Source organism: Typopeltis vanoorti, chromosome 17 (assembly GCF_054136105.1).
Source record: "Typopeltis vanoorti isolate ZY-2024b chromosome 17, IOZ_Tvanoo_1.0, whole genome shotgun sequence".
Classification (NCBI taxonomy): Eukaryota; Metazoa; Arthropoda; class Arachnida; order Uropygi; family Thelyphonidae; genus Typopeltis; species Typopeltis vanoorti.
In genome coordinates, this window is record NC_143565.1 from 45,659,237 (window position 1) to 45,803,415 (window position 144,179).

The 144,179-nt window shown below is 36.5% G+C and overlaps 1 protein-coding gene across 2 annotated transcripts; it reads left to right on the forward strand.

Moving 5' to 3' along the window:
* The first annotated feature begins 24,739 nt into the window (after window positions 1-24,739).
* Window positions 24,740-94,268, forward strand: LOC150097353 (protein argonaute-2-like). 2 transcript variants are annotated; one of them, XM_090407689.1, is made up of 3 exons: window positions 24,740-24,897; window positions 57,910-60,783; window positions 94,175-94,268. In XM_090407689.1, exons 1-2 carry the CDS (start codon window positions 24,858-24,860, stop codon window positions 60,774-60,776), a joined length of 2,907 nt encoding a protein of 968 aa, XP_090263815.1. In that variant the 5' UTR covers window positions 24,740-24,857; the 3' UTR covers window positions 60,777-60,783; window positions 94,175-94,268. The 2 variants fall into 2 exon arrangements, with proteins under 2 accessions (XP_090263815.1, XP_090263814.1); XM_090407688.1 differs by lacking the exon at window positions 94,175-94,268 and adding an exon at window positions 90,768-91,329.
* Window positions 94,269-144,179: the final 49,911 nt, after the last annotated feature.

A 144,179-nucleotide genomic window follows, 5' to 3' on the forward strand; every position in this document is an offset into this window, starting at 1 on the left:
GTTGGAGAATTTTTATTTAATGTGTTCCGCTAACGTAAATAAGTTAATTCATAAGTGTGCTTACAATTAATTGATGTATTGAAGATTGTATCTGGTAAGAGTAGTCATACATGTTTGTTTATTCTAACATTAACTATAGCGTATCTTCGAAGTTCAAGGTCCGAAATAAGATTGCTTGGAATAATGTCTACCTTGATTAGTGCCTGCTGTGAATTTAAACATTAAGTACAACTGATAGATGTGTGCAGACTGATCAAATGAGAAGTTTGTTTTATTAACTTGAATTAAGAAAATTTATAATTTTGAAGCAGTGAATTGTATGTGAAAGTTTAGAACACTGAATTGGCATGAGTGACTTAGCAAGATGTATTAAGTTAATTGTATTGTTTCATTTTAAAGCAGAATTCTTGTACTTGTTATATATTATATATTAAATGTTTTATTTTGTTAATCTAAATATTGTGATTGCCTGAATTCCTTTTTATTGCACCGTTCATACATATTCGAATCTTCCGAGAACCCCAAGTAGAGTAGTAAATAATTCGGCCTAAATAAATGAGGAGACTGCTAACTTAATTAAAAATTGATCCTACTATTTTATATAGACTAATCTAAAAAATAGGGTGGCGCAGTATAATTATAAATTTCCCTACTTTTGGATCGGTGATCAATTTGTAATTAGTTATTATATTGATAAGAGTGACTTGAACCAAGATGGCGGATTTAGAACATAACATGAAAATAGAACGTCACGACATATTGTATATCACATTAAAATTTTCAGTGCTCATGGTTCCTTTTATAAAAAATAGCTTGGTATCTTTAACGTATGTTATACCTAAGGTATAAAAAAGTTCTACACACACACACGTGTGTGTGTGTGTGTGTGTGTGTGTGTGTGTGTGTGTGTGTGTGTGTGTGTGTGTGTGTGTGTGTGTGTGTGTGTGTGTGTGTGTGTGTGTGTGTGTGTGTGTAGAAAGTATTTTACCTTGGGTACAATAGCTTGGTATCTTTAATATATATATATATATATATATATATATATAAATATTTAATGATTAACATACCGAGAATAAGTTAGAAAACTTTAATGACACAACTAGTTTCGGCTTATTATGGCCTTCATCAGGCATCTTTGTAGGTAGAAGAAACAGTATTAAATAATAAAAAAATCCTATACTTAAACAATGGCGCAGCCGGTAGGATTAATATTATGATAATATCCTCAATATAACTAAGTTTCTCTTCTCTAACAATCCTCATGATAATTTTCAAGGTCACTCAGTTTCCTGGGATAGATCTGAAAACATTTTCCGTTGCAAGGATGAATTTGAAAGAAAGATAGTGGAATCCAGCGAGATCGTCCTTAATTCTGAACATTTGAACAGTAATTTGAGCTATAACATCCCTGACAGCAATACTGCTGTTGTTCAATACTGGCGTTCTCGAGAGTCTACTACTACGCATACAATAAACAATGACACGGAAATAAAACTGGAACTTTAATGCAACGTTTTTTATTTTTAATTATCTAATACAATTAACCTATGCTTCTCAGTTTTCTTAATATATCTTCAGTCTTTTATTATTGTTTCTTCTACCTACAAAGATACCTGATGAAGGCCATAATAAGCCGAAACTAGTTGTATAATTAAAGTTTTCTAACTTATTCTCGGTTTGTTAGTCATTAAATATTTTTTAAATGTATCACAGTAACCGAGTCAATGCTCATGAATACATACATACATATATATCAATAAGTTTTTTACCTTGGGAATAATGTATATTAAGATTACCAAGTAATTTTATAAACTTGGTTATTTTACTCCTAATCCCAAGTAAGCAAACAGTTAAGTTTGCGCCTGAACGTAGTTCAAGTCTTTACAATGAGTTGCCCTGGTGCAACACCATGGCAACTCATTGTAAAGGAGGGTAAAGCTCTGATCACTATTCTTAGTATTTTCCATAATGTAAAGCACATCTCACTAAGAGATGTATACTGCAATACATTATGGATGGGGTCACTAACCAGACCGGTTTCAACCATTTTTGAGGTCTCCTCAGTGAGTAGCTAATACTAAGAATAGTGATCAGAGCTTTACTCACCTTTACAATGAGTTTCCTTGGTGTTGCACCACCTTTAAGTTTGCTTACTTGGGATGAGGAGTAAAATAACCAAGTTTATAAAATTACTTGGTAACCCTAATATACATTATTCCTAAGGTAAAAAACTTATTTACATCTATATTATTATTATTATTATTATTCCTGATACCTCCAAGGAGTCCGAAGACTCATCGCGGGAGGACATCATCAACTGTCTCTACACCTTACCTCTACTACGAATCAACGTCATCTACCGTCCACCTCCAACACCACCACAACTAGTAATTTTTGTCTGTAAATTGCGTGTGTTCTGAAGGGCCGATTTGTATGTATGCGGGATGAAAAACCCGAGTTTCCGGGAGAAAAAACCCTGCTACCTCCGTATGAGATCGGCTAACTCACCATCGATTGAAATCGACCAGATAAAGATTCCTCCCGTCGCGACGAGAATCGAACTTAGGCCTATTCCAATCGAAGGGCGCAATGTACCGTCGTTCTTCCAATTGCGCTACGGAGGCAATATCTCCTCAAGAGTGTTGTTATTCAAAATAACAACACCTTGTAGCAACTGGTTCAGGTAAAGTTGATAAGGCTCTGTATTACTAAAACCTTGGTATTGGTTTTTGAGGATGCATAAAATTAAAGTCCTTTTTTGGACTTCCAGGGTAACGAATGGCAATGCTATAGCCAATGTAGTTTTAACTGAGGCTCGGCTATTGCCCGTTGCCCAGCCATGACTGGAGCTTTTAGCTCGATAACACTCCATCCACACAGATTCTCTTCATTCATATGATGGGATAAAGAGTCAAGAACTCAGTCCATCGCCCAGTTCTTTTAAGAACTTTAAGAAACCTTGGTATTGGTCTCTCTTGTTAGTATTGTGATTACGATAAGACGATTTCAGTTTTGAATACAGGTAGCTATCGCGGATTAGGAGTTAATTTTAGGATTAGCTGAGTCGTACAAAGCCTAGTGAATGTAAATCAATGTAATATCGTTTATTTTGACGAATAATGTCTTGAGTTTTGGTTAAGATTCGGTAAGTAATTTTGTTCAGAAAACTTTTAAGTGCAAAAGTTTGCTATCTATGCTGGTAGATCGATTTCATCTACGGGATATTTACATTGGGCTCTAGGACCCATTTCTCAAACTTTATTCTAACAGAGTTATTACCTCCTATCAGACATGTCAAAGCCCCTTAATGAAAGCATATTCGAAGAAGTTTACAGAGAATTTCTAAGATTAGGAAAATTATTGAGCGACAACTGGCCAGGGAAAGTAAAGCTGTTAGATACATTCACCCCTACAGCAGTCACAGATGATAGGATGGATGATTTAAATGATGGAAGTATGTTGATTGAACCAGAATTAAGACACTCCATGAACATAGAGGATGCTGCATCGCTAGATAATACTCCGCAGTTTTTGGAAACTAACACAGAATTCCAAACGGTCAAAAAGAAAAGGAAACTCTCCTCTATTGAAGATACACCCAAAAAGCGGAGATAATGAACTTAAAGAAAGGGTACCCCCAGTCATCCTAAGGGCCAAGGAGCACTGGACGTCCGTTGCATCCGCACTGAAATCTTCAGATATCACCTTCATGAAAGCCACAAACACAGAAGAAGGGATGCGCATACAGCCTAAAACGTCATCAGACTATAGAAAAATGACCAAACTTCTAGACAACAACAACCTGACATACCACACTTTTGCACTCAACAGTGATAAAAATTTAAAAGTAGTATTAAGGGGAGTTACTGAAACATTACAAATAGAAGACCACACTGCAGACTTCCAATTTAAGGGATTTAGCCCAATTAAAGTCAGCCGAATGCAGAGAGCTGATAAAACACCCTATCCGCTAATTCTGGTGGAAATAAGCAAAGACCAAAAACATATATACAATCTCCAAACCATCTGTGATCTAGTCATAAAAGTTGAGGCATTGGAACATAAATCAACTACAACCCAGTGTCATAGATGCCAGAAGATTGGGCACGCACAACGATGCTGCAAAGCTGAATTTCGTTGCGTGAAATGTGGTGGCAAACATGCATCGAATGAATGCCACAAAGCCCGCACACTTCCAGAAAAGTATGTAAACTGCGGAGGACCACACCTTGAAAACTATAGGGGCTGTATAGCATTTCCCCAAAACCAAAATATACAACTCAAAACCAGTAAACGTCTTCAAGAACGCACGTCTTCCCCCCAAACCATAGTCTCCATAGCGGATGGAAGATCGTATGCTGACGTTACAAGATCAACCTTCCAAAAAGACCCAAAACCAAATCAGTCATCACAGCAAACCAACAAACCTATCCTACTGAACATAACAAGCCACTTAGGTGAAATGCTTGCTGAACTCCGACAAACCAACCCAACTCAGGAAGCCAAGGATATCATCTTAAGGCACACACAATCACTCTTTATGGAAATTATTAATGGATTAGTCTAAAAGAAAACCGAAATCGTTCTAAATTGTTTCATGGAACGCAAATGGTTTATCTGTCAAATTACAGGAGCTGCAGGAATTTGCAGCAGAAACCCAAGCAGACATCATCCTCATAAATGAAACTACATCTTCGTCCAAGTGACAAAATCAGAATCAACGGTTATAGCACTTATCGTACAGACAGATGCTTTGCTAGAGGTGGAGGCACTGCCATCTTGTGAAAAGATACATAAAACATAATTCAATTGCTGAACCCCAAACAGGACACATGGAAACCACAGGAATAGAAACACATATGGAAAACACAAGCAGCATTACGATATATGCAGCCTACAACCATCCAAATAAAAAACTCCTTGAATCTGACTTAGATGTGATACTAAATACAGGCAGAGCAGTGATTATAACTGGAGATTTTAATGCCAAACATTCAGTCTGGAACAGCAGAAACTCAAATATTAACGGAAGAATACTCAATTCTTAAACCACTTCAAGAAATATAACAGTAATAGGATCCACTGAACCCACACATTACGGAGCAACCGGACGTCCTGATGTTAGATATAGCTAAATTAAAAAACATAGCGCACAGCTATCAGATACAAGCAATCAACGACTTAAGTTCTGATCATAACCCCCATCATATTACAACTAGGCACCATACAAGATTTAACGGAAAACACCACCACATTTATAAATTGGAAACAACTTCCCTCAGCCTTCCAGGAAACCTTGGTCCAATACCGCATATAACATCTGTCGAAGATATAGAAAAAGCAGTGAAAACTCTTGAAAAACAGCTACTGACAGCTATATCACAGGTAACAAATATAACAAAATGTGCACCATCAAACAAACTCCCAGAGGATATAAAACGTCTTATCCAAGAGAAAAACAGATTAAGAAGACAATATCAGAGAACAATGGACCCAGCGGATAAACAAGCACTCAATAGAGCAACAAACCAGGTTCAATATGCCCTAAAGGACCACCGCAACCAACTCTGGAATAACAAAATTCACCAATTAAACATAGAGGATCAATCAATATGGAAAATGATGAAATCACTCCGTTCAAGGCGTTTTACATTTCCTCCAATCCAAGGTGAATCTAATGTTGTCTACAACGATGAGGAAAAAGGAAAAACCGACGATGAAGCATTTGCTGACAGTTTAGAAAAACAATGCAGCCCAATTATATCAATAGAGATATAAATTTCATACGTAAAATTCACACCCAAGTGCGTAAAATAACTCAAAATGCCTCACTCCAATCCAATAACAAATCCGTGTCACCAACAGAAATATATGAGATTTTAAGAAAACTAAATAACATAAAGGCTCTCCTGGTCCAGATGGAATAACAAACAAGGTACTCAAGTTACTTCCCCGCAAAGGGGTTATGCATCTGGTAGCCATCATTAATGACATCCTCCGGCTAAATTATTTCCCAGAGCGATGGAAAATTGCCGACGTTTTCCTAATTCCCAAACCTGGAAAAAATACACAGTTTCCTGAAAATTACAAACCAATCAGCCTTCTTTCTTGCATAGGTAAAATAGCCGAACGTGCTATTCTCACACGGGTTCAAGAGGCAACATATATCAACCATGTCATTCAAGATGAACAATTCGGCTTTCGGCCTTAATATCACTCCACAACGCTACAAATTTATAGAGTTATCGAACATATAACCCAAGGGTATGAAAGCACCAACACACTGGCGCAGTTTTCCTGGACATCACTCAGGCATTTGATAGAGTGTGGCATAACGGACTAATTTTTAAACTACACGAAGTTGGTATTCCATTACCACTAGTTCTGCTTATCAAATCATATCTAAATAACAGAAAATTTAAAATAAAACTCAACGGTATCAGATCCACAGAGAGGAGAATCATGGCCGGAGTCCCTCAAGGCTCTCTGCTATCTCCCCTACTCTTCTCCATATACATGGCAGATTTCCCCAAACTGTCCCCAGCTATCACCGCTCTATATGCCGATGACACAATCATTATAGCCAGATCCCTCCGTCCACAATCAAGCTGCAGAGAGCAGTAAATGACTTGGAAGATTGGTACACCAAGTGGCGTATCGCAATTAATCCAAACAAAAGCTCTGCAATACTTTTCACCAGACGTAAAGCAAAACCGAATACAAGCATACAAATGTTTGGTAAAATCATCCGTTTGCGCAATTCTACCAAACATCTGGGAGTTCATCTTGATAGACGTCTAAACTTCAAGTTATATATGGATACTGTCGCCACTAAGGCAAGTCAGACCATAGCACAGCTAATCCACTTTTGAATAGGAACAGCTTACTAAACAACAAAATTCTCCTTTTCATATCGGTAATCAGACCACAACTAACTTTTGCCTCTCCAACCTGGGGTCACACGACTAAAAGCAACATCAGCAGACTTCAGATAATACAGAATAAATGCCTAAGAATGGCATTTAATGCCCCATAGTTCTTCAGAAACATCCAGTTTCATCAAGAAGCCAATCTTCCAGATATTAAGACGTACATGACAGGCATTGTGGAGAAATTCTTCACAATCACGGATAATAACCCAAATCAGCTAGTTCGACAGGCAGCGGACTATAAGCCCTCAGATCGTTTCAAACATAAAAAACCGAAATCCTCCATCGCAAGAGAAAGCTGATACAACCGCAATGCTCACAATGAGCGGGTAAATTACCCACAATAATCTCATCACCCACAAGCTAAAATCCAAATGAAGGGATAAAGAGTCAATGACTCAGTCCATCAACCAATTAAGTTCAAAGTTCAAACCTTGGTATTTAGGGTCTAGCTACTTACTGAGGAGACATCAAAAAAGGTTGAAACCGGTCTGGGTTGTGACCCCACCCATAATGTATTGCAGTTTACATCTCTTAGTGAGATGTGCTTTACATTATGGAAAATACTAAGAATAGTGATCAGAGATTTACCCATCTTTACAATGAGTTGCCCTGGTGTTGCACCATCTTTAGACTTGAACTATGTTTCAGGCGCAAACTTAACTGTTTCCATACTGAACTGAAATAATGAGATTAAAAGTTGAATAACCAAGCTTATAAAATTACTTGGTAACCCTAATATATATATAATAATTTGTGAGTTCAACAAATCTTCATCATCGGCCTATAGAGTAAGATAGGCTGAGAGTCAGCAGATAGTAGGAGAGGAAAATAAAGATAGAGTGCATAGTGGTAGAGTAGGTGAAAGAGCCCCAGTTGACCTGTTTTCCCCCTAGGGGCGATTTTAAAACGGTCGTTGAGTTTTCATTTTAGAAAAAAAAAGGAAAAATCCTAAAAAGGAAACATGTAACAAAAACAAAAACATGAAGTACAGAGAAAACAAACTATAGATAGGACTTTAAAGCAAAATAGAAAGGTGGGGGGAAAGGGTCTGGCCTGAGTGATGCAGCTCCCAAGGAGCTGCACCGCCTCGCTGTAGGCCTTCGCCGCTCAGGTTCTCAGGCCCTCCCCCACCTGTGGGATCTAGAGAACAGTATAGCTGTGGACGGGAAACCATGGGATGGTTATTGTGACTGTCACTTTTTATGGGCAGTCATTATTCTTTTAGCCACCTCACTTCCCTTTGCCATGTCTAATTTGGAGAGAGCTATGAAGAACGCCGATTCCGCCTCCTCATCTGTCCATGGCTACCTGTACTTGCTCAGGGGTGATTTGGCTGATGTCTTCAACAAATAAGTCACCCCATTTTGCACTAACTACGTTGGGACCATACTTCAATGTGAGGAGAAGCTCAGGTTCCCGTATTCTCACATTGCATCTTAAAATTTTTCTGCCATCCCAGGGAGACCTTTAACCAGATGCTCAGAGTCTCCCCTGCTTTTGCATGAGTAGTCTCTAATTCTTCTGTTTCTGCTGGTTTTATTTTTTTCATCTCCTTTTCCTCTGGGCTTAGTGGTCGTTTGAGGGGGCCACTGTTTGCCTCCATTTCATCATGTGAGGCAGCTTGTTTATTGACGGTTTCTTCTGCATGGATTTCTTGTTTCTTCTTTTTCTTGGGTGTGAAGGCTATGGTTTCTGTGGCGGCTGGCTTCTCTTTTGCGGCCGTTATTTTGCCGTATGCCTCGTTTGGAGTTGGAAAAACCGGGTTTCCCGACTCTTGTTCTGTAGTAGCTGTAGGCTTCTCTATTGAGATGACTAGTATAATAGCACCTCCCATCCTTTCTGCATGCGATCTTGATGGGCAGGTGTTAACTTTGTGGTCTTTGGACCGCATTTGAGACAATCCATGAGACATTTGTCCAGTGAATGACTTGTTGTTAGGCAGTTTTTGCATGCCAGTTTTGGGCAGTTCGCTCCTAGATGGTCGAAGGATCCACATCGGAAGCATTGCTTCTTTACGCCAGGGTAGTTTACCATTACCCTAGCGGACCCGATGCTGACGAAGTTTGGAACCGGTGTTTTCATCTCGAGTGAGATGTTTACTTCCCCAGACTTCCATTGGGATTGTCTGCATCGTTTAAGACTTGTATGTTTCGTACAACACCCCATTTTCCGAACACCTCGTGGATGACCTTTTCGTCACTTTGTATATATTCCAAGGGGAATCTGGGGATTTTGAGCAGTTTGGTAATGCTTTTCACCATAAACGGAATAATTTCCTTTCCATTACATTGGAAGCCTTTGAGCAATTTGTCGCTAGTCTCGGTGCTCCTTACTACAACTTGGTATCTGCCGCCACCGAGGGGAGTGAATCCAAAAATCTGGTCCGCACCGACGCAGTCAATAAGGGCTTTAGCCAAAAGTCGGGGTCGTAGATCGGCGTCAGTTTCGATGCCTAGAGTCCGCGTGAGCGGCAAACATTGGCCATAGCTGGCTACGGGGGCCTAACTATTCCCGCCACCAAGTGTTTGTTATTTCCCCGCTCCGGGGGTTTATTCTATCTGTGCTGTCAGTTAATACCGCGAACGCCTGGTGGGGTCAATGTTCGTTATTATCCTTGCAACACAGATATACTATACTACGCAGTATACTACGCTAATCACACTACAGAAATGATCCTATGATACTACACACTTGATCTTAGCCAAAAGGCCGAGAAGCGATAGTATTTCTAGCCTTTATATATATAATATATATATTATATATATTAGCCAGGCTGGAAATACTAAGATTTTAGTAATACAGAGCTTCTAAGTATTTTACCAGAACAAGTTACCATAAGGTGTTTTAACCATATTAAATAAAAATCTCAGGAGGAGATATAAATGTAGAAAGTATTTTACCTTGGGTATAATAAATGTTAAAGTTATCAAGCTATTTTAAACCTGGTTTTCTCCATTTCCCAAGTAAGCAAACAGACAAACAAGTCAAGTTTGTGCCTGCAAATGTTGCAAGTCTAGCTGACCCTGCACGTGGTGCAAGACCAAGGCAACTCATGGTAAAAGTAGTATATGCTCTGGTCACTAATCTTAATATTTACCCATAATGCAAAACACATCTCCTGGAGGAGATGTATGATGCTTTGTATTAAAGGCAAGGGGCCACTACCCAGTCCGGTTTCGACCTTTATTGAGGTCTCATCAGTGGGAGCCACGCTAGAAATACCAAGATTTTAGTAATACAGAGCTTATAAGCATTTTACCAGACCAAGTTACCATAAGGTGTTTTAACCTTATTAAATAAAAATTTAATAAGAACTTATTCTACTTTTACCATGAGTTGCCTTGGTCTTGCACTACGTGCAGGGTCAGCTAGACTTACAACACTTGCAGGCGCAAACTTGACTTGTTTGTCTGTTTGCTTACTTGGGAAATGGAGTAAAACCAGGTTTAAAATAGCTTGGTATCTTATATGGTAACATATATATATATATATATATATAACTTTGCTGCACAATACAGCTTTTACTGTTGATTCAGCCATCCTACCTCTTTCTTCAGACCATATGTTATTCATTATTGAGAATATCCTTTCAACAGGTGAAGATGTGCCTGGCAGGCTGAAAATGTATTCTATAATTTGGACAAGATTGGGCAACGAAATGTTCTTTTCTTTGAAATGATTGAATAGTTGTACCCATTTTTCTTTGCAACTTGTATTTTTCAAAATGTCATAGTTTGCCGACCAAAAAGCTTTTGCAATCACGACTTCATCAAATAGTTCATCCATGTTCATTGCATTATTTGCAAGAGTTTCATTAGTTTTTTTCACCTGAAGCTTTAATTTCCGACCAAGTTAATTCATTGTTGTTTATCCAAGTAAAATATTCTGCTCAACCAAAACTGTTTTCCCAAAGCTCAATGTAAGAAAGACATCGGTCATAAAATTTTGTAAACCCTTGTAGTATTGTATTAATATTAATACTTCCATTATTTTCCAGTATTCTAAAAAGCTTTTTTGCTTCTTGAGGTATAAATTTATTATCACGCCTTTCCTCAAGATTTGTTTTTAATTTTCTGAGTTCAATGACATAATCTGTTGTACTCGCTTTTGTACTTTTCATAATCAAGATAGATTTGTTAAACAATTTGGGTTGCCGTGCACAAACCACAAATACATTTCACAACGATCATTATCAAAGAACTGTTTTATCATCACAGGACAGTGTTCTTGTGAAATAAAATATGATTTCAGTCCCTCATAGATTTCAAGTATTCTGGCAATAGCTGGAAGTAGGGAAAGAAAACGGGTATTGCCATGTTGAAGAACCTTTTTGTACTCTACTTTTATCAATAATGGTTTCTCTCCTAATAAGATTGAAAAATTTCTTTCTCTCCGACACTCAACTGCTTCTGAAGATCCCTCTTCCCCCAGACCCTTTATTTTTTTGCCTTATCAGCTTTCTTTCAACAAAACTTGCTAAAATTCTTAAGAAATTTAACTTCAGATCTTGCTTCACTACGCTCCCAAAACTTTGCTCCATACTTAGTGAACCTAAAGAGAAACATCTTCCAACTCAGTTTCCAGGAGTCTACAAGATCTTATGTGATTGTGGAAAATAACAAAAAATATATATTTTTTTTTATTTTATATATATATATATATATATAAAATATATATTTTTATTATATATATATATATATATATATATTGGAATAAAATATTTATTTCTCTATTTTGTTAAGCCAAAGCTAGAAAATACAACAGATTGATTACAAACTCACAAGTTACAGGAAATGCTGGTTGATTAAAAAAAAAAAAAGTTAATGTGAAATTTGACATGACGAAACACGACAGTCAAGTTGATATGAAGAAGTGGCCAACCGCAGACAATCATCCAAATGATCAATTTTAATTTGGTTTCTTAATTGATTTTTTATGACGGTCATATTTGAAAAAGCGGATTCTGACAAGTATGTCGATCCGAAACACGACAGAATTTTTCGCGCAATATCAGTTAATATTGGGAATTTTTCATGTGCATGCTCCAAATGACTTCATTGTTTATTGATTTTAAATGTAAACCATTCTCAATGTTTATTATCTCAAGTTCTACTTCAGCTTGGTTTATATCAAACAGCCCACTAATTTTATTTGTGGGCTGTTTGATATAAACCAATAATCCATTTCAAGAAAACTTGAGCATCTGTGATGTACAAGTTTTCTTGAAATGGATTATTGATAAAAGATACAATCATTTCAATTTTATTAAAATCTGTAAATCTTGAATTTATTTCTTCAGACTCCTTGGAGATGTCACGAATAATAATAATAATAAAAAAAAAAAAAAAATCAGCTAACGCCTTTTTATTCCCGTATATACGGGAGTAGGCGATAATAATAATAATAATAATAATAATAATAATAATAATAATAAATATGGGAGATGTCTAAATTCGCGGTCATTTATATTTTTCTTTAATAAAAGTAAGTATTGTTGGAAAGTTTTTATTGAACTTAACATGAAAATTAAATTTTTATCCCTGCCTTGTAACTCTAAATTTAAATTACTTAATTTCGTACAGAAATCTACTAAAAATGATAAGTCTAACACCATCTTTTATCACTCAATTGTAGATAAATATCTCCTTTTTCATCAAGAATTTTTTTATATCGTTAATTAATACAAGAAATCTTTTTAAAAAATGACTTCTGCTGTTCCAGCGAACATTATTGTACAACAGAAGTTCCCTTTCATCATCTGCCTGTAATTTAAATAACCACCGTTGCAGGGCTTTTCTTTAAACAAAATTTACAATTTTAAATGTAATATCCAAAACATATTTTGTGTTTAATCTTTTACTACACAGTACTTGTTGGTGAATGATAGAGTGGTACGTTAAAAAATCTGGATATTTGTCATGGTTTTTACATAATGAAATGAAGCCTGATTTATTACCTATCATTGCAGGAGCACCATCAGTAGTAATTGACACAAGTTTAAAAGGCGGAAGTTTGTGTTGTTTCACAAATTCGTCAAATGCCGAAAAAATGTCTTCTCCCCTAGTCCTTCCTAATAATTGTATAATTTTCAAAAGTTCTTCTTTACTTGAATAATCTTGAAATACCATGCGAATAAATACCATTAACTGAGCAATATTAGTGAAGTCGTTTGATTCATCAAATTGTAATGAAAACGCAACACACTGGTGAATGTCTGACATTTACCTGGCCTGGATAATGTCAGACATTCACCATTGGGGAGTTTTCTCCGGCAGTTGGAACTCTTCCTTTCGGCAATTTGAAATCTTGTCTACGGCCTAGAAGTAGTCTCTCTCTCTCTAGCGACGTCTTGAACCGAGAAGCTCCTTTCTGGAAGTGGTAAACTTCTCTCTCAAGCAACGTGGATCCGGGCAGTCTCTCTGACGGCGACTCTGGACCTGGCGGCCTCCTCTCTGACAGCAATTCTGGAACCGAGACCCCTTCTGCGTGCTTCAGTCCCTTTTTATTAGGCCTCCTCTGAGACCTCGCATGAAGTTTGGCAACCCCCAAAGAATCGGTATGATTCTTTCATCTAAGTTTCAAGTTCGGCACGCCTTTTGTTCTCCTCCGCTTTCTTTTGATTGTAAGTTGCCGGCCATCGGAAAGTTGTTTGAACTCTTTCTGACTGACTTCGGAGATGTTTACACTTAGAGCCTGAAAGCCTTTCTTATACATACAAGTTTCAATAACAATCTTTCTAATGCCGCCATGTACAGTTTCGGCGACAAAAACATTGCCTTTGTTTTTAACACTCTAACATATTCTTATTAAAGCAGTATATACAGTTAGCTTCAGAAGAGTTATTTACAAAAACATCTAATACAAACTATACCGAGAAAATCAAAGTTTATTTTTTTAATATTCACATGGGACTTAACCTGAATAAAAAATCGATGTAATATGCTCTGGAATATTTAATATTTAAGCTACAATCGAGTTTTTACACTTTTCTTATAATCGTATTCACTCGGCTCGCTGTTTGATTTCAACTCATCCAAATTAATTCATTTACCCGGACTTATAAGAAAATTACTGATTTGACAATTTTAAAGAAAAATAAACAAACAATAGCAATACACTTAAAGCGAATTAAAAATAATGCAAAATAATGATAAATAACTTATTATGTTTTCAGTTTTAATTAAATTTATAAGTAAGGAGGAATACACAAGATATAGCCAAAAATCGTTCCGCGATCGATGGGTTGAACATCCCTGGTATATATTATCATGTTGTAAATGAAAATTGTTAACTGAAATAAGTATGATATGTACTTATTGTATATATGTAAATAGTTCGTCCGAATGTACATAGATGGTTTTGAGAAAATGAAATATCCAGAAGTGGCGTTTGCACTCCTCAGCGCTTGACCGCACGACGAAAGGCGTTCGAATTTAGTCACCGACTAGAGGAACTTTTTCTAAGCCTTTTCTCGACCGGTTCCAGAGTTAGTCGATCTCTGGCATGGGCTAGCGGGTTTTTCCTCCCGGAAACTCGGGTTTTTCGTCCCGTAAACTCAAGAAAATCGGCCATCGAACCCACACTATTTTCAGACATTAAATATATTGTGTTAGGGTTAGGGACCACCAGTTGGCGACACTTGCTAGCCGCCTTCTTCACTGCGTGCCGATTAATTAGTGATAGCCTTGGGCCAGCTATCTCTGGTTAGCTACCAGTGGGGATTGAACTGCCCACTCAGTCTCCAAAAGTTAGATAGGGCTCAAAAACAGCCTCGCTTACCCCCTACATGGGAACGAAAAGACGTTAGCTGATTTTTTTTTAATTTAATTCCAACATTCTAAAAATGTTATTTTTCTTGCTTTTCTGTTAGCAAAATCATTGTTGACGTTGGCAAAGGCTTATTTCATAGTAATGTAGGTAATTCTTAATCAATTTTATTTAGAAAAACTAGCAACACTTACAGCAATTGTGAAGAAAATTCGCAGTAGTATTACAATATTTCTAAACGAGTTCTCGAGACTGTATTTTAGAATTAACTACAAAAGTTCAAAAAGGTTCAAAGTCCCGCCCGGGGCGGACCTCCCCTTCCCCCCCTCTTGCTACACCTCTGGTTAAAGAGACTATGCAAGCTGTTGTATGAATGTTGTCAATATTGCCTACACCAAACATAACTAAATCCCTTCATGGCAGGTTTGTACACCATCCTGCAACATCTCACTCTGTCAACTACTGAAATCTCATTCTGCATCATCTGTCTATCTGCAATTGTTTAATACACAGAGAGCAGTCAGTCAACTCTGATTTCTTGCCAATCAAGACTGATTTCTCAAAAACTGATACATCTCTTGGCTGTGCTGCGGTTTCCTGACATTACTATCTCCAACCAGATCTCACCTTACAGCAGTAACTATTATTATTATTTGACACCTCAGGGAGTCCATAGACTCATCGAGGGAGAGCACCTGCTCTACAACTCTGACTCCACCAACTGACCTCAACTACACCAACGCTATCTATCGCCGATCACCACCTCTAGTATTTCAACAGACAATCACAAACATCAGAGGTTCGAACTAACAGCCTTTTGGCGGGAGAGCGGATACGCTAACCACTCCGCTAGCCAGGCTGGCAATAGACATAGTTATACAGCAGAGTTGCATGCCATTCAGCTTGCATTTGTGCATATAAAAGAAAACCGCTACAAAAAGTGTGTGATTTATACAGACTCGTTGAGCTCTTTACAGGTTATCTCCTCTCGTATGCACAATCCACATTCATTGCTTTATGAGGTGTTAACCTGTTGTACAAAACTAAAACCCTTAATTTTGACTTTCAGTTGTACCGGATTCCCATCAGCATTGGAATTAAGGGAAATGTGACTGCAGATACAACTGCTATATCAGCTCACTTTCTGTATGCACTGCTTGATAGTACCATATACAGACTACTGACAGTTTATAAGATCAAAACTAATTGCTGAATAGCAGTGATCATAGCAGGAAGCATTGACAAACAAAGTATATGACATTAAGCCTGAAATTAAGCATTTGCATTCTAGTCAACGTAGAAGTAGGGCGGAAGTCGTTCTTGCTAGGCTCCACATAGGTCACGGTCATCTTACACATTCTTATTTACTAAGGGCTGATGCTCTCATGTGTGAAAAATGCGATATGCATCTTACTATGTGTGGAGTATCAGCACTTTACACGAGAGAAGAATGAAATTTTTATCTATCTAGTCAAGCGAGATGCTCCTAGGCATTTATCAGATGTTTTTTTAACTTTCTTCAAAGAATTAATTTGTACGAACACATTTGATTATAATTTTGTTTATATATAGATACTACTGCTAAACTGAGCCTCCGTAGCTCTGTCAGTGTAGACGAAGCCCTTGGTCGGGAAGACCTGGGTTCGATTCTAGTCAGTAACATGAGGAACCTTTATCTAGTCTCTTTCGACTAAAGGTCAGTTAGCCGGTCTCATATGGAGGTAGGGGGGTTTCACCAAGAAACTCGGGTTTTTCATCCCCAAGAACAGCAACTGGCGCCGTAAACACACATGGATTACAGTTATGAATATGTCCCAGCCATATTCCGGTCCCGATCTCGGATAAAATGGGGGGGGAAGCATTGGTGAACTACCCTGTGAAAATCTCACCAGGAATACTTTGCGGGCACTGCCTATAAAGTCACCCACAGTCGGAAACGACTGAAAGGGAAAACCAGAATTGCTAAACTTAATTTTTATTCATGCACATTGTTTACTAATTTCTCTTTGGCTATTTATGTACTTCTGTAACCTTTGCTGTAATTTTATTATCTAGATACTGCATTGCTTGACTTGGTCTTTGTACCAGTTTGTTATTATTGATATTATTTACCAGTTTGTCTTTGACTGTTTATGTAACTTTTGACCGTGTGTATATTGCTGCTGTACCTTTGCAGTAATTTTATTTATATTTATACTGCGTGTTAAATTTAATTTTTATGCATGCAAGTTGTTTACTAATTTCTCTTTGACTGTTTATGTACTACTGGAACCTTTTCTGTAATTTTATTTATATGTATATACTGCATCGCTTGACTTCGTCTTGCTACATGCATATTTTTACTAGTTTTTCTTTGACTGTTTATGTACGTGGGCGTTCTGAAAAGATCTCGGCCTAATAATGAAAATACGAATTTGTAATTTCAAATTTTTTTTTATTTCTTAACATAATCTCCGAGCCAGTAGGGAAAGAGAAAACCAGGGCGTCCTCTTAAACGATGACTTCTAAGGCCGGAATAGTCCATGCTAGGCCTAAATCCTTGATACGCATGATGATGATGATGATGATGATGATGACAGAATCTCCCTTAAGACTAATACATTTATACCTGCGATGCTCCAGCTCCACTATCCCGTCCCCATAGTGGTTCTCAGTAAGATCTGCAAAATACCCCTCTACAGCTGAAATCGCCTCTTGATCGAAGAAAAACGCTGACTAGTGAGGAAGGGTTGTAGTTTTGGGAAGAGATAGAAGTCACAGGAAATCAAATCTGGAGAATAGGGTGGATGTTCCAACTCATAGTGCAAATCCCTTAATTTTCCCATTGCAAAAACACCTTTGTGGGTAGGTGCATTGTCCTGATGAAAGATGGTTTTTTTCTTCTGAAAACTGTTTTTTTTTTCTCACTAATTTTTTCGTCTGGTCTCGTTCAATAATCGGAATAATATTCCCCGGTTGTTGTTTTACCCTTTTCAAGATAATTAATAAACAAAATCCCAAAACACCGATGTCATGACCTTGTCTTCTTTGGCGTTGAACATCCGGCTTCTGTCCACTGTTTTGACTCTTGTTTAGATTCTGGTGTGTAATGGTGAATCCAAGTCTAATCCATAGCAATAAATCGATGCAAAAAATCAGTTTTATTCTTGTTAAAACTTTGCAAGCACTATTCAGAGATTTATATGCGAGTGCGTTTTTGATCTGCTCGGCACCCATCTTGCGCAAAGCTTTTTTCATTTACAATTCTTATCTTCATGCAAAATGTAACCTACACGTTCTTTTGAAATGCCTATAGTCTCAGCAATTTCACGCACTTTGACTCGTCGGTCATCCAATACCATATCGTGCACTGATCAATTATTTCTGGTGTTGTTACCCTTTTTGGACGTCCTTCACGTGGATAAACTTCAAGGCTGGTACGGCAGCGTTTAAACTCGGCAGACCATTTCTTAATAGTCGAAAACTAAGGAGAAGAGTGCCCATAAACTTTTATGAGCTTCGGATGTATTTCTTATGGGGTAAACTTTGTTTTACAAATAAGTTTATAACCGCACGATACTCCATTTTATCCGTTTCAAGGGATACAGACAACACTTTGGCATCCGACAGCTGTATAAAAAAAACTACTTCATAGAATGACTCGCAATTTCACATGGATGCTTATGACAGATGTACTAACTTAGAAAAAAAATCTTACCGATAGTGTTGCTATTTATGGTTGAGGCCGAGAACTTTTTCAGACCACCCACGTACTGATGACACAGTATGACCTTTGCTGGTCTTCTGCCAATAAACCAACCGACCATTCTTCCTCATATCTCTCACCCTTCAGATCATTAGTGCCAATGAAGGCAATTAGTTCTGTCGACAGTGGTGGACAATATATATATATATATATATACAGGGTGTTCGGGATAAATTTGACAGTTTCGTAAGGAAAAAGAAAATCTTCTTTGTATCTATTAAATTTAATGAATTGACAAAAAAACATTACAGGCAGAGTTAATTACAATACTATCAACAAGATTTACTCAAAATAACCACCATTAGCATCGATCACAGCTTCAATTCTGCTTCGGAACCTCGAACAAGCTGATGCTACAGTCTCCCTGGGAAGGGCCGCAAAAACTGTTTTAATTTTATCCATTAACTGGGCTTTTGTATTACTGGAAGTGCGATTGGTGTCTTTTTCAACTGCGCCCCATACAAAATAATCCATGGGGTTAAGGTCTGGGGAGTTTGGAGGCCAAACATTTGGACTGGTGAAGTCGTAGAAATTTTCAGACAACCATTTTTGACTTTTCCCAGAGGTGTGGCAAGGGGCCGAATCCTGCTGCCATACATACGGCCTACCATTGGCTACCCTTGTTATCCAGGGCTTGACTACAGTTAGCAACTCCACGAACAAAGCCCGAATTCCAATGCCAGGGTTCTTCAACACCTGTTCCTGCAGATTTGCGAGGAATTCTGCTGTACGAACGCAATCAGATCGTCTGCTAGGGATCTTTCTTCTTGCTACATCCTCGTAGTCACCATTGCAAGTCTCTAGTTCATGCCTGATTGTTTTTACTGTATTCAGGGAGCATTGGGCAGCAGTCGTAATATCCTTATTTTGATGGCGGGCACGAATCATCATGATACAAGTTATTCTCTTCCATGATTCAGGTGGGTTCCAGCTATCCATCCTTTCTGACATCTTGTATATGAATGAAGAAGGGTCCAAACTTTTAAATGAAGAGAAGTGTGTGTTAATACATGTAACTTACGGAAAAATATAATTAATTATAAATATGTCAAATTTATCCCGAACACCCTGTATATATATATATATATATATATATATATATATATATATATATATATATATATATATATATATATATATATATATATATATATATATATATATATATATATATATATATATATATATATATATATATATATATATATATATATATATATATATATACACACACATACATATATATATATATATATACATACATACATTGGTGGTATTACAAGAGATAGAAGAGCTGAAGAATTTGGAGATATTAGTGGATACAAAGTTAAAGTTCAATATAAGCAAGGGGCGAATTCTCCATGCTTTCTGTGCAAGCTCATTAATTGAGAAAGAAGTAATATTTATTTGTTAATAAATGCATGCATTTATAAGCATTTCATTTAGGCTTTTATTTTTGTAGACAGAAGACGTCTTAAGCTTGTGCTGCAATAATTGTGCTTTGAGTTGTGTATCGAAGGCCGATGCTTGCTCGTCTAGTCAAAGCTACCTTGGCTCGTCTCACTCTGTTGCTTAAACACAGGCCATACGCAGTCAAAGTAACTCTAGCCAGTGGGCTTCAGCCAGCCTTTACAAGCGTGCGTGTTGCTTGGGAAAATTAACTTACAACTAACTTTTTATGACGATGTTATTGACCAGTTCATAAAGAAGAACCGTAGGGTAGAATTTGTATTCAAGTAGCTAAATTGAAAAATATAGAATATCATTTAAAATACATGTTGTATTTGTATGATTAAATGTAGATAAATTTTTAAATATATAGTTTTAAATGGTCAGTAATTGATTATTCCGCTAATCAGACTTCAATCACACCTCTCACTCCCTGAATGATAACAAGAGCAAGCTTGAATTTCAAGACCAGCATTCGCCCCTGATTATAAGCATTGTGAAGGTAAAATATCAGCGCAAACAAATAAAGACATTGAAAAGTTAAGGTATGGTATTATTCAAGCCACTACGAGGCTTCGATTACACCCCGGATGGATACTACAAATAGGAGATTAGGTCACCTGTATTTGTAGGAGAGATGCAAGCTCTGAAAAGTTTCCGGAACAGATAACGAAAGCAGTTCTTTTGTTGAATATTGTCTGTGACAACTGAATGGGTGAATATAATTGCAGAGTTTGGTAATTAAACGGAGGCGGGATAATATTATTAAAGCATACAAATTGTTAAGAGGAGCTTATAAGGTTACCTGGGCAATTTTTTAAAGGTTTGAGGGAAGGAATGGAACATCTACAAGATGTTGTTCTTTTAAATTTTATTAAAATGTGGTGTATAAGAGAGTGAGGATGCCTTTTTAGCATGAAGATTATTATGCCAAGAATAGATGGCAGGAAAATTAACTGGATATTTCTTATTGAATTCAGTTTCCAAAGAAATGGGAAATTAATTTCTGGTCTCGGACGTCTTTCGTTAAGAAAATTTACAAATGAAATGGAAGCGTTTATATGATCTTTGTTGTAATTCTTTACGAAAGGAAGATAATTTCATTCCATACTTTAATTCCTAATGTATTGAGATTTCAAGCGTAAGAAGCAGCAAATCTATATTTAATGCTATATTAGTAAATTTGACAGGTTTTGTTAGCATTTCTTAATTTGCATGTACATATTCATTGTTTTAATTTGCATGTACATACACCGACTATCTCTCAAATTGTACATCCACTCGGATCAATGTGACCACTACTAGTGCTTTCGTACTAGATCTAGTACTTTTTATAAATTTTTAGTGTTCTAGTATGTTCACCAACAGATCTAGTACTTTCTTTCTTCGGAATAATAATAACAACAACATGAGAGTAGACATATGAGTTTAATATTTTTCTCTTCTCCCACCTCCCCATATGTCACATTCAGTGACACAAGCATGACTTCTCTTTTCTTCCTCCCCCTCCCGCTTCTCTTCACCCCTGATCCCATACTCACACAATCCGACTGGCATTAGCCAATGAAAATATGCTCTTCGTTATTCAAACACTTCTCGCCCATTATAAGATCATTTCAACAATGAAAACAAGTGGAAAAATTAAATACAGTCATACCCCGACTTACGCGGTTTCTTATATGTACGTATTCCCGTCCCGCTTCACGCCTCACCACTAATCGTATCTTTCCGGAGCGGGCCGCATTCGCCAGTGTCACGCATGCTATGAACAAGCACTGACGTGTTTCGCGCGATCTCCATTCATACACGATTTTTATAGTCTACAAACCTTGCGATTGTTTAATGTTATGTTCTTGATGAAAATTTTATCACATAAAAAATAATAATGTCGTCCAAAAGAAGCAAGTCCTATTCTTCTACAGCTAGCAAGAAAAGAAAATCATTGACTTTGGAAACAAAACTCAACATTATTAAGGATTTTGAAGGCGGAATGAAAATTTGTGAGCTAGCAAAGAAGTTCGATTTCCAGGAATCCACAGTAAGAACAATCATGAAAGAAAGGTTTACAGATTTTAGATTCTAACGAGGAACGAACTGTAGCCACAAGGCAAGGAATAAAAAAATCATTAGCTTGCTATGAAGATATTTTGCGTGACAAGAAAAAGACATTATGCCGTCAGGCGAATCTATTAGATTTTATGAAACCATCGACATCGAAATAACTTTTTTTTTATGTACGAAAAACTACAATTATGATTATATTTCTTAAAAAATATAGGTGTTTTTGTAAACCTTTGATCCCAATTAACTAATATTTTGTATGTTTGTATATATAAATTACATGTAAAATTATACCCCGAGTTGCGCGAATTCGACTTACGCGCTTTTTGTTGGTCCCACCTACCACGTAACTTCGGGGTATGACTGTATTTTAATATGAGTAAACACATTTTATTTGTGCAAATCGTAATTTGGATCCCATTATGTAAAAAATTTGCTCCACATTTAAAACTTAGCACACAACAATGGAATTTCGAGATATTTAAACAGTCAGATGTTTAAAAAATTTTAACTTCAATAATGAGATATAATCGATGTTTCACTAATTTCAATTCATTAGCGCTCTAGATTCGAAGGGAAAGTAAGAAAGAATGGAGGTAGATAATGAAATAGATGAATTAAAGTTATTACAAGCACTTGATTTGAATACAGTAGTTCATCACCATCATCATCAAATCCCTGATATGTACCCTTGGGATGTACAGGATAATCATGATAGTACTACATAAGTTTTAAAAGAGGTATTCCGTGAGTAGACATATCGATACAAAATTAATAACGGAAAAAACTCACGTACAAAGATTATTTAATAGTATAATTTTCGCCTGTGTGTCACAGGCATCTTCAGTACATTAAGCTCAAATTAAACAATAACTGACAGTTCCAAAAAGCGCCACCTAAGTAGCTGGTGTAAGATAACTAAAAAGGACATTAAATTTCCTTAAATAAATAAATAAATAAATACAATAAAAAGTTAGGAAAGATTAGCTGATTTGTAATCCGATGCCTTACGTCTATCTCCCATAAAGGGGATAGATGTAAGGCATCGGATCTGTTTAAGTTAGGAGAATGAAGTAGAGTTTCACATGTTTCTTTAGAAAGGCACTCCATGAGAAACTGACTTTTTTTTATTATTATTATTATTTTGACACCTCCAGGGAGTCCAAAGACTCATCGAGGGAGAGTGTGCCGACAGCATCGAACGATTGGTCCCCTTCCAACTACTAACCGCGCTCAAACATACTTTTGTGAAGAACTCTTGTCTTTCTCCAATGAACTCTGTGTCTAGTGAAGATGGCATGTTCTGCAAGTCCAGACTTTTCAGGTTTAAAGTATTCAATATAAGATTGGTGTTCTTCTAGCCGAATAGAGGCAGATCTTCCCGTTTGTTCGAAATAAGATAATCCACAAGAGCACGGAATCTGGTAGACACCTGGATGATTAAGATGTGGAAGCTTGTCCTTAGGAGAAGTGAGAAAGGTGGAGATTTTTCTAAACTTCCTAAGGAGAAGCTTCCACATCTTAATCATCCAGGTGTCTACCAGATTCCGTGCTCTTGAAGTACTGAATGTACTTCAATGTACTTAATGTACTGAAGATGCCTGAAACACACAGGCGAAAATTATACTATTAAATAATCTTCGTAGGTGAGTTTTTTCCGTTATTAATTTTGTATCGATAGTACTACATGAAAAAGTTACACCATTACCAGTACAGTAACGAGGGTATGAAGCGCTTGTGGCATCTAACTTGCAGCCCCCTAACCCAAAAATGACAAACATTTTGAAAAATTTAAATGTAACATGTTAAATATATGTTAAATACTTACTATTAACCCCATTAAAATCAGTTGCAGTGTGTTGCAGAATTTGTGTATCTAAAACGGCGTATTGCCGAAATTTAAAAATACAATATAAAATAGCGGACTTTTATATCTATTTATTTATTTTTTTTACGTTTTGCGCCCCAAACCTAGTTGCACCTGTGGCGGGCGCCTCTTTCGCCACGCCCTCGTTACGGCACTGACCGTTACTAACTTCGGATCAACAATTTTCCTTCAATTTAATCTGTTATCTGTCAAGATTCCAACATTATCAGATCTTACATTTCTTTCATTTACCTGCACTTTTTACCTGGTTTTACTCTGTGTCTTTTCCCTGCCAATCTGGCAAAGAACACTTGGTTCGCTAATCTTTCCTCTACCATTCTGTTTAATGCCATTGATACCTAGGTGTCTGTTCAGTACAGTGGATTTGAAGTCCAGTGTTTTTATTTTATTAACAAAAACTTGTTCAGTTCTCCAACGAAAATATTAATATTTAGATTTTCCTTTTAAACATAGACAAGTGGCAAGAATTTAAATTTGATTCTAAATCTCAGGGAAAAAGCAACTGTAAGAACATTTTCAGCAGTGACAATAAATAAGAATAAAATAAGAAATTAACCACAAACTCCCTTGTTGAATGGACTCCTTTTGACAAAAGAAAAATTAAACCACTCATCAGCTGCACATTTTACTATTTCTGTAGAGTTAATTAATTTAGTAAAATCAGGTAGCAATATCGTAAAATGCCCTAAATAGAGTGAAACGAAAGCAAATAAAAATTTAGTACTTACTTTTTTTTTTTTTTTTTTTAGATTTTTGATGGGTGGTCACCCTGGCTCTGATGTAACGTTTTCCGAGATAGTTCGTGTGTGATTATCACCGTTTGTTCGAAATGAGTGCAGTTTGCGGCTGCGCGGACTTTTGATTTCGTATGTTTTTGTTTTCTATTGGCAAAGGAGTATGGTTTTGGTTTCGACTTTGCTCGATAATATTTGATACGTCTTATCTTCAAGAAGGTTTTGGCTTATTTCGCCCTCCGAAAGATGTTATAAGTGCACTCTTAATTATCGTTATAACCATGCATAAAGGTAAAGGACGTGGCAGAGGAAGAGGCCGAGGTATGTTTCTTTCTTACTCGGTTTCACTGAGAATAGTTGGTCACTTTGTGCTGATTTTGTGGTCTATTTTGTCGTTGCCAAGTAAAAATCTTCCATTCCAAAATCTAATGGAAAGTTTTGCAGTTAGTCTTATTCTAATTATTTCACCAATCTTCTCTCTGTTCCATGCTGCACGATAAATATATTTAAGCATCTCTCGTTACAATAGCTTACCAAAATTAGTCTATGTAATGTCCGGTCTATCAACTTGTATGAAAGCGAAATATGGACCATAAAGAAATGAATGAGTAATTCAAACTACAGAAATGAAACACTTAGAAATAACTAGATATTATTATTATTATTGTATGGGCATCTCATGGAGTCCGAAGACTCATCGCGGGAGACCTAAACCATTCACACAATTTATCATACCTCCCCTTGAACCCATTAACAGGCAAAGCACTAGCAGCTGACTCTGACAACCTATTCCATTCATTTACAACTCACCAAGTGAAATATCAAGTCCTGATGGCAATACTAACCATACTTTTACTCAACTTCCAGGGATGATCTCTTGTTTTGTGTCCCTCTTGCCAAGTGCTGAAATATTTCCTCTGCATCAATCCTATAAAACCATTTAAGCAACTTAAATGTTTCTATCATATCCCCTTTCTTTTGCCTGTCAGCCAACTGCAGTCCACACATCTGCAATCTATCCTCATTAGGAATGTTCCACAGACCACTCATCATCATGGTTGCTTGGAATCCTCTCCCCAACTTCCTCATACCCAAGAGACAGACCTGAGTGCAGTAATAAAGATGGGAATGTATCAAGGCCTTGATAAAGAGGAATAACAATTTCCTTATCTCTACTTGTTAGTATGCTCTTCAGTAGCCAAGTAATCTTATGAGCAAACTTAGCATTAAGTCCTCTACCACCACCCCTAAATCCCTAGCTTTATTTCCTGGAGTACAGTTCCATCAATGTGGTACACAGCTTGTAACCTATTTATCCCAAAGTGCATAACTTTACATTTCTCCACATTAACTGACACCTGTTATCTTTTGCTCATACTGACAGCCTATTTTATATTATCCTGCAAGCGCTCCTAATAACAAAGTTCCTTTATAAGGCCTATATATATATATATATATATATATATATATATATATATATATATATATATATATATATATATATATATATATATAACGTGTAACAATTATATTGTAAATACGTAAAATAAATGGAAAAAAGTTGAAAGGCCAAGAAAGTGATGCCATGAGATCAGAACAAATTATTTTGTCTAAATCCCTGATAGAAAGAAGAATAAGAACCATAATGGTTGTTAAATATTTTCTTTCACCTTGACACTGTTTACATACATTCTAACCAATCAGCATATGGATGACAGAGCCTATAATCTTATTGGCTCTGTCATCTAAATTACACTAAATTTATTCCCAGTTAGCAACTGGGAATAAATTTAGTGTAAATTAAAACAAACTGTTTGCAGTAAGTAGAACAAACTATTTAATTTTTAAAGTTCATAATTTCAAACATATTTAAGTGATATTTTAAAATGACATATTTTAAACATTTTGTGCAGTTAAGTACAAAAAAAAGTGTAATTGCTCTGATAGTACATTGATATTAATGCAACCACAAGGTGTTATATTAGTCTAACAGAAATTCATTAATAGGTGCAAACAGGCAGGGTGTGATACCCAGAATTGTATGCATGCATTGTGGAGAAATAATTTAAGCAATAAAACTTGATTGAACACCTCAGAACACTCCAATTTGGCAAAACAAAGCTTGTTGAAAGAAAAAATATTAAAACCATACCCAAACAACATTTTAAATTCATTTTGAAATTGATCAGTGCATTTATGACAACATAACCTTCAATATTAGTTGCCTTAGTATTGCACTACTTAAAAGATTAACTTTTTGGGAGTAGCCAGCCTGGTTGGCCAAGTGGTTAGTGTATTCACTCTCCAGCCAAGAGGCCACGGGTTTGAATCCCACCAGGATCATGGAGTGTTTGTCCTACGAACTGTTTACCATATTTAATCTATGTCCTGGTGCATTATGACCCTTGATGCCTTTGTGCCATAAAAATAAAAAATAACTACTGTCTGGCCACAGATCCGAGACCCTAGTCTTGCAACGTGGGAGAAAGAAATAGAGGATGTACGAATTTGTCACCAACATGCAAAATCACGTGCTTTATATGTAAAATTTTCCAACTGTTATACAAGCAAAATAGTTACAACTTTAAAAACTACAATGTTCATAAAACAAAAGTTAATTTTCTGACGTAATAATAAGCAACTCATCCCACAAGATGGATTGATTATTCTATTATCGGAATGGATTCGCTTTCTTCTGACGTGCAGAAGTGTCAAGGGGTCTCACATCTGTGGGCATACAGTAACTATCCTGGGAATAGGAGAAGGATGAAGTTCATCTACAGTTGACTGTCAATATAGCAAGCTCACAGACACTGCAGGAACAGTTAGTCATAATGGTTAGTTTGCTATAATGAATATTTTTTTAGCAAAGCATTGTGCCTGCAGAGCTTCAGATGTTAAAACTACAGAGCTTTAGTTTTGTTAAAGGAGAGACTTTCAAATTGTTGATTTTTGCCAGAGACTAGATGGAAACTTTATCAAAGTAAAAAAAAACTCCTCAGTACTGTAGTAATCCCATGTCAGAAAGTTATTATTATTATTACATCCTCCATGGAGTCGACAAACTCATCATGGGAGGTTCATTCAACTGACAACATGTTTATCATATAGAATCTTAAAGTCCGTAACACTCCTTGCATTAACAGCACATTCTGGCAATGCATTCCATTCACTGACAATTCTCCATGTAAAAAATCTACTCCTCATATCCTTCTTCACCACACTTTTACATAACTTCCAGGAATGACCTTTGGTTCTTCTCCTCTCACCTACTCTTTTTATAATCCCCTCTGGATTAATCTGATAAAATCCTCTCCCTAACTTAACCTCTCTTCCTGCTATCCACGAATCTCTGCAATCCACATCTCTTCAACCTCTCTCCATAGCCAACATTCCAAAATCCTGATATTATCTTAGTCACTTGTCTCTGGACCCTCTCCAATATCTCCACATCACATTGAAAACCAGGTGACCAGATCTGATCACAATAGTCCAAGTGTGGTCTGGCCAGTGCCTTATACAGTGGCACAACCACTGTATCTGGGAAGTTTTGGTTGTATAAATCCTAAGCATTGAAGGAAGTGAATAGCTTTTTTGCACTCAATTAGATGTCTTCTTGGCTCTTGAAAGCCCTTCAACAGTTGATTTCAGTAACTGAATTCACTTATCTAAAATTGCATAGCAATTACTACAGTACAGAGAAAGTTTTTGAATGAAGAACAATACCAAGTTTTGTATAGGCTGTGACTATTGATGTAATATATTTATTCCAGAGTAACCTATATGTGTAAGTCATTTAAATATCCAAAAATTCCTATTGATAAGGGGAAACTCGTGACTGGAAATTGTAACATTATGAAAAGTAAGTGAGAGTGAAGTAGGATCTTTTACTTGGAAGAAAGAGTTGTCTGCATTTTAAAGTCTGTGTTTTGATAGCATTGAAAATCACTAGATTCCCTTCACTCCAATTGAGAAGTTGGAGATCAGTGTTTATGACAGCTTATGGTAGATCTTAAAGTTTGAATCAATTGAGTATTATAAGATTTCTCGAATTGAATCAGAGGAATGGTGAGAACTATTATGTTCAAATTATGAATCGGATTTGAACTCATAGAGAGATCATTGATATATAGGAGGAAAAGTATAGAACCCTAGAGTACTTTAGAATTGATAAGAGTAAGACCTCCACCGTGACATGGTGTGAGTGACCAGAGAGGAAGTTAGCAGTCCATTCAAAAAGAACAGGAAGGAGGCCATAAAATGGTAGCATGTTGAGAAAACCTCAATGGCAAACATGACATGGTCAAACACCTTGGGAATATTAAGAGTGACCACATGAGTTTCCCCAAATCTTTCCATGACACGTATCTAGTAGTGGATAAAGTTAGGCTTAATCCATATTCATTCATCTATTCATTGGACATTATCAGATGACATATAGTCATTCTTTTCCTCGGTGATGTGCCAAACCAGTCCACACCATGTGGTCCTGTTGTATGCTTTTCTGGAAGCTTCAACTCTATGAAGATCATTCACACCATCAATCCATTTCATCTAATTCACATTTGTGATCACTAATTAACTGGTTGGTCTCTAGGTAGTGAAGACGCCTGGTTATTAATGACCTTCTCCATAACTTTCGAGAGCATGGAAGTAAAAGCAATGGGATAAAAGCTTGATGGCTGGCTTATCTTCCTTTTTAGAGAGATAAGCCAACTGTAGGTTTGCTTCTATGCTGTTAGGTATATGCCAGATGTATGACAGCTTATATAGGAAGTGCATGTGAGTGTTAATTCTGGAACGCTAGTTCTGAACTATTGCAGATATGCCATCTGCACCAGAAGACATTAGTATCACTACTAATAAGGATTCTTCTGGCAGAAGATCAGAGGAGGTATGCTGTGAGTAGTTTGTGGTATTATAGTTGATATATATTGTCTATACAAGAGTTGGAGGAAAAGATCGATGCCAAGAGGTCTGCCTCATCGTTGGATAATGTTATTACCATGGTACCATTAGGATGTGTGAGAGAGAGAGAGAGAGGTGGAAACAAGATAGGACAAAATTTACACCCAACAATATTAGTGCAGGACCAAAAGGCTCAACTGCCAGATGAGCAGGAGGCAAACTTATTGTATTCCATCCCCTTATAAAGTCTGCTTTAGATATGTTGATATTTTTCTTTATATATGTTTTGAGCTATAGTGTAAACTAAGTTAGTTGTTCACTTGAGTTGTCGAATATATGCTGTATTTTGATTACGAACTGCAAAGGCATGTATTTTAGAGAACCCAGACTTCATTCTCTCTAGAGGTCATAGATTTGCAGTTGAGTGGGAAATGAAAGGCCCTCATTCCAATAAGAATTATTTTAGTTATTTGATCAGAGCAGTTGTTTGTATCAGAAGAGAAGAAAAGAAACAGTAATCAGGTCGTGTAAAAGATAGAAATTATGATCATCCCACTTGGCTGTGCTGTAATGCAATGGGGTATGGAGCTGGGATTGGCTTGGGAGGAATCGATCTGTACAAAAGAGATGTGCTGTGATATGCCAAGACAAGAGCAAGCATTTATTGTATATTTGGAGGAGGAGCTGGTTATTTTAAAAAAAAAGTCCACAGTGATCAAAGAATGATCATGATTATCTGGTATTCTTGTTGGCAGGTTAACAATTTGCGTTAGATCATGACTGATAATAGCAAATGATTTTGCTTCCTTTCTGATGTGATCTGTGAATTTAATGAAGGGGAGCCACTTTGTGTTATCAATGTATAGTCTCCTAGAGTAGAGCTTAAACCGTGGGTCGTGACCCCAAATGGGGTCACAAAAAATTGGGCAACAGTAAAAGGTTTCTGAACACACAACGACCAAAAATTAATTCAGATTCGAGGGTATTGTTTGTAATTCTTTATGTAAATGGTAAAATTATATGTATACCAAAGAACTGTTTTAAAATAAATTTCTTTATGATTTATTACCACTAAATGTTTGACTCGATTACCTATTTTATATACCTGTGTACACTGGGTCACTTAAAAATTTCTCCGGTGAAAAGGGGGGGGTTGCGAGTGGAAAAAGTTTAAGAAGTGTTGTCGTAGAGGATAATCTCACAGTATGAATAATTAATATAAAATCAACTTTTCAAGATAAATAGTTGAAGAAGGCATCACAGTTTGAATTATGAGTGTGGTAAGTGTTGTCATCAAACAAAAACTATAAAGTGATGTAGGAATCCTGAGCTAGACTAGAGCAGAGCATATAAACTGTCTAGCTTTTGTCTGTCTTTTCATAATGTAAGATCTTTTGAAGCATAAGCTGTGGAAAATTCCAGTTATATCTGAATGCTCATTTCTAGAACTAAAATTATTGATATATCAAAGTTTGAAGTTTTGCTCGTGAAAAAGGAATAGCAAAAGTAAAAGAAATGGAAGTTATAAGGGATGAGTGGAATTAGAATAGTTCAGAGCATTTAATATGGTAATAGATGATGATGTAGAGGAAAATGACATCAAAATACTTGCACTCAACGGATATGGATGTCATTTGTTATGTTCACTGACTTTCGCTCCAAATTCATCTGATCTCATAAAATCTATATTATGTTTAATGAACAATTGGAGGTGTCATGTAATAATAACAGCACACCCAATCCTCATAGCTCACTGACTGAACAATCTTGACATGGCTGCCACATCAATCAACCTTTTTTTACTGACATATGTTGATTGATGTGGCAGCCATGTCAAGATTGTTCAGTCAGTGAGCTATGAGGATTGGGTGTGCTGCTATCATTACACGATACCTCCAATTGTCCATTAAACATAATCTAGCACTAGGATTGCTAAAAGCAAGATAATCAATGTATTGAAAGTGGCAGAAATACTGCTAATCAAGTCTGGTGGTATATATGTACATGCTTAAGATAATCCTTATATTATTTAGGATCAGTATATCCAAAATGTGCTCTGTATTATTGGGTAATAATATTTTCAGTTATCAAATCAGCAGTCCCACTTCAGAGCGAGAATTAATTAGAGCACTTTCATAGCACCTGTATACTTTCTGATCATAAAATCCCAGTTCACTGGTTAAGATATCAATATTAGGACATGTTTTACTTAGAGCATTTATATTGGGAAAGGTTAATTGGACACCATTTAAGCATGGTACCCATGCCCATTCATTTAGGTTTTTAAAAAAAAAACTTGTGCTAATCAGTTGCTTTGATAGGTACAGACTTTGAGTAGTCATCAAAGGAAATGAGTTGTTGTGATCAACTCATTTCCTTCTGTTAAGTTTTAAGCTGCTTATAGCATCATCGAACTACAGTAAGATTGTAATCAGATGAAGCCTTAGCAAGGAACCAAAAGGCACAACTTCCATTTGGACAGGAGGCAAGTTTTCTACTTTTTGCCTGTGTGAAATCTGATTTGGATCTGCCGATGACTGATTTGCATGTGTTGTGTGCTCTGGTATAGGCAGAGTATGAAGTTGGAGTTCTTGATGCGAGCCACATGCAATTAGCTGAATTTTTTCTTGAGCTGCTTTTATACATTTTCAGTTGAACTAGATCTTGGGAAACAGATGAGGATTATGGGTTTAATGGGAGATGAAGGCCTTCACATCAGTCATAGTAATAAATGTGACTTGTTCACAGATGTTAGGGTCAGGCAAGTGGAGGTAATAATCAGACCAAGCAGAAATTTCAGCGGTCATCCTATTTGACTCCTTTGTAGTGCCAGAAAATGCGAGATCGGGGAGTGGTTGGAGGAGGGATCATTCTTTGAGAGAGAGGAGAGTTATACAAGATTGTGGTCTGCATTGTCAAGAGGAGAAGTGACCATTGGTATATCTGGAAGGAGAACTAGTCAAAAAAAGTATTTGCAGAGTGAAGAGAGTTATCAGGAATTCGAGTGGGTAGATATACAGTTTGTCTTAAGTCATTACTTATAGCAAAGCGTTCTTCTTGGTCATTGGCATTGAGTAGGGGAGCCAGTTGGAATTATGGGCATTGACCTCACTATTTGGATAGCTGGATTACAGGTGGTCAACTTTCATGGAAAGAAATGTGAAGAGACCTGAGTGGTTATTAGTGTTTGGAGACTGGTAAATGTAACAAATGAATGTTACTAAATGGGGCAAACAAACCTTGAGCCATAGAAAGACAGAAGCAGGGGATTCAAAATTAGCCATTCTAGCTATAGCCTTATTTAGCCAATTATATATATGTGTGTGTGTGTGTGTATTCATGAGCATTGACTCGGTTACTTTGATACATTTAGAAAGACATTTAATGACTAAAAAACCGAGAATTAATTAAACGCTTTAATGATAAAAAACGCAACTGGTTTTGGCTTTCTACAGCCTTCATCTGGTATCTTTTTAGGAAGAGGAAACAATAATAAAAACCAAAGATTCTAAAAAAACTGAGAAGCACAGATAAATTGCAGTACATAATTGAAATAAAAAACGTTGTATTAACATTCGATTTGTTTTATTTTACCTGCCATTGTTTGTTGTATGCGTGGTAGCAGACTCTCGAGAATGCCAGTACTGAATAACAGCAGTATGGCTATCAGGGGTGTTATAGCTTAAATTGTTGTTTAAATGTTCAGGATTAAGGACGATCTCCCTGGATTCCACTATCTTTCTTTCAAATTCATCATGGCAGCAGAAAATGTTTTCAGATCTATCCCAGGAAATTGAGTGACCCTGAAAATCATCATGAGGATTGTTAGAGAAGAGAATATGGCTGGATAAGGCACTGGCATGTGATCTTTTATAGGAGATGTCTCTTTTATGTTCCTCAATACGAAGTTCAATAGACTTATTAGTCTGACTATAATAAGGAACATTACCGTCACACCATAGTTTATGTACGCCCGGATATTTCAGATTGTCATGCTTAGGCTTAGGATGGCTTATAAGAGATCGGATTTTTGGAAGTGTAGTAAATAACGTCCTGATGTTGTACTTTTTAAGGACTTTAGCCAATTTTTGGGAGACCGAACTGATGTATGGGATTGAGATGCTACCTTTAAAATTGGTTGTTTCTGTATTGCAGTGCCTAGGAGGATCTATAAGAAATTTCTTAATTGTTTTTTTTTTTTTATATAATGTCCATTTTTTCAAAGATATATGAGAGGTGATTAATTTCTTTTTGAAGTTCATCTGAATCGTTTAAAAGAGAGCGTGCTCTGTGTCCCAAGGTGGAAATAGTTCCGAGTTTTTGTGGTGGAAAATGATGAGAAAGATTGTGAAGATATCTATTAGTATGCATTGGTTTTCTGTACATAGAGATTCTAAATTTTCCAGAGCAGCGTGAGAGTTTGATATCCAGGAATGGTAGGGAGTTTTCATGTTCTAGTTCGGCTGTGAATTTTATATTTGGATGTTGGTTATTGAGATGATGAAGAAAATTCTTGCTCTGACTCCATATAATGAAAGTGTCATCTACATAACGCTTCCAAACTTTTGGTTTAAACGAAAAGAATGATATTGCTTTTGTTTCGAAGTCTTCAAGGCAAATATTCGCCAGAATAGAGGATAAAAGGGTTCTCCATCTCCAATCCCTGGTTCTGTTTATAAATAGTGTGTCTTGATATCGGAAGTAGCCAGATCGAATGCAATGCTTTAATAAAGCAAACATTTTTTTTGGATGTTATCCTTTAGTAATATTAATACTTCTTCAGTTGTTACATTTGTAAATAATCAAATAATATCTAAACTGGCTATAATATCATTCTTGTTGAAGACTAGGTATTTTGCAAAATGTTTTAATAACTTGTAGGTTGGAGAGTCAATACCTTCCACAATTGGGCTAAGAGGTTTTCTTTATGTATTTTCGGGACTCCATAAATACGTGGTATAAGTGGATGTAGGGAATTTAGAGAAAGACGTACATTGCGAGTAAGTTCACTTGTATTCTGTAGTAGATTGCTAGTACGGTTTTGTAGTTCACATGTTGGATCTTCCTGTAATATTGAATATGTGTCATTTTCAAGAAGTTGAAGCATCTTACTATGGTATTCTTCAGAATATCTCTATGTACAGAAAACCAACGCATACTAATAGATATCTTCACAATCTTTCTCATCATTTTCCACCACAAAAACTCGGAACTATTTCCACCTTGGGACACAGAGCATGCTCTCTTTTAAACGATCCAGATGAACTTCAAAAAGAAATTAATCACCTCTCACATATCTTTGAAAAAATGGATATTATAAAAAAAAAAAAACAAAAAAAAAAACAAGAAATTTCTTATAGATCCTCCTAGACACTGCAATACAGAAACTACCAATTTTAAAGGTAGCATCTCAATCCCATACATCAGTTCGGTCTCCCAAAAATTGGCTAAAGTCCTTAAGAAGTACAACATCAGGACGTTATTTACTACACTTCCAAAAATCCGATCTCTCATAAGCCATCCTAAGCCTAAGCATGACAATCTGAAATATCTGGGCGTATATAAACTATGGTGTGACAGTAATGTTCCTTATTATAGTCAGACTAATAAGTCTGTTGAACTTCGTATGGAGGAACATAAAAGAGACATCTCCTATAAAAGATCACATGCCAGTGCCTTATCCAGCCATATTCTCTTCTCTAACAATCCTCATGATGATTTTCAGGGTCACTCAATTTCCTGGGATAGCTCTGAAAACATTTTCTGCTGCCATGATGAATTTGAAAGAAAGCTAGTGGAATCCAGGGAGATCGTCCTTAATCCTGAACATTTAAACAACAATTTAAGCTATAACATCCCTGATAGCCATACTGCTGTTATTCAGTACTGGCATTCTCGAGAGTCTGCTACCACGCATACAACAAATAATGGCAGGTAAAATAAAACAAATCGAATGTTAATACAACGTTTTTTATTTCAATTATGTACTGCAATTTATCTGTGCTTCTCAGTTTTTTAGAATCTTTGGTTTTTATTATTGTTTCCTCTTCCTAAAAAGATACCAGATGATGGCTGTAGAAAGCCAAAACTAGTTATGTTTTTTTATCATTAAAGCTTTTAATTAATTCTCAGTTTTTTAGTCATTAAATGGCTTTCTAAATGTATATGTATATATTATTCCCACACCCAAGGAGTGTCACCTGTAATTAAAAAAAGAAAGAAGAAATGGCTCTCTGTGTGTGTGTGGGGGGGGTAGGGATTAGAGTTGTTAAACAGTTGAAAGTTGTGATTCTTTGGAAATACTTCATGGGAGAAGTTTTCCAAAAAAAACCCCAAAAAACAGATGGATGGAATGAAATATGACTGGGAGTAGTAGGTTCACTGAGTATGCAGTTCAAATGTAAAGAGATGTTGAACAGCTATTGATTGAGTTCCTGTATATATAACAGAAATAGAAAGTGTAATGGATGCTAGTTCTGTTGGACAGTGCTCATGGAAATATGTAGAAGAGAGAGAGCGACAGTGCAGAAACTAAACTTCCCTTTTCTGAACCATCAAGCATTTTTAGGGCAGTCTTAGGTGCACTACCTCAGACATGAGAGCATTATTCCAAAGGTGGCCAGATTTGGGCCACCTTTGGAATAATGAAGAACTACAAAGGATATGTAGCCAGAAGTAACTGGAATGAAAAGTAAATACAGAGTAAGTAGACAGAATGATCCATTATATGAAGGCTTTGGAAGTGGAAAGAAAAAAGAAAAAAAAACTGAATGAATTTAACAGTGAAAAAAAAAAAGTTTTGCAGAAGGCCAGGATCCAGGCCACTGATTATGATGAGGTCTGAAAATATATGACCAAGAAAAATGAAGAACATTTTTCTTAATTCATCACAAAATCCCCTCCCCCCCTGTGGTCAAGGTGCATATACTGGCTACAAACATGAGTCGTGTTTGTAGCCAGTATAAATTAGAGAAATATTATTCAAATTAAGTGGATATTGAATCGAACATTATTTCAAAGTCGAATAGAGAAACTACAAGAGTTTCATGCCAAATATAGATAGAATAGAATATAGAATCTAAAACTCTTGTAGTTTCTCTATTCGGCTTTGAAATAATGTTGGATTCAATATTCACTTAATTTGAATAATTTTGCATCTCCGAAGTGAAGCCTTTTGGCTCTCTATTTCTGTTAGAGAAATATGTTGCTCCCAAGTCAGTGCAACTGCGTCTGTGTGAAATGGCTGCGAGAACTGACAGAGTTTGAAAGAGGCATTGTAATAGGAAGCCATGTTGCAGGCCTATTTGTTCAGCATATTGTTTACAAATTGGGCCATCCCAGATCAACAGTCAGTGATACCATACTGAGATGAAAGTGTAGGGAGTCAAATGCAAGTGCTGCCCACAGTGGACAACCCACCACACTCACTGAATATGACTAAGGTACTACAAAGGATATGTCAAAACTGCCATTCATGGACTGACACACTGTGTGCAGAGTTCCTTTCATCATCTGGAACATGAATCTGCACAAACTATTAGAACCAAGGTTCACAACATGGGTTTCCATTAGGACTGCATTATGCAATCTGAACCAACATGCAGTTTGTGCGGTGGTGCAAAGAACGTGTACAATGGGATGTGGATGTTTGGAAAGCTGTTATGGAGTGAGAAATCATGCTTCACTCTAGAGAGGTATCTAAACATTCTGGACAGTGCAATGCCTCCTATTTTGTGGTGTTTCTACAGAGCTGATCATTGTCTCTTTCAGCAAGTAATGCACTGTGTGGTTTGTGGACATTACCACACTTGACTGGCCTCCACAGAGCCCTGATCTGAACCCTATTGAACATCTGTGAGATGAACAGAAGTGTCGGGTGAGGTCAAGGGAAGTCTACCTCACAACAGTCCAGGACTGCATTACATGCCTACAGGGAGAATGGTCCAAAATTTCCCATTGATCGCTATTGTATGCTTGTGGAAAGTATGCCATGTAGGATTGCTGCAGTCATCACAGCAGGTGGAGGTCCTATATCTTATTAAGATGGAACACCATAGTCCACTTCATACTATGGTGTCTGTTGGTTTCTTTCAAAGCATCGTGTGTGTGTGTGGGGGGAACTCCAGGGAATCCAAGGACTCGTATCGTAGGAGGGCACACTATATCCAACTTAACATCTTTCTTACTTAATTTTCCAACTACAACACTACTACCATCAACACACAATGCTATTTACTGCCCACCACCACAAATAGTATTTTTTTGTGTAAATTGCACATATTTTCAGGGCCAATTTGTCTGTTCACATGATGAAAAACCCAAGTTTTCAGGAGAAAAAAGCCCTGCTACTTCCATACAAGATCAGCTAGCTCACCTTCAATTGAAAGAGTCCATATAAAGATTCCTCTCATCACACCAAGAATCAAACTCGGGTCTTTTCAAATCAAAGGGTGCAATGTTCTTTTGTTTTTATAATTCTGCTACAGTGGCAGTTTTAAAATGATGCATGCAAGTCAGATATTAAAAAAAAAAAAAAAAAAAAAGAAAGAAAGAAAGAAAAGAAAATGCTTGTATTCTAACATTAAGTTTCTCATATTGCATGCGATATTATGCAAATTCACAAAATATTTTAGGAAGGACAAATATTGATCTATTTTTGCAGTTATTTGTTTTGCACAATCTATGTACATACACATAGTTAACTGTACACTGCAGATGATTATAAGATTATTGTAAAAATAGCAGTTAAAAAATCAGCAAACATCAGATTGTCAACATATGCCACTGCAGCAAAAAAGGAATAACTAGTTGGAGGAAGTTTGGGAAGTGTAATGCTGCTTTTATGATAGTGGAGTGATTGACAAGGGACCATTTTTGTTTATATGAAGACCTTTGGGAAAAAAACATCATGGGTTTAGACTTGAATTGTGAAGGCATGTTGAGTAGTTGCTGCATGGTAGAGGAATTATCAAATTGCGAATCATTATCTAATTAGGGAGCTCTTAAGGGCACTGCCCCAAATGTGAGAACAGTATTCAGTGTTTGGATGGATTTCTGATTTGTATATGGATAATAGCTGTTCAGCAAAAGAGAAATTCTAATTTTTTTGGATATTGAGGATACTTCACTCATTCTCTAATGAATCTCTTTGGGGCACTGTCCTAAATATCAGAACAGTATTCAATGATTGTGATTTCTATAGCGATAATAGCTGTTGAGCAAACGAGAAATCCTAATTCTTTGGATATTGAGGATGTAGTTGTAATGTGCTTATGCCAAGACAGGTTTGATGGTAGAGTAATCCCAAGAAGAAAGCTCGCCTTGTGTAGAGATTTGGATGTTGAGAATAAGACTGCAAGAAAATGGTTCTCTTTTGTGGGAGATAAGGCAGAACTGTGTTTTACTAGTATTGAAACTGACAAGGTTGTTTGAATCCTATTGATAACTGGTTTGGAGATCAGAATTTAGAGTAGTAGAGGCTGCTATTCTGGAGTTGTGGTGATTTGTGTAGAACATGGTTTATCAAATGAGGAGGAGTGTGTAGTGCTAGGATGCTAATGCTGGGATTCTAATGGGCTCTGTTCTCTCACTGACTCTTTTCCTTTGGGGATAGCCACTAGAGGACTACATGGTGTGTAGTGTTTGTGGAGAGCTCCTGGACAGATGTGTCATTTTGAGTATTAATTGGTGAATTTACATAGTATTGTTTACTTTTCGTATTTTAGATTGTCTGGGTGTTTTCTGAGTATTTTAAATAGTAAATTGATAGATGCGATTATCGTGCACATGGCCCCCATAAAGAGGAATACAACAAAGATGGCATCCAGGTCGACATGTTTGTCTAAAAATTTTAATTTAAAGGATTTGATTCAGTGTACCGTTTGTGAAATGTATGCATTGAGGAGAGCGGTTGGAGTCTGGTTAAACAACGATGGTGGAGTGATTGTGTGCAGAAAGTGTCAAGAATGTGAGGATTTAAAGAGTGTTTCGGGTCGTGAGAGTGATATCGTTGTTGAAAGTGAGAATCTAGAAAATAGTGATATTTGCGAGGTAGTACCAGATAGCTGTGAGCGTAGCGTTGAAAGTGAGAATGAAGGTAAACATACAGAATGAATGAATGAATTATCAGAGAATAAAAATAATGAGACTGATGTAATGAGTGAAATAGCTTGGTTACACGGAGCGATACACAGGGCAAATCGGCAGCTGGAGTGTTGGCAAAAATGTTTACCGAGCATAGCGACTGATAAACGGCAAAAATATGAGTATGATAATGAGTGTAAACAAAATGAAAGGGCGAGTGTTGTATGGAGATTCCTTAGTAAGAGGTGTGTTAGTTGAGCGTTTAACAAAATCTTACCAACCTGGTGCAAACGTTAAGGATGTAAGCGAGTCAATTAGAAATCAAAAGCAGCGGGTGAAAGAATTGATAGTGGTAGCAGGTACAAATGATTTGAAAGGAGACAAAATGGCTATGAGTGAGGATGTGAAGGAATTGCTTCAGGTAGCAAAAGAGAAGAGTGAGAGAGTTAGGAAGTTGAGTCTGTTGCTGCAGTATGACAGTGAAGAGTATAGAAGGAGGCCATAATTGCAAATGACTTTATGCATGAATTATGCAGGACGAATGGTGTGGAATTTGTGGATGTGTGGAGTGAGTTCGATGGGCGAAAGGATTTATATAAGATGGATGGTTTACGTTTGAATGGATTTGGTGTACGAAGACTTGAAAATGTGTTGTCGAATGTAGTGGAAGTGGATGTGCAGAATCAGGGAAACTAAGAGTTATTAGGGGGGGGGAGTAGATGTGCAGACTTTAGGGAGACAGTTGAGTGTATGAATGTCTGTAATATGCCCAAGCGAGTACGAAACACTATGAATCAGAATGGGATAGTTAGTATAAGGCATCAAAATAGGGATGGGACAAATGGGCTTCTGCAATTCATGTATACTAATGCCAGAAGTATTAGGAACAAGAAGGAAGAATTTTTGGCATTGGTTGGAACTTCCAGGCCACAGGTTATTGGCATTAGTGAAACATGGCTGACAGAAGATGATATAGCTAGTGGGATTGAATGTGAGAGGTATGGTGTGTTCAGGAGTGACAGGGAGAATAAAATGGGGGAAGAAGTGTTATTGATGATAGCTGATGAGCTACAGCCAAGGAGAGTTGAAGTGGAACTGCAGGATAGAGAAAAGAGCACATTTGAGACTATTTGGTGTGAGATTGAAACTAGCAGAACAAAATATACAGTTGGGTGCTGCTATAGACCAGGTGATGGAATAGATGGTGGAGACAGTATTCATAAGCAAATAGAAGAAATGAGTGGAAGAAATGTAGTTATTATGGGTGATTTCGACTATGTTAACATTGATTGGAAGGAGGAGAGGACACATGGGAGGAAGGAATTGGATTTTATGTGATTATTAAGGGATAACTATCTGTGACAGCATGTAATGGAAAATACTAGGGGTCAGAGAGTGCTTGACCTAGTAATTGCATCTGAGAATTTGGCTGTAACGAATATGACCATGTTGCTACCAGTTGGTGAGAGTGATCATAGGGTCTTGACTTGGGAGGCGGCTAAAGGTGTGGAATTTACAATTAAGACAGGGTATGTGTGGAATTATCGGGCTGGTAAGTATGACAAGCTTAGGAGTTTGATTGGTTCAGTGCCATGGCATGTAAAACTGCAATGGCTAGAGTCCGAATAATAAATCAACGAGGGGTTAAATGGATGAATAACACCATTAAGCTTGAGCTGCAAAAAAAGTAACAACTATGGAGGAAATTTAAGGAGAAAGGTGACCAGCAGGCACATGAACGTATAAAGCGCAGGCCAGAAGAGTAACGAGTGTGGTAAGAAAAGCAAAAATGGATTATGAAAAAACATTAGCCATGCAGGCTAAAGAGAATCCCAAACAGTTTTTTCGATATGTTGCAAGTAAAAGAAAAAATGTATATGGCAGAATGATTTTAAAGAATGCTGATGGCAGGGAGGTAACCAAATCAGTTGATATGGTTGAATTACTGAGCGAGCACTTTGCAAGAATATATCATCCAGGTAGTGACATTGCAGAATGAACGAACCAATAGATTATACGGGAATTGTGGTGAATGAAGTGGAGGTGAGTAGTCTATTGCAAAACCTCAATGTCAGTACATCTGTGGGATTGGATGGTATACCAGCTCGTGTTGTACGTGAAGTGGCTAAAGAATTGTCAGTGCCCTGGACCATTTTGGGTCTCGGGTCTGGATTAGTCCCGAGGGGGTGGAAAGAGGGAAAAATAGTTCCACTGCATAAAGGAGGTTCCAAGACTGCTGTTGTAAATTACCGACCGATTAGCCTATCAGGAATTGTTGTCAAGGTCTTGGAGAAATTAGTCGAGAAAAATACAGGATTGGATAGATGAAAATGGGATACTGTTATGTGTTTGCTTTCTCTATATTTTGTTTTACTATCTTTTATTGTTTCTTTCTTTTCTTTTGGTTCTATCTTTAGTTTTATATCTTAGGGTTGCTTGTATCAGAAGTTAGCTTCCGACAAATTTATTTATTTTAGATCGACTGCACTGGCCGGTAACTAGTTCCTGATATTTAAGCGTACTCTACTATCTCGACAATATTATTTAGCATTGGGAACATGTGATGTGCAGTTGCGGCTCCCTTCTTTATCTTACATCAAATGTCTCCCCCCTACTTACACAGGTTCGAACTTTTATAAGAGGTAAGTCAGTCTCAAACAACAGAACATACAAACTTTGATTTAAAATAATGCATTTTAATACAACTAAAAATCATATATACAGGAAATCATGTAATAATAATATGAAAGAAATAAGTTCATGCACAAATGCTCGCGCAACTGCAATATGCTCACTCAATCTCACATACTTCTTAATATGTAGGCTCATACAATTATATTCCAGGAGCATCACTTAATCAATCTTATTTCTGTGGTTTGCATTAAGATTATATGATACTCCAGTGGTTAAGCAAGCTTTGGCAATACAAAGCTAACTAGATTACACCTGATATGTTCACTCAGTTTTATCAATTACTATTTTTGTTAAAATAAACTCCTTGCTATAAATCTTATACAAGTCACAGGCTTAATGTACAGATCAGTGCCTTCACTCATTGTATCTCATATAATAAATCATCTCTTAACCCTCCCACAATAGTATCACTCGAACACAAAATTACAAATTACAACAGGAAGGTCTTATCAAGACGTTCAGTCCAAAAACGGATCTTCTAGTTGGGTCGAGCAGGGCTATGCTTAAAGTTCTCTCCTCCTCTTTGCTTTTTCTGGTTTTACAGCACTTGATATATATATATATATATATATATATATAGGGTAAAAGATATGCACCTTACCTGCTATTTTCCTTAGCAAAATGGTTCCTTTGTTTTAGATCTGGTCTTTCCACGGACATGACAAGATTTCCTTGTCGCTCCATCTATCTCTATTCATTCTTTTCAAAAGTGGCTCCTTCGCTATCGTCACATTGGTGGCAAACTCTCCAATGGCCCTGTCTGCTGGTTCCCTGTTGTTCATTTGGACGTCCTGTATACATCAGGTCCCACAGCAACATAGAAAGTTGCTGGACACCAGCGACAAGCTACCACAGCCCTCACGGCCTTCGAACTGGGACACAGAAAAATGCAGAAATAAGAGAGCGTTTGAAGTGTGCGCCGCTCCTTATATCTCAACGGTGAGTGCCCTCACTCTCTGTCTATGTCACTCACTCAGACGTCTTTGATTCGTCAGATAACGATGAGGTCATGTCCTCTTCTCGACGGAACTGTTACTGCAGGGATTACTGGATGACTTTTCAGGTTTTCTGCTGTGTCATGGACTATTGCGTAGTGATCAGACCTTCCACTGATTGGTTAACATAATCTTCCCTGTATTGTGTATGATTCTAAAACAGTATTTGAATTACAAGAATATTATCAATTAAGTTAATATACCTTTTAATTACAAGTTATTTATTACCTCTCTGCCTCTGCTCTTGAGAGCTTAAGCATGTCTTTATGTTAAGATACTATTTTCTCATGTTGTGTTTGAAACAAATGGCTGACTTATAGTGGGCCAGTTATTTCCGACACAACAATACTGTATGGGGGACAACATAGTTTTGTGAAGTGTAGATCATGCCTCAGTAACTTGCTCACACAGTGACGGCTGAACTGGATAAGGGTAATGGGTTTACAGTGATTCTACTGGACCTTGCTAAGGCCTTTGACAGAATACCACATGGAATTCTAATCAGTAAACTGGAGAAGATGGGGATGGATATAGGGCAGTTGAGATGGATAGGAGGGTGGTTGATGGAGAGATATCAGAGAGTGGTTTATTCAGGAGTAGAGTCCAAAAGACGGCTTGTGACTAGTGGTGTGCCGCAGGGTTCTGTTCTTGGACCACTACTTTTCAATTTGTTCATTAACGATATAGGAAAGGATCTGAGAGGAAGTGTTCGCTTGTTTGCTGATGATGCAAAGTTGGGTAGAGGAATTATGAGTGCACAGGATGTCAAAATTTTGCAAGATGATTTGGATAGTTTGGAGGACTGGGCTAAGGAAAATGGATATCGATTTAATGTGGCAAATTGTAAGGTTATGCATTTTGGGGTGAGAAGATTAGCAGCAGTATATCACATTGGTGGAACCGTACTCCAGGAGATTGATGAGGCCAGGGATTTGGGAGTGTTGGTGGATAGGGATAGGGAGCTGAAGTTTAGGGGACACATCGCAAAAGTGACTAAATCAGCTCATCAAATCACTTGGTTGCTGAAAAATACTTTAACAAGCAGAGACAAACAAGTTATTGTTCCTCTGTATCGAGCCTTCATAAGACCCCCATCTGGACTACTGTGCCCAGATGTGGGCACCAGGGTTTCTTCTTGATGTGGAGGAGGTGGAGAGGATCCAGAGACGAGTGACCAAGATGATAGCAGGTCTATGGAATGAACCTTATGAGAACAGGTTGAAGATTTTTGGGTTGCAAAAATTGGTTGATAGGTAGAAAAGGGGTAGTATGATTGAGACATTCAAATTACTGAAGGGTTTCTATAAGATTAATTCAGAAGATATTTTTGAGAATAGGACTGGTGGTGGGAGGACTAGGGGCTATACATGGAAGCTGGGCAAAAATGTGGTTAGCAAGGGTGTTAGAGCTAGTTTTTTTTACTTGGAGAGTGGTGAAGGAGTGGAATAAGCTGCCAGTCTGTTGTGGGTGCTATGACTGTGAATGAGTTCAAGGCGAGGTATGATAGATACTGTGTGAATGTCGAATAGTTGTTCTTGACATGATGTTAGGGCCTCCCTCGATGAGTCTGTCAACTCCTTGGAGTTGCCCAAAATAATAATAACATCAATATCTATTCCAGTTGACTTTGCTGACAGCAAAACTGTGTATTAAGGTTGTAGTCAACTGGAATAGATATTGATATATAGAAGGAGGAGAGTCGGTGATAGAACAGAGTCCTTTGGAATCCCAGCATTAGTTGTGCAGAGTTAGAAGATTAAGGAACCCTCAACCATTACATGTAGATGCATCCAGTCAGAAAGTTGGCAGAAGTCATGGGACAGACCACGTGATAGGAGCTTACGTAATAGATCCTATCAAAAGCGGCCACCTGAGTTCCCCAAATTTTTCTATGGTGTTTTGTCCAGAGATGGATGACATGGTGAATAAGATCCTCTGTTGACAGTAGCAGAATCCATACTGGCAGTTGGTCATGTATTAGTTGAGGTAGCGAGGAGTTGAAAGTTAATGGTTCTCTCTGTTACTTTAGAGAGAAATGAGGTAAGAGAAATTGGGCAGTGTTTTGATGGTAAGGATTTATCACCCTTCTTAGGAATAGGTTTAATGTGGTCTAATTTCCATGCTGCAGGATATATACCAGTGAGATATGAAAGCATGAAAGCCAACACAATGTGTGTGTGTGTTAAATCTGGAGCATACACTCCTTTAGGATGTTTGAAGAAATGCCAGCAAGGTGGAGACATTTGTATCTAATTTGGATAAAATTCTTTTTTTTTTTTTTTTTTTTTCTGGTGATCGGTCAAAGAGGACATTGTGTGCGAGTTTGTGAGTGTTTGGAATGCCTGAGGCAGATTTGATCACCATACAAGAATTAGAGTAGGAGAAGAAGCCAGGTCTCCAGTGTGTGTCCATATTGGACACTGCCAAATAACAGATTAGTAGTGAAAAAAATTGTAAGAAGCTAGTTATAATGCAAACTTAATCATTTACTGTCATAGTACCTTGTCCATCTCTTGATGGACAAGGTACTATGACAGTAGATGATTAAGTGACAATAAAATATTTTTTTTAGTTCTTAAATCATTTCTATGCTTTTCTGTACTTGTCACCATAAAACCATAAATTATGTCCATAAAGTTATAACTTTATGGACATAATTTATGGTTTTATGGTGACAAGTACAGAAAAGCATAGATTACCTCTATAGAGGTAATTTGTGAAAACTTAAATGTATGCTATCCTTTCTTTTAGGCTTGCACGGTGATCCGAATGCATTTTTGGAAATTATGGAGGCAACTACCGTGTTTGAATAAAAACTTTAGTTTACTATTACTAAAATTTTACAATTCGACGTTTCGACCTTTATGTCAAGGTCATCTTCTGGAGCGTACAAATATACACAGGAAACAAGCTATACTACAATCATACTGGTTCGTTAAAGACACTGACTAACCGCTACCACAATTGTTGGCCTGACCTCTGGTGGGGGAAAAAAAAAAAAAAAAATTATACATCAACGCTAAAGTCCTATTATTTGTGTTGTCTACTATATACATATATTAACATTATATTATCATCATTCCAGCCAGTTGGAGTGGAATGGTTTCTAATAATAGCAGATTGGCTAGAGTCCTGACTTGTGTTGAATCTTTCAAATTAGGTTGGCTGAATGTGTGCCATCCAGATCCTTGGAATTTTCATACCATCTTTATTGTTGATATTTGGGTGGTTTATCAGGATTTTGCAGGATTCTTTAAATTTTCTTTCGTACCATGTTTTTGTGCGGTGTAAGGAGCAGATGCTTTTCCAGTTGATTTGGTGTACCATCGAAATCGAAAACCAAAATTCGCTCCCGTTCCTAGACACACTAGTTACACATCTTCCTTCAGGCAATCTATCCTTCACGGTCTACCGAAAACCGAGACACACAGGCCAATACATACATGCGAATTCATATCACCACCCAGCACAAAAATATGGAGTCATAAACACCCTTAAAAACAGAGCCACAACTATTTGCTCTAACCAGCAGGCCCTGAAACAAGAACTAAAAATCATTAGTGACACATTCATAAACAATGGCTATAACAAAAATACTGTCAATAAAATACTCTATAAAACCACAACAAAAACGAATCTAGACTACAGTAAAACCATAGCCATCCCATACATTAAAGGGTTATCAGAAAAAATCAACAGAATCCTACAACACTATAACCTTAATGCCACCTTTAAACCACCCACTAAACTTAAAACCATATTCAGCTCCTCTAAGGACCCTCTCCTCCCATTAGCACATCCTGGAGTCTATTGCATCCGCTGCACCTGTAACTTACCGTACATTGGTGAAACAGGACGGACAATCCCTATACGCAAAAAAGAACACATTAGACACATTAAATATAACCATTATGGTGAAGCAGGCCTCTCAGACCACGCACTCAACACCTTACACCAAATCAACTGGAAAAGCACCTGCTCCTTACACCGCACAAAAACATGGTATGAAAGAAAATTTAAAGAATCCTGCGAAATCCTGATAAACCACCCAAATATCAACAATAAAGATGGTATGAAAATTCCAAGGATCTGGATGGCACACATTCAGCCAACCTAATTTGAAAGATTCAACACAAGTCAGGACTCTAGCCAATCTGCTATTATTAGAAACCATTCCACTCCAACTGGCTGGAATGATGTTAATATAATGTTAATATATGTATATAGTAGACAACACAAATAATAGGACTTTAGTGTTGATGTATAATTTTTTTTTTTTTTTTTTTTTTTCACCAGAGGTCAGGCCAACAATTGTGGTAGCGGTTAGTCAGTGTCTTTAACGAACCAGTATGATTGTAGTATAGCTTGTTTCCTGTGTATATTTGTACGCTCCAGAAGATGACCTTGACATAAAGGTCGAAACGTCGAATTGTAAAATTTTAGTAATAGTAAACTAAAGTTTTTATTCAAACACGGTAGTTGCCTCCATAATTTCCAAAAATTAAATGTATGCTAAATTGTGTTGTAATTTCAAAGATTTATATGTACTTTTATCATACATATTTACTCAGTGACTGACCAGCTTAAGATACATGGCATCTGGGAATAAATTTAATATCTGTATTGCATACTAATGTGGGTTGATAACTCTTGAGCCCACATAGTACTGCTGTGTTATTGGTTCCTAACTTTTCAGTTCGAATGAACACTAGTACTTTATATATGGAAAACTGGTGCCAAAACAAATTACTGAATAGTTACAAGAAGGGAGGGAAGACTTTCAACCCCAGACTTCCCTCCTTTCAGCACCATCACCCTGCACTGCTTGACAATTTTTAATTATTCTGAAGAACATTTATTTTAATTTGAAAACTTTTACTACAAGGTGAGATATCCCAAAAGTTATAAAACTGTATAGTACTTACCATCATTGATGTCGCAGTTCAGTGATTTATCACCAGAATTCAACTTTCGAATGAAAAACTCAAAGACATTTCTTATTTTGATATTGTCATGCTGAAATGTAAAATTCTAACTAGCCAATGAGATAGAAAGAAAAAAGTAAAAAAATTTCCAGGATATAGCAATGAGAACAGCATCTTTTGCAACTGCACGGTTTTTGAAATTCTACATCATTGTGTACTTTTATCTCATTTGATTGGTAGTTAGTTAGAATTTTATATATCAGCATGATACTAAACTATCCATTAAATTATTTTCACTTTTCCACAGTAAATACAAGAACAGTGACCAAGAGTTAGTTTTTCATCATCATCATAATACTAAATATGGATATAGTCCTTATGACCTGTTCTAGTTTCATTTTTAATCTAACTGCCTCTTCTGGGGTCTATCTAGCCTTCTTTAGCCAATTGGTTTATCATCAAACTCATTCACTATCAGGGCACTCACAACAGCTACTGGCCATCCATTCCACTCATTTGTTATCCTCCATGCACACTTACTAACCATACTCTTACATAACTCCTGTTTCTCTCTCTCAATATGTCATGTATGGAAAACTTTCTTTTGTCTGTCTGTCTTATAGAACCCCTTTAAATCCCCCCTTTTCCATGTATCAACTGAACTTTGCAACTCACACACCTTCACCCTCCTAATAGGAATGTTTTCATAGGAATCATTCCATAGACCTCCACCACCTTTGTTATTCAACTTTGGATCCTCCCCATCACCTTCTGATATCCTCGAGAAATCCAGTTGTCCAAATATGTGCATTATAGTCAGGATACAGCCAAATCATGGCTTCATAATGACACATAATATATCTTTAACATGCTAGTGTATTTCAACATCCAGGTAATTCTTTGAACTGTTTTAATGAATTTTTCCCTCAGAACTTTCTATCGCAAACTCCAAATCCCTGGTCCAATTTCTGGTAATCAGTGTGATACACATTATGTAATATTTTCATCCCATTGAGTGCGTATGTTACATTTTTCAGCATTAAATTGACAACCATTATGTGTCTCCCACAATGCAAATTTATTTAAATCATCCTACAGGATATTTATCAACTCTCCCTCTCCAATTTTATATCTTCAGCAAACAACTGAATATACCCCTTTAAATTACTCCTTATGTCATTAATATACAAATTAAAGAGTAGCAAGTCCTACACATACTGGCCACCGAATTAGAAACCTTTGTGCAGATGTAAATGTCACTTATACAGTGTATATGTGAAATACTTGGTCACATGTTCCAGGCAACTATTTAAGAATACTGCTGGTCAGTAGCGTTGATCACAATGGGAAAAACAAAGGATTTTTCGGAGTTTAATAAAGGGCTCATTGTAGGTGCCTGTCTGGCTAGAGCCATAATTATTTTTAAAGAGCAGAGCTGACTGGTTTCTCAAAAGGTGATATATCCTAGGTGTAACTGTGGTCCTAAGACAGTGTCGGGAACGAGATCGCTGTCATCTAAGAAAGCTTGTATGGACAAAGAACTTCCTGTGTGCAGCAGTTTGACCAAAGCATTTAATGACGAATGTTCCCAATCCATATCTCACTGAACCATGCACAGAGAATTAAAGAGGATTGGTATTGGCAGTCACATGCCTATGCAGGAACCACTGATTTCTGTAAAGAACCAGAAAGTTTGTCTACAGTGGTGTCAGGAATACTGTGACTGGACACTGGAAGACTGGGAAAAAAAGTTGTGATTTGACAAGTCATGGCACACCTTGTTATGTACCAATGGTAGGCAGAGAGCAGTGAATCCAGCTTGCCTTGTAAACACAACTCAAGGTTCTGGAGGTAGTGTTATGGTGTGGGACATGTTCTGTTGGTACAGAATGGGTCCCCTGATATTACTGGAGGGTAGGGTGTCCTCCAAGAAATATCTGAACATTGTTGCTGTTCAAGTCCATCCTGTAATGTTCACTTTTTATTTGGCAGGTGTTGATTGTATCATGTACAGCAATGCTACTGTCCATCATGCATGAAGCAGCTTCCATCTTCCCTGGTCACCCGAGCTCAGATCTGAGATCTGAGCCCCCATTGAGAATGTATGGGACATGTTAGAAAAGCAGATCCCAGGGCAAAGTCCTCTTCCATCAAATCTGAGTTAAAGGACTGGTAAACAGCTAATATGTTGTAGACATAGATGGAAACCTACATCTTGTGGAAATTATGTGCTATACTCCAGCTAAGGAGATCCACTACAGTATTAAATAAAATTTCTAATTTAGTGGTCAGTATGTGTAGTACAGAGCCTTGAGGCACTCAACTAGTCATCTTCATTTATCTCGATTCCATCCTACTCTCTGGTGTTTGTCTATCAGCTATCCCTGTATTCATTAGCTTCATATCCATTTGCATTTGCTCCAACTTATGTAATAGTTTTCCATGCAGTATTCTGGCCAAATGTCTTTACAAAATCATTTGGCCAGAATACCTTTACAAAGTCATCGCACTATGTAGGATAAAATGCAAGTAAATTACGAAGGCAGGAGGGCCACCTTTTACATCCCCCCCCCAAAAATAGTGTATCATATTCTATCCACTGATTCTTTGATTTTACCTTTAGTCAACTTTTCCATTACTTGAACCATCCCCCCCTCCCCGAGATATTAATTAGTCTGTAATTAGCCACTTCTGTCTTGAAGCCACCTTTATCTATCTTACTGTCTTTTCATTCCCTTGAACCCTGCCAGAGCTGAGACTTAGATTGAGCAACTTCATTAGACGCACTGCCAATTCTCTTTCACATTCTTGTAGCATAGTCATTACATGCTATCTAGTCCCACTGCTGTATTCACATTGATATTTTTCAATATATTTGAGCACCTTCAGTTACTCTACCTGAATTCTGATATTAATCTTGTCATGTCTGCAACTGCAAGATCACCTAGATGATACACTTTGCATAATCATTTCTGTATACACACACACACACTCATTTGTCTCAGGAGTGGCTGAACCCACACTCGACTCCCCCCCCCCAGCTTCTGTAATTCTAATTTCCCTGATTTTGCACATCTAACCTCTCACTGAAAAAAATCTCTCTCTCTCTCTCTCCAAACATCTAACTCTAAAAACTATTCAATTGTAGTCCATATACAAGTCCTTTTGTCCATCAGATTCACTCCACATATCTATAAAATGCACACAACATTCCTCTTGCACAATTTTCTCATCAACTCATTAGCAATCATGGCCCTTCTTCTCAAGTCTGTCCTATTATGCTGATATAGTAGACTCACAGTCTTTACGTTCTCACTCTTCTTTTTCACTTCTATCAGCAACTCTTTCTTATCTTCTGTCATTGCATATTTTTTGTCATTTGAATCATTCATTCTAGCCAGAAACAATTACTTCTTACAGCACCACACATTCCTTTATCTTTGCATGCTTTTGTCACTTTTGGGAAACATTCTTTTGTCACTTTGTCATTAAGTACACTTCTTATTATCAAATCTCTATACAACACTTTCTTCTTAGTCCCAGTTTCTTATTCTTTTATACTTTTCCCATTCACTTTTTCATTCTGCTTCTTTCTGTTTCACACCAATCATTTATCCAGTTGCTTGAGCTCACATGTGAAAGACTCAGCCTAAGTTCACTATTTCTCTCCTCACTGTCACCTCTTCATCCACTTCTTTCATACATTTCATATTTTGTCTATCATTGCTCACTGCTTCCATTGTATTCTCAACACTTTCACTATCCTGCCTTATATATAGCTAATATTAGTTGCCTCATTCTTCTGTTTTCAACATGACTTGCATTTCTTCATTTACACGCTATTTATTTTCAAAACATCATCTCTCTGCTCTCACTTTCAAAGAGTGCAATGAGTACCTTGAACAAACATTGTGTTCAAATGAAAAGTTCAAAAGGTTAAGGAATCTGTTTAGGACTAGAATATAAGACGATGTGAAAGGTAACAAGTATCTCTGAGTTCGAAATGCTGATCCAGTGACTGTTATAAATTGCTGTATTTTTTACAATATGCCACTTTCAGCTTATTCATACGTATTACAAAAATCTAGGGTTAAACTTTTTAAGTGACTTGTGCTGTTAAGATTACAGTGCAAGAGAAACACTAGCTGGGGGGGGGGGGGAATAGCTGATGGGAAATTGGAATTCGAGAAATATATAGGATGATCAAGGTTATTGTGTTCATGTTGGAGGTTTAATGGAATATTAACAGCACTGAGAAAGGATTAAAACTAATTTTAATGCTTCCAATATTTCGTCTCTGTCACAGAGACATCTTCAGGGTTTACAAAAACTTTTTGTAAAAACACACACAAATACAATACACTAGTGAGTGAAACTAAAGTCCTATCTAGGAGGTGCCATTATAGGCATTTGTAGGTGGCCCAGGATGTAAAGAGGGATCTCTGATAATTAATCTTTCACAAATTTTTGGAAGTTTCATGCATCCATATTTGTTTAAATTAGGTTGATTCCTGAGTGCAGATGCAACGAACAGTCTTTCTTTTTTAAATTAACTGTGATGGAGCATATTGGTTTTTTCCAGCAGATCCTGTGAGTTGTATCCAAAAGATGGTCTGCAAAACCAGGTTGACCATAATCGGGATTGCAGATGTATGACTTGTGTTCTTCTAACCGGATGGATGCTGATCTACCTCTGTCCAAAGTAAGCCAGTTTACAGGTACAAGGAACTCTATATATCCAAGGCACTGAAAGAAGAGGGAGCTGGTCTTTGGTGGAACGGATAAGGGTAGCAAGTTTACAGTAGGGCTTAAAAGCTCTATGGAAGTTGTGCTTTTTTAATGATCTGGCTATTTTTTTCTGATGTACCACAGATGTGTAAGGTATGGTGATAGCATTTTGGAAGCATTTCTGAAGAGATGGTCGGGAAATGGACTTGATTGCTTTTTTAATTCTGTAGTCATTGGAAAGGAAAGTGTTGTGAATGTTTGAGTGCTGTTTAAAGAGCAGTTTCACTGGAACAAAGGTTGTGGGCTCTACTGGTTAGAGTAGGTTTTCTATATATAGAGAAAGAAAGGCTGCCATTAGGAAGGGTAAACTATTGTTATTTTCCTTTTCCATCGTAAACTGGATTCTTGTATTTAGACTATTGAGGTGACTGAGGAAGGAATCTAATGTGTCTGGGCCATGAGGCCAAATAGAGAACACATCGTCTACATATCTTAGCCAGATAGAAGGTTTTAGAGAGGAAGAGTATGGCTAGATTTTCAAAATTTTCCATGTAAAAATTGGCAAGAGGGGGGGTGAGAGGGGGAACCCATGGCAGTTCCCTCTATTTGTTTGTAGATTTTGTTCTTCAAAGAAATATAACCAGAGTTAATGGCAAAGGAAAAAAGATCTAAGATATCAGAAGGAAAAGCGTTTTTTAAGAGTGTTATGGTATTGATTAGGGGAATATTGGTAAACAGTGAGATGATGTCAAAACTGACCAATATGTCTGTATTATTTAAAGTACGATTTTCAATTAAGTTTTTAAAGTGAGTAGAGTTTTTACACAGCATGTGATAAGACCAATTGGGGAGGGGGGGTCAAAGAGTTAGCTAGCTGTTTTGATCATTTGAAGCAAGGTGCATTGGTGGCATCTACTATAGCTCTTAGGGGAGAATTAGGTTTGTGGATTTTCGGTAAACCGTACATACGGGGGGTGGGGGGCGAGAACAGAAGGGTTTGAGTTTTTTTATAATTTCAGGAGGCCAGGAAGACACTTTTTTAAGTAGGTTTTTTAACTTGAGTTTTTGTTGGATCGTGTTCAAGTGGTATGTAGGTAGTGCGATCACGGAGAATGATATCCATTTTATGTTTCTATTATTAGGTGTTAAGAACAACAGTAGCATTCCCCTTATCAGCTCTAGTGATGACAATGCTTTTTTTCTTATCTTAATTTTTCTGAGAGCAGAGAGTTGACTGGAAGATAAATTAATTTTTGGAGGTGAAGACCGAGAGAGAATGTTAGCTACATCAAGTCTGATGTTATTAGCTGTTTCTGGAGCTGAGTGACAGATTCTGCATTCGATGTTGTACATAATATCCAATACCAGAACTTCTTTAGGTGCTACAGCAAAATTATGTCCGAGGCTTAGGGCACTAATGGCATCTTCGCTAAGTCTTTTAGAAGATAGGTTGACTACTGTATGGAGCGGTTGAACTTGAGGTAGTGTTTTAGATTTACACAGATTATTGAACTTTTTGATATGCTTATTTTTTTATATTTTGGAATTCTTTCTGAGAGGAAGTTTCTGAGATGCTAAAGAGAATGAACCAAAGTTCTGGATTGAGTATAGTAGTGGGGAGCTCTGATTGTAACGAGCCAATGGTGGCGTTTGTAGTAGCGAGGCTGGTGCGAGTAGCGTTAATCTGCTCTCGTAAAAGTGCTAGACTAGAACGTTTGTATATCCGGAGGGCTTTATTAGATTTAAATTTGGTTTTAAGCCTAACACAGTTAGGCTTAAATACGGTAAGGCAAAACTACGCTTATCGAGGCAATTAAATCTGCTGCCCTTTTTAAAAAGATGTCGGGACTCCAGAGTCATTCCTAACTGTTAGGCTTAAAACCAAATTTAAATCTAATAAAGACTTCTGGATATACAAACGTGCTAGTCTAGCACTTTTACGAGAACAGATTAACGCTACTTGCACCAGCCTCGCTACTACAAACGCCACCATTGGGTCATTACAATCAGAGCTCTCCGCTATACTCAATCCAGAACTTTGGTCCATTCTCTTTAGCATCTCAGAAAGAATTCCAAAATATAAAAAATAAGCATATCAAAAAGTTCAATAATCTGTGTAAATCTAAACCACTACCTCAAGTTCAACTGCTCCATACAGTAGTCAACCTATCTTCTAAAAGACTTAGCGAAGATGCCGTTAGTGTCCTAAGCCTTGGACATAATTTTGCCGTCACACCTAAAGAAGTTCTGGAGTTGGATATTATGTACAACATCGAATGCAGAATCTGTCACTTAGCTCCAGAAACAGCTAATAACATCAGACTTCATGTAGCTAACATTCTCTCTGCTCTCAGAAAATTAAGATATGAAAAAAGCATTGTCATCACCAGATCTGATAGGGGGAATGCTACTGTCGTTCTTAACACCTAATAATAGAAACATAAAATGGATATCATTCTCCGTGATCGCACTACCTACATACCGCTTGAACATGATCCCACAAAAACTCAACTTAAAAAATTAAAAAAAAAACTACTTAAAAAAGTATCTTCCTGGTCTCCTGAAATTACAAAAAAACTCCAACTTTTCTGTCCCCCCCCCCCATATATATACCATTTACTGAAAATCCACAAACCTAATTCTCCCCTCAAAGCTATAGTACATGCCACCAATACCCTTGCTACAAATTATCAAACAGATAGCTAACTCTTTGACCCCTGATTGGTCTTACCACATCCTATGTAAAAAACTCTACTCACTTAAAAAACTTAATTGAAAATCGTACTTTAAATAATACAGACATATTGGTCAGTTTTGACATCATCTCACTTTACCAATATTCCCTTAATTGACACCTTAACACTCTTAAAAAACGTTTTTCCTTCTGATATCTTAGATCTCTTTTCCTTTGCCATCAACTCTGGTTATTTTTCTTTGAAGAACAAAATCTACAAACAGATAGAGGGAACTGCCATGGGTTCCCCCTCTATCAACCCCTCTTGCCAATTTTTACATGGAAAATTTTTGAAAACTAGCCATAGACGATGTGTATTTGGCCTCATGGCCCAGACACATTACATTCCTTCCTCAGTCAACTCAATAGTCTAAATCCAAGAATACAGTTTACGATGGAAAATTACCCTTCCTAGACACCTTATTAACAAGCCTTCCTAATAGTAGCCTTTCTTTCTCTATATATAGAAAACCTACTCACACAGGCAGATACATTCACAAACTCTCCCACCACCACCCCTCTCAGCAATATGGCATTATTAAAACTCTAACCAGTAGAGCCCACCATCTTTGTTCCAGTGAAACTGGTCTTTCAACAGAACTCAAACACATTCACAACACTTTCCTTTCCAATGGTTACAGTGACTACAGAATTAAAAAAGCGATCAAGTCCTTTCCCATTTCCCGACCATCTCTTCAGAAATGCTTCCGAAATGCCATCACCATACCTTACATCTGTGGTACATCAGAAAAAATAGCCAGATCATTAAAAAAGTACAACCTCCATACAGCTTTTAAGCCCTACTGTAAACTTGCTACCCTTATCCGTTCCACCAAAGACCAGCTCCCTCCACTTTCAGTGCCTGGAGTGTATGGAGTTTCTTGTACCTGTAAACTGGCTTACTTTGGACAGAGGTAGATCAGCATCCATCCAGTTAGAAGAACAAGTCATACATCTGCAATCACGATTATGATCAATCTGGTTTTGCAGATCATGTTTTGGATACAACTCACAGGATCACCTGAAAAAAAACCACTATGCTCCACCATAGTAAATTTAAAAAAGAAAGACTGTTCGTTGCATCTGCACTCAGGAATCAACCTAATTTAAACAAATATGGATGCATGAAACTTCCAAAAATTTGGGAAAGATTAATTATCAGAGATCCCTCTTTAAATCCTGGGCCACCTGCTAATGCCTATAATGGTCACCTCCCAGATAGGACTTTAGTTTCACTCATTAGTGTATTGTATTTGTGTGTGTTTTTACAAAACATTTTTGTAAACCGTGAAGATGTCTCTGTGACAGAGACGAAATATTGGAAGCATTAAAATTAGTTTTAATCCTTTCTCAGTGCTGTTAATTAAACCTTCAACATGAATTCTTCACAGCACTTAAGCCTCAACACACGGGTTATTGTGTTATTATGTTGGATGAAGATCTTTGCTGCAGTTATGGGAAGAGTTAGTGGTAAGCATATCTACTCTCCAACTAAACAGCCCGTATGTTCAAATCCTGTTATGGAATTAGCGTTTATGAATGTCTTTAAGTGGGAGATGATCTTAATTGCCCAGTGTGAGACCACCACCATATTTATTGGAGGCTTGAGGCATCTTTTAACTTGTGCTAAAGGAAATTCGTTAAGCAAGCCATTTCTGTAATCCCTGCAAGTGTGCTGTTGATTATCTGCTGTTTAATTAAGACCAGATTACATTGGCTGTAAAGATAGGTTGGGAGAATGTGAATCATAAAATTCAGAGGAAAGAGTGACTCAGACATAAGTTGATGACAGATAAGATTTTTCATAAGGAGTATGAAAAATGATCCTCAATAATAGGCAATATTATCTCTGGCCATAGGCTTTTATAGTAAAATACTTTTATCTGGTGATAAGCAGTGGCTTAGCTAAAGCTTTTGTCGTCCAGGGCAGTTCCTGAGTTTGCCACCACTCTCAATAAAATGACATATAGGGAAATAAATTAAAACACTATGTTTATGTGTATCTTAGTTGTAAGTATAGTTGTTAAAAACTAATTATTAAGTAATAAAAACTACTAAATTAATATAAATGAGAATCGTCAAAAAATAAAATTGTATCTCACGTGAAAAGTGCCACCCAGGGAGGACAGCCTCCCAGCTATGCCACTGGTGATAAGTATTTTACTATAAAATATGGTCTGTGATAATGTTAGATAGTGGTAGCACATTTTATATCATATATATCTCAAAAAAAAAAGTTTAATTTTTTTTAAAATTGTTTTATTAGGTAGGGGTAATCAGCCAAGTGATGAAGAGGTCAGAACTCCAGGTTCCCAGCCTTCTGTATCTTTTCAGGCACAAGCTGAACAAAGACAAGTGAGAGAAGTTTCATCAAGTCATCAGCCACCTAGAGTTCAACCCGTGCAAGAAGTCCAAAGGCAAAAAACTGAGGAAGCAAGACAACCTCAGAGACAGTTGCTTGTACCTCAGCAGCCAATCTCATCTCCTGAATCTTTAGCCACCTCTCTTAAAGAAAAGCTTTTTGTATCAGCACCACGAACATCAGGGGAAGACTTACCACGAAAACCAGGTTTTGGAACTGTAGGAAAAAGAATCAAGTTGATTGCAAATTATTTTGAAATAGAATTACCCCATGGTGATGTCTACCATTATGATGTTGATGTGGTTGCTAAGAGGGCTCAGCAGGTTGCCCAGGTCTCTGATAAAAAATACAGGTGTCTCAACACTAGACTCAATAGAGAAGTGGTAAAGAAAATGGTGAGTGAATTTGATACTTTTCGGAACTATTATCCTGTTTATGATGGACGAAAGAATCTCATTACTCGTAGGCCTCTTCCATCAACAAATGTTCTAAAATTCCCAGTAGAAATAAGAGAGCCTGGTTTTGAAAAAGGAGATTTATATGAAGTTACAATTAAACCTGTTCAGAAACAAGGAGGGAATAGTTGTGCTATTAGTTTGGAACCACTTCATGAATTATTTGGTGGGCGGACATCATCTGTTTCCCAAGAAGCAGTAATGGCTATGGAGATTATACTGAGACATGGACCAACTTTAAAATATATACCAGTTGGAAGGTCCTTCTTCAGTCGTCCAGATACACAGGATTTACACTCCTTGGGTGGTGGTAGAGAAATTTGGTTTGGATACCACCAGAGTGTGCAACTTGCCCAATGGAAACCGATGCTTAATATTGACATGTCTGCTACTACTTTCTATGAAAGTGGTCCAGTACTGAAATTTGTATGTGAAGTGCTTAAAATTGATAGAAATAGGTTGAGTCAGATAAAACAGTTACGTGATTCTGATAGGGTGGTCCTCACCAAAGAACTGAAAGGACTGAGAATTGTAGTGACACACATGAAATATCCTAGGAAGTATCGTGTTCTAAGAGTAACTCAAGAGCCAGCAAATAGGTTAAGATTTAGAATGAAAGAAGGTGAGAGAGAAGTTGAAAAGAGGGTCTCAGACTATTTTTTGGAAACTTACAAATTGAAACTGAATTTTCCAAATTTACCATGTCTTCAAGTGGGTACTGAACAAAAAAATATTTATTTACCTTTAGAGGTGTGTGAACTTATTGAAGGCCAGCATTGCAAAAAAAAATTAACTGAAATGCAGACAGCAGAAATGATCAAGTACACAGCTCGTGCCCCAGATCTAAGATTTAGAAATATTGAAGCTACAGTGAGGGATTCAGCATTTCATAATGATCCATTTATTCGAGAATTTAACTTGAGAATAAACACAAAACCATTACAACTTGAAGGAAGGATTATTGATCCTCCCCATGTTTGCTATAGTGAAAATAAACAAATTATGCCAAGAGAAGGTGCTTGGGACATGAGAGAAAAAATGTTTTTCATTGGTGCAGATGTAGATAGGTGGGTTTTACTAAGTTTTAGTGATCAGAGATTTTGTAATAAGAATCAATTAAGGAAGTTTGCTAGCATGTTATCTGAAATTGGTTGTTCATCTGGTATGCGTATTGGTGACCCACTGGATATTCTCTTTTGTGAAAATAGAACTATTGGTGAGATTTTGAACCGTGTGAAACAGACATATGGACCAAATTTAGTTGTTATTGTTCTTTCAAGTAGAATGTCCTGTTATGCTGAAATTAAACAAGCTGCTGAGACCCAGTTAGGTCTTGTAACCCAGTGTGTGAAAGATCTCAATGTAGTGAAGAAATGTAATCCGCCATTAATAAGCAATATTTGTCAAAAAATAAATGCAAAAATGGGTGGCATTAATAATGCATTATTAAGAGCCGAAAAACCACAGATATTTAAAAAACCAGTTATAATTATCGGTGCTGATGTCAGTCACCCTGCTCCTGGTGACAAAATTAAACCATCCATTGCAGCAGTTGTAGGCAGTCTTGATTCACACCCTTCAAGGTATGCTGTGTCTGTTCGTGTTCAGGCTGACAGGAATGAACTGAAAGAAAAAGAAGAAATTATCGTGGAATTTAAGGATATGATTAAAGAACTTTTAAAAGCATTTTATAGAAACACCAAAGGTATGAAACCTGAAAAAATAATTCTCTATCGTGATGGAGTCAGTGAAGGACAATTTGAAATTGTTCAGCGGAGAGAGATACGCCAACTTAGACAAGCTTGTCAAGAACTAAGTGCAGGAGAAGACTATACACCAGGTATTTCTTTCATTGTGGTACAAAAACGACATCACACAAGATTTAAACCATTTGATGGCAGGGATGGTGTTGGTAAGATGAGGAATATACCTCCAGGAACTACAGTTGATAAATTTGTCACTCATCCTGTTAATTTTGATTTTTTTCTCTGTAGTCATTTTGGCATTCAAGGAACAAGCAGACCATCTCATTATACAGTTTTATGGGATGATAATAATTTCACTGCAGATGAACTGCAAAAGTTAACATATTATTTGTGTCACATATATGCTCGCTGTACCCGAAGCATATCAATACCAGCTCCTGTTCAATATGCCCATTTGGCTGCTTTTCGAGCACGGCAGCATTTACTGAATCAAGTTGAATCAAGTGGAAGTAGTGATCTATCTGATTCAGCTCCTGTTTCTCTGCCACCAAATTTAATTGAAGCTGTTAAAGTTCTGGAGAGCTTGAAAAGCACAATGTATTTTGTTTAAATAATTGGTAAGTATTTCTTTGTGTGGCAGTGTTTTTTAGCTATTTTGTTGCTTCTTAGCTCTAGTATTTTTCTGTTTAAGGTTGTCACTGAGAATTTTGTATTAGTTTGTGTGTGTGGTGATATATCATTTTTATTTATAAAGTGCACCCTGTGTGGATTTTTTGACTCACGTGAGAAGGTATTTATTTTTAAGAGTTCAGAAACTTCTTGAAATATGACAGCATAATCTTAAGAGGTTTTTTGCTGCAGATTCACAAACTTATTTTGTAATTTTTTTCAGCATAGGTCTTAATGTAGGCATAAGCAAATATTTCTAGAAATTTTATAATTCTGAGCAAAATGTAAAAATAGTGCTGAATATTACTGACAATTAAAATTAAGTTTTTTTTTTTATTATTATTATTCCTCTTTCTAATACTTTATTCACACAGCCAACACAAATATCATTCGCAACAATTTGACTGATGGTGATACAGTGCAACTCAGATTTCACCTAAGAATCTAAAAATAGTCTGTCAGGTAGCATCCAAGTAATTCCATTTTTTTGTAAATCATGTGTTTAAATTATTGGTGTTTAATTCTGTAGATAGCGCCTTTAAAATTTCACCAAGTTCACTGATAACAAAGAATAATGATCCATAAGTATTTCATGATGTAAAGAATAACGGATTTGGTCTGTTTAGGACACAGCTGGCCAACTTCAATTGCCAGATCTCAATACTTGGTAATTTTTTTCCCATTTCTTTGTTATTGATGTTATCATTGGGTACTATGATGTCAGGTCTGTTGTGGTCCAAAGGCCAATCAGTTTGTATTTTAAAGTCTCAGAGAATTTTGCTCTTTTCCAATATTGACTCAATTTTATGCTGCCGCCACTTATTAGAAGTAGTAAAACCATATTTTTGCATACATGCCATTAAATTATCTTGGCTGATCATGGCAGTATTTATAATCAATTTGGACTATCTTGCTGTAAGCACTGATCAGATGCTCTACAGTTTCATCTTTCTGATTGCATAATCTGCATTAGTATGTAACACCTGTTCTTGAGCAGCTAGAATAAAACCTATTTCTTTTTTGATATACCCATATTATAGCCATTGCAGAAATTGGCCATGCAAACGTTTATTTTTCCTGAACACAAATTAGTTATTTTGCTGTTTTTTACTTATGATCAGATTTGTTTCTTATTGCTTTTAGACCTTCTTGTGAAATGGCTTAGAGTGTTTGTTCAGTGCTATTGTCAGTATAATTTTTTAAACAATTTCTTCAACTGTTTGTTGAAGAAATTATATAATTATATCACTTGCAACAGATCCCCATCCACCTATTCTTGGTAGATACAGCCAGTCAGCATCACTTTATGGATGTGATGCATAGTGTTTGTCAATTGGTAGTCGTTTGTGTTTGTCGAGAGCTCCTGATAAGATAAGTGTTATTTTAAGATATCATTGATAAATTTACGTGAATATTACGTAGTTTTGTTTGTCTTGCATATCTAAGTGTGTCTGTTTGTGTGTTTTTTTGGTGTTTCATTTTATAATTTGATAAAATACGTTAGAAGTGAGTATGGCTCCCGTATGAAGGAAAACGGCAGCCAGTAATGATGGTTTGCCATCTTTATTCAATAATGGTAATATAAAGGAGATGATTCAGTGTACTATCTGCGAAATGTACGCTTTGCGGAGTGCGGTCGGAGTATGGTTAGATGATAATAAAGGAGTGAATGTGTGTAGAAAGTGTAAGGAGAATGAGGAATTAAAGTGTATTTCAGATAGTGAGTGTGATATTTTTGTCAAACTTCAGAATGAAGAAAATAGTGATATGACAAGAAATGGCGAGGTGTTGTACCAGAGAACTGTGATGGCATGAATGTAGAAAGTGTGACCGATCGTATTAATTCAGAGCAAATTAATGGTTTTTCAGAGAATAAAAAAGATGAGATAGATGCAATGAGTGAGATCGCATTGTTGAGTGGAGCGATACGAAGGGTAAAGCGGCAGCTAGAGCGTATGAACAAAAGTCGTCTGAGTGTACCAGCCAATAATAAAAAGTATGATAGGAAAAGTAAGCGTATGAATGTGAATGTAAACAAAATGAAGGAGAGAGTACTGTATGGAAACTCGTTAGTATGAGGTGTGTTAGTAGAGGATTTGACAAAATCGTACCAACCTGGTGCGACCATAAAGAATGTAACGGAGTCTATTAGAGAGCGAAAGAAATGATTGTTGTGGCAGGTACGAATGATTTGAAAGGAGATAAAATGGAAATGATAGAGGACCTGAATGAATTGTTTGAGGTAGCAAAAGAAAAGAGTGAGAGAGTTAGAATAATTAGTCTTTTGCTGCGGTATGACAGTGAAGTGTTTAAAAGGAGGGCCATAATTGCAAATGACTTTATGCGTGGGTTATGTATGATGAGTAGTGTGGAATTTGTGGATGTGTAGAGTGAGTTCGATGGGTGAAAGGATCTATATGAGATGGATGGCTTGCATTTGAATGGATACAGTGTAAGGAGACTTGAAAAAGTGTTGCTGAATGTAGTGGATGTGCAAAATCAGAGAAACTAGATTTATTAAGGGGGGGAAGTAGATATGCAGACCTTAGGGAGGCAGTTGAATGTATGAATGAGTATAATATGCCCGAGCAAATAAGGACAACAAATCAGAATGGGATAGTTAATATAAGGCATCAAGGTAGGGATGAGCCTAATGGGGGGTCTTAAATTCATGTACACTAATGCTAGGAGTATTAGGAACAAGAAGGAAGAGTGTTTGGCCATGGTTGGCACTTCCAGACCACAGGTTATTGTCATTAGGGAATCATGGCTAACTGTAGATGATATAGCTAGTGGGATTGAATGTGATGGGTATAGTGTGTTCAGGAATGACAGGAAGAATAAAATGAGGGAGGAGTATCGTTGATGATAGCTGATGAGCTGCAGCCAAGGAGAATAGAAGTTGAATTGCAGGATAGAAAAAAGAGCACATTTGAGGCCATTTGGTGTGAGATTGTGGCTAGCAGAACAAAATATAGAATTGGGTGCTGCTATAGACCAGGTGATGGAAAAGATGGTGGTGACAGTATGCACAAGCAAATAGAAGAAATGAGTGGAAGGAGGGTGATTATTATGGGAGATTTCAACTATGGTCGCATTGATTGGAGTGAGGAGAGGACACACGGGAGGAAGGAATTGGATTTCATGCGGTTACTAAGGGATAACTATCTGCGACAGCATGTAATGGAAAATACTAGGGGTCAGAGAGTGCTTGACCTAGTAATTACATCTGAAGATTTGGCTGTAACAAATATGACCACATTGCCACCAATCGGTGAGAGTGATCATAGGGTCTCGACTTGGGAGGTGGCTAAAGGTGTGGAATTTACAATTAAGACAGGGTACATGTGGAATTATCGGGCTGGAAAGTATGACAAGCTTAGGAGTTTGATTGGTTCGGTGCCATGGCATATACAACTGCAAGGACTAGAAGTTGATAGTGCATGGGAGGCAGTTAAAAAGTGTTTGCATGAAGCAATGGCTGACCGTATACCTAGAGTCCGAATAATAAATCAAGTCAATAACAAATCAATCAGCCCATTAAGCTTGAGCTGCAAAAGAAAGAAACAACTATGGAGGGAATTTAAGGAGAAACGTGACTGGCAGGTACATGAACGGCATAAAGCACAGGCCAGAAGGGTAACGAGTGTGGTAAGAAAAGCAAAAAAGGATTACGAAAGAACATTGGCCATGCAGGCTAAAGAGAATCCTAAACAGTTTTTTCGATATGTTGCAAGTAAAAGGAAAAATGTATATGGCAGAATGATTTTAAAGAATGCCAATGGTAGGGAGGTAACTGAATCAGTTGATATAGTTGAGTTACTGAGTGACTTTGCAAGAATATATCATCCAGGTGGTGACATTGCAGAAATGAATGAACCAGTAGATTATACGGGAATTGTGGTGAATGAAGTGGAGGTGAGTAGTCTATTGCATAACCTCGATGTCAATACATCCGTGGGATTGGATGGTATACCAGCTCGTGTCATACGAGAAGTAGCTGAATTGTCAGTACCCTTGAACATGTTGTTTAATTTGAGTCTCGGGTCTGTGTTGTCCCAAGGGGGTGGAAAGAGGGGAAAATAGTTCCACTGCATAAAGTTGGTTCCAAGACTGCTGTTGTAAATTACCGACCGATTAGCATATCAGGAATCATTATCAAGGTCTTAGAGAAATTAGTCAAGAAAAGAATACAGGAGTGGATAGATGAAAATGGGATATTGTATGGGGGACAACATGGTTTTGTGAAGGGTAGATCATGCCTCAGTTACTTGCTCACGTTTTATAACACAGTGACGGCTGAACTGGATAAGGGTAATGGGTTTACAGTGATTCTTCTGGACCTTGCCAAGGCCTTTGACTGGATACCACATGGAACCCTAATCAGTAAACTGGAGAAGATGGGGATGGATATAGGGTTGGTGAGATGGATAGGAGGGTGGTTGATGGAGAGTTACCAGAGAGTGGTTTATTCAGGAGTTGAGTCTAAAAGACGGCTTGTGACTAGTGGTGTGGCGCAGGGCTCTGTTCTTGGACTTGTTCTTTTCAATTTGTTCATTAACGATATAGGAAAAGATCTGAGAGGAAGTGTTCTCTTGTTTGCTGATGATGCAAAGTTGGGTAGAGCAATAGGGAGTGCACAGGATGTCAAAATTTTGCAAGATGATTTGGATAGTTTGGAGGACTGGGCTAGGAAAAATGGATGTCAATTTAATGTGCCAAAGTGTAAGGTTATGCACTTTGGGGTGAAAAGAATAGCAGCAGTATATCGTATTGCTGGAACCGTACTCCAGGAGATTGATGAGGCCATGGATTTGGGAGTGTTGGTGGATAGGGAATTGAAGTTTAGGGAACACATTGCGAAAGTGGCTAAATCAGCTCATCAAATCACTTGGCTTCTGAAAAATACTTTAACATGCAGAGACAAACAAGTTATTGTTCCTCTATATCGAGCCCTGATATGACCCCATCTGGACTACTGTGCCCATATATGGGTGCCAGGGTTTCTTATTGATGGGGAGGAGGTGGAGAGGATCCAGAGACAAGTGACCAAGATGGTGGCAGGTCTGTGGAATGAACCTTATGAGAATAGGTTGAAGATTTGTGGGTTGCAAAAATTGGTTGATAGACGGAAAAGGGGTGATATGATTGAGACATTCAAATTACTGAAGGGTTTCTATAAGATTGATCCAGAAGATATTTTTCAGAATAGGGCTGGTGGTGAGAGGACTAGGGGCCACACATGGAAGCCGGGCAAAAATGTTGTTAACGGGGGTGTTAGAGCTAGGTTTTTTACTTGGAGAGTGGTGAATGAGTGGAATAAGCTGCCAGAGTCTGTGGTGGGTGCTACGACCATGAATGAATTCAAGGCAAGGTATGGTAGATACTGTGTGAATGTCGAATAGTTGTTCTTGACATGATGTTAGGGCCTCCCTCGATGAGTCTGTCGACTCCTTGGAGTTGCCTGGAATAATAATAATAGTCGTTAATTTTCAAGTTTTGCCGTCAAGGGCTTCTTTTGTTCAATCTGCTGTGTCAGCTGTGTGTCAAATCACTGGTATAGTTCATTGCTCAAATTGTTTTCAATCATGTTCACGTTTTGTTCTCAGAATATTCCTGATGTGTTCATCTGCTGTTTGTTGTTTAACTCTTGAGTGGATAATATTCATAGGTATTTATAGTGTTCATTAGCTGAAATTGCTTTTAAACACTTCTTTGTGGTCAAGATTAAAATTGCTAATTGCATGTTTATCCCAACCAAATTCCATTTAGATGTCCTGACAGAAAAATATGAACCATGTTCAGTAATGAGTATTTGCTGTACCAATTTTCCATATAATTTCAAGTCATCCATATACAATAAATGTGGAAATTTTAATATTTTTAGAAATGATATCCAAGTTGGAGTATTGGTGATGGTGCCAAGCGATCACCTTTGAAAATTCCATGTCTAATGCTAATATCTCAAAATCATTCATTACTGACTATTAATGAGATGTTCCACTATTTCACAGCAGCAGCTAGAAGCGAACACATTCTTCTAATTCTGAATATTTGTAGTGATTTTAGAACCCGAGAGAGTGTGGAAGGGAGTCAAATGATTTCTTGTAGTCCATGCAATGCTTGGGTTTGTTTTTTGTCTTTCTGAGGATCGTTTTTATCAATAAGAAGTTGGTCTTTTGTTCCTCTAGCTTTTTTAAAAAAAATTCCCCTTTCATTTTGATTATCTGATAAGTGATAAATATGGAATTTGCTATGATTGTGGTTGTGATTATCTTAAATGTAGTTGGCAGGCATGTTTATAGGGTGATAGTTACTTGGCTCTGTGCATTTGTCCTTATCGTTCATGAAGAGAAATGTGTACCCAAGTATCATCCAGTCTTTGCTTGAGCCTGATTGCAATAAATGGTTAAACTATTTTGCCTTTGAGGTGTAGACTGGTTAGATTCTTTAACCAGAATCCATGTAGTTTGTTCTTGCTTGGTGTGCTCCAGGTTTTTTATTTTCTAGCTTGTCCACTGGTCATTTCTTTAATAATAATGATATTTTGCATTTGTTTTTCTAAAGCATTTTTGATTCTATTCCTGTAGTCCATGGGGCATTTTTATATGTTCAGCAGGATTGAATTGACTTCCAAAAATTGAGTTTCTTTTCTTTCTGGCAAATGATTGCATGTATTTCCTTGAAAGTGACATTGGTTCAGTCAAAACTGAACATTTTGTACACATTGGTTAATTCTTGTTTCACATCTTTTAATTTTCTGTACAGTTGCAATAATTCTTTGCTGTAGCTCTTCAGTAACTTCAGAATTTGTTTTGTCGGTCATATCTGTATATATAAGTTTCTTTTTTGGTACTATAATTTTTCAGCCATCCTTCTTTAAGTTGCTTAGATCAGCATTCAGTTCGTTGATTTTCAGCCTAACCAGATTTTTCATGGTGCAGACTGCTTTGTCTTTGGCTTTTGCTCTTGCAATTTGCAACTAAACTTTATTGTGATGATATAGGTTGTGCTGTATAAGAGCTGATTTATTTCTTTTAAACTTTTTTTTATTATTATTGCCACGTGACATTTCCAGGGAGTCCAAAGACCCATTGCAGGAAGGCACACTGCTCTACTTCACTAAATACATCTCATCCTCTCCACTGCTACTTAAACTTTTAGTTGTGATTATTTCTATGATAGCATTTTGCATATAATAGGAGCTGTTTTAGTTTATTGATTATTAGACACATACATTCACAAGAATAAAGAGAAATAATTTTTATTATTGCAAATATTTCAGCCAGAAATTAACAGACCATCATCAGTGCTTCAACATAATTACAAGGTGAATCTAGAACAAGGAACATTAATCCTATTTACAGAGCTGAGCTATGTGCTGGAATGCCACCACATGGGTGGCATTCCATACAAAATCAAATGAAATTACAATTAAAGCCAAAACTAAAATTAAAATAATATGAAATACAAAAATTAATACAATTTGGATAAAAAAAAAAAAACTGAATGATGCAGTGTTATATTTAAGGGGAGGGCACACAGTTGCCTGCCATTGCTATTTATGAGGTGATCTTTCAAATCTTTGCAAATGATATGTAGTCATTCATATTTAAGTTTGGACAGTGTAGAAGTGCATTGGTGTACTCTCTTTAAATAATCCCTCAAACCTAAAATGGTGCTGGTGTAAAACATGAATATTAGACCAGAGGATATTGTGGTCATTGTTCACTCCGTGCTGAGCAAGGCCAGATTTTTCAGGTTTATTGTTGTTAATGTAAGATGATGATGTAGTGAATTTTGACTGAACGTGCTCTGTCCATAGTACAAGTGGAGGCACTCATAGTGTTTATCTTTCATGTATGGTAACCAGGAGGTCCAGGATCTGTTTAAAATTCCTTGAGATGAAGCCATTCTGCTGTAAGATGCACCAAAATGTGTTCAGTTTTTGTTAGAGAGCTTGAGAACTGGAGCACAACATGTGCTCTGTTGAGCAAAGATTCGAAGATATCTATTTTTTGAGATGGATAATGGACAGAATTCTGTATGTAGCGGCCTGTTTTGGTATGTGTTTACGGTGAACAGGTGTAGTAACTATTGCAGTTTGGGTTCAGAAAGGAGAAAAAACTGGGAACTATTTTGGCCTACATTTATGTATATATGGCTTCTAATGTTGGTGGAGTTCACATGTTCCTTCAGTTCACACAGCATTTCTATCAACACCTTCTGAGGTATGTCATCAGCTGTGAAGGCCGAGTTGAATTTCAAAGTTAGATACATCTACTTCCCAACGATCTAGTGTTACTGAATCTGGGAATGTCATCATCATCAGATTCCTGACATGTATCCTCAAGGGGTGTACAGGATATGGTAGTACTACATGAAAAATTTACATCATCACTAACTTCCTGTCTACAATTTTCCTCCAAATCAGTCTATTACTTGTCAAGACTCCGATATTATCATTATCAGAGCTTATATTTCTATCATCTAAGGCACATTATACCATATCAATCCACCTATATCTTGGTCTTCCTCTGGGTCGTTTTCCTGCCAACCTGGAAGAGAACACTTGTTTTGCTAATCTTCCCTCACCCATTCTGTTTAAGTGATCATACCACCTGAGATTAGCTCTGCTTACGCATTCCTGGATGGCGACAATGTCAGGTTCTTTCCTAATATCCTCGTTTTTAATCTGATATTACCATTGATGCCATCTGTACACGCCTCTAATCTTTCTCAGGACTCTCATATCTGTAGTCTTTGGTCAAGTGTTTTACTTCTGACCCAGCTCTCAGATCCATAAGTTAAAACTGTCTTGTATACAGCTAATTTAGTGTTCCGACTAATTTCTCTCTTATTCTATATGAATTTATTCAATTGACTTCCTACTATACCAGCTTTGTTGATTCTGTTGTCTATTTCAATATTTAATCTACCATCCTCACTAAAAATCGTGCCTAAGTAGCTGAAATGTTTTACTTGTTCCACAGGTTCCCTGTTCACAACACAGTTGACATTTTCAACAATTCTACCTATTTTCATTGTCTTTGTCTTTTTAATGCTGACTTTCATACCATATCTATTACAACAGTTATTCAACATGGTCAGGGAATCTTGCAAACTTGTAGCGGATTTATTCAGAAGTATGACATCGTCCGCATAAAGCAAAGAGCTGACATTAACATCTCCAATTCTGATATCATGTTTAATACCACTTTCCTTCATAATGTGATCCATATAGATAATGAATAACAGAGGGGGATAATGTACATCCTTGTCTCACACCAGATCCAACACCAAGCCATCTTCCTGTACATCCTTCAATTCTAACTGCCGATTTACAACTCGAATACAGACTAAGTATTGCTTGATATAATGTCCCATTGACACCATATAACTGTAGCGTATTGAATAGCTCCTCTCTTGGCACCTTGTCATATGCCTTTTCCAGATCGACAAAACTTAAATACAGATCTTTGTTATATTCCCATGCTTTCTCGATTATTTGTCGTAAAGTGAAGATCTGATCCTGACAGCCTCTATTTGGCCTGAATCCAGCTTGTTCTTCACCAAGCTTTTCTTCCACAATTCTTCTCAACCGTTTCTCAAGTATACTTGCATAGATCTTGCCAGGAACACTCATTAGGAAAATACCTCTGTAATTCTCACATGCAGTTTTATTTCCCTTTTTATACATGGGCGCTATTAGAGCTCTACTCCAATCATCGGGAATTCGTCTCTCTGTCCAGGCTTTCTGAACTATGAAGTGCAGCCACTGTAAGACTTTTATACCACCATACTTCAGCATTTCTGGTCGAATATCATCTACTCCTGCTGCCTTTCCACATTTCTTGTGTATTCCTGACTGTATGCCTGTTGAGTGTTTTTTACCACTGTGCTATCACTGCTTGTTTCATTTAGCAATTTTTCGAAGTAATTACTCCATTCTTCAAGGATGTCTTTTTCTCCTGTTTTCATGTCACCTTTATTATCTCTAACTCCTTTTACAGCACTCTTTCTTCCATTTCTAAGCTTCTTCAACAACCTCCAGAATATCTTACCACCACCTTGATATTTATTTTCTATGTTCTTGCCAAAGTCCTCCCATGACTTATGTTTAGCTAGTTTTGCACAGTGTTTCGCTTTCTTACGTTTGTCTCTGCATTCTCTAAGAGCAAAAGCTGACTTATTTGCCAGGAACTTTTGATATGCTCTCTTCTTTTCCTTCACTGCCTCTTTAACTTCCTGTGTCCACCATGGAGTCCTGATTTTTCTATCCTTGCAGACAACCTCACGACATGCCTCTGGCTGAATCAATCAGGGTTTTCTTCAAGGCTTGCCACTGAATCTCCAAGGTTTGGTTCCTGTTCTCAAACTCTTTAATTTTTTCTTCAATAATCTTTGTGTATTTTAGTCTGCAGTTCACATCTGAGAGCTGCTCAACTTTTATTCGCTTTAAAACTTTCTTACATGTTATTCTTTTCAATATGAAATTCAATTTTATCCTGCTCAAGACTAAATAGTGATTGCTTCCAATTTCAAATACTCTGTACACTCTGGTGTTTTGCACCAGGGAGAAACCATCACTATCAACAATAACATAGTCAATGAGACTTTTCTTATTCCTTGCCTCTTCTCTCCATGTGAATTTGTGCACATTTTTATGTTGGAACATGGTGTTAATAATAACTAGTCCATGTCCTGAGTAGAAATCCAACAGGTATTTGCCATTATTATTAGCTTTGCTCTTTTCTCCAAATTTTCCCAAATAATTTTTGTATGTCTGACAATCATTTCCTACTCTGCTATTCAGATCTCCAACAAGGACCAACTTTTCCTTTTTCATTGTGTCAGTTGCTTTTTCTAAAGCATCAAAAAATTCCTCCACTTCTACCTTAGTAGAACCTTTTGTGGGATCATAGACACAAATAAGTCTCTGTCCTGTTCCCCATTCTCATATTTGCTCACATCACTCTACTTGAGACTGCCTGCCATTCAAGAAGATTAGCCTCGTATTTTGTGTTGAATACTATGGCTACTCCTTCTTTTCCTTGATTGTCATTGCCTGAATATAACATTTTGTATTTATTGCTATCTGGGAATGTTTTTTTCCAAATTATATGCTTTCTAAACTCTCGTTTTTCTGGTATTGATTTAAAAAAACATTTCATGTTTTCTTCTACAGTCCATTTTTTACATTTGGTTTCTTCTTGTTGATTTTCAATTTTCTGCCCTGGTTGCCCAGCAAGGAGAGCTGTGTCATGTAGCTCATTGGTCATCTAATGATCAAGATCTCCAACATCTGATCCAATCCATGACCTGGGCATCAGCTGATCCTGTGTGGATCAATTCTTACTTTTCACCATTAAGATGGAGGTGGAACACTTAATCTAACTACTTGGTTCAGCCTTGGGTGGCCCTGCTGGTAGCTCTGCTACCAGTATTGTTGAAGCACACATCTCCACTAATCTCCTTCCCCTGCAATGACAAGGCTGTGTTCCTTGGGGATGATGATTGTTATTATAATTATTACATTATTCCTAAAAAGGATTGTAAAATAGGGTTTCCAGATTATCTAGCCTTGGCCTAGCCATGATACTAATGTTCTGTCAGTTTGCTATCCTTTTTAGGCAGAATGTAATAATAATAAAAAAAAGTCAGACTAAATGTGATACATTGTACTTGCAATTAATTGACCATTATATGCAAATTTCATGAATGACAGGCAATGGGACTTCTTTAAAATAATAATAAAAGTATCTAAATTATTCTTTATACTGCTTATTATTAAAACTGTATAGATAGTTGGGGGCTTGAAAAATTTTGTGCTGGCTCTGCGCTCAGTCAGATGCCGTTCTTGGTGTGGAGCAGTGCCACAGTCACCTAATATATCAGATTTGTTCAATCTCAGAACTGTTCAATGTATAAGCTTTTGTTAATACTATGTCTAATTACTGTCCTGTGTAGCTACCACTGCTGAAGCAAGTTAAATTTTAGCTGGGTGATGAACACCATTGCCTGGTGTGAGACCACTGCTCACTTATTGGCAGTCTGAAAAAACTTTGTTTTTTGGAGAGAGGTTTTGAATTGTGTAATAAAAAAAACTCAAAAAATAAAATAAAATAAAATAAAACTCTAGTCTAACTAAGATAATAATGTGCCATAGTTGCAATATATAATGCATACATTTTATCAGTGATACATGGTCATCTATTTATTATTTACTTGTTAATGATAATCTTTCCACATATTTTCAGTTATAGCACTTATGGTGCTATTAGTGAAAAGTGATTGATGTTGAAAGTGTTTCCACTTGGTTATATTATAAATTAAGTATGCCAAAAACTTATATTCATGGTTTCATCCTTTATCCAAGTGTAAGCGAACAAAGTTTGCACATGAAGTAACTTCATGACTGGGCAATTCATATATAGAGACTAATGACTTCCCATCACTTGCCTTAGTAACTCATTATGCAGTGCACAATTTGGAGTAAAGTGGATGACAAACAATATTAAACACGAATTGCATGTGAAAAAGAGGCTATGGAAGAGATATAAGGAGACAGGTGAAGAGAAGATGGATGAAGAATATAAGACACAGGCCAGAAGAGTGACTAGTATGGTAAGAAAGACAAAACTGGAATATGAGAGGAGATTGGCTCTAAGATCCAAAGAAAATCCTAGCGAATTTTTTAGCTATGTGGCCAGTAGGAGGAGAGATGACTGTGGAAGAATGACATTGTGGAATAAAAATGGGAATAGAGTGACTGATGCAGAGGACATAGTGGAATTGTTCAATGAACACTATTGGAGTATTTCATCCTGGAGGAGGCAGTTTTAATACTAGAGGGATAGGGCAGGTTCGAGGTTTAGAGGTACAGGAGGAGAGTGTGTTTCAAATACTGAGTACTCTGGATGTCAGTAAAGCTGTGGGACGATGATATTTCACTAAGAGTTTTGAGGGAATGTGCTAGGGAACTGACAGTACCGTTGACCTGGCTTTTCAATGAAAGTCTGGCTGCAGCAAAGGTGCCCATGGAATGGAAGGAAGTTAAGATAGTGCCATTGTATAAGGGCGGTAGCAGACTGGAAGTGTCTAATTATAAGCCAGTTTGTGTATCATCAGTAGTTGTTATGATCTTGGAGACAATAGTGAGGGACCATATACAACATTGGGCAGATGAGGGTAATGTTATCTGTGAGTCAACATGGATTTGTGAAGGGGCACTCATGTTTTAGCAATATGCTAGCCTTTTATAATAAAGTTCAAGAGCATTATATGGGGAATGGCATATACTGCCATTTTCTTAGACTTAGCGAAGGCATTTGACAGGGTGCCACATGATAAGCTGATATTTAAGTTGCAGCACATGGGTCTGGATTCAGGATTGGCTGTCTGATAGGTATCAGAGTTGTGTATGGTGGGGCAGTTTCAAGGAGTCAGAGGGTTACAAGTGGGGTCCCACAGGACTCAGTGCTGGGACCTATATTGTTTAACCTTTATATCAGTGACATTGCAAGGGGATATTCAGTTGTTTGCTGATGATGCGAAGCAGGGAAGGATTATTAGTGATAGTGGTGGCCCTGCAAGAGGATTTGAATAAGCTAGATAGATGGACAAATGAATGGGGGTGTCGGTTTAATGCAGCAAAATGTAAGGTCTTGAGGTTTGAGAAACATCGGTGGGATGCTGCATACTCTATGGGAGGAGTTATACTGGAGGAAGTAGGGGGAGACGAGATCTGGGGTTGATGATTGATAGAAACTTGAAATTTAGGGGCATATTGCAAAGGTGATGAAGGTAACACAGAGGATTGCTGCAATAATGAGAAGGACACTGACCTGCAGAGATAAAAGGGTTATCATTCCGTTGTATAAGACTTTGATCAGACCACACTTAGACTATTGTTCTCAGATTTGGTCCCCAGGATTTGAAGGGGATAAATTAACTGTGGAAAGGGTGCAAAGCCAGATAACAAAGATAGTTTCAGGACTGTACAATGTTAGTTATGAGGATCGACTGAGGGAATGTGGACTGCAGAGTTTGGTGGATAGAAGAAGGAGAGGTGATATGATTGATACTTTTAAACTGTTGAAAGGTGGCTACAGAGTTGACACCGGGAAATTCTTTTGCTTGGTTGAACAGAGGGAAGGAGTGATGACAAGAGGCCATCCCTGGAAGTTACGAAAGGAAACCGTGAGCAAGAGGGTGAGGAGTGGTTGAACCATGGAATGCATTGCCTGATGGAGTAGTGAGAGTGAGAACGGTCAATGAGTTTAAGGAGTGGTATGATAGACTTTGTGTTTTTTTTTTGGGGGGGGGGTATATTTTATACCTTTTGTTATTTTATTTCTATTTTTGTTATATTTGGTTTTCTATTCTTATATTTGTCTTATCTTCCCTTATCAGTTGAATGTCTTTCATCTATTCATGTATTCAGTTGTTTAGTAACTCAGTCTACCTTTTTACATGAATTCTTTAATAGATCTCAGGCCTACTCTTAAATTTAATGATAGTATACATGAACTAGAATAAAGGAGGTAGTCTTATGAAAGAATCAACCTTTCTATTCCTTCTGATGGATGATTCCCTTTTTGATACGCAGAAATTTATTTTTTTTTACTTGCACCACTCCACATCTAGATATTTGCAAGCATAACATCCAGGAATCATCAATCAGTGAGTACAATATCTCAGCTATTTCGAGGTCTTTCAAAATTGATTATACAGCCCTTAAACACATCACAATCTTGGTCCTATTTCATTAGATTGGGTTCCCACTTAGATTCGAGCAATTTTATGAGTGGTGCAGTGAAACTAAGTCAGGCAAGCACATGGTTAAATTTACAACAAAACATTTATTACATTCAAGCATGAAATTTACAGAAGTTATGAAAGCACAAAATTATATCGATTGACCAAAAGCTCAAACATTTACTCTAAAGCCATGCAACTTAAAGATTACTAAAACAATTGACTCAATTAGGTAATTTACTTAAAGATCATACTGTATTTATAGTAATAAACCACATAATTCAATCTATTGATACCAGACATTAAAACGATACACTTGCAACAGCTATACAGTTTAGACATTTAATTTAATCATGCAGCACTTTCCTTATTCTATTACTTATTTTCCTGAAGTCCTTCAATTTAAAATCATTAATTTAAACAAGTCCTTATCTAATTCCTACACACGTTCTCAAGGAACAAACAATTACTATGATGACACGTTCCCTTGGAACAACCCTTGATACTCTTGCACATTCAATATGAACACTCATTGAGATAATACACGTCCCTCCTATACATTTCCATAATAAGAAGAAAAGAGTTCCTTACCGGGACTGAAGATATACTTTGCCTATCAACTCAGTATCTGGGATAGCGGTTCCTCATTCTTGTTCCATAGAATTTTCTCCTGGAATCATTCATAGGCTGGAGTCTGTTCACGAGAGGACACTTCTTTACAGTATAACGCAGGTGGATACCGATTCTCATCACTGTAGTACAGCAAAACTCTGCTGTGCCGCATGTATTCTGGCTGGTTGTGGAGTGCATATCTCTTGGCTATAAGAACATCATTCTACAGGTTGCCTTGGAAGCCTCTGCGAGCTTCGACATCTACATACCAGAACACAGGAACAGGAGCAAGAGCTGGAACAAGAGAGCGTTTTAGGTTATGCTCTTTGTCTTGTTTTTGCACCTCGTTATCCTATTGGTTCTTCCTTTTTTTCAACAGTGCGTGGTTCCTCGACAACTGGCACAAAATTAAGTACCGGCAAACGTCTTTGCTACATCGTGTGATTATCAGCGCCAAATAGGACTCTAGCGGATATTTCCACTTCTACATGCATCACTCATTATCTGATGCACGTGTCTTGCCCTAGGCAGTTTCTATTATTGTTTTGCAAGCGGATTAAGTTCCAAGTTCCCGTGCATAGTTTACATAGTATACATACAAATTACTAGGAATTAGCATGAATAGTATAGCTCACAATTAGAAGTTTTTCTATATTTACATATATTTTACAAATTAATGGCATACAACAGTAGGTAAATTTTCAGTATTTATTTCTGATTAACAAAATTAAGAGTTTTGATTAGTTGGTTACTTCACAATATGCATACATCATTTTAAAGATAAAATGATGCATGCATATTTCTTTATGACAAAATAAGTGATAACTGACAAAAGAGGCATTTGTTAGGTGCAATAAGCAAAGTAAAAAAAATTACAAAAAAAAAGTTATAGCATTTGCATACCATAGAATCAGTATTATATAAATGAAATTGATGATGGAGTTGTAACGTTTGTTGAAATTTGTTGAAATTTCCTCCTGATATTTTCATTTGGCAAAAAAAAAAAATAAATAAATAAATTCTCTCTCATCACAGATGAATACTATTTTTAAGTCCTGTAGATGGTGTTTTAATAAATATGTAAAAAAAAAATTGTTTCTTCCCTTTTATGAAGAAAATATGTACATAAAAGAAAATACTACTGGAAGTCGCACTTCATTCAACGACGAAAAATTTAACAAATTTTTTAAATGGAAAATGCAGTTTTAGAAGCATGCTAATAAATAATAAAAATAAACACAGCTAACCATTTAATTTTAATTAAAGTAAACAAAGTTAAATGAGGAAAATATTAAATCAGCATGCAAAACAGCCACTCTTTCTTCTTGTTGAATGACACAATTTTCATGCATTAATCTACACTTTTTAGATTCAGTAGTTTACCTTTTGAAACTAATTCACTGCTATCTCTATATAGTAACAGGGTTTTTCATCTGCAAAACAGGTAAATTGACCAGAAGAACAGTGCAGTTAACAGAATACAGTGGTCTCATACCCTTTTGTTGCTTCTGCTTTAAATCCAAGTAACAGATTCATTTGAACATAAAGCCAAACCAGTTAATACTGAATCTGGAAGCTTTTTGATCAGTTAGTGTCAAATCCTGGTCATGTATTTTGCTAGTTTGTGACTGGAGGGAGACCAAAAACCATGGGGAACTGTCAGAAAACCAAGTTCACCTCTCACTTCATGCCTCCACTTCCTTTTTATCTCTTCCTCACTACATACGATGGATCACATAAATTCTCCCAAAAAAATAGTTAAAAATCATTTAAAAAACAGAAAAAATACCAATAAAAAACTATAAAAAAACATCAAAATTCCAACCATAAAAAACAACAAAAATATGGCCAACCGTCCCCACCCACCAAACAACTCACCAACATTAATTCTTACACACAAAAAGTGTATGCATTCACCAACATCTGTGGCCTAAACAGCAACATAAACGATATGTTTATGACCTCCGTGACTTCTATTCCTTCTTCCCATGGTTCAGTTACTGCTTCAATCTTCTGATGAAAACACCTGCTCAGACTGAATAACAGAAATCACCTGCACAGAAATTAAGGCACTCATCCCTTATTCCATTTCAAATTCTCGGCCACCATCCAAGCCTAGTTCTTAAAAAAGTGTTCCAATGCAGTAAAAGAAAAAACCTCTGCATATTACGAATGACTCGAGACTAAAACTCCAGCTACACACTCTGTCTATACTGCAGCTTGCAACAGCTGTAAAAGAAAACTATCACCAAATCAGATATTTAAAGGGCTAAATACTGCAAACTTGTTTCCTTCCCAATTGGCAGTCACTCCTGGTTCATTGCTAAGGCCATTGGGTGCAACTTTTGCCTGCCCAGGTTTCCACCACACTCTCATCCAGATGTGAGTGTGGTGGAAACCTGGTGAGGTAAACCTTTTTAGGTGAGGTAACTATAGTTACCTCACCTAAAAACAAGGTCAACTTATTAGCATCACTCTTCTCTTGCATAAAGTTTCCTCCACTCCACCAAGAAAAGCTCTCTTCATGTTACCCATAGTCTTCTGCCAGAAGGAAATCTGAAGAATCTTTAATAACCCGGACATAAGGCATCTGGTCCTGACAATATCCCACCTATCGTGTTAAAAAATTACATCCCAGAACTAACACCTACCCTTTATTGCTTCTTCAATCTGTCCTATTCAACCATCATCTATCCTACAACCTAACAACAGGCCTACACCCAGCACATCCCAGAGAAAGGTGATAAAAGTCAATCAACTTCTATTCTGTTCTCTAAAATTATGGGGAAGGTCATCAGCAACCAATTCTTGAACCACCTAGAAACCTACCAACTAATTAGTGACTAGCAGTAAGCAGAACGGATTCCACAACTTGTGATCTTCAGCTGATCTTGGTTTCACCACCCATCTCTGGACTGAAGCAATGGGAAAATATGGAGAAACTCGATGGTTGCCCTCGATATTTCAAAGGCATTTGAAATTTTTTGGGTTTGGTGCAAGGGTTTACTTAGCAAACTGCCATCCTGTTACCTTCCTTCCACACTCTGCAACTGGATCACCAACTTGACAACTCACTGTGTGTGTTAGTGTGGATGGTTTCTTATCCTCAAATTTCCCCACCAGTACAGAAGTACCCCAGGGTTCTGTTCTTTCACCTGCTCTCACAGACTTCCAATTCTGTCCATAGCTTTGTTGATGACAGTACATTCCATTTCTCTTTTTCATTTGACAAACCTTGTGTCAATTATTAGAATCCTCCCGATCCACCACAACAATTGGCCTAAACTCCAACCTTCTAGCTGTATCTCAGTGGGGTATGGACAACCAGCCGGTTTTATTGGCTGAGTGTTTAGCATACCTACTCTCCAACCAACAGGCTGCAGATTCAAATCTCACTATGGATGTTTGTGATTGTCTTTAGGTGGAAAATGAATTTCATTGCCTGATGTGAGACTATTGCTCTCCTTATTGGAGACCTGAATTGGCTTGAAAATGTTCCACATTTAGTCTCTAGAGCAGTGGTTCTCAAACTTTTTTGTCTGGCGGCACACTAAAATCAATAAATAAATTTCAAGGCACCCCTAGTATTATTTGCTTTTTATAGAGAGTAAAGTGCCGATTAATTGATTCTGAAAGACTCGCATATATAACCCATAAATAAATTGATATTACAGATACTGAAGATATGAAGGAAAGCGTGTTTAAAAGAAAACAGATTTTATTTAAACTAAATTGGTTTATTTTCAAACAACCCAAAAACATACGAAAAAAAAGCTATTATAAAGGTTCAGATAATAAAATATGAACTTAATGTGAAATATGTGCCTGGTGTTGTTTGCATATTTCTTTGATATTAGGCCTTGTTTTTAAGAGACATATTCTCATCTCATTTTCAAGGGCCTTTAGTCTTTCTCTCTTCTTTGTTTTAATATTTATGAGTGCAGAAAAACCCAGTTCACACAAATAAGATGTAGAAAATTTCAATAAGATGCTAAGTGCTTTGAATCCTATATTGGGGTACTCCTTCATAGTTGTTATCCAAAATGAATTCAGACACATTTCTGAATGCTTCAATCTCAACGTACGATCATTACTTATATCAATTAATTCTTCGACTTCTATAAGCCTTAACTCACTCGTTGCTGATGTTGACTCTACAAATGGATTTCGAATCCAATCGTATAAATTGACTGAAATGTCTGGAAAATAATGGTCAATTTTTTCTTCTAACAATGTTAAACGACTGTAAATAAGCTTTTGCAGATCAGTGTTCTTACATTTTCTGGAGGCAACTTTAAGGAACGTTTTGACATTGTTGGTGCTTAATTTTATCTTCCACAGTTTTATTTTATCTTTAAAAGCTTTAAGTTTATCTCTAGATGTTAAAATATTCTCATTTCTTCCTTGCATGTTGGAGTTCAGCTGGTTCAGATGATCGAATATGTCTGTTAAATAGGCTAGTTTGGAACACCAAAAATCATCTTGTAATAATTTATAGAATTCTGGTTTGTCTTCATTTTGGAAAAACATTAATATTTCTTTTTTAAGTTCAAAAAAACGATCCAATACGCGACCTTTTGAAAGCCATCTTACTTCGGTATGAAGAAGATTCTTGTAATGAGATTGCATTTCTTCACATAGTCCTGCAAATATTCTAGATTTTAATGGTCTGGCCTTGATATAATTAACCATCTGAATGATTTCTTCTAATACACTTTTTAATTCCAAGCCTATTGTCTTTGCCACCAATGATTCACGATGAATGAAGCAATGAGTTGTTATAATGTTCTCATTTTCTTTTCTAGCAAAGGAAACAAACCCTTTTGTAATTCCAACCATAGAAGGTGCACCATCTGTACATATACCCACACAAGTTTTCCAAGATAGACCATTTGTATTAAAATATGTGTTCATTATATCAAAAACATCTTTCCCGTCATAGTTTTTTCGAATTCCTTGCAGCATAGAAATTCTTCGATAATTTGATCATCTTCAACGAATCAAGTAAAAACAAATAAGTGTGCTTTACCACCGATATCACTTGACTCATCTAACTGCAAACTGAAAAGTTTGATTATATTCGATTATAACTGACTTTTCAATATCGACTGACAGATCATTAATATGTCTACTCATAGTATCATTTGATAATGGAATCTTCTTTATTTCTTCTTCTGCCTCAGTACCAAAAATTGTTCTCACAATTGCTGAACAGGCTGGACAAATCAAGGTTTCGTCGATAGTATGAGGTTTCATTTCCTTCGCAATTATTTCAGCGACTAAATAACTCGCTTCTTGAACTCGGTCGGAAATTGTAAACTTTCTTACAAAACTTTTACTTTGTTTTTCTTGTAATCTTGTTAACTCTTTGAAATATTCAGGATTTTTATTCGACAAGTTGTCATGGTTTGTGGAGAAATGTCGCAATAATTTGCTAGGAACCATAGCCTCATTTGATAGAGCCAAAATACACTTAGGTCTGGGAATTAATTTATCACCACACTACGTAAATCCCATTTTTAGATAGCTCTCTTGATATAAATGAGTTTTTACATTCTTTTTTATTGTTCCCTTTTTACATGAACTTATTCTTTCTGTTTCTGTTGTTTCATTAGTGCTTTTTTGTTGCTGAACGTTAAAAATAGTCAAATCTTCATTAATGCAAGTAGACATTTCTTGATCGTCAGAATCTTCACCACTTCTTTTTTTAAGGAAAAAATTATTCATGATCTTGAAGGGCATATGTAACTTTAATATTTTATTTTAAAATTTATTTCAAGTAAATAATTTTTTTTCCGGATGGAAAAGGAAAAACATTTGTTTACGATGTCTCTCGTTATAGTTGGAATATATAACAATAAGAAAAACCTCTACTCACTGAATTTAACGACTTTAATATCGTGCTTCATTTATTCTCACCGATGACAAAAGACTCATGATTTTTGTTTAGGGGAAATGATCATGTATAATACTTATCACACTAAACAGAGAAATACTAAAACAGACAGCAGGACAACTAACCATTCATTAGTTCATTTTCCCCAGTATTTATGTGCTGTCACATATCTAGTTACTACAACACGCAGTAATCTAATGAAATCCCAGGATATAATATAAGAGTGATACAAAAAATGATAATTTTTATATAAGCTTCATCCATTAAAATCGAAATATATAATTTTTTGTTTTTGATTTAGTTATTTGTGGCAATTGAATATTTTGCTTTTTTTTTTTTCAAATAAAAGATTCAAAATTTCGTGGCATACTTGCAGCACCCAGTTTGAGAACCACTGCTCTTGAGCAAGGTTTCTGGACTATGTAAAAATAAATTGAAAAAAATTATAAAAAATGTGAATATGATAAAAATGGAAAAAATAATCCTTAGCCAATCTTATTCACAATACAATTGTGTATAGGTTTACTAATAACTTTTCGTGGGAACCACATAAAACAAGAAAATAAATTCACTTAAGCCTCAACACACGAAGAAAATAAATAAAATACTTTAATGCCACCAAAACTCAGTCCTCTCTGATCTATCATTAGAAAGAGCTTGCATCCTTCTCCTTACCTTTAATAATACTGAGATATCCAAACATGATCAGATTTCCCTTCTTGGATTGACCTATACCCCTGATCTTTCCTGGCACAGACACATTTCAACCATAGCTGCTGCATCCACCAAAAAACTTGGTGTACTTTTTGCTCGATTCTATCCAGAAGTGGGCATTCTGGCTGATTAATGATTCATCTCTCACATACCTACTTCAATCTCTCTCTCTTAGACATTCAATTTCTACCTTGTGCCTCTTCTAAGATACTTTCATGGATGGTGCTCTGCTGACCTCACCACTATTATTCATCTTCCATTTTTCTCCAAAATCATTAGAACAAAAGCCACTAGAAACCAATCCAACTTCACTGCCTCTTTCATTCCATCTACTTCTCTTCTTTGGAACAGTCTTCCCCCATTCTACCTTCCTTAAAGAATATGTGCTTGGGTTTTGTGGCATTTTAATGTGTGGATCAGATATATATATACACAGACATTGCAGATCGAATTAGCTACCCTGTCATAAGCAGTAATTAGGTTTAAGAGAAGCCAAGTTAACTAGTCATCAACATATAGAGCATTGTCTACGGTGGGAGGAAGCTGTTCAATGATTGAGTTAATTTTAACAGCAAAAAGGGTTACACTCAAGACAGAGCCTTGGGGAACGCCTTGTTCTTGATGATATGGTCAAGATAGCGTACTTCCCACTCTGACTTGGAAAGTTCACCTGGACAGAAAGTTTTTAATAAATATAGGGAGTTATCCTTTGAGACATAGGTTATAGAGATCTTGTAATATGCCATATCTCCAGGCTGTGTCATAAGCTTTTTCCATGTCAAAAAAAAACAGAGAGAAGATGTTCTTGCTTCAGAAATGCATCTCTTATACAAGTTTCTAACCGAACTAAATGGTCTAAAGTTGGTCGATGTCTACGGAAACCACATTGTGTATTGGAGGGAAGACTGTTGATTTCTAAATACCAGAGAAGTCTGGCATTAACCGTTTTCTCTAGTATCTTACAAAGACAGCTGGTCAGAGCAATGGGTCGATAATTATTTGCTTGTGTTGGATCTTTTCTTGGTTTTGGGATAGCAATGACAATTGACTTTTGCCAAGAATTTGGAAACTCTTCCTCTGTAAGTATTCTATTGTATAATAAGAGAAGATCCATAGAAGATGATGGTAGATGTTTTATCATTTCATAATGGATGTCATCAGGTCCTACTGCACTAGGGTGAGATTGTAGGAGAGCTCTTTTTAGTTCCTCCTTGACAAATGGCTGAAGAATGTTGGTAGAAAAATTAAGCCTTTGTTTAACTTGCTGCTCTTTCAGTATTAAAAATTCCAGAGAATATGAAGCTGTTGCTGAGATTTTAACAATAGCTTTGGGATCAGCAAGAACACTTCCATTATAGTCTAAGGTGGACAAACAATGTGTACTATATCTGCCTTTCATTTTCCGGATTTTATCCCATACAATTTTTGGACTGGTCATTGGAGTAATTGATGTATTAAATTGGATCCATGATTGTTTTTGACTCTGCCATCCTACATAATGTGCTTTGACTCGAGCACGCTTGAAAGTTATTAAATTTGATGTGATGGGGTATCTATGAAATATGCTTCATGCCCTGTGTTGATCTTTTTTTTTTTTGGTTGCCTGACATTCTGGATTCCGCCAAGGCTTTGGATAGACTGGAAATCAAGATGATGTTTTTGGGATGGAGGCTGTTGCTGCGTAGACAATGCATTCTGTTATATATTTTACAGCTTCATTGATAGGTGTTTGACTGATGGCATCAGCATTAAATTTTGCAAGATGAGAGAAAGTGTTCCAGTCAGCCTGGTCCATTTTCCATATAGGTATCCGTGTGGGTGAACATGGTTCCTGTGAAGACATTCTACAAAGAACAGGAAAGTGATCACTTCTATATATGTTCTCTTGAATGTCCCACATGATTAATGGAAAGGGAACAGATTGTAAGATCAATTGCAGAATATGAGCGGGTAGGCATATGGAAGAAAGTATTGAGTTTATTATTTAGAAGGGAAAGGTTATTATTATCGAGAATTTTTTCAGTGATTTGACCTCGTGTATTAGTGTTGGCACTACCCTATAGAGCAGTGTTTCTCAAACTTCAGATATCTGCGGACCCCTTCTTAAATTTTCATTATTACCAAGTAACCCCTAATTAATTAATTTAAAATATTAAAAAATTATATATTTATTTTATTTGCATTTATATGTTCATGTAAACAAAAAATATGATTTATTTTTAATAGAACAAACTTTATAAAGATACTATAAAGTTTTACTTACTTGAAATAATTTATCATCAATGAGAGGAGTGAAATTGCTTATGGTGAGATAAAATTTCAGCAAAATTTGGCTGTATAGTTGTTAATTTCAATCTCAGATGAGGTTTGACATCTATGATGCGATTCCTCTTCATCTTAATATCTTCAAGGGCCGAAAATCCAACTTCGCACAGATATGAACTTGGAAATAGAAAAATGAACCTTAGAGCTTTATCTGTTAATTCAGGAAATTCATTTTGTATTTGTAGCCAAAATGATGATAACGTAATCTCGCTGTATTTATTTTTTAGGAAACCATCAGAAGCTAGTTCTAAGTTGTTCTTCTTCTATTGACGATAGACCCTTTGGCGTAAATTTGCTTTTATTGAAAGGGTATCTTATCCACTCGATATTAATGTCCAATTCAGGGAAATACTTTTCTAGATTCATTTGTAAGCTTTTTGTATGGTGCATGATAATAATTTTCACATCATCAATTTGTTCATTTGAACTTGCGAGCAATTCATGAAGCGATGGAAACACGTCAAATTCTTCATTACCAACCTGCTTTTGCCATAACTTCATTTTTGCCAACGTGGCGTTCACTTTATCTTTGACATGAAATATAGAAATTTCCTTGCCTTGTAAAGATAAATTAAGACTATTTAATACAGTAAATGTATCTGCCAGGTATGCTAATTGACTGAGCCATTTCCAATTATGTAAATGCTTTTTCAGTTCAAACTTTTCATCAAGAAAAACTTGTAGTTCATTCCGAAGTTCAAATAAACGAGTAAGGACTTTTCCACGAGAAAGCCAATGAACATCGGTATGGAAAAGAAGTTGTGTATAGTTGCTTCCCATTTCTTTGCAAAGTTGAGAGAAAAGTCTGGCGTTTAGAGGACGGCCTTTAATATAATTTTTACAGCTTCATCAAGAACTTTTCTTAGGTCTGTAGACATCATGTGTAGCCGAAGCCTCCCTGTGTATGCAGCAGTGTGTCGACTTTGCATTTGGTGCAACAGCTTGAATCCTTGAAACAAGCCCTTTTTTTTAGATCCGACCATGGATTTCGCTCCAATCGTGCTTACTCCAACGCAACTTTTCCAATCAAGCTTGTTTTGATGCATAAAGGTATTTATACTGTTGAATATTTCTTCTCCTGTTGTATGTTCTGGCAAGGGTTGTCAGTATAAAAGGTCGTCATGAATTTTTTGATTTTTTTCGTATACCTAACGAACACTTAGAAGATTTGTAATGTCGGTCGATTCATCTACCTCCAACACATAATAACGACTCTTACGTATATCGGATAACAGTGTTTGTTTTATATTTTCAGCCATTTCAGTGATTCTTCAATGAATGGTACTATTTGAAAGGCAAATCCGATCAAAAGATCTTTTTGCATTATCTCCGATCATAATTTCCGCTATTATTTTTGCTGCAGGCTTGACCAAAGTTTCACCAATTGTTTCTGCTGCACCACTTTTTGCTATTAATAGCAACACACGATATGAAGCTTCTAAAGCCATCATGTTTTCACCTCCTGACACGATCGACGTCACTTTTTGAGATTCTTTTAAATGTTTTAGTTTATTTTGAAAAAATTTGACAGGTTTGTCCTTGCATTCATTATGTTTCGATTCAAAATGGCGATTTAAATTACATGGTTTCATGCTTTCATGCTTTCATTTTTTAAAGTTTCACCGCAAATTACACATAATGGAATAGGTTTCTCTTCATTTCCCGTCCATGAAAATCCACATTTCAAGTAATTTATATCGTACTTACGAAGTTTTCTCATTTTCTTCCTAGTTGGTTCTTTAGAGATGTCAGACGACACACACTTATCAATTTCAGTTGATCCAGGTGCAATATCAACATTTTCTTGTTGCTGACAGCTACTTGTATCTACTTTGTTCCTCTCTTTTGCACATTTTAAAAATCCAGTCTTTAACCAGTGATCCATACTCAAGAATTTGAAAACTAAAAAAAAATTACCGTATTTAACGAACAGTCCTTCAACAAATGGCTAGTGAAAGCAGAACTCGAAACAGACAGCAAGGGTAGGCCATTAAAGATAAAGCAGCTATGAAGACGTTCATATGATTGGTGCGGTATTAACAAAAGATCGCGCTACTAATTGACAAAGGGCAGGCCGACAGTTCAGTTGAAATGCTAATTCTCTTCAACTGAATTCCTTATATAATATCTGAAACACATTCACTATATATTTCTTAGTTTTAACACGTTCACTCAAACAAAACCATATGTTGCTGGTGCACCATATGGTGTTGATTGTCTACTATACAGCATTTTATGTGGGAGGGGTCATGCGATTCATTAGTTAGTAGTGCCGTTTTTATCCCAGTTGTCTCTAATTGCACTGTTTGTTGAGAAATATATTACACAGCCTGCAGATGTCTCTGTATCTTATTCAGTGATACAATAGGAACGTTTTATGATCTCAAACTTAAATTTTATTCCATGCGTTAATAATGCATAGCCGAAAATTGCCGCGGACCCCCCGGGGGTCCGTGTACCACACTTTGAGAAACACTGCCATAGAGTATTGTGACCGTTAAAGTCACCATCAAAAGTATGGGTTCAGGCAGTTGCAAGATAAGGTTATCAAGATCAATTTCATTTAACTCAGCATTTGGTGGTAAATGAATTGAACATATTGTAATAAGAAATCCCACAGAGAAGCGAATCACTACTGCTTCCAGAGAAGTATTAAGTTGGACCTGATGGAAAGGAATATGACTGCCCACTAGGATAGCTACTTCTCCATGAGCAGGACCATCTCCAGTTCTATCCTTACTTACAGCTGTGAAATTCCTGAAGGTATGGTCCTCATTGGGTCTTAAATTTCCTGTAGACAGAAACAGAAAGGTTTGTGTTTCTGCAACAACATCTTGATGTCGTCAGTATTCTTGCGGATCCCACGACAGTTCCATTGTAAAAATTTTCCTATTGTCTTGATTTTATTGACTTGTTCTGGTTTTCGAGAGGTTGATTACTTACATTTGTCAGATTTATATTTATCCACTGTTTTAGGGAAGTATGGACAGCCAGTATCCATCTCTTCCTCTGCTAGAGTTTAAAACAAATGTGTTAGGGTCAGTTGGTATGTTTAGTTTGCTTTCAGTGAGTATCGAGGTGTCCATTTTTTCTGTGCGAGTGTCTGGTGGTTTATCTTTGATTGAAGTCTCCACCATAATTTTTCTGACAGGTGAGTTTTCATCGAATGGGACCATTTTTGAAGTTGTCTCTGGAGTAAGGCCATAGGTCTTGCGATTAATGCGCTCAACAGAGAAGCACTTGCAGTCGTAAAGTTCAGGTATGGTGGAATAGACATATATGTTTGAGTTGCTATTGGCACTTTTTTAATTGTTACTTTTTTCAGCATAAGAGGATCGTAGAACAGGTGTAATGGTGGCCAGCTTTCTTTTTGCATTCTGATATGTTATGTTTTGTTCTGTTTTAATTTTTTGTATCTCTTTTTCATCTTTCCATTTCTGACATGCACGAGAGTATGCTGGATGATCTCCCTGACAGTTAGCTCTTTTTTTTTTTTCACAGCAAGATTTATTTATCATGTTCTTTACTACCACATCGGGCACAGGTAGTAGAACCACGACAGGCAGTTTGGGCATGTTGTATCTTTGACATTTAAAGCATCTCAGTGGGTTAGGGATGTACATTCTAACAGGACAGCTGAGATACCCTGCTTTTACAGATGTCAGAGGGGTAGGTATTAAAAGTAAGGATGATGTTCTTGGTTGAGACCAGGCAACCATCCCTGTGTATCAGTATGTGCCTTGCACCCGTCACTCCTTGATCTTTAAGCTCTGAACATATATCCTCATCAAGGAGATCCCATTCTGATATCACTCCTCTACTGGAATTCAGTGTTCTGTGAGATGTTACTGCAATTTGTATTCCACCCATTGTCGCTCTCAGTAGTTTCTTGGAATGTTGTTTGCACATTGTTTCCACGAGGATATCACCAGAACGCAATTTCTTGACAGTTTTGGGAGGTCCTGCCAGTCCTTCTAAACCTTTCTGGATAAAGAAGGGTGACATTTTTCCAATTGGTTTTTCCTGTTGCATGAATGATTAAAAAGGTTGGTACATTTATGTTAGTATCCGATGTCTTTTGTTTCTTACTTCTGTTTTCATATGCTGTCTATATTATCAGTACTTGGTTGGGACTTTGTTAGGGTCCCTGAAACATTTGAGGATGAAGAATTCATATTTAAGTAATTTTTAATTCGGTGCCAGAGCTCCCCACCCACCACCATGGAGCCACACATGGATGCCCACTACCAGGCAAGCAAAGACTGCACTGAGGAGTGGTATGCCAGGGTTATCCTGAACGCTATACTGGCACTGCAGCAGGCCTAGGATCCGGACCATGGGGTAAGAGACTTACTGCAACACCGTTGACCCTTGCAGGTAAGCCTACTAGCCGATTGATCCTGGCTGGGCCATCCAGGACCACCCGTCTTGCCAAAGTAGTGCAAGACTACCAAGATCCCCCTTTCCGGATGTCCACGGGTTGTACCGCTGGGCATTGGATCCCAGTGATGGTGGTCTGGAAAAAGGATAGTGAAAAAGAGACTCAGGAGAAGTAGAACAAAGAATATGGAAAGAAAAGCAAAGAAAAAGAGGAAGAATGAAAAGGGCCAGTACCATCACTGGGAGTCCCCTCCACCACTAACAGGTGCCCTACATGGAGGGGTTTGTTTAGGTGTCAGATAATAATAATGAAACTGGTAAGATCATCATTTAGAAGAATATTTATATAATACATTACTGTTAATTTTTTGTGGGCTCTGAAATAGTTGGCTTTGTTTATATATATGTTAGTATATAACACTATGTTGAAATAAGGTATATAGACAACATATTTCAGAAAATCTAAATTGCATATACATATCACTCATCACTAGTATGGGTACCTTCCTATGTATACTGTACTCACCACCAGTCTGTGCCCTTTTGTAACTAATATGACCCTTCATCCCCACATCCCAATTCCTCCCAGAGGTGTTCCGTTGGATTTTCTGTGCAGACCAATTTTGTAACGTTTTCCTCAAACTCTCACAGCAGCACCTCATGCTTGACGCTGTGTGTTGTCATGTTGAAAGAGAAATGGATCTGTTTTGTTAAATTCCTCTAATGTAGGAAGTATTGCATTCTTGAAGTGTTACTTATCTATAAGTGATCTGATCAGTACGGCTAGAACTTCAAGTCCAAACCAGGAGAAATATTTTACTCTGGCATATGGCATTTCTTAGGCATCCACCACAACCTTGCTCACCTATCTGGTCAGAAAAGGGCGTAACATGATTCATCATTTTGGAATACAATGTCTGTTCTGTTGATTTGCCAAAGTTTGTAATGCATCTGCTTTTCTGTAGAAATAGAGATTTTTGCATCGTTTTACAGAATCTTATTGGTGGTTTTGGTATAATTATTTCCACATTGGACTGCCAATATATCCATATTTGCTTCCATACACACTTTAATATCTCATAGCATTAGATTTTTGCACCGTTTTTTGACTTGAGAGAGCCAAGAAACACACGATGATCCAGTTAACTTATTTATTCCACTACTTATTTCAACATAGTGTTTATGTGTAATAACATGATGGTCCTGAAACATTGAGAAGATCACGATTATTTTTTTTCCTTGCAGTTTCAGAAAAAGCAGTAGTTCAAATGTTTACGATGAGCATTAGAAGAAAGAAGGAAAATTTCATTAGGTCTTGTTTTTGTTGGTTTTAATATCTCTTGCAGGTAGACTATGTATACACAAAAAAACTGAGCATAAGTTTTATTAAGAAATTATATTTTCTATTGTTTATCAAATTTATTTTTGGCTTCTATTTATTTTCATGGTGACAACTATTTATCAAAGAAATACTTGTTAATTATATTTAAACTTTATAAATAGCTCAAGGTTTATATAGAATAAAAAACCATGGTACTATCCCACATAAATAGTTTTACATTTTTTGTATCTGAAAAAGAAAGTTGTAGATTATCCTTGACAGTAATTATCAAGTATAGTCATATTTTCCCTTTTAACCCTTTCAGGACCATGGGACGTGTGTCCCCACATAAAATTTTAATTTATTTGCAACTCTTTACGTCCATTGGGACATATGTGTCCCATGAAATTCTATAAATCCTACAATTTTTTCCTACATAATGATGATGTTTTATGTTAAATAGATACCTAATAAAGTCATTTTAATACCTAAAAACTTTTTATTACTTCATGAGACCTTCTGGTCCTGAAAGGGTTAATTTGGTTGAGAGATAAGATTTGTTTTATCTCTAAATCATTTAATTAATAGCACAGAGCTTTTTATATTTTATTTTCTGCTGTAATTCACCCCCACCCCAAGTATAAGTATTATTTATATATAAGATTTTTTTTTTTTTTTTAAACCATATTAACTAAACAGTAGAGATTCTTTATGGAAATAAAGATTGTTGTGTGAATAGGATTTATGGAATCTCATCTTATCTTGATAACTCATCTGCTGTTTCTAGTAATATTGTCAGAGAACTTCCACAGTATCTGACCACCTGCACTCAGTAATCAGGGAGTAATCAAGTGTAGAACAGCCTACTTAAATCAGAAATAGAACTAAACTCTGGTTATATCAGATCGCTGAAAGATTTGTATGCCTTGTGTAGTTTAACTTAACACTTTTGCAGTATGCACATTTTCAGTAGTTGGCATTAAGTTGAAGAATTAATTACTTTATCAGAGGATCCTTGTTTCTGTGTAGTAGTTCTTAATAGACAATTTATACATTATCTATAATGTATATTGTACATTGAGACTGAAATCAGGATTTATCTATGGTTGTTTATTTTGTTAGTCAAGATTGTTTGGGAGGAGAGGGTGGGAGAAAACTCCAAGTAATTTCAATGAATTGCTTCACAATGCTATTGGAGAAAGGATCAGCCGTGACATCCATTGCGTTATTGCAACAGCAGTAGGTTCTATGGCAAGCTGATAGCATTAGTAAAGTATTACTTTTAAAAATAAATCAGTTCTAAGAGTATTAATTTTTTATATTAGCTCCAATCATAAAATGTTAGAAACCTTATTAAGCTGTGACTAATCCTTTCTAGAGAATATTATTACTGTAACCTCCATGGAGTAAGTAGACTCATTGTGGGAAGCCCACTCAACCAGCTGCATGTCTGTCATATTGAACCTTGAAATCATTTACACTATAGGGTGGTGGCAGTGGTATTTCAGTACTTACTTGGAAAGTGACTAAGTTTATGAATGCTCCATTCAGAAAAGATTACATGCTGAACTACAAAGCAGGAAATTATGACCAACTGAGGGGTATACTAAGTTCAGTGGAATGGGAAGCGTTTAAATGATGCGATATCAGAGTGTGTCCAAGAATTTGAAGAATAAATAGTATAGTAGTCAAATGGATGTGTAATCTTATTAAGCAAGAGATTCATAAGAAACGGATGATCTGCATTATGAAAATTATAAGCAGCAAGCTAGAATAGTCACAATTGATGTACGGAAAGCAAAGTGTGAGTGTGAAAAGAAACTGGTTCTGTGTGCTAAAGATAATATCGATATGCTGCAAGTAAAAGAAAGAATGAATATGAAAGAATAACTGTTCTGAATGCAGATGCCACGAGGGTTAGAGATACAGAAGAGGTTGTTCACCTAATGAGTGCCCATTTTGTTAAAAGCTCTCAACCTGATGTACGTAACATTGAGCTCTCTGCTACCTCTTCACTGAATGAAGAAACTCAGGTGTCTGAGTCTGAAGGCACTTCTTCTGGGCTGTATGGGGTAGTGGCAGAGTTTCCCCAACAATTACAAGTGCAACTACAACTCATAAGTAGTGTACACAGTGTGTGAAGTACCACTGTAGTGCACCAAAATCATGCTGCTTGTCAGGAGTCCTGGTCATTTGCATCAAATGTTGGCTTTCAGTTTGTCCTGCATTGTACAGTAAAACTCTGCATTGATTGTTCCTTCCTTGAGAAAGAAGTCCACCAACAAGAATGCCTTGGCAATCCCAGAACACTGTATCCGTGACTTTTTGGACAGTGGGAACAGTTTGAATTTTTTGCGCACAGGACATTGTGGATATTTCTACATCATTGAGTCTTGTTAAAGTGATCAACCCACATTTCATCTCCTGTGATTAGATGAGGGCACAACTTTCGAAAGCCAAGGACATAGTGAACAATTTTTTAAACAGTGGACTTATTCAAGTTCACCACTCATGAGATTTCATGTGGTTTCACTTGTCAATCTTCAAGCATGATGCCCTTAATTCACGAAATATTGTCTTCTATCATGCTTGATGAAGGCCTGCCTGATGTCAATCTTCAATATCACCATGGCCCCACTTTAAATTCATTTCACCAAAAACACATTTGCTTCTTTGACATCACCCTTTCACCACACACACAGCAGCCCAGTTCATAGTGAATGTCACTTGATGAAGCCCCTTTTGCTTGCAAAAAAAAAAGTAAATAAATAAAATAACTTCACAGACTCCTGATGTTATTAATGGGTCTGTCTATCCACTGTGTTTTATCTCATTTCCTTTTACCATTAATCAAAAAAATGTTACCTTATTTTTCGTAAACCTCCCCCTCACATCTCTCACAGAGCTGCTTTTCTTAGTTACTGTATTCTTTTCACTTTTGCATGCAAAATATTGCTGGTTTCCACTTCAGTCATCAAGTGAGAGAAGGAGTTGCATTATATGTCATACTCATAACACTACTTGAATGCAGTAAAATCTCACATTTGCAATGAAATGTTTTTTTTTTTTTTTTAACTTATGTATTTTGAGCATATCCAAACATTAAATTATACGCCTCCATGCGTATAATTTAATGTTTGTGTAAACATGATATATAAACAATGTACAACTATATAAGTGAAAAATTACAATTAAATTGTGCAGTACGCCTCCAAAAGAAACTGGTAATTAGGAAATTAAGTTTAGACTCATTAAAATAATGTAGAACATATGTATACATTTACCAGTGGTCTACATCTTTATAAGAAGAATTTTTGTTATGTTATTACAGAATAATTTTAGAAAGAAATATAATGCTTCTGAAAGATCTTATCATTATCATCAATTTCCTAATATGTAACCTCAACCAGGGCTCCAGAAACCCACTCGCCACAGGCAAGTTATCAGACAAGTGGTGAGTGAATTTTCAGCCTTGTTGCATTCAAAATGTATTGCCTTCTTTTTCTTTGCATAATTTATGCTTTTCATTTTAAAACATCTCATTCATTATCAAATTATTTGATCATGGGTGGCCTTCATGTGTTGAAATGAAACTAAAAACTATATACAAGTTAAACAAAATGAAATTAATAACTATAAAAACTATTTGGATCCAAGGCCTTCTAAATAAAACTGTACTTTGAGATCGCCTTTATCTAATTTTAAAGGATAAACTTATTTTCACTGATTCATTCTATTATTGATTTGTTTAACATGTACCTGTCTGCCATCTACCAGACTGAGCATTTTGTTTTTCACAGCAAATTCATAGAAAACAATAAATGTTCTTTATCAGGCCCTTTCTCAAAATATTAAACTTCTTAATTGCTGTAGGGCTATGCAGTATTTCCCTATTTAGCATATATTGTTCCGATTCATCTTTACTGTTACACTGAGTATAAATATTTTTACCTCAGGCAATTTAACTATAAGAAGCAGAAATCACAAATTCATTACCAGAGACAGAGAAAAAAAGTTTCTTTTACTGTTTTATAATCAAAACGTATCAAGGTAGAGATCTTCATTAATGCCACTTTACAGTTTCACATTTCTCTAATTCCATCGTTCCAAGAAAATAATATCACCATTGTCTTTGATGCAGAATACAAAACTTTCCATTTTGCGTTTCTTCGAATGCAGAATAAAACATCTACTTAATATCTCCTTTTATTTCTTTCACTTGTTGAATAGTATCAACTCTTCCAGTTAAAGGATTCACCTTACTAGGATTCCTTTTCAGAATCTTCTGTTGATACATACTGCTTGCTTGTCAAGTTTTCAAAAACATCCTAAAAACAAAATTCTCTGTTCTACATTTTCAAATTTTCATTCTCCCTCTCCTTTTTTTTTTCCTTGTTACTCTAGTACCGAACACTGTCAGTCATCCATCAACCTCCTCAGTGAGCATGTGCATTTGTTCAGCTAATTGGCAATCAAGAAGTCAATAATGGCTGACACGTCATCGTTGTTATTGAAAAGGAAATGTCTTTACAATGAATGACAAATATCACAGTACACGTAACAATTGTAAATTAAAATAAGGCACATTGAAATTATTACAACTATCAGATATCTGCTAGGTACAATAAATCTCATTTGACATTTTTTTTAACTTCCCTACTGGCCAATGTGGATGAAATAGTGACACCAAATTGCACTTCTTATCCCTGTTATTCAATGGGTTTTAGAGCTTCGTATCCAGATTTAGCTTGACGTCTATAGATGTCATGGCCGGTTGGGGGTTTAAACATAAATATCAGTTTTTTATTGGACACATCGCAAGTGCCAATCATATGTGGCTATGAAACTGAAACTAATAAAATTAACTCAAGTAGATGCTATTGTAAAAAGATTCATACTATAATAATTGTAAATTGTCTTATGTAATTCAATAAGTTAATTCCTTCGTAGACACTGATTGTCCTTGCCAGAAGTTAAACAGAGATACTCTCAAAGATGCCTTGCTGCTGTTTTTGAAATAAGAAGTAATTCCTATCCATAACAACAGGTGTAACTGTTTATCCCTCACTCTGTTATCAACTAAAACTTACCCTGTGTCTGCAAATTCATTTTGAGATAAATTGACAGGTATTCTCAAACATTTTGCATTATCATTCTTATACGAGGGGGGGGGGGGTCTAGAAGGTTCTAATAAACACCTAGTACAAAAATGATATTAAAGCAACTGATATAACCACAAGAAGGAACTTACTAGTAGCAGAGTTATGAAGGTAACTTATATTCTTATATTCTCGTATGTTCTTTCTTGTAGTCATGTCAGTTGTTTTAATATCGTTTTTGCTCTAGGTATTTATCAGCTTTCCAGATCTCTCCCCCCCCCCCTTCATAAAAATTAGATACTATTAAACAAAAAAAAAAGTAATTGAACAAAACCAGTTTTCATTTGTTTCACTGCCAACTATGATTCTTCCAACATCCTCTTCAACCCTAAGAGATATGCAGTTGTAATGTAGCATTGGCATAAGCTTATTTTCACAGTTACTAACATGAATTAGCATGGTTAATTATATACTTGAACATGTGATAATGGGGCTTTTTAATAGTGTTATTTAAAAACCACAATTATTGTACAAAGCCAAGTTGGAGACTGAATTACATTGTGAAAAGTTTGTATGTCTCCTTTTTTTTTTTCATGAAAGGTTATTTGCAAACCTATAATACGTTTGGCACCTGGCTTAGGATTTTTTTACTATATATATATATATATATATATATATATATATATATTTTTTTTTTTTTTTTTTTTTTTTTTTTCAATCTATTTTTTACATTGTCGAGAGACCAAATCTGGAACCTTTTCAAGTCACTTCAGATCTCCAATAGGTGGGATTGGTGGTCTCACACTGGGCAATGAAATTTAATTTCTGCTTAAAGACAATCACAAACATCCATGCCCGTGGTGGGATTTGAACCCGTAGCCTTTTGATTGGAGAGCGGGACACTATCCATTCAGCCAATCAAGCTGGCAAGTGTTGACGATTTTCTGTTGTTTTCGTAAGCTTGTCTTTCCTATTGAATTATTTTATGGATAATTTATATAATTAAAAGATGAAAGGAAATGCAAACTCCGTCTTTTAGTTTTGTGAAGGGAAAGATATACTACAGTATGGCACAAAAAAAAAAGTACTGGATAACTACAACGAGATATGGTAAAAACAGGTTTATTAACAAAGAAATTCATGTTTACACATGATATGTACATCCGTAACTATTGGCGGAATCTTGGTTGAATAAAGCATTGACAATGGTAGCTTATGTGCTCGGAATGGGCACCTTGTCTTTCAAAACAGGTTTTGTAGCATGCAGTTTCTATCTCTCTCTCATCTTGGAAAATAAGGTGTGGAACATCTGCTGATATATATCGTGTAATTTTATCCCTTGATGAACTAAGGGAATGTGGGTCATGGTGGAATACCCATTTTTTCAACATACCCCAAGCGAAGACATCAAGTGATGTGAGATCAGGAGAACATGAAGGATACAGGACTTCTGTGAACCTTGAAATGAGCCTCCCAGGGAAGTATTCTGATAAATAGACTCTCGAACCACATGATGTGTGACAGGTTGCTATGAAAAAGCACCTTTTAGAATACCTATGTACAAAATGGAATGTTTTTTGCATGACACATCCTATGCAAATCTTGAGTGAATGGAACCAACAAATTCTCAATGTAGCATTCTCTCTTCAAGGTCTCAGTTACACCACCCTCTTCAATGAAGTAGGGCCCAATTATGCCATGGTCAGAAACTGTACTCCTTGTGGTGACCTTCTCGCTGATGACAAGGTTTCTCTTAGACAAATTCAGGCCTGACGAAACCTGTAGGTTCAACTTTGTCCGAGAACCAGACCTAATGGAGGAAGGAAAGATCTTCATAGACATTGGCCAGCACGCATGCATGGTATTCCCACTGTGTAGCATGATTGGTTTCTCTTAAGTATTGACCTACCTGACTGATATATGAAAAGGCACCCAGCTCCTTAAGGATTCTCTGTGGTATCCCAAGTTTTATTTGCTGCTCAGGTAACACTTACTCCAGCACACACAAATGTGATTCTCATTTGTGTTAACAGTTTGTGGTCTCCTCGAATGCCCTTTGCATTACAGCAAAACACTCCCAGTGCATTCATAACCTCTCGATTAAGGCAATGATGACACTATTGTTTGAGGTACACTTATGGAAATGACAAACAGACTGCTCACAAACATGTCATAGGCTTGGACCATTTGCTCTACCAACTCCATATGAACGAAAATAATGCTTAACAATAAATGTCTTTTCTTCCAACATCAACACCATTGCTATATCTAAATGTAATGGTGTAGATTTTACTCTACATGTGCTCTTCTATTAATGAGCATGCAGTCAAACTGTGTATATTATAGCATGTGTACTGAAGGGGGTATTTGAAGTTCAGCACTTTTTTTTTCCCTATACCATATATTCACAATATTTTAATATCAGAGCTGTAAATAAATTTGGATGCCTTTTTTGGATTTTTATTTAGTCTTGTGGAACATTTCTCATTCATCAATAGACCACCTAAGCTGAGAAAACACAATGATGTAGTCAGAAGAATGGTATGTGTTTAGTTGACCACATGCCATTAGACTGTGGTCAACCTAGACTTGGGCCACGAGTAAAGAAGTCCCAATGAACTTTTTCCAAGCCTCCTTATCTGAAGTTAAATTAGCCTTCTCATACATAGATTACAGGGTTCTTCTTTTTTTTTGACACTAAATGTTATCTCTGTGTAATGCAGATGAATATAGTTTTGTTGAGAAACTGGTTTCTTCAGCAATTCTAAACAATCCACCAGGTGCAATGGATACTCAAGAGCACTCATGACAAAATAATCTACTGCTGCTCTGTGCGCAAAAAAAAAAAAAATAAATAATAAAGCGTTGTGGGAAATGCATTGTCTTATAAACTTCTTTAAATCATTATTGTGATTTAGTTTCACAGTTATATGCAATGTTGTAACTAGGATTTTTGTGCCCCCTCTCCCCTTGGTAACACTTTTATTTTTAGATTCCTCTTCAGACTTGGTCATAGCTTATGGACTTCCAAAATTTTATTTATTTATATATATATATATATTAATGACCCTAGTATATACAGAAATATAACATTTGTTAATTACTAAAATTGTATATTAAGTATCAAGATGTTTTCTTCTTGCTATAGTTAACCCTTGATGAAACGTTAACATCTTCACCCGGTTAAAAACGTTACTAATATGATTTGATAGGTAATGCATTAAAAAATTATTCTTTGTTTGGAAGATTGCCTATTATATTAGTTTTTTAGTCAAGGACAGTTATCTACATGTTTCTTTTTTGCAATTATCAACAATTCAGATCAATTCTTCACATGAAACTTATCTTTACCTTTTTTTAAAATAAGAATTTTTTTTTAACCTAGCAAGTATCTTCACCTTCCTACATTATTGTTTTTCTTTGTGTGTGTATATGCACAATATTCATAAAACCTACTGCATGCCATGCAACTACACCAATGTCTCTAAAAGGTAGAAAAGGTAAAGTACCTTTCTGCTACTTCATGCCCACACCAGGCTTGTCCACCAGATGACAGACTAAATAATTTATACTAGACCAGTAATTATATTTTTGTTTTCATCCTTTACCCGAGCGTAAGCCAGCAAATTTTAACATAAACAATATCATTTTATTACTTCTATATTGAAAATATATTATTGCTATTATTATTATTACTACTACAACTACTACGTGACACCTCCAGGAAGTCGAAAGACTCATCTAGGGAGGGCACCTACTCTACAGCTCTATCTCTGCCAATCAATCCACCAACTAACAAACTGCAACTACACCAACACCATCTACTATCCACCACCACGACTAGTATTTTCCCAGACAATCACAAACATCCATGCCACGGTGGGATTTGAACCCACAGCCTTTTGGAGAGCAGATACACTAACCACTTGGCCAACCAGGCTGGCAAAAAAGGCTTAGAAAACGTTCTTCTAGTTGGTGACTAGAATGGAACTCTTCAACGTCTTTCTTTGGACAGTTTAGCACTGAGGAGTGCAAACACCTCCTCCAGTGAGCCACACAGGCTCTATTATATGACTTCTGAATTGATTTAACCTTAGTATCTTCCTGGGTCTAGCCACTAATGAAACTTCAAAGGTTGAAACTGGTCTGGATAGGGACATTTCCCATAACGTATAGCAATATAATGCATCCAAAAGGAAGTATGTTGTGTATAATGGGATAGTGAGGCAATTAATGCAGAGTCAATAGCTTCTATATACAGTCTAGTTGTTGAAAATGCTTAATACTTATTCTTTGGTAATGGATTAAACAAAGAATATAAATTCTCCTCTAGTGTGATTCACTCCATAACCAAGCGGGAAAAAAACTTTTTATAACTATTGGATAAGGATTAGATAATCAAAAAATTTCTACATACATCAGACATACAACTTTCAGTACCTTTTCTTAAAGCTAAGTCAGGCTACCAGTAGGCAAAGTGGTAGTCTCACACTACCACTAGGTAATGAAAATCATCTTCCACCTAAAGACATTAATGAACAACTATGCCGCAGTGGGATTTGAACCTACATCCCATTGATTGGAGAATAAATATTATCCAGTCACCCAACTAGACCAGCTAAATAATAAATAAATAGCTGCAGATCAAAACTCAGTTGTGTTTTTGTGGCAGTACATTAACAAGCTACATTTTACTGTTGTAGTTATCTGAAAATGTTTGTTTAGAAAACAAAAACAGCTTTGTTTCCCATATGGTGCATCTAGTTTGATTTTCTGAATACTCATTCCGTAATACGACACACAATTTTAGAAAACTAAATTATGAAACTGTTACTGAAGTTAATTGATAGTTAATTGACTTTTGGGAAAGTTCACTGATAATTATAATTTAAATGTGACTAAACGAACAACCATTTTTTGAATGGAATATTGTAGGGAAATTTTCAGATGTTTGTTTCACTGCAAAATTACTGAAAGAAAAAGTTGACTCTGTAAAACAGATTAAATTATCTGTTCAAGATACATCATGAGTCATCACATAGATGCTACACCATTTCTTTCTCTTAGCTCATGTGAATGGTCCATGACTTGTATTTTTATATTGCAAAACCTAGACTAGTTACCTAGGTAAGGCAACTGGACAATTGCTTGTCCAGTTACCTTACCTACTAATTAAGGATTTTGTGTTTCTCAAAAATATTACTTTTTTTGATGTAGGCAAAATCAGAGAATGCAAAAAAAAATACATGATAAATCTTTTTTTTTTTTTTTTTTTTGAGGGGGAAAAAAGCATTAAAGGTTGACTAGATTATTTCTTGAGCACAATTAATGATATTATCATCAGGACCAGATCTGAAGTGCATGAGACATTTCCTTTTGTATGCATTATAAAATCAAAAAATATGATCTCATAATTTTTTTTATTCTTATGTAATAATAGTTTAGATCAGTGGTCAGTAACCTTTTTAATATGAACGACCCAATACTGCAGGTACTGTGTTGCCGAGTCCTCCTGATTTAAATAATTAAACTTAAAATTACAATTGGCATGAATGGTTTTGAAATGTCTTTCTATATTACTTTTTTTAGAAATAGCCACACTATTATTGCATAATAAACAAATACATTTGCCATTATGACTGATAAAGCAAGGCATTCGCATCTGATCTGACAGATACATGATAATTGTTAACATGAATATTCTTAAACGGTTAAAGAACATTCATGTTAACAATTAGCATGTATCTGTCAGATCAGATGCGAGCGCCTGAGTGGACGAGAGACCTGATCATAAGTAGTTTGAGTTGTTGACGTCATCTAGTTATCAATGCAATCACTCTCACTACCCTTCACACCATCTCTAAACGTTGTTAGAATCCTTTGTTTTTTAGTATGTGTGTTTGTTGAATCACTCCTGCTATCAGTGCAAATACTTTGGTTTACAAAGATATTTCTAACCTTTTATAATGGATAAACGTGAAAGGAAAAGAAAGTACTATTTTAATGACAATTGGAAGGATGAATATTGCTTTATCAATCTAGGAAAGGAGTCGGAGCGTGCTCCACCTTTACTAAGAGTTGCCCATAAGGCACTACTTAGGCTTGCATCTGCCGAAACTTTTAGTTTCTATATATTCAGCATGAAACTCTTGTAGTTTCTATATTCGACTATGAAATAATGTTGGATTCGATATTCACTTAATTTGTACCATCATGTATTATATTTGTAGTTTTTTTCTTTGTTTTCTTGCATTTTAGCACATACTAGTAATGAATGTATCTCTCAGATATACTGCGATCTACGCTGCAAAATTACCGCTGCGAGCTCCAAAGCAGCTCACAATAATTCACTGTTGGTGCCTGTGGGCACTGCGTTGCTGACCTCTGGTTTAGATGAACTGGCTTTTTTGTTTTACTGGTTCTATGAAAATTTTGAATATCATTTTTAATTTAATAATTCAGTTCATGGAAGTAAAATATTAACTTTTCTTTTTAATAACACTCCCACACAAGAGGCCAGAAACCTGTTGTAAATTAGTGCTGTGTCTACTAGTCTCACAAACATATGAGACCAGTATACATGGCTCAAGAGAAAGTAATCTGTTATATCCTTTTTGAACAACAGGTTATTGTGGTCTTTGGAAATACTTCAAGCGGAACGATGCTCCAGAGAATCGAGGTAGATGGAATGAAAAATTGAATGGAAATAACAGGTTCAGTAATTTTGATGGTTCAACTGTAATTAAAAAAGAAGTAGTAGTAGTCAGTCAGTTGTTGCTTGTGTTACTGCAGGTTTGGCAGTAATAGGGGTATGATGGACTCTAGTTCTGCTGAACAACAATGGAAATAGCTCTAACGTAGAGAATGCAGAAACTGACCATCTGTAAGGTGGGGGGTATCAATTAGCTGCACTGCCCTCTTCTGAGCAGCATTAAGAATTTTTGGTGAGATCTTAGGTTCACCACCAAACATGTGAGACCAGTATTTTCAAGGCTAGGCATATTTGTGATTTATACAAAGTTAGTAGCTGGACAGATGAAAAGTAGCATCATCAGTGAAAAAGAATGCCAAGTTTTTTTGTGAAGTCGTGGATGCTATAGCAGTGATGTGGTTATGCTAGGAAAGGCTATGAGAAGTCTTGAGCATTATCAATGGTAAGCAGAAAAGAACGTTTTTTCCCCAGGGACATTAAAGGTTGACTAGATTATCTCTTGAGCAAATTTAATGGGACATCATTAGGACCAGAGTCATTTTTTCATATCCAGATTGTTCAAGATTCTTTTCTTCTGGCAGAAGGCTGCAGGGAGCATGTGATACAGTGTTCCAGTTAAAGTTGGAAGTGATTTACCTTGGCATCTGTACAGGAATTAGATAAGAATGACACCTAGGAAGTCTGCTTTATCTTTAGGTTATTTCGCAGTACTGCTATCTGCATGAGGCAGAAGCACAAATGAACAAAAATTGTGCCCAACAACTTTTACAGGTATCAGAAGACAAATTTTCTACATTTAGCCCTTTTAGATTTAGACTTAGCACTGCTAATCATTGCTTTGAAAGTGTTGCAGCTTTCACTTCGTGCTGTGCATGAACTGGAGTTTCTCAAATCACTTATGATTTTTTTCTTAGACCACTTTGGCAGAATTTTGAACAAAATTTGGAATGAAGACCCTCATTCCAACATGGATAATTTCTGCCACATAACCACAAGTATTAGGATCTTGAAGGCAAACAGTGGTCTGACCATGGAAAAGGAGTAAAAAATTTGGAGATCTTTTCACTTGGCATAAAATGCCAATGGATAATGAGGTTGTGAGTGGCTGAGAGGAAGGTATGATCTGAAGTAGACCGCTAATGGGATTCACCTGGAAGGAGAACTGGTTACAAAAAGAATCAGAATGTTGGATGAGTGGATAACATTGTTCAGTATGCTGGTTAGTAGATGAAAAATCTGCCTTAGATCACCACTTATATTAAATAACTTTGCATCTCTTCCAGCAAGTTGATCAGTTCAATTGGAAAAAGGGAGCCAGTTGGAGTTATTGATATTAAAGTCAGCAAGAAAGATAGCTTTGCTATTAGAGTAATTGGATTGCAGGAAATCAAGAATAAGAATTCAAAGAGGTCATGATGATTTTCAGAATTGGATTTATCTCCTGTAGAGACATGAGATAAATGATACATAAACCACAAACAGTCAAAAGGAAGATTCAAGATTATTCATCCTCTAGTAAGGAATATCAGATCATGCAAAAGCAGAAGTATGATCCTTGTGCAGAAGGAATTGAGTATGTTAGGTTAGAGATAGTTAAGATGAGCTGTGATTTGGAGTTGTCTTAAATGGGAGATGAGGTTTGTATGTTGGTGCACATGATATAAGTGGTGTTCATTCCATGAATATTGATGTGTACATAAAAAAAAAAAAATTTTAACCATAGTGATGCTATATCTCGACTCTTAGAATTGTTATCCATGCAGAAGAGTGTCCATTCTCTGTGCCATAATGTGGCCTTGGCAGTGTGGATGGTTATGGAAATATATATCAACTGATTCATGTGGTAAGGCTTAAGTACTGGGACAAACTCATGTTAGAAGCTTAATGGAGTGAAACAGAAAATATTATTTAATTCTTCCATTATTTCTCTTCAGTCACTGAGACATTGTCAGGGAGTAAAATATGAAAGACTAGAGTCCTAATTAGGTGGGCACTTGTTTGGCGGCCTAGGATTTAAACTGTGCTGCCAGCAGGTGCCCACAGAGTTAGGACTCTAGTCTTTCACACTTAGTGTGTGTGTGTGTTACAAGTCTCATATTGTATTCCTTGATGATTCTCAGTGAGTGAGAGACAATATTGGAAGAATTAAATAGTATTTTAATCCTTTCTTAGTACTGTTTCACTCCATTAAGCTTCTAACATGACCAGCTGATCAGAAGCTACCTAAAGTTGTTACTACCAAGTTCAGTCCCGTATGCCATCTAGCACCTAGCCTGCAGAGCTGCTTTATTGCAGTAACCTCTAAATGGAGGAGCACCAGATCTTGACATTGTTTGGCAGAAAGGACTTTATGGAGCACTGCATATTAGAAGATTGAGGGGAACAAAAATAAATGGTGTTCAAAGTATTTAACAAGCTGCAATAACATTTGTAATTTCAATACTGAAAATGAAATATTAAAAATTTAATGTGCCTTGTCAACAAGAATTGTCTAGCCTTGTCCTCTTGTTAAAATATAGACATTATTGTGAATAAATGTGAAAGTATCAGAATTTCAACAATATTCTCTTTCTGTATATAATTCTGTTCATTGTCTGGTTGCTCTTTCTTTTATTTTTCCTTTGACACCATTTCATTTATCTGAATAACAGTGTGCATCATCATGTGAAGTACTATTTTTTCCTACATAATTTTTTTTTTTTTTTAACTTACATCCTGCTGGTCCATTTTACTAAAATGGGAATATGTTGGCATTTTTATTCAGATCTATGTAATCTATTGTCTCCATTGTTTTTGTTATAAAATGTGTGCAGAGGTTTATCCTTATGTATATAAACTAAATGAAAGCATTTGAAACCAGTGATCCAAAGTCATTAACTTTTTTCCTTACTATGACCTTTTTTAAAAAATAAAAAAAATTAGGGGACTTTTTTGCAAGCTTTTAACTGTTAAGGTTAAGAAAAAAGATGTAAAAATGTTTCTTTTAATATACTATTTGAATATTAAGTAATTTTAATCAAACCTCATTAAATAATATGGTGTTATGATTTAAATTAAAATAATGGTAATTTTTTAAATTATATTTGTTGGCTTTAACTCAGTTTATTTTCTACCATCTTATAATTCTTTAATAGTATAAGAATTGTAGAATGTGGAAAGTACCAATATTTAATTCAGTAATTAAACTGTCGAAGTCGCACAGAATCTTTCTTTTCATTTACACTTTGCAGAAGTAAGATATAATTTTGTATCAGTGCATTATTATAGCTTTTATAACGAATGACATTAAACTGAGATATGGCAGATATTCTTAATACCATATGCAGAATCTGGCTTGAATGTATGAATGTTGAAAGCTTATTCCAATAATATATGCCATATGAAGACTGTTGAGCAGTATTAAGTTTTAATCTCTACTCCTTGCATGCACATTATTGTATACTTCTTCGGGAGGCTGAAAAAAACTAAACTAATATTACATTGACTGGATTTTGCAATTAGCAAGCTAGTGGTGCCTAGAATGTTTAAATTACACTAACAATATAGCACATTTATGCAATTCATGTTCTTTGGGATGACCAGCGATGGTTGCAGAATATCTGATCTGTGTGACCCAGGATTTTCATAAAAGATATCCAATCCTGGTATAGGGTCATATCCAGTGGTGAGCTATGGAAATTTTAACAAATGGCTCGCATCGTCGAGCAAAAAAAAAAAAAAAGAGGAAAAAAAAAAAGCCGTATTTCACACCAAAACGTTTATTAATATACAGCTTGTGTACAAATTCCAATCAAAAAGTATGAGAGGACAATTAACCTCTAAATGCTATCATTTTTAGACAAATATTTCATGATCTAAACATGAAATATTTGCACACAATCAACTGTGTTAATTTATCTTACATAACAGAAACATTTTTTTAACTATTAAAATATAATAAGAATGAAATCTTTTTATAAAACATTTGATTAACTACTGGTTTTACCATATGATTGGCTTCCAGAAGGGAGAAGGGTAAAGATAGCGCATGGCTTATTTTATTTTCAAACTTAGCACATTCGTTATAGAGGAGTTGAAACAATAATTCCAAATAATCTATATACTGAAAAATAGACTAATTTTTGTTAGGTTATCGTATGAGTTTGTCGCTTAATATGTTTTAAAAAAAAAAATTTTTTTTAAAAATAAAAAAGTAAATGAAGAATAAGGGGCTTGCAAATTTGAGAAAAATTTAACAGAGAGCTTGCACGAGCCCCTTATAACTCACAACTGGTCATACCTCTTATTTTTACATTGATTAGAGTTTTTTTTTTTTTTTTTTTTTTTTTTTTTTTTTTTTTTTTTTTAACATTTCTGCTGATTCTTTGAATGCTCTGATGAAGAAATTATAATTGATGTAGGATTTTCTATACACTGCTATAGTACTTAATGTTTTGTCTCTCAGTATACTTCTAGCCCAAATTTGTATTTCCTTTTTTCTTTCTACATCCTTGATGTGTTTGGACAGACATGATTATCTCATGTAGCAAATTCCACATGAGCATTTGATCTTGTATACCCCTAATGTTCTGAATAGTAAATGATAGTGTTTTGCAGAGTAAGGAAGACTGGAGATTTTGTTTGAGGATAAAGCTACTTTTGTCACTTTTATCCATGATACATCATAGCAGATATCTAAAAGCATCTTGCTTCTTTATGTCTGCTAGTCTCCAGAATTTGAGTTCCAAAGATATGCATTCAAGAACCACTGCAGCCCATAGTGGATGTCAGATATTTGTCTATCTCTCTTCTCTCTAAATATTTCATATGGCTGACAGCCCCACTTTAGCAAAATGAACACACAGAAGAACACTGCACTTCATTGATAAAATGAAGAATATTGCAATAGAACCCTCTGAGATACTGGTAAGCCTGATCATCATGAACTATTCACCAGTAAAGTCTGTTAGCATTCTGTGTTACTAATACTATATTGAACAGAAACCATAAAACTATTACAAGAACTATTTCTACTGGGTGCTATGATGTTATTTGAATGCCACATCATCATGTGGTTCTCCCAATTCTAAGGCCAGTTATACAAGAAATGGGGCTAAGTCTTCTTTCTGATTATGGAAAATCATTTGAAAAACAGGCCTTTTGGACTATGAATTGCAACTTAAATTTTGGCTGCTCTGTGTGGATAATGTATTCATCATATGACTCAGCTTTGCAAAGCCAATTACAGTCCTTTACAAATCATCTTAACAACATTCCTATATAGTTACCTCAGATTTGAAAACAACATGCAGCATATCAAGCAGAGGGAGAAATATTTGGCAATCAGCACTAGTGACACAACCATCCATCGTCGAGTACCATAACAGTTTACACAAATAGCCTAACACTGATTATAATTTCTTGTGAGAGCATTCAAAACCATAATCATTGTAACAAGAAACAAGATATGATCATATGTCAGGGTTGGTCATTTTTCATCAAAAACTTGGTACATGCAGATCTCAGACATTTTACATGGAACATTATTAGACTGCTTCAGATGTTCTATATTACTGATACTGTTAAGCATGCTTGTTATGAAACCCAGTCAGTATAATATCAGTTTAGTTTTTTTAGTTCACTCTCCTGGATGCTAACAAAACAAGTAGATATTATATTATTATTATTTATGGCAACTCTATGGAGTCCAGAGACTCATCATGGGAGACCCAAATCCTGTCATACCTCTCCTTGAATCCATTTACCATCAGTGAACTCGCAACCAATTCTGGCAATCCATTCCACTCACTCTCCATGCAAAAAATCTGGTCTGCACCCCACCCCCTCCTACTAACCACATTCTTACATAGCTTCCACAGATAGCCCCTAGTTCTCTATTTGTCATATATTGAAAAATTTCACTTCCATCAATTTTATAAAACTCCTTTAATATCTTAAAAGATTCTATCATGTCTCCTCTTTTCTGCCTATCAACTAAACTTTGTAACCTACAAACCTTCAACCTGTCCTCGTAGGGAGTATTCTACAGGCCTGTCACCATCTTGTTACTCATCTCTGAATTTTTTTCAACACCACCTGGTCCCCAAGAAACCCAGATGACCAAATCTGTGCACAGTAGTTAAGATCTGGCCAAATCATAGCCTTATAAAGAGGGATAATAATTTGCTTATCTTTACTTGTTAGTATGTTTTTCAACATCCAAGTAATTCATTGAGCTATTTTACCAACTTTTTCAACATGACCTCTGAACTTTAACTCTTTGTCCACCATTATCCCCAAGTCACTAGCCTCATCAATTTCCTGCAAACTGATACCATCAATATTATACATCATATGCAACCTTTTCAACCCGAAGTGCATAGCCTTACATTTTGCAGTATTAAATTGACAGTCATTATCCTTTGCTCATAATGCCAATTTATTTAAATCATCCTGCAGGATATCTACATCACCTTTATGAACCATTGCTCTTCCCAGTTTTGCATCAGAAGCAGACAACTGAATATCCCCTCTTAAATCTTTCCCTATGTCATTGATATACAAATTAAAGAGTACTGAACCCTGAAGTAATCCACTAGTCACCATCTTTCCCCTAGACTCTACTTCACCATATACTACTCTCTGGTGTCTGTCCATCAGCCATCCCCTATCCATGCAACTAGCCTCATATCCATTCCCAACCTCTCAGTTTGTACAATAGTTTTCCATGTGGTATTCTGTCATATGCCTTGGCAAAGTTGAGCAGTGTCATGGTGTAGCCATTACCTTTATCCATTTCTGCTATCACATTTTTATAAAATGTGAATAAATTACTATGACAGGACCTACCCTTTATAAAGCCATGCTGCCCACTGTAGAGTATCGCATCCCTATCTGCCCGCTGTTGTATTTTACCTTTCACCAACTTTTCCATTAATTTAACAACTACTGCCGATATATTAATTGGTCTGCAGTTTACTACCTTTATGCAATGGCATTATCTTACCCTCTTTCCACTCTCTTGGAAACCTGCCAGAGATAAGACTTATATTGAACAACTTCGTCAGAGTCAATGCCAGTTCTCTTGCACATTCACGTAGTACACGGCTGATGTGCCATCCAGTCCCACTGTTGTGTTCATGTATATTTTTTAATATGCTGAACACCTGTTCATCTACCTCAATGCATCTCTAACATCAGCAACTGTAAAATCACCACCTGGATGATACACCTTTGCAAAATGATTACTCAGCAACTCAACTATTTCTTTTGGTTCAGTCACGTTCCTATCATGAGATTAGAACTTAAAAAAATTGTCCAACAAAGTCTCTATGTGGCATATTTGCCAGAAAGACTTTGAATGTGTTTGCCATCCATCGAATGTATTAAATTTAAAAACATATATTTTCAATAATGAAAATTGAAATGGAGCAATATAGTGCACATTATTAAATAATATGCCTAAAATTATTAGATATGATTGATCTGTTGTTTCATTAAATATTTTACTTGTTGAATATTTTTTGCCATATATTGTTAGCTTTTTTTTATTTCTTTGATCTTGTATAGTTTTTTATTATCATTTTAATTATTTTCTGTTTCTACAAAATAGTTAATTTGTGTGCAATTGATTTGATTTTCATTGTGCAATTGTTGAAATTCATTATCTGCTTAAATTTGTGTTAAAGGTATATATGTGAGAACATTTCTTCTCTTAGAGAAAATTATAATTTCTGATGTGCACATTTTACACTGTTGTCAAAATGAATAAGCAGCAGCTGATTTCTGTATATTCTGAATTATGTATACGTTATGCCTTAACATACGGGGTAATCAAAATTAAATTATACCTGTTTAAGGCCTTGTGGATCACCACCCAGTGATCCAAATGCTGCAGATCTTTACAGGAATATATTGTGCATCATGCAACAGTGATCATCAAACCATCTTCCTGTATACTACCTTCATTTCTAACTGCTGACTTACAACTCATAGATAATTTGATATACTGCCCAATTGACACCATATAACTGTGGTGTTTTGAATAACTTTTCTATTGGCACCTTATCACATGCCTTTTCTAGATCTTGGTAGAGCCTCTGCTACTAATGACTCACGCAAAAAAGTTAAACAAATTTGAGTGCAGTAGTTGGAAGGGATCATTCGTTCGATGCTGTTGGCACACTCTCCCTTGATGAGTCTTTGGACTCCCTGGAGGTGTCAAATAATAATAAATAAATATCTGAGAAAGAAAAAAAAAGTAGTTCCAAAATTCGCACAGGGCACTGTATGATGTACCGAATGTAGATGTATGTGTGGAAAGGCTTATTTGTTCACAGTAGGTTATTTATTTTCAATGCTATTGATGACAACACAGAATGATAAGAAAATAATATTTATTAACTTATTTGTTGATGTTTCACTTGTATTATTCCAGCATCTTTAGAGCACAATAATAGTTTGTCACAATGTGCAAAACAACAACAATTTGGTATAACAATGGGACTAGTTAAAAAAAAATTGTAACAGACAACACAAGGAACTAAAGTCCTAATTAGGCACCATCTATGTTGGAAAAAGAGAGAAAAACAAATATTAATTAATCTTAAAATGACTGTTCCCAGATTTTTGGTAAATTTATACAGCCGTACTTGTTGATGTTTGGAGTATGTTTTAAAGCTTCTGTTGATTCCAAAAACAATCTCTCTTTCTCACAGACATATTGACTTCTATGTTTTTTCCAATTGATCCTGTGTGAAGTGGCATCCAAGGCATGATCTGCTAGACCCGACTTGCCATAACGATAGTGCCAGGTGTATTTTTTATGTTCACCAAGGCTTACTATGGACAGACAGGAAGAACTGTCAACAGTTCTTCCTGTCTGTCCATAGTTAGCCTGGTCACAAGAACAGGGCACTTCATAAGCTCCTAGATGTGATAAAGAAGTGAGTTTGTCCTTAGGTGAATGTATGAGAGTTACCAATTTGACATAAGGTTTAAATACGGTGCATAGCTGATATTTATTGAAAATTCTAGATATCTTTTCAGGTGTGGCTTGAATGTCTGGGATGGTAATGGTTTTGCTGCAGTCTTGTGTGGTAGCGATGGAGGGGATTTCTGGGGAGCATTTATTCACTTTTTTATTATTATTATTATTATTATTCACTTCTATTATGCATTCATGGGATGTACTGTTCAATGTGCTGCCCTTCCCGGTATGCCACAAACTGCATCCTTTGTATAGTGTGTTCAACAGCAGAATGAAGCTGGTCAGGACTGACTGTATTATGCTGTCTTGCAGCCCTGGCAAGTTATCAGGATGATCCCTGTCTTTGAAAAATCCCCAGACTTAAAAGTCACAACAGGGGGTCAATTCAGGTGAACGAGGTGGCCATGGAATGGGAAACACGTCTCATCACTCTATCTTCCGTGAAACGTTCTTGAAACACTCCTGTGCAGATCTACTGATGTGTGGAGGGGCCTAATCATGCTTGAAAATGACTGAATCCATGCACAAGTGCTCTTCTAGCTGTGGCACAACAAAATTGTTTATTATATGAGTCTTTGGACTCCCTGGAGTTGTCATATAATAATAATATTGCAATACTTCTCGGCAATAGCAGGAGGCCACCGAACCCAACTGTCAAATGTCCTCAAAGAAGAATGGTCAAATGATAAATGAAGCAGTAAACTTGCACCAGACAGTAACTTGGGTGAATGCAAAGGAATTTCTTGGATTGTATGCGAGTTTTGCTTCAAAGTGAGCTTCATCTCGCCGCAAAATCATCCATGACTACACAGAGAAAGAAATTTTAAAGTGAATGTCAGCTGACTTTCAAAGTCCTGCAGGTGCAACTCCTGTGTTAGGGTTATCTTGAATGGGTAGAAATGCAGATTCTGACATAATTTTCCAGACAGTTTTGTAAAGCACATCTATGTGTCTTGATACAGCCCATGTACTGTAGGAATCAATGCTGTTATTCATGTCCTGCTCCATAACAGCAGTAGCAACTTTATTCACTTTGTTATGAATTAAACTGGTTTGCAACCCCTGCCAGGTCTAACTACCTACAATCGCATTTCTTCAGAACGACTAATCATTCATGCTGAGCACATCAAGATGATTTGTGCTCAGGGGATCATTTGATAGCTCCACAAGGCATTAAACAGGGATTTTTGAGCACTTCGGCAATATTTGTTCAGGCAATGAAATTCAGCATTGCAGTTATTTAGATAGCACAGTTTCATGAATAGAACACATTGGGGCAAGGTTAGTGCCATCACTTTGGATTGTATTAAAAACCAGAATGAAGGGAAAAATCCTGTATCTCTTTTTATCCCCTTCTGGCAAATGCTGAGTTATGTGATATGGAAATTCCATGCATTTGGTGTTTACAATATCCCTGGTGGTGAATTTTGGAATTACTTTTTTTTTTTTTTTTTTTTTTTTTTTAAATTTTAATCTCAGATATTGCTTCTGCATGAATGCATTCCTGCGAAGTTTCACGGCATGTGGATCATTGGATAGCTCCACAAGACATTAAACAGGGATACTTTGATCACCATGTATTTATGTACTGTGATTAATGTGCATTGATTGTAATGTTCATCCAGAATACTATATTTCTCTCCATATAAAGTCTTAAATTACTAGGGCCAAGAAATTATTTGTATTAATGCCTTCTTTATTGTTGAATGACATTTTTAATACCATCACAGAGTAAGTGATAATAGAAACATGCTATAAAACTGATTTGCTAATTCTGTGTGTTATAGTTTTATATTATTATATAGACATCTCCATGGCACCTGAAGACATCGTAGGAGGCCACTAACTTATTTCACACAGTTAGCTGTCATACTGCTCTTTAAACTCATTTGCTGGCAAAGCACTTATAACTTCCTTCATCCTAGCAACAACCCATTAGTCTCCAGGCAATTAAATCTACCCCTCACACCCTTGCTAAATATACTGTTTATTTGTCATTTATTGGGTGGGGGGGGAATCTTCCATATTAATCCTATAAACTTAATTGAGTAACTTATTTGTTTCTTTTATATCCCTTTTGTTTTGGCTATCAATATATATTGTAACCCACAAATCTTCAGTCTCCCTCATAGGGCACATTTCACACACCTATCATATCTTGGTTCACTCATTTATAGATCTTCTCCACTACTCTGTCATCTCCAAGAATCCTGGGCAAAAAAATCTGTATATTGTATTGCAGATGTGACCATATCAAAGCCATCATATATTCATCAATATGATCCTCTTTGCTTTGTATACCTCATACATTCTTGTAGTATGTTTCGTATCTTTTCATTTCATACTTGTTACCTTTTAAATCATGTGTATCTCCTGAAACAACTTTCTTCTTTCTTTGACTCTGCATCCCAAATCAAGCCTCGACCTGCTGTATTTCTTGCCTCCAAACTGGCTATCTAAAAGCTTACTTCTCTAGATTTGAACATTGTATGATATTTCTGTCTTGACTGATGGTATCTATCCATCTTATTCTTGGTTTTCTTTTGGTGTTTTATCAAACCTTTAGTGAAATGTTTTCTCTTGGATAAACATATCCTTCCCACTAAGTGTTTTGAACTTGATCTAACTAGATATTTTAGGTTCTTTAAAAAGTTCATATAACTCATGGTTGTATACAATACTCCATAAGCCATTATCATTCACTGGACCAATATTTCTTTTAGGATTTTCCTTTCAGAAGCTATAATCAGATCCTTCATCCCTCACCGTAAATTTCAGGTTTGCACCATAAATACAGGTTTTACATCTGTAAGTAACAAATATAGAAATTATTCATTTATATATTTGTACTTTAGTTGTCCAGTGGATGGATATCTTTTGACATGAATACACATTAGAGAGAATAAAAGATCTGATTACCCCCTCTTTATTCAATTCTACACTTTTGTCTTTAGGTCGACCTGGAATCATTATTCTTAAATATTCAAATTGTTCCACTTTCTTTCATTCATAGTGCTTACATTTTTGCAGTTTAGTTAACTGATTCTGCCTAGTATTAACCATTATTTTGGTTTTTATTGATTAATTTTAGCCCTGTCTCATTTGCTAATTTATCTAATTCATTTACTACAATTTACTGATACATTTATTTATTAGAGTGCCTTTAATATCTGCTGGCAACAAAACTCTCACATTCCCTTTTTCTTGATTCTAATCATCCAAGAGAAAAAGTGGATGCTAACCTTAATCTTTACATCATGAAAATATGATTTCATCATACTCTTATCATCCATTATATTTGAATACTGTATCAAAATTTGGCCAAATAAATATAATCCATTTTGAAACCAAATATTCCATTGCTTTATTTGGTACCAACCTGAAATTTTCTTTGTTGAAAGTTTATTTTAGCACTGAGTTTAGGTATCTTTCTTACTGTTTTGCTGATACAACACAGTATACTTTAAGTTACTGCCAAAATGTTAACCTAAGTGATAATCAATTACTATTGTTATCGGTGGTTGCCATCATAATCTTAAGTAAGATGGCCTGCTTAGAGTCTAGAGTAGGGTTCCTGGATTGTCTAACCTTTACTACACCCGTGGTAAACATGGTATAAGTTTCCAACCTTTAGTCAGCGGAATTGACATTTAAAAAAGAAAAAAAAAAAAAGTTGGTTATGGTATTTTGTCACAAAAAAAAAAAAGATTGCAGAACAGTGGGTTAAAGAAGTAATGAAAATTTTGTGTGTATGATAAAAAGAAATTTTCTAAGATTTTTTGAAAAAAAAAATAATAAAAGTCACTTTGTACACACTTTACAAATTAATACTAATTATCAGGGTTTTTTCATAGATTGTGCCACCAACTATACACTGTAACATGTTTTTATTATCTTTATTTTGTAACTGACATCCCAAAATGCATTTTGGAAAAATTGTTACATTTTTGTTTTGATTAAGTTTCTTTTCTAAAATATTAAATTTTTAACTGTGCAACTTGAAGTTATGAAATATCTGAATTCTTGATTCTTTTGAATGGATTGAAAGTGAGCAAAGCCATATGTAAATTTTCTTTGTTAATAAATAATGGAAAAGTAAGTTTTTTTACCCTCATATATTTTATTAGTGATTTCAGTTTTTATTCAGTTTTAACTGTTCTTTTAATATTTAAAATACATAATGAGATAATTGACTACAGGTGTTAACTATTTCACCTATACTGATGATTAAAAAAAAACTGAATCCAGTCTTGTTTTCTGAATTTCATTATTTGTATAAAATTACTATACACTCTCAATTAAACTTTAAAATTATTATTTTAATTTTTACATGAAATTGGAATCATGAAATTTGTGTTGACAGGCTGTCTACTATTTTATAAATCACTTTGAAAAGCCACTATAGTTTGTAATATGATACTCCAAAATCATTTCAGCAGTATGTTACTGAATGATTACTGTCATGTGCTTTCACATCTTTTGGATTTTTACAGTGGCATGACCATGACAACAACACTACAGTGTACAATCAAACATAATCAGCTTATAAGTTTCTGTAAAACAAGTTTGCAGAAACAAAAAGCAATACTTTTTATCAAAAGGAAAAAAAAGTACAAACAGTTCTTTTACTTCCTTGACAACTTCCAAAGCAGTCAAAAAAATTTTGTGTGTGTGTGTAAACATGTCCAAATCTGACTTTGAAAAGATCAAATGCCATAATTTTGCCTTCTGATCATCCTTGATTCTCCTGATCTTGACACCAACAAACCTTTAGTACTGATGGTAACTACCTCCCGTTGTGCTACAGGCATTACCATCATTATACACTTTTTTGTTGTATGTAGTAGCATTACATTACACAGCATGGAAGCAAGGTTATATTCAGCTCATCTAAAAAAGGGGGGAGTTAAAGACATTATCTTTAACTTTACCTTAGTTCTTCTTAAAATAATGAAGAAAAGCATCAACATCCAATTTTTTCACCACTTAAGCCCACTGATGTATTCTGCCACTCTTGATCGACATATTTCTTGGACATTAATGTTGCCCACTAGTGCAGCAAACTCATGACATTTTCAGAGCATGTAATTTGCCATTCTTCAGTAGGATGACAACTTCCTAGTAAACTTTGGTGGCAACACTTTCCTGTCTTATTTTTCATAAGAGATTTCTGCTCATTTCCCTACACCTTGAATAAGACTCAGATCTCCAGTTCACCAGTCTTTCTGTTCTTGAGTTAAAATATTCCTCCTACCCTTCCTGTGGATGTAACTGTGTTTGTGACAAACACATCACATCCATGACCTTCTCAGTCCACGCGCACAGGAAAAGAAGGGGGAGGTCCATTCAAACTACTACTCACCACGACTCAACGTATATAAATTCCAAATCATCTTAACTTTAGAGTTCTTGCATTTGAAATGGTGCTTCAATTCAATTAAAATGCTGGCTGCTGTCCAAAAGATCACTGTGATGTCTGCTTAATCAATTATCTCTCTGAGATGGACTTCAATCACGCCCTCATAGTTGAGTCCTGTTTCTGCTCTGCATTATATCTTTTTGATGGAGGCTTCTGCTGAATTAGCCACCACCGCTATTCATTTCCGTAAAACTTTCTAGTAAGACGGCCATGTTTTTCTTCGTTTCTCTTTCAGATATTTTAACACATCAGAAATTGAATATTCTTTGTCATCCAAAAGTTTCCAGATCGTATTTTAACCCCAGTCATATACGGTAAGTTCAGTATTAGGATCGTTATTGAAAAATATTAGTATTAGTAGCGTTTTGAACTTGGCAGGCATGGTATTATCAGAGAATCAAGGACTTAGGCTATGTATCACCCACAACTTAAACTCATTCGCAGATGCACTCATCACTTCAACAGGCAAGCTGTTTGTCACTTATTGCTCGGGCAGAAATTTAAATCTCGCCCCTTTTCTTTTTACCACACACAAATTTAACTTTGACGAATTCTACTTGTCCTTTCTCTGCCTTTCATATAACTGATAACCTGTAGTATTCGTAAGTTTATAGGATTCTGCCATATTACCCCGCTTTCTCCTGTTTACCAGTATCCGGAGTCCACGTGTTCTCAATTTGTCCTAATCTACATTCCATACTCTCGATATCATCTTTCTAACTCCTCTTTACATCTATTATCCCCTCGGAACATACAAGACCAAATATGCGCATAGTAGAACAGGGCGGTCGTATCAATGCCTTGTAAAGAGGCTAAATGACTTCCTTATCCATACATGTCAATATTCGTGTCATCATCGCAATTATTCTCTGAATTGTATTTGCAGTTTTTGCTCAGTGGCATTTGAACTTCATTTTCCTGTCTACCATAAATCCAAGATTATCCATAGCCTTCATCAGTTTCACAAGGCATCACACCAATAGAATATGCTGTTGGAAATATCACGCCACTGATGATATTTCCAACAGCATACTCTTTAGTAAACAGTAAATTTATTGTAACGTGTATAAAATATAATTGAAAAATTTTTTTTTAATAATAGGTCTCAGATTTTTTATTTATTACGTCCTCATCCGATGCAATATGCCAACTGCTTTTCTTACGTTTTCTAAATAGTCACGAATCGGCATATTTTGCTAGATCGAAGCTTGTCATTCTTGGACCTAGTTTTAACAAAATGTATTTTTTTTTTTTTAGTGAGGCTCTGGTTTGACTGACGATCGAATTCATTCAAAAATCCTGGTTTACATTCACTTGTTGAAATTAGTATTATCTTAGAGCAGGGGGTCGCCAAATTTTTTTGATCGAACCCTTCAAGAGTTTCTTGACTTTTTATTCACCCCCTCTATTTTACTATTACGTAATATGTATGTTGATGAATTTTAGAGGATTAACTCTCACTTGTATGTCGATGCGCAAAAATGAGACTGGGATCGAATACGTGTAAGTATAAGTAAATAAGCAACCGCGCGCTTGTTGCAATCTCGCTCCCGCCGCGCAGGAACCACCGACATCCGTTATTGGTAAATACGTCATTTTGGCCTCCGTAACTATTTTCATGCCCTTGCTCCTTCTTACAGGTCCTATTTGTGTCACTGTTCCCACGATTCACTCTTAATTGCGTTGTCATTCAGGATGGAGGTAATCCAAGTTAACCGAATTAAATATTACCCATATAACGATGTCTTATATTTTTCTATCGACCACTGTCTTAGAGCGTCGTTAGATGCTTCAGTTTTTCTGAAACCGTTGGGTTTCAGAAAAAAAATCCAAAATCCGCGAATTATATTTAATTTAATTAAAACCAAATTCTCTAACTTCAATCTCACAAATCTTGATAGGAAACAGTGACCTAAAGATGCTCAAGTACCTAGAGCCGATGCTGCTAAATCAGCTTTTCTCTCTCTCTATTCAACAGCCTGCTTTCTATTGATTGGAGAATAATTTCTATAATCAAGAAAGCGAATTGAAACTCCTCGAAATCGTAAATTTTCGGCGACTTTGTAATACTGTTCAGGAGTTGGTTGTATTTCGTGAATAAATTCTACATGACAGTTTTTTTGTTTTTTTTTAATAAAAAAATATCGATACCTACAATGGATTTGACAGTATCGTGAATTGATAGTGCTAATCGGTGATTAGCGCAATGCCACACAATTTAAAGGAAATTTTGCTTTCATTAGTTTAACCTACTTTTACAGCCTATCATAATAGTTGCACTATCACGTGTGACACAAACTAAGATTTTAAAGTTTCCTCTCATACGATACAATCAAAGACAATCGTGTAGAATAAAATATCCCTTTTACAGTAACACTTTCCAGTTTGGTCAAGTCCCAAAACAAATTTACGGCTGAACTCATTTCACTGCCAATAATATGGAATTTCGAATTTACGTGATTAAAATGGATTTGCTACTCAACGTGGTCAATTCATCAATGAAATTTTACTATTTGACATTACAATTTTATTAGCCAGATTTTTTTTTCTCATTTCATCCAGCGTTGAATGAAGAATACAACCCATGTCAATCCTATTTAATTCTTGGCGGTCTGATACAAAAAGATGAAAAAACTAATTTTCTTTGTCTACCTTATTTTTGTTAGTAAGTTTTCACAAGATACGAGGGTGTGCTGAAAAGATTGTAATAATGACCATGAAGGAACAGCTAGAACCATGTTCTAGGTGTTTATCAGAACTTTCCAGGCCCCCCCCTCCCATAAACTTTTTAAATACAGATTTTCAAGTTCTTTCTCACCATCAGTTGTATAGCCACATATCCCATTGTTTCCTTATGATCGAAAATTTTCTTTTTTAAGGACAGTCGCTGTCTATTTTCCAAATTAGATAACATTGTTTTCCCATTCCTTAGAAATCTTCATGTCCATTCTTTTCCGCTCCAAGACTAAGTTCGTTTACACATGATGCACATCCAGGTAGTTTGAAAACTGGGCCAGATACCAATTACAAATACTGTACTTCATGCGGGGAAGTCTTTCAGCAACTTGGCTAGTCCTTTATATTTATGTCACCCATTCCTTGCTGTTGGATGCGAATACCATCAGGAATAAACAAGCTTTTGACAGAATCTGTAGTTAACTTCATCATCAATGCTTTCCGTGCCTACTGACACATAAGGCTGCAACTCTGGTTTTCCATCTGCCCCTGTCCTTCGCAGGCTGCTCTTGCTTCTTGATTCCGTGGAGCTACACTCTATAATATATAATATAATATCAAATCAACTTAAGCCACTGCTGGATCATAAAATCCCATTTGCTAGATGTATGATACAGTCCAAAGAATTCATTAGACACTGCCTCAAACGACTATTGCTACAGATACAGACAATTACAGAGGATACCTGGAGGACTGTCAATGAATTCCAGTTTCGGTTATTTTATGCATGCTGAAAATATAGGTAATTATTGACAATCATGCTTCATTACAACAGTTGGTGTTGTGGTCTGAGGCACACCTATGCTAGGACTGCCAGGAAGATACAATATCAATAGAAAAATTGTATGGGATTCCCAAATATCATTGCTAAGTATCTTTTTCATGTTAACCTTTTACCCTGCATATGACATTTTAAATTATTTATAGTAAGTTTCTGATCTTTCAGTTTGAAATCCAGTCTTAGGTGCATCTAAGATGCGAGAAACCTTTATTTATAAGAACCTTTCAACTAAAAGTAAGTTAGCCGTTCTCATGTGATAGCATTTCTTATCCTACAAACCGGAGAATACACAAAATTAACACATAACAGAATACAACATTGGTATACATATATTTGCATTGTAAAAAAAGTATAAAAATAATTCAGTTCAAATTTAAATAAAAAAATTAATAACTAAAAGTTTTTTTTTCTGGCTTTGGTTTTAGCAAATATATCTATAATATCATAATTGATCTAGTCGATTACATCTGATTCAATGCATAATAACGACAGGTCACTTGTTTTATTTTGGTGCAAGTTGCTTTTTAAATAATGTTTTATTCGTTTCAACACTGAAAATGAGCGTTCAGCATTTGCATTTGAAATCGGCATCGTCAAAAATATTTTCAAAATTGTTTCTACGTTCGGAAAAGTAGACCTTAACCCATCGTTTATAAATTTGTACATATTTTTAATTGAAGAATTTTCTTCCTTTATCATTATTAAAAATTGCTTAACTTCATCAGTAAATTTTTTTGGATCAATATCAGTTCCATAAGTTTGTAAAATTTTATCAAAATACTAGTCTTGTACTTGTCTTGATCTATATCTTCCTTCAAAAAAATGTCAAACATATCTAATATGTCGAAATAGCTTTTTGTTCTTTCATTAATTTCCAAAATTAGCTTATCGCAAATGACATTAAAAGTGTTCACAGCGAAATTTTCTTTCCCATGTAATATAATCTCATTGTTAGATTGTGAAACCTCATCAATCTTTTTTTTTTCTCGTTTTTTAACTCTTTCCTTTTCATCTGTTAATAAATTCGCTTCTTCATTTACAGCAGCAAAACTATTTCTTATATCTAAAATAATACCAACTAAAGAGTGTAACAAATCGTTAGCTAAAAACAAATCCATATTCGTTGTAAAATTTTGTCCCACATAACTGTTAAAATTGCTGTTTCTGGTTTGTCAAAATGTTCAGCCAATGATGAGCTCTCTAATTTATAAATAGGTTTTTCATGAGGAGAAATGGATAGTTCAAGAAATGCGTCTTTAATTTGTTTATATCCACCTTTCAAAGCCAATATAGCTTCAGCTCTTGCGGACCATCTCGTTTCACTTAGTCTTTTAACTGTTAAAGATTTTTTTTTCTAAATGTTTAAGAAGTATACCCCATCTTCTTGTTGAAGATGAAAAATAATTATATACATTTTGAATAAAACAAATATTCCACTGCTTCCGGACAAGATTCCGCGGCATAGTTGCCAATTAAATTTAAGGAATGATTAGAGCACGGTATATAATGTGCAAATGGTTACGTTTTTTCAGCCTAGCTTGTAAACCAGTATATAGATACCTTTCATATTGGCAGCGTTATCATAGCTTTGCCCTCTGCACATTTTTATATCCAAAGATAATTTTTTAATACTACCTCTTCTAAATATAAGGAATTATTTTGTGTAATTCTGATGAACCCGATAAATGTTTCTCTAATGTCAGAATTTACGGCAATATCATATCATAGCTAGATGGTCATTATGGGCAATGTCTGACGTGGAATCGAGTATTATTGCAAAATAAGCGTCTTCCTTAATTTCTGATATTAATATTTCTCTTGTTATTTTAGCTATTAAAGCTATGAATTCATCGCAAGTATGGTAAGAAAGACAATTTGATCTGTCAGAACCGCAGTTGGCGTACATTTTCATGTGATGTTTTAAAAAATCATCAAATTTACTTAATGTAAACACGATAAATAATTTCCCCAAGAATCAGAAAAAATATTTGTATTTCCTCTAAATGCTAGCCCTAGTTTACTCAGTAACTTAATGGTAGCTATTATTCTTTTTAAGACCTCTCTCCAATAATTTTCTTCAGATTGTATTTGTTTGATCAATTCGACTATTTACAGAACTTGGTTTTCTTTTGCGATATGTGCACATCACTCGTATATGCTCGTGATCACATAAGTGTTATATTTCCCCAGTCATTAAAACCCTTCATTAAGCTATTATTTGACTTAAAAAACAATTTACAAACAAAGTAGTAAATTGCTTTGCTGGTTTCTGAAAAAATTAGCCACTCTCGTTTCTCCTTTGTTCCATTCACCTTTTTACAGTAAAAAGTTGATGTATTTACATTTCTGACATATATTCTATTGCTTTCTGTGTATTCGTTTTTTAAATTTTCGATTTTACCAACATTCTGGGGCATATTTATTAAAATATGCTCGATAAACTGTTCATTAATAGTGTGGCCACTTAATAGTTCATTAAGTGGCCACACTGCTATATCGGTAGGATAAGAGATAGCTTGCTTTGCTGGTAAGTACAGACTCCGATTGAAAATTTTCTTCAGAATCCTCTTGATTTGTTTCATTTACTTCTTTCTCTTCTATGTTTTCCACATCATTTTGATGTTCTTCATTTTCACTTTCATCTCCTGGTAATAAATAAATTTCGTGTGATGATACAGCGTTCCCCCTTTTTACGGGAGTTCACAGTACCATCTAGTCCTCCAAATTTTATCCGGGCTCCGGAACCGGTATAGGCTGACGAATCAGACCTATGGCTGGGTCAATATTCCTGACTGTAATCCATGTGTGAGTCCTCGGACCGGTTTGCCTGCAATAATTATGCAACTTCTACGATACTTTATATTTAATATTAAATTTTCTAAATAGTTTAAACTTTTAATGTAATTCTAACTATATTATTTACACTTAAATATTCCATGTAATTGAATCATAATTAATTTAAAGAAAGATGTAATTAAAATACATTTATTTATTAATTACAAGATTTATTCAACTCCAGCTTTGATTTTTTTTAAGTTGCAGTAATAAGCATAATAATTCCAGCTTCAGTTAAAACGTAGAGGCAATAAGTAAATAACTTTCTATGCTCGCTAACATGCACTTATTTACTCGACAATTTACCCTAAAATGACTAGAATTTTGATGTACAAAAAATGAACTAAAAAATCAATTTAATTTATATATAATAATAAACTTGAAATTCAAATGCTCTATTTATGTGATATAGAAACTGCTCTTACCCAACTAATTAATACAAATAGCAGCAGCACACAAAAACACCTATGTTGTCTCTGGAACGTGTTTCAAAATGATCGCAAAAACTTTCTTTAACTCAAAAACTTATTTACTCTGATTACAATTTTCAATTATTAAACATCTAGTATACTTGCAAAGAGGTTAGCAAACTCTGTTAAGTTACTTTTACAAACTATATCAACTTCAAATATGCCAATAGATTCTCTTATTGACACTTCTTGTTACTGTTAATCTAAATCTTAATTGTCCAAATAAAACACATGAGAAATTGTACAAAAGTATATAACTTACAAAAGCTCTATCGCACATTCAGTCAACGGTCTTGCTCAAAAAGTTCTAAGGCAATTCTCTCCTCTCAGATCTTGAGCTTCCTTTAGGAAATCTGGCTTCAGAAATATCTCATCAGAAAAATAGTGGACTGTGAACTGCGCCCTGCGGTACTCATACAGCTCCAGCAAAAAGTAATTCTCCCACGGCAAAAAGAAAAACTTCCGAGCGAAGGTGCTACGGGTATTTTGTCTCGCCTTTTCTCCTCTGCTTGGGCTCGCCAAAAATGCATGGCGACTGCCTCCTTTTTCTGCCGCTTCCGCTAACTCGAATTGCCGCCAACTGTCAACTGGGATTTCTCTGGCCTGGAAGCTTTTCTCCGGCGATTCTGTCTGTTAAAATGCAGCTCCTTTCGGCAACTCGACGCCTTCTCTTAAGACTGGAACTGGGAAGCTCTCTGGCATCATCTGGATCCAGGAAGCCCTATATCCTTTTCTTTGTTCCCTTTTATTATTCTCCCTCTGAGACCTCACGAAGTTTGTAACCCCCGAAGAATTCGACATGATTCTTTCATCTTAAGTTTAAAGTTCGGCCTGCACTTTATCTTTATTCTCTTCTGTGCCTTCTTTTGATTGTAAATTGCTGACCATCAGAAAGTTGTTTGAACTTTTCTGACTGACTTCGGAGGTGTTTACGTGCAGAGCTTGTAAGCCTTTCTAATGCCGCCATGTAGATCTATTACATACAGCTCTGGCGAAAAACATTGCCTTTGTCTTTAACACTAACATATTCTTATGAAAGAAGTAGAGATACAGTTAATTTCCAAAGGGCTATTTACAAAAATATCTAATATAAAATATACAGAGACAAACAAGGTTATTTTTTACAACATTCTTATGGGACTTGACCTAAGTAAAAAATCGATGTAATGTGCTTTGGAATATTTAAGCTACAATCGGGTTTTTACAATATTGATAAGAACTAGTCTAAAAGTCCAGGTAGTCCAGCGAAAACCATCTGTGACAAAATGAAACTAGTTTATTTATTTAAAAACAAAAATACAAATTTATTAAGTATATCTTTATAGAGTTCATAATTAAGAGGACTCGCATAATAATAATAAGAATAGATTTCTACAGATGTGTCTCATCTTGTTTTGGTATTATCAAAATTATCAAGTTATTCTGAAGCATTATGAATTTTGCTATTTTATTATTATGCCGCTAATATAATATTTCTTCAAATGAATGCGGCACTATTTACAACAAAACTGGCTAAGTTATGTTGAATATATCTGTTTGCAAATATATTCAAAATCCCTTTGACCTAATAAAAAGGCAGAATGCTGATGAAGTTTCATCGCATTCTGTCTGTTAAAATGCAATTACCCCCTCGCCTTTAACGGATTGTAGTTATGCACTGTATTTCTTGGATTGACCCTTTTTTGCTGCACAATTTATTTATTGTGTCTCTTCCCAAATAAAAACGAATTTCACACTTGCGAAAATAAATATGTTTTGATTAGAGATCTGGGAGTTTTGTTTTGGTTTCGATCAGTACAGACGTGTTTCTCAGCGCTCTTAATAGTTAATACAGCAGTGATAAAAGTTTTTGAGATATAATACTGATGATTTGTTCACAGTTCCTTCTACATTAAAATAGTGATTGTTTGATGTTCCTCCTGTAACGTCAACAGCGTGTCGATCAGCAGAGCAGGTAAAACTTTTCTTTTCATCACCGAAAATTTTTCAGGCCCTACCCTGTGCAGCACTTGGTGGTTGGAAGGGACAAGGCAGGTCCTGCCCCCACTGCAAGTCTAGATTTAATTATGGATTCACCATAAGAGGATCTCCCTTTCAAGGAATTTGTAGCTATTTTTCGGCACATCGGTAATATATTACACAGGAAAGGTTGAAGTCCATCAGATTATGGAGGTAGAGACAGAAGACCTCCGAACTTTCTCCCAACCTTACACATGACAGCGTCAATTTCCCTGCTTCAACAACCGATGTAGATTCTAATGATTACCAGGAGGTCAGCAGAAAGAAGAGAAAGTCGCTGCAGAATCTGAATTAGCACCTCAAATGGACACATCAGCACTATCTGGTGAAAGAACAGAGACAGATACATTGACACAGCCCAAAGAGAGGATTCCACCAGTAATCTTGAGATCTAAAGAAAAATGGTCGTCACTTGCAGAGAGGATGAAGAACAATAACATCAAGTTCTCATCAGCTAAAAACACCGACGATGGAGTTCGCATACAGCCCGAAGGAGCAACGGACTACCACAGCTCACCAGACTTATGGATGAACAGAAAGTCCCATATCACACACACCAATTGAAAAGTGAAAAAAACCTTAAGAAAAAACCTTAAGATAGTCATCAGATTTGGTAGAAACTATAACATCTGAAGAGATAGCTACTGACCTCAGATCACAAGGCTTGGGGCCGATCAAGATTTCTCGCATGTATCGAGCAGACAAGCGCCCCATGCCTCTGGTCTTAGTGGAGATCAGTAAAGATCAGAGAGAAATTTATGATCTTAGAATAGTCTGCCACTTAGTCATCAAGACCGAACCACTCAGAAGGCATCTGCTGGTCAATGCCATCGCTGCCAAAAATATGGGCATGCGCAAATGTTATGTAGAGCAGATTACAAGTGTGTAAAGTGCGGTGCAATCATCACTCACGTCAAGACAAAGACCACACCTGCTAAATGTGCGAACTGCAGCGGCCAACATCCTGCCAATTACAAGTGTTGTTCTCTCCGCCCATCCAACTTCCAAAAGTCTAGACAGGAGTTAGTCCCGCTCATTCAGAAAAATATCATGAGATCTGCTCCTGAAATTAAAGCGCGGGTAGTTACACCAGATACACCAGATAAATCCTATGCTTCTGTGGTTTCCTCGCGTAACACCGAGGTGCTCCCTGCAACTAGCAGTCAAAACTCCTCAGCAATTCTCGCTGCCTCACTAGGGGAAATGCTAACCGGCCTCTAGCAAAACAAATCCCAGCCAGACCGACACCAACAAATTCCTTAGGAATACCCAAGTCATATTCTCCATGATTAATGACTAATCCGGCTTCAGCATCAAATTCTATGCAGATAGTATTCTGGAATGCAAATGGTCTCAACAACAAAATTTTGGAAACTCAGGAACTTGCAGATCATTTACAAATTGATATTCTCCTCATTAACGAGGCTCACCTGCTTACTTCCTGCGATAATCCCAAACTCAGAAACTACTCGTTACGTAGAAATGACAGACTCAATGCCAGAGGTGGAGGCACCGCCATCTTTGTCAGAAGAAACATCCGCTATAATGAAATTAAGACTAATACATCTAACCTCGAGGAGACAGGCATAGAAATACATACCAACAATGCAGGCAACTTAAAGATTTATTCTGTATACAACCCCCCTGGCAAACCTCTCCTACCCTCTAATTTCTCTCAGCTACTAGATACAAATAAAGCAATAATTGTGGCAAGAGATCTCAATTCCAACACCCTTTATGGAACAGCAAGAGTGTTAACAACAACGGAATGATCCTCTACAATTTTACCTTGAAGAGAAACATTGTTATTGCAGGCCCGATCGAGCCAACACATTACGGAGCGACTAGCAGACCTGATGTTTTGGATATTGCTATATATTTAACATTTCTCATGAATTCCAACTTCAAGTGGTTGATGAGCTCAGCTCTGATCACAATCTAGTACTTTTAAGTTTAGGAGGGGATCCTGAGCTCATTCCCAGCCAATCACACACTAACTTTGCAAAATTCAAGACTGAAATGAACACTATCATAGACTCAGTACCTACCATCTTCTCCTGTGAAGAAATTGACGCGGCAGTCAGTCTCGAATGTAAAATCCATTCTGACTTATCCGCAGCTTGTTCTATTTCCACCCCCAGCTCAAGTAATCTTACTTCCTGAAGAAATCCTTGCTCTAATCAGAAACAAAAATAGACTCAGACGCCGCTATCACAACACGCTATCGCCGCAAGACCGTCGAGAACTAAATAGAGCGTCCATCCTAGTCTGTATGCATTAAAAGATCACAGGAACCAGCAGTGGGAAAGAAATCTCTGTTCTCTCAAAACTGAAGATAATTCTCTGTGGAAATTGACAAAAGCTCTCCGTACGGATTGCTCTAACATCTAACATACAGCCCATAACATCATTGGCCAGAAGGGTGAAGCTAGATGCTTTTATTCCCCGTTGTCTGATAGGGAGGAGGAATTGAAGGAAAGATTTATGAGCTGCGAGCTCCCCCTGGGGGGGGGCACAGAGATTAGTCATTGTTGCTAGTATTAGGATGGCTTTTGGCCTCTTGTATTTGAAGAGGTCAGTTTCTTCATAATTTGCTGCCTGTTTAACTAGATCGTTGGGGTGTGTAGAGATCTTTGAGAAGCATTTTTCTGCTGTAGTTAGTAGGAAGGAGTAGATGTAAGGGATGTTTGTATCTCTATGCAGTTGGACGTTCCTTACAAACCACGGTGCATCCAAGATCATGCGCAAACACTTATTTTGCACTCTGTAGCCTGAGGATGTTGGTGTTGGATGTGTGGCTCCAGGCTGGAGATGCATATGTCACTATGGCGCGGATCGTCAGCAGGTAGAGGAGTACTTTGATTCTGGTATTTAGCTTTTTTTATTTTATTTATTAGAGGGTAAAGTTGTGGGATGGTTTTAGATGCTTTCGCGCATAAGGCTTTGATGTATGGGTTGAACGTTAATCTTTTGTCTAGAATTACCCCAATATATTTTGTTTCTGTTTGCCAGGGGATTTTGGTGTTGAATAGATAAAGGTCCCCCTTGGCAGTTGCCAATCTTCTGGTGAAAAGTATCGCTATATACTCTTTTGGGGATTCACTTGTAATCTCCATTTGGAGAACCATTGTTCTAGTTTTAATTGGTTTTCTTGCAGTTTTTTAGTGACGAGATGTGGTTGTAGAGATCCGGCAAGTACTGCTGTGTCATCCGCATAGAGTGCTAAGATGGCTGACATTGGGTTGTGTGGGATGTCTGCCATATATATATATATATCAAGAATAAGATCGGTGCCAGTAGGGAACCTTGGGGAACTCCTGCAGAGATCCGTCGCTGACTTTACCGTTTATTTTGACTTGTATGTGTCTGTCCTGGAGGTAAGATTTAATTAGGTGGACGATTCTTGATGGTATGCCTGCTACGATGAGTTTGTGTAATAATCCGAAGTGCCATATCTTATCAAAATCTTTCGCTATGTCAAGGAAAACTGCTCCAGTGTGCTGGTGCCAATTGTAGCCGGTGGTAATGTACTCAATTATCCTATGAATTTCTTGAGTAGTACTGTGATGTTGTCTAAAGCCAAATTGTTCCTTTGGAAGGATATTTAACTCTTTTACTGAGGCTTGGAGTTTGGAGAGGATGATTTTTTGGAAATTTTGCCTAAGTTTCAGATTAGGCTGATGGATCGATAGCTTTCAGGCATGTGTGGATCTTTACCTGGTTTATGCACTGGGACCACATCTGCGACTTTCCAATAGCTGGGGAAATAGTTAAATCGGAACATGGCGTTGATTATGGTGGTGAGATGTACGACAGCTCTTCGGGGAAGCAGTTTAATTATTCTATTTGTTATGCCATCTGGGCCAGGAGCTTTTTTATTCTTTAGCTTCTTTAGAACTTCATAGATTTATTCTTTAGCTTCTTTAGAACTTCATAGATTTATTCTTTAAGCTTCTTTAGAACTTCATAGATTTCTGCTGGTGAGGTGCTTGCAGGTTTGTTGTTGCAGGTGTCGGTGAGTTTTAGTGCATGTGATATGGAGGTGGATTTTATAGACGCTTGATGTCCAAGGTGTCGTATGTAGGGCTACACTGTTTTTCTAAGTTCTTTGCTATCTCTTCAACTTTTTCTGCATCCGTGTGTACTTGGCCCCTGTCTGACTTGAGTGGGGGAAGAGATTTGTTTTTGTTTCTGAGGCTTCTTAATATGTTCCAGATGGAGTATTCGCCGGGTGATGTAGAGGTTAGTTTGGCTTCCCATGTTTCGTTCCTGTGAGCTTTAAGTGCTTCTCTAATTTCATTGTTCAGTTTGTTCAGGATCTTTTTGTCATGAGGTGCACGGGTGTTGTGGTACCTTTTCCTTGCTTTATTTTTGTCCCTAATTAAATCCGTGATGTCTTCGGGTAGTCGGTTTGGCTTAGGAGTGGTTTTGGTAGAGGTGACAACCTTTATGGCTGTGATGATTTGCTGGGTCAGGCTTTCAACAGCATTTTCAATTTCTTTTATGGATCTGATGTGAGGGACAGGTCCAATGTGTTCCGATAGTACTTCTGGTAGTTTTTTCCATGAGATGAAGGAGTGGGAGGAGGCAGCAGTTGTTCTTGCTTTCCCAGCTGGAGCAGGATTGGATTGTGATCGGATGTCAGCTCGTTTAAAAAGTCTAGGCTATGCTGTTGCTTAATATTTTGTAGGATAGCAATGTCAAGTATGTCAGCTGTGCCACACGTACTATGAGGTGTTGGTTCTGTGGGGCCTGCCACCACTGCATAGTTTGAATTGGAGTAGGCGTAGCCGTTTCTGTTGGTGGTTTTGCTGTTCCATGTAGGGTGTTTCGCATTTAGGTCACCGGCAATGATGACTTGTTTTTTATTGCCCAGGACGGCATCCAGATCTGAATGTAGTAGATTCTTTGATGGAGGGTTGTAAGCTGCATAAAGTGTTAGTTTCCCAGCTGAGGTACTACTATTCCTGTGAGGCTCTAGATTTCTGGTTACAGAGTGGTGATCGATGTGACTTTTTATGAAAATGGCGGTGCTACCTCGTCTGTAGTTTATTCTGTCGTTTCTGTGGAGGAGGTATCCGCTAACTTTGGGGTTGTCTGCTGGTCTTAAGTGAGATTCATTTATTAGGATGATGTCTGGGTTGTATCTCGAATTCTTGGAGTTCCAGAATCTTGTTTCTAAGTCCGTTCACGTTCCAAGCAATGATCTCTACGGAAACTGGGGTGCTTTTGTTTTTATGTATTTATGAGAGCTGCTAGGATGGATTTAGTTTCTTGTAGAAATCTTTTTCTAGAGTCCGATGTGGGGTTAGATTTGCTGAAGTCTTGCAGCATATTTGCGAGGGAGTTTGTGATGACAGCTGCTAAATTTGGGGGTATTGTTCCTGAGTGGCCTTTGTTGAGCGGCCTACATCTGCGTAGGTCTTCGTCTGTCGTTTGTGGTTTGCTTCGATCGGGGCTTCTGGTTGTGGCAGTAGGTTCTGTATCGTGTTTTGTCGACCTCTGGTAGGTTAGGAGCTGGGGCTACTGGTTTTTGTAGATTAGTAGAGGGAGCAGATCGTCTGTTTTTTGGATGTTATATACAACCTTTGTAGTTTGCTGGATGCGGGTCCCCGCAGTTTGCACATTTAGCATGGTTGGCTTTTGGCTTGTGCAGGTGTTTGTGGGGTGGCTCTCACCGCATTTTAAGCACTTGTATTCAGCTTTACATAATCTCTGGGCATGACCATACTTTTGGCACCTGTGGCACTGTCCGATGAGGTCCTTTTTCTTAGTGGTTCTGGGCTGATTTTTAGCCCACAGATTGATGTTAGGTCACATATGTTTTTGTATGCCTGGTGGATCTCTACTAAGACGAGTGGCATCGGACTTTTGTCTGCTCTGGTCATTCTGCTGATCTTGATGGGTGGTAGGTCTTGGTAGCAGAGATCAGCGGCTATGTCTTCAGTATATATGTGCTCTGATACTCCACAGAGAACCGCCTTCAGGCTCCTCTCGGAGCCTGAAGGCGGTTCTCTGTGGTGAAGGTGTGGTATTGTACAAGGGTGAAGGTGTGGTATTGTACACCTTTATTGTCTAGCTCCTTTGTGAGTCTGTGGTAGTCCATTATAGTGGCAGGCTGGATTTTTATGCCATCGTCTAAATTCTTTGTTGTTGTGTATGCTATCTGTAGACTAGTCATAGTGGCACTTAGTTCCGTCCACCTGTTCTTTTCTCTTAAGATAATTGGAGGCAATTTCTCTTTAGTGGAGGCAGAAGGGTCAGAGTTGTGTCCGTCTTCCTCCATACCTTCATCTGTGGGTGGTTCTGTCGTCTGTGTTTTGCATTTTTACCGTGGGTGGGTCTCTCCTTGTTCCTAGTGGGGGAGATTGGAGACCACCAAATCCAGTTTTTCCTCTGTATTAGCAGTATCCTTGCTTTCCTCATCGTCCCTCGTTGTGGAGTACAGGTTCAAGTAGCCTGGCCATTCCACTTCAAATTTTTTTAGTAATTTTTTGAGTAGGCTTAGCGCCAGACCTTTGTCTAGTGTTTCTATCAGGGCGTCGGTGTCTATTTCGGTCATAATTACATCTAGTCGGTTTTGATGGGGATTGGTCAATTACTAAGACTGAAAATTAATAGCAAAACCTTACCTTTCGCTGAGCGAATCTCAATCAAGAACCACTCCTTTGTATCGAATGCACCTGGTAAAGTTTTTCACGAGTTTGCTTTCTGCGATAGCCTACCGTTAAAATCCAATGGCATATTTTATTTTACAGAATTCACTACAATTCCTAAATTGCATCTAAATCAAAGCCTTACCTCTATATATCAATCAAATTGCATCTAAATCTAATCCGAATTCGTAACACACCATTATTCATACAGTATTGTACAATTCATATCAATTCCGAATTCTGTCCCCAGCCCATTCATGGAGAAAGAGGCCTTGTTTACAGAGACGATGAAAAAGCCGAAGCTCTCGCTGACGCTCTTCTACTTCAGCGTCGTCCTAATTATGCGCATGCGGATTTGGTCTTCATAGAGAAAATACACCGTCGAGTCCGTACTGCGCTCTGGCAGCCTTGTAGCCGTGAAAATATCTGTCCCACCTTGCCTAAAGAGGACTACTCAATCATTAGGAAGCTTAACAACAAAAAAAACCCTGGTCCAGATGAAATTACCAATAAAACAATTAAGGCCCTCTCACACAAAGCTGTCGTGCATTTAGTAGCCGTTATTAATGCAATGCTGAGATTAAATTATTTCCCCTCACGATGGAAACAAGCTGATATATTCCTTATTCTCAAGCCTGGTAAGGCACCTCAAATGCCACATAGCTATAGACCTATTAGTCTTTTATCATGCCTGGGGAAAATTGTAGAAAGAAATGAGGAGGTGAATAAAAACAACAATTCCGAAAGAACAATTTGGTTTCTGTACTGGACACAGCACTACACAGCAAATTCACAGACTGACAGAATTCATCACTACTGGCTTTAACTGGAAACAACACACAGGAGCTATCTTTTTAGATGTTGCAAAAGCTTTCGATAAGGTGTGGCACAAAGGACTCATTTATAAATTAATTTCAGCCAACATCCCTCTTTACCTTACTAAAATTATTGACTCTTTCTAAAGGACCGTAAAATACAGGTCAAGTTACGTGGACTTCGATCCTTACTGAAAAAAATCACTGCTGGTGTCCCTCAAGGCTTGCTGCTCTCACCGCTGCTTTTTAACATTTTTGTTTCTGATGTTCCTAGCACATCACTAACAACTATAGCTAGAGCTGAACAGAGCATCAAACGTACTTCGCTATGCGCTAAAAGATCACAGAAATCAACAATGGGAAAGAAAACTTTGTTCCCTGAAAACTGGGGATAACTCCTTGTGGAAATTGGCCAAAGCTCTCCGCACGGACCGTTCCAATATCCAGTCCATTCACACAGAAAGAGGTATAGTTTATAGGGACGATGAAAAGGCTGAAGCTCTTCAACTTCAGTGCAGCCCTAATTATGCGCATGCGGATTTGGTCTTCATAGAGAAAATTCACCGTCGAGTCCGTACTGTGCTCCGGCAGCCTAGCAGCCGTGAAAATATCTGTCCCACCTCGCCTAAAGAGGTCTACTCAATCATTAGGAAGCTTAACAACAAAAAAAAAAACCCTGGCCCAGATGAAATTAACAACAAAATAATCAAGGCCCTTCCGCACAAAGCTGTTATGCATTTGGTAGCAATCATAAATGCAATATTCAGACTAAACTATTTTCCAACCCGATGGAAACAAGCAGATATAATCCTCATTCATCAGCCGTGAAAAGCGCCTCAGTTATTGCAAAGTTACAGACCCATCAGTCTCCTTTCGTGCTTGGGAAAAATTGAAGAAAAAATCATCCTCAATCGACTTCAAGATGCGGTGAGCAATAACAACACAATACCGAAAGAGCAGTTTGGGTTTCGAACCGAGCACAGTATTACACAACAAGTTCACAGACTGGTCGAATTTATCACTACTGGATTCAATTGGCGACAGCATACAGGAGCTGTTTTTCTGGATGTAGCAAAAGCCTTTGATAAGGTTTGGCACAAAGGCCTCATCTATAAATTCTATCACGAACACGATACTTGGAAACATAAGCGCCCGAAAGCTGCTCTGCTTGTCGGTTCAGGCGCCCCTGTATAGCCCTAATTAGGGTAAGCCAAGTGCTCACTAACCTCTAATATAAGTCTATTTCATAGCGATGAAGGGATCAGAATCCATGGGATTGAAATCCATCAAGCCACATAAGTTAACAGTTAACAGCGAAAATAAATAATCAAAATGCTTGTTTGCATTGAAAATATTATGTCAAATATTTATATTTTTTAAATAACATTCATTGAAGTAAATGTGACATTTTGCTTCCCTGCATCTACTGAGATGACATTTATCATCTCAGTAGATGCAGGGCTGCATTTACCATTAGGCGCATGAGGGCAAGCTTCTGCCATTTCACTTGTCAAATATACAAACAGACCCCGAGATACATAATATTTACGGACAGCGCTTACGTGCAAACGGTATGAGCGAGTCAATGCTCAATCCCACATGCTGCATCGTCCCAGTTTTCGCGTGTCTCTTGCTATGAACGAAGTTTCGAAAAGGATGAAACATTTGAGGAAGTCAGTGAAAAAAAATTAAAACTTGCAAAACAGTTGGAAATAGAAGTCGATGAACATCATTTCAATTATCTTTCTTTAGTTTAGAAGCAGATTAATGTTCTTCATGTCAAGTTACTATCCTGGCAATGGATAGTCCAGTGGTAGGACTGCTACTTTAAGGCTTTTGAACTAGCCTTGTTCCAAATTTAAACCCGTAGGAGGAATAGGGTATATTGAAGTGGAAAGAATAGATTTTAGAGGAGACATAGATATAGGCCAGAAATGGAAAGATCCTCGAGTACTCTAATAACATAAGGGTCATAAAATAAGAGTTGGCTGATAAGGCCTTATAGGGAAGATTAAAGTGAGTGAATCTTCCTCAAAAAACAATAGCTCCACCTAGGGGTTCATGGGAGTGCCACTTCCCTTACAAATCAAGATGATTGCCCTGTTGGTCCACGAGTCCTTATTCAATATATTCGGACCACCCCAACATATCTGGTGGGCTCCCCTATCCGTCGCCCATGGACGTGATCCTCGATGTATATAAGATTTTAATATATATATATATATATATATATATATATATATATACTAAAGAAAGCGTAAAATTAAGCGTCGAATTGAAATTAGAAGAATTTCTATACAGAATTGTGGACAGATAAACATTTTAAAAATGATAACGCAAACATTTAATGAAAATGAAAAGGAAATAACTAAAGAAGAATTAGAAATCGGGCTACAAGAAATGAAAAATCACCTGGAGAAGGTAAGTTGCGTTCAGAATTATATAAATATGCAGGAATAATGTTCAAAGAAAGACTCCTATTATTTTTAAATAAAATCTATTCAACAAGTAACCCAATAATAGAATAGCACAGATTATCAAAATTATAGAGGTATTAATATTCTATATTCCTGTTACCAAATATATAGCAGAATTTTAAGTAATAAAATTTGCTATAAAACTAATAAAATATTTTGAAAGCTTTATTTATTTTAGAAGTACAAAATGGATTTAGAAAAGAACGATCATGTATGACCCAGCCTTTTGCCTAAAATTAATAATAGAGAAAAGAAGATAAATTCAGACAAAGTTAAAAGAAACATATTATTTAACATAATAAAAGAAAGACAAATACCAAATAATATCCTAAAAGCTATAAGTATATGTGAAAATAATAAAATACAAATAGGATTAAATTATGAACTATCATATCCGAGAGAGAGAGAAAAACCAAGGATTCCGACAGGGATGTCCCCTTTCAGTAACTCTTTTTAATTTAATATATATAAATGAAATAAAAATTTTCATCAAGATATTAAACTCTCCTACTGTGAACTTAAACACTCCTTTTTTGCTGATGATCAAATAATTACAAATTCTGAAGATAACTTACAAAAAGATATTTTAAATTTAAATGAAATAGCCAAAATTTATGGAATGATAATATCAACAGAAAAATAAAAATCGATGGCCTTTAAAGGACAAGATCCAATAAGAACTAAAATAATAATAGATAACGTGATTTTAGAACAGGTGAATTCATTTTACTGCCTAGGAGGTATGATTACATATGAACATGAAAAAGATATAAATATAAAAAATATAAATTGAGAAATACTTTAAAATAACAGGTGTAATTAACTCTGTATTTAAACCTAACTAAAGAAGTGAACTCTGGAGACAATAAAACAAAAAGACAAATCAAGATTAAGAACAGCTGAAATGGAGTTTATCAGAAAAACTGCAAAGTATACCTATTTGATCACAAAAGAAATGAAATTATGAAAGAATTAAATCAGGAATCAGTAATAGAAAAAAAAATTAAAACTATATATATATAAATGGATGGAACACATTGAAAGAATGAAAACAAGCCTTAAATTACAAACCATTTGGAAAAAGAAAACCAGGACATCCTCTGAAGAGATTCAATGTGACTTCTAAGGCCACTCTAGGCCTAAATCCTTGGAAAGCATGATGATGATGAATATAATGTGGAAAAACGTATGGAATCATATGATTGAAAGTTATCAAATGCTGATGTCGTTGAACTGGAAGCTGCTAAATTTGCAGATACTTGTGGAGTATTTTGGACTATATTTTAGTTGGTTATTCTTGATTTTCTTCTTTTATCCATAGAATGAGTGGATTATCGAAAGTTACGGGTTAAAAGAGAATGTGCAATATACCGGGTGATCCAAAAGTAATAATATACATAAACAGAAAAAGTAAAAATTCAAAAATTCGAAAAGTATAGACAGTAGAACGATGCGGTTTTTACAGAAATGCGCAGAAAGACGTGGGATTTTTTTTAATAACGAAAAATTTTATTACCAGAATAGTTACATTTGGCGCTTCACTTGTATCGGTAGTTTGTGCAGTGGCGCAGCACAGTTTGCAACGCTACTAGGATTACAAATGTTCAATGTGACGGCCGTCATTCATGAGAATGGACGTCAGATGTGGCACGAAACCCTGCACAGCATCGAAGAGGGTTTCAGCTGTAATTCCTGTCACATGATGGCGAATAGCTTCTTTCAACATGGCCAATGACGTCGGCCGACCTCTGTACACCTGTGACTTCAAGTAGCCCCATAACCAAAAGTCACAAGGTGTAAGGTCTGGAGATCTTGGTGTCCATTCATGCGGGAAAGAGCTACTGAGGACACGGTCATTGCCAAATGTCGATTGCAGCAGGTGCTGGACAGGACCTGTGATGTGCAGAGGTGCTCCATCTTGCATGAATGTTACACTATGGAGCGCTTGCCTCTCTTGCAAGGAGGGAATGATGCTGTCTCTTCAGAGCGCTGCATAATGCTCGCCTGTGACAGAAACAGTTCGAAATATACCGCTGTGGACTTCCTCAAAGAAAAAGGGGCCTATAATTAATGACGCAGTGAACCCACACCATGCTGTCACCATTGGCTGGTGCAAAGGGGTTTCCACAATCGCGTGTGGGTTCTCTCTCGCCCAGATGCGGCAGTTGTGCACATTTACACTTCCATTAAGCGAAAAGTGAACCTCGTCAGTCCCCAGAACATTTGACAGCCAGTCCGTATTGTTTTCCATCTGTTGAAAAGCCCAATTTGCAAATTCATGACGTCTCTCGAAATCGGTTGGTTTCAGTTCCTGTACGTGTTGGATTTTGTAAGGATATCTCTTGAGGATGATCCTGAGTGATCGCCACACAGTCCCGTACGAAATGACAGTTCGTCTTGAAATTTCACGCGCACTGCATTCCCCATGTGCGGAAGCTGCCGATTGTGTGTCGGTCTCGTGTTCAACTGCAATAGTTTTTTTGGGTTTCCCGCTTCTTGCACGTGCTTCCAAACTGCCAGTGTCCCCAAACCTTTTCATCATAGCTATCAGCGAAGAACAAGACATCGATCCCTTTCCACTTCTAATACCCCGCATCGAACGATAGGTGCGCAAAGCCACACTTGTACATTCGGAGTTCTGATAATACAGCTTAACTAAAAGTGCTTTATCTCATAACGATAACATGCCTCACCTTGGCAGAACGTTTAACTTCAGTAATAAACGTTAAATTTCACTTCAGTATTCACTAAATCTGAAATTTATGTACCTCATGGTTAAAATAGCGATAGGAAGCAGGTCCGGGAATGCTTCAGCGCTACCTGTCGGTGACAAATGTAACTATTTTGGCAATAAAATTTTTCGTTATTAAAAAAATCCCGTCTTTTTGCTCATTTCTGTGAAAACCGCATCGTGCTACTCTCTATACTTTTCGAATTATTGAATTTTTACTTTTTCTGTGACTTTTGGATCACCCAGTATGTATTTGGCATGTTTAGTGTTCAACAACTGTCCAACTGAATATGGTGTAAAAATGTATCCTTTATATATTTAATACAGTATGTTTATCATTTTTTTTTTTTTTTTACTATTTAATATCTGCATTGCATCACATGTTCATTTTTGCATGTGCTTGACATGACAGTCTATTATGAAAAGTCGGAGGAGGGGAATACGACTTGGGTAAGAATTTCCGGAATAGTCTACTTGCGTATGTCGAAGTGGCTGTATACAGCAGTCCCAAGTTATATAAGTTCTGAAATTTTTACGTAAGTCGGATTTTACCTCAACCGTTAAGCACACACAATCTTACGTATAAGAGGTAATGTATTAGCGTGTTTTAAAAGTTATTTCTATTAACTTCATTCACAGGATGCACATGCAAATTAGATTTCAGTATGCAATTATTAATGCAAAGTAATATATACAATAAAGTAAAAATATGAGAAGAGGGGAGAATGTTTAATTTGACCGTTCAAAGTCATATTTGATTGGAACATCCCTATCAGTTCTCACATGAAATCAAAATTCGTGAAGTAATTAAATCTATTATAGTGAGTCCTGTTATCAGAGCTGGCAGAAAAGGTAAAGAGAAGTAAACGTTGCGGGCATATGAAAGGGGCTAGGACACAGAAGAGCAAACGTTAAGTTAGATGTCTGCTGTGTTTTACATATCTAGAATTGTGCTCGCACAAGAGAACTCTCCTTCCTCGTATATAAATAGTATAAATAAATAGCGTGAGTGTCTGCATCTGTTTAACTAAATGTATAGCTGACCAATTTTTGCAGTAGAACTAACTTTAGCGGTCCCTACCAGCAATTATAAAATTAAACTAAATGAAGATTAATTTAGACTACTTCTAAAGTGGTAAATTGCTGTTATTATAATGCATTAAGCATTAAATCTGTTTATAGTATATTACTAGAAGTTTGTAAATATTTCACGAATATTAAGAAATTTGGTTATTTGTATTATATAATTGCTCGTTAAATGTTAATTCATTCCTGAATCTAAAGTTAGAAGACACCAATGCCCAGTATTTCAGAAAAACGAGTAGATCATCCCAATATAGTCGTGATACGAATTTGTCTTCCTACCACTTTGCTCATTGCTGTGGGATGTTCGATCCCTATAAGGGTCAATAACTATGAGGCATTAGGATTTATTCCCCAGTTGCCTTTGTCCGCCTTCATTTTGATAAAATGTATTTACTGGTCTTATCCAGAAATTTTTTCATGAAAAAGCATTATGTTACGGAAGCGTCATTCAAGAGTTGCTGTGCACATAGCAAGAGGAACTCAGGCTAAAGATTCTTTTTAATGCCTGTCGCGACGCAAAAAATCAACTTCGAAACGTCTAAATATGTGGCAGGACACATGTACCCGGTATAGTTTTTTCTTCTTTTTTTTTAAGAATTACCATATAAATGCTAGATAATTTTTTTAAAATATAATTTTCACCTGTAGATCAATTTGAAGGCTTTTAGAACGATTCACTTTTTCCAATCATGACCATACTGTTCGTAGCGCACACAAAGACTAAAAATTATGAAAGAGTATGAATACAAATGCACACATTCACTCTTCCAATGACCCGTGCGTTAAGTATAATTTTTAAAGCCCGATTTTTATTTTATTTTATTTTATTTATTTTATTTCCTCTTCATAGTCCTAGGATGATATACGCTGCCCTTTAGTTGGAAAGAAGGTTCGATTCACCTCCAGGACTCGATTTATATAATGTAGAAACGCAGAGTTCTTGATCCCGCAAAACAAGCAACCGGCTACAAAACAAAACAAAAAAAAAAAAAAAAAGATAGCCATATAACACTATACAAGCAGGTTTAACTGCCTAATCATCATATTAATTCAAGATGTTAGGTTACTTGGCTGTGATATGCTGTTATTATACCTATCGCGGAGGGTCAGGTCATGACAAGTAGCTGAACCCACCAAATTTTTTAACACGCAAGGATATTTGGGATCGTTATATAAAAACAGATTCTGAGTCAACCTTTTTTTTTTTTTTTTCATTTGTACAGTATGGATTGAAAACTTTCACCTCAAGAGTATATGACAAAACACTTTCTTTTTATAAACTTTTTCCCACGCTCAAGTGATATTAAACACCGCTTGTTGAATCTGAACTACACTAAACAAGTTGATTTGCGCGTGACCGAGACACGTTTTACAATATACTCGGTCTGTTATATGCCCATAATCCAAGGAAAGGAAAATTGGGGTATTTTGCCATATTTGGATAATTTAGCGTTATTCGATAAACGTTGTTCCATCGTGTTTTCTGTTTCACTTTTTTTCGATATTTAATATTATCTGTAGAAATGTTTCATTTATTGTGAAAATTTCGAACCAGGAAGCCAATATAAATTGGCTTCCTGGTTCGAAAGTGTCTGCGGGCCGTAGGTCGGATATAGGCCTGGCTTAGTCTCTATGCATACGTATTATGGTCACATGGGAAAGAAAATATCACCGTTCATCTGTATTAGAACACTATTCTGGTTGGGTGCCTGGTTAGCGTACCCGCTCTCTACCGATAGGCTCTTCGTTCGAATTCTGCAATGTTCTTAGATGGGAAATGAATTTGATTGCTGATATTGAGCCCACCTCGCGTTTGTTGAAAGCAGCGTGGAAAATAAAAATTAAAAATCCATGTTGGATTTCTAGGGATTCCAGATTATGTAAAAAAAAAAAAAAAAATCACGGTATTAATGTACTGTACAGGTTTACCACCTTTCTGGGGCTTGAGTCACAAAAAAAAAAAAAAAAAAAAAAAAAAAAAAAAGTGCTGTTATAGAGTTCGTGCCTTAATGCTATTTGAGAGGTACTTAACAAAGGAAATAATGAGCTCAACTTACTATTTTTGTCCTTCATTTGCCAGCGATAGATGTGCAGTACCCAGATTCTTGTCGGATCATATTCGAGTGATCCGACGAATCAATGATAGTCTCAAAGGTTTAACTGTAATGGAATCAGTGTAAGCACCAGATGGCAGAAATATCACATGTTGCTAAGCAAGATCATCCGTGATACTTACGGGCCAACAACCTGCCAAGCGTCCTTGGCTTTCGTTGCCTTATTTTATTTATTTTTTAGGATAAGATGGCTAAGGCCTTATGAATGTATTTTGTCTGTTAATTTCGTGTGTTCCGACAGGTAGCTGGATTAAAACCAGAGTTAACAGGAAGGAGAAAAAAACCTAAACCAGAATAATTTATCCATTGCTGTGCTATATATTTTTTCAATTGATATTAACTTGTGGATTTCTGCGTATACGTGATTTGTTTTAGAGACCAGAAAATAAAATTAAAAATCCTTAAAAGAATCAAATTTATTTATAAAAATGTTGGTATTTGCAGTTTTTTCATTTGCAATATCCAAATATTTTGGATTCCAGGAAGTGGGGAAGAGAGAGGAATGAACCAGATTAGTAATCTTAAACTAAGTTTAAGATTAGCTTTTTAATTGGTTTGATAACGGAAAGTTTGTGCAGGACACCCAGCTTGAACGTGACCCTGAGTTCCTTAAGACTATTGAATCAGTGGTGTAGTATGCGGAATCGCCTACTTTTCTACGTTCTATCCCATTTCCGGCTGTTGAGACATGCCTAGAATAACGTCGTTAGGCGCCGTGCACACATCCGGTTTAGTTTCTAAATACACCAGTTGTTTAGTAGCACGCGAAATTTAAGCATTTTGGCATGGACTTGAGAGATTGCAATTATAGTAGTTTCTCATGACAGAAGCCACGGAATCTTCACTAGTGCATACGGAACTTAGTTTAATACTCAGCCACTTTAAAATTCTTTCCAACTATTTCACATTGGGATCTGCCCTTCTCTAAATACTCCAATTAAAAATATTAAAAAAATAATAATAATAGGTCGTCTTCCTCTTTTTATAGCACTTCCTAAAAAAGTCAGCACGTTCAACGGTTATTACTATAAACTATTCTAATTCTTTGATGTTGAATACGAGAGGTCACGAAACCTATGAATGAGAGCGCCGTGTTTGAGAAATGTGCAAGTCTTCCACATTGTTGCACAAGACGTAGCAGGTCCTTATCCGCTGGTGGAGGGGGCGGGGATTTTCCATTGCAGCCTTAGAATCCGGAGAATAATCTTGAGGAATTTGGAAACCATTCCTGTAACTGTTGTGGTTCTGCAGATTTTCAAAACACGTTTGTTTTTAAAAATCGCTCAGTAGGAGACTAGTGCTGTCTGAGATGTCCTGTGGAGGCATATATTCTTTTATCGGCATATCTTGTGTTTGTCGTCCTCCGAAAGGGAATGAAGGTCTAAATATTGAGCTATATATATCATCCGTCACGTTATACACCATCCCAAATCCTATCATCACCTCTCGGAGACGATAGGATTTAGGTTCGAATACCGCTGCGGGCGTGGGTGTTTGTGTGTTTTTAGATAGCAGATGAATTTCATCAACTATTGTAAGAGTATCACTCTGTTCTGCTTGAATTGGCGTGAAAAAGTCTAGACCAGGGTCTCAGATGATCGTAAACCATGCCTCAAAAAATATCTTTGAAAGAATTGAATACAGTATTACTCCTCTTTACAACGATCCTCTCATACAGCGATTTTAGCCACATTATCCTCCCCTGAATTAGCCAATGCTCAGTTTTCGTGAACTATTTGTTCGTTCGTTGCTCGTGCATCTGTTTTGGTGTTTCGCTGTGCATTATAAACCGTTTATAAATATTGTTTTATTTGTGGTTGTTAATAATGGCAGATAAAATTGCCGAAATGGAAAAACCTTTTCACAGTGTAGATCGATGACCAAACTGGTTGGCATATTCCCTTAAGTTCTCTTTAAAATAACTTTCTTTTGTGAAGATTATTCTGAATTTTTCATTTGCTTATCTAACATAAATAAATGATTTATTTACGTTATTTATTCACATATATGACTGCTTAAAATTTTATTAAGCCATTACATGTTTCTACAAGTGAAGAAAAGATAAAAAAAGGGGGGGAGGGAGAGACAGTGATTCACTATACGACGGTATTCTAGAACCTAACGTGTCGTATGACCGTACGTAAAATTAATAATTGTTAATTATTATATAAACTTTAGTGAAAGATTGTTTTGTGGATAAAAAAAAAAAAAAAAAAAAAAAATCAGCTAACGCCTTTTTATTCCCGTATATACGGGAGTAGGCGAGGCCATTTAGCCCTATCTAACTTTTGGAGACTGAGTGGGCAGTTCAATCTCCACTGGTACCCAATCACAGACAGATGGCCCAAGGCTATCACTAATTAAGCGGTACACAGTGAAGAGAGACGGCTCAAATGTGCCGCCATCTCGTGGTCTCTA

Coding starts and splice junctions, on each gene's coding strand:
- LOC150097353 (XM_090407689.1), top strand. CDS start 24,858: ATGCATAAAGGTAAAGGACGTGGCAGAGGAAGAGGCCGAG. Junction 24,898..57,909: donor TGGCAGAGGAAGAGGCCGAG/GTATGTTTCTTT, acceptor TTGTTTTATTAG/GTAGGGGTAATCAGCCAAGT.